Source organism: Telopea speciosissima, chromosome 11, assembly GCF_018873765.1.
Source record: "Telopea speciosissima isolate NSW1024214 ecotype Mountain lineage chromosome 11, Tspe_v1, whole genome shotgun sequence".
NCBI lineage: Eukaryota > Viridiplantae > Streptophyta > Magnoliopsida > Proteales > Proteaceae > Telopea > Telopea speciosissima.
Window position 1 is genome coordinate 51,949,285 of NC_057926.1, and position 128,078 is coordinate 52,077,362.

Sequence of the window (128,078 nt, forward strand, 5' to 3'; positions counted from 1 at the left end):
AAGAATTAGATTTTAACTTTATTTTCCATTGATTCAAATCTGAGGTCCATTAAACTGTACTTACCCATTTCCTTTGTCGACGGTTCTTCTCAGGCCATTGATCAAGTTCTTCCTTAACAAGCAAAGGGAACATGACACCTTCATAGATTGTGTTATATCTTTTGCTCCTGAAACCCCATTCACCCAGTTTAATCTGCAACAAATTTAAGTTACAAACTTAAATTCCAGGTAGCCCCAAATTTATAAACCAGTATCTGCAAATCAAGGAAACTACAAACGATTAAATGTTCCAAAAGAACTTTAAACTGACCTGAACTTCGCCTCTTACACCAGCTTCTTCCTCTGTCTCTCGCAAAGCTGCCTCTTCAATTGACTCATCTGATTCCCAACCTCCCTGATGAATAGATACACAAGAGATGATATCATGAGCAAAACTGTTCGAGAAAGTTCAATTCAAGCTCTGGTTTTTTCTTGTAATTAGAGGGGAGGGTTCGGTACCTTAGGGAACAACATGCCGTGACCATTTTGTGAACTGATTACAAGGATCTCTAATTCGCCTTCATCATCGATGGTATTAGTGTCATCACATGAAGGATGTTTCCCATTTTTGTATCTGTAAGGTACACATCTGCAAAAATTGAAAATTGCTCACCAAAATTAGGTTCTAAAGTTGGAAATTTGTTTCAGGGGTGCCCAATTAAACGAAAATTTCTAAAACTTTGACATGTTTACAGGGAAAAATTTAGTAAATCTAACATGTGCGAAGGCATTTGACCAATTTCAATCAAACCCATTTCGAAATTTCTCCCCTTTAAACAGTTCTCAAAGAAAAATTAGATCCCCCAAGAGAAGAAACAATCCGTACCCAACAACTATACGACGACCTTCTCTGTAACGCTGCATATTTCTTCCCGTACGAGAAGCCAAAGAAACCATTTTTTTTTTAGATTTGCAAACAGGGAAGAAACGAACAAGAAACCCTTTGCTTTCAACCTATTTCTGAGCAGAGAGATTAACAATCTCAGGGAAGAAAAGACAAAAAATGAAACCCAAATGGTATCTTTCTAAACTTGGAAGATCAGAAGCGAAAAAATCCCTTTCTGTTCTCTAAATTTTTAAGAGAGAGAGAGAGAGAGAGAGGTGTATGGAGGAAGAGTGTGAACCGATGTGCTTGACATGGATAAGGGAGAGAACGGCGGTTCTCCACCTTTAAATAGCAGAGGATGAGAGAGTAGGCGAAGGTCGTGAAGGATATGATCCATCCACGTGGTAGAACCAGATGCTCATCTATAGAGATTCCATTTGATTGTGTCCGTCTATTAAACCTGCTTTATAAATCAAAATTAATTTAAGAAAAATAAATTAGTATTAAATAGAAATAGATTTGGGAGACTGATGCGGTCCGAGTATCCGAGTAGTGGAACTTAGAACACCGTGGATGCGATCAAACCATACCAGACGCGTTGTGTCAGTGACGCGTCACGTTGCTTTCTCTTATGGGATCCCATACATTTCTCCGTCATTTCTCATTAAAATTTTTTTTTTCTTTCACTCTCTATCAATCCTTAGTCTACGTGTCATAATCCGTAGCCCCTCAGTCAATCATATATTTTTTGTTCAAAATTTTTGGCTTCCAAAGCTTTGATGTTGCCAAGTCATCTGTTTACGGGAAGATTTTGATTATTATATTTGTTGATCCGACCGACATCATTTTTAAGCATTTATTCACGTACCTACTAAAATGCACCCAAGATTTCTCGTATCCCCTAAGGTTCTGACAAGTCCACAAGCACCCTTTAAAAATTTCACGTACCATCTTTATTTTTCAACCTAAAGTCAGTTAAGTCCATGCCGTTAATTTCAGGCGTTATATGTTAAAAAAAAATTGTATTGATCAAACCACCCTTTCTTCTAATCACCCCTGTAATTTAAAAAAACCTTTCTGCCCAACCCTTATCTCCCCCAATGGTTTAACCTACAACTCATCTTCCCCAAGCCTGCAAATCCACTCCAATCCATTAATGGATCTTCTCTTGCACTGCTCGGGGAAGAAGTGGAGGGACCATAGCAGCTTCCACACACAACCCAACCCCACTATTGTTGCTTCCACACACAACCCAGCCCCGTTGCACGTTGCTCCCCTGCGTACTCCCGACTTGTCAATGCTCATCTCTGCCTCCAGCCTCAACTCCAGCCTCGCTCCTCCTCAATGATTTTCAATGGCTTCATGAATTTCTTGCCTGAAAATCAAAATTTCAGAATATGTTAGAGAGAGAGAGAAAGAAAGAGATGGGTTTTTTCAGCTAACTCATGCACAAATAAACCTTTGCGACTTTGAGGGGGTTTGCCATGGCGGTTGAGAGGGATGGACTTCTTCTTCTTCTGCCCTTTGAAGAGATTAGCTTTATGTGTCGTATCTTCAGATTTTAGGGTTCCACCTCTGAAGTCTTAATTTCCCTTTCTCTTGCTGAAGAACTAAAGGGTTTATTTTTTCGCCGGTTTGCTGTGTAAAATGCAGAGAATGGATAAAATCTGCAATAGTTTATTGAGCATACAATGATACCAATATAAAGAGAAAATACAAGCATACAAATCCCTTGATTGAGGGAATCAAAATGGAAAGAAAACTTTACAATAAAAGACTTTACAAAAATGTTCAGAAGATAAAAATGGAAGGCAAGGTGGTGCTAGCACCAGTGGAGGGATTCTTCCATTAATCCAGCTAATACTCCCCCTCAAGTTGGAGTGTGTAGATCACGAACGCCCAACTTGGAAAGAAGTGTATGAAAGGTGTCACGACCCAGGGGTTTGGTGAAGATGTCGGCAAGTTGCATGTGGGACGGAACATGAGATGTAGAAATTGAACCATCTTGAATGCGTTCGCGGACTACATAGCAGTCAATGTCGATGTGTTTTGTACAGTCATGAAACACGGGATTCGCTGCAATGTGGAGGGCCGCTTGATTGTCACAGTAGAGGAGCATGGCGGAGGACTAAGCAACCCCTAAGTCCTGAAGAAGGGAGCGTAGCCAAACCAACTCACATGTGGTAGTAGCCATGGAAAGATATTCCGCTTCGACCGAATATCGTGACACAGTGGTCTGTTTCTTAGACTTCCAAGATAGAGGGCTACTGCCAAGAAATGTTATATATCCGGTGACGGATCGTCGGGTAGTGGGGCATGCGACCTAGTCCGAATCTGAAAAGGCTGTGAGTTGGAGATTATTGGTGCTGGAGAAGAAGACCCCCACACCTGGAGCCGATTTGAGATAACATAAGACCCTTGTAGCGGAATCCATGTGGGGTTACCTGGGCTGTTGCATGTACTGGCTAAGGGTGTTGACACAAAATGCTATATCGGGCCTGGTGATGGTGAGATATATTAGGCGTCCAATTAATCTGCGATAGACTGATGGATCCTCGAGAAGAGGGGGCCAAAATCAGGTTTGCTGCCAAGTAACCCTGTCTCAGAGAGGATGTCGAGCGTGTATTTCCATTGATTGAGGAAAATACCCGCTGGGCTACGTGCAACCTCGAGGCCGAGAAAGTATTTGAGGGTCCCTAGGTCCTTGAGGCAAAATTGATCTTGTAAGAAGGAGATCAGTCCTATAATGGCCAATTGATCTTTACCGACGATGATGACATCATCAACGTAAACCAGTACAGCAGTGTAGCTAGTGGAGGTAGCCATGATGAAAAGAGAATAATCTGCCTTGGATTGACATTACCCAGCATCAAGAAGAGATCGTGTGAGGGTGGCGAACCTATTTCTTGATGCCTGTTTAAGACCATATAGGGATTTCTTTAGCTTGCACACTCTAGTCTCCCCCTTAGGAGAAAACCTGGGTGGTAAACGCATATAGACGTCTTCATGGAGATCACCATGAAGAAAGGCATTATTGACGTCGAGTTGACGCAAATGCCATCCACGGGCAGCAGCGACAACGAGGAGACTACGAACTGTAACGAGTTTGGCCACCGGTGCAAAAGTTTCAGTGTAGTCGAGCTCTTCTTGTTGGGTGTATCCCTTTGCGACAAGGCGAGCTTTGTAATGCTCTATGCTGCTGTCAACCTTATGCTTGACTTTGTAGACCCATTTGCACCCAATTAGGGTTTTACCTGCAGGAAGAGGCTGCAGAGACCAAGTGTCATTCTGTTCCAATGCTTTAATCTCATCCTCCATGGTAGTACGCCAGTGGGGGTGTTGCATGGCTTCTTTAAAGGTGGAAGGTTCATGGTCAGATCTCAAGGCAGATAAAAATGCAAAATGGGAAGGTGAAATATGTGTGTAAGATAAATAAGAATTAATGGGATAGGGGACAATACCTGTCAACGTCGACGGTGGTCAGGGAAGACATGATGAAGAATTGCATACAAAATCATTGAGACGGGTAGGGCGGGTGTGGTGGCGAGTAGAGCGAAGGGGGGTGGTGGTGGAGGGGGTGGCGGTGACAGAGAGAGAGGGACAGTGTCGATGGGTAGAGGGGTAGGATTATGTGAAGTGGGTGCAGGGGAAGGGGTACAGTCATAGTCCGGGGAGGGGAGAGGAATAACGGACTGAGGTGAAGATTCAGGTGGGCTGGTGGAAAATGGAAATACGTCCTCATGAAAAATGACATCCCGAGAAACAAATATTTTCTCATTTTCGAGATCATAAACACGGTACCCCTTCTGAGTATGCGGATAGCCAAGAAATATGCAACGGACCCCACGTGGGTCAAATTTGGTACGTCTAGGTGGGTGATTGTGTGCATAGCATAAGCAACCAAAAATTCTTAAATGAGAGTAGGAGGGTGGGGAGCCAAAAAGGCCCTTACAGGTCCACGCCAAGTGGTGACCCCCTCCCACCTCCTTTATGCTGATGACTTATTCATTTTTATGAAAGCAGATCTATCCAATGTGAGACGCGTCAAGCATTTTCTTGAGAGCTATGGGGAGTATTCAGGCCAAGTTATAAACCTCGCTAAAAGCAAGGTTTTCCTTGGTCGCATAGCAGCCTCTAGAAGACAGAGAATTTTATCAGCTCTACGAATTCCAGTGTGTAATTTCCCTACTAAATATATTGGTGTGATGCTGATGAAGGGTAGGGTCATGAGAGACATTATTCAGCCTTTGGTGGATCAGTTCAAACAAAGGTTAGCTTCTTGGAAGGGTCGGCTGTTATCTATGGTGGGTCGCATTGAGCTGGTTCGATCTGTGATGGGGAGTATTCCTATGCACAACTTCTCGGTGTACCTATGGCCAGTAAGAGTTGTAGAGGTGATGGAGAGATGGGTGAGAAACTTTATCTGGACTGGAGATGCAGACAACACAAGAGCAATTTTTGTTCATTGGGAGAAACTGTGCATGGCGAAGAGTGAAGGCGGTTTAGGTGTCAGAAGGTTTAGAGACTTAAATCTGGCTCTAATAGCTAAGCGGGCGTGGAGTATAAAAACAGACCAGTCGCCTTTGGCAACTTTTTTAACAGGTAGACTTGTGAAAACAAATGGGTTGCTCAAAAGCTCGGTTGGTACTTCAACTTTGCTACCAGGACTTAAGAAAGTTTGGGAGTTCGTTCAAATGGCGGAAAGGGTGGAGGTTGGAAATGGAAGCTCTATTATTTTTTGGTATGAAACGTGGCTGAATAATCAGAGTATTGGTGAGCTAGTATAGCCCTGCAAAATTCCTAACAACCTAACAACAGTGGTGGCAGACTTTTGAGAAGGAGAAGATTGGGATTTACCGGCAGAGCAAGACCCGGTAATTCAAAGTGTTTATAATAAAGTTTTAAGTAGTGGGATCGCTTGCTATAATGGACTGGATAGAAGGTATTGGGCACATTCCTCTACAGGAAATTTCACGGTTAAGAGTGCTTGGGATGCGTTGCGAGTTAAAAGCTCTACCCCAAGATGGGTCTCCATGGTTTGGAACAAGAACCTTCTTCCCCGAATAGCTGTATTTGGTTGGCATTTTGCACATGGGTGTCTCCCCACCGACCATCATGTGTGTCGTAAAGCAGTGCCTATGGTGTCCAGATGCGAGCTTTGCAATGCAGATTGTGAAACGATTTAGCACCTATTTCTTGATTGCAACTTCACCTGCAATGTACGGATGGAAGTACTATATGAGTTCAATCAAGCCTGGAGGGGATTCCCAATTACTGAACTACTGTTCTCTTGGTGGTGTAGGAAAGCTAAGGTTGTTCCTCTCGCTAAGGTGTGGGAGGTGCTACTAATAATATGCTGCCAAAATATCTGGTGGGAGCGCAATAGACGACTCCACGATAATGTGAAATGATATCCTCCTGAGCTGGTTTATTTATGTTTCAAGGAAGTGAGGGAGTATATGAAAGATAAAGGGGTGATTGTTAAATCAGTACAGGACCTCACTTTGTCCAGAAAACTAAAGATTAGCTCTCTAAGGCCAGTGGAAAGAAGAATAATTGAGGTGATTTGGAAGCACCCACCGAGGGGATGGAGAAAATTGAACATCGATGGATCGTCTTTAGGCAACCCAGGCTCAAGTGGTGCAGGAGGAATCTTTCGAAATCACATAGGGGTCACGTTGAGGTGCTTTGCTGAATACCAGGGAGTAGAGACGAATCTTATGGCAGAACTGGGAGCATTTTTTACTGGAGTAAGGCACGCCTGTGAGCTGAACATTGAAAAACTTTGGGTTGAGTGTGACTCTGAAGCGGTTGTTACTTCCATTCTTTCTCGCAAATTCCCCTGGAGAGTTATGCGAGCATGGAGAAAAGCCAAGGCTTTCCTTTTCTCTATCGAGTGGCGTATCACTCACTGCTATCGGGAGGCAAACTCGACAGCTGACGCCTTAGCAAACTATGCATCGAAAAGGAAGATAAGTACTAGTTGGAATACACCCCCTCCTTTTATTCAACATTCTATTAACTAGTAAGCGCTAGAACGGCCTTCCTATAGATTTATGTAACCGCTCTGTTCCATCTTTTTTCATATTAATATACACTTTGCTGACCTTTAGCAAACAAAAAGGGGAGCCAAAAAGGAGTTCATGAGGGCTCTTACCCTTGAGATTCAGGGTGGGGAGTCGGTTTATGAGATAGGCAGCCGTTAAGACACACTCCCCCCAAAAGCGAAGAGGGAGGTGAGCTTGGAAACGCAAGGCCCGTGCAACCTCGAGGAGATGACGGTGCTTGCGTTCAGCCACACCGTTTTGCTGCGGGGTATCGACACAAGAGCACTGGTGTAAGATGCCAATTTGAGAGTAAAAAGTTTTCATAGGTCCAGAGAGGAATTCCAAACCATTGTCTGTGCGAATTTGTTTAATAGATGCAGTAAACTGGGTACGAACCATGGCATGAAATGACATTAATAACTGTTGCGTTTCAGATTTGTGATGCATCAAAAATACCCAAACAGCACGAGAATAATCATCGACCAAAGTTAAAAAATAATGGGCACTGGATGTGGAAGCGGTGCTATACCCACCCCATATATCACAATGAATTAATTCAAAAGAAGCAGAACTACATGTATTGCTAATAGGGAGGGGTAAACGAGTTTGTTTGGATAAATGACAAACATCACATAGTCCATGAAAAGAAGAAACAATAGGTAAAAAAGAAGCCAAACTTTTAAGATGAGTAGGAGAAGGATGGCCTAGTCGCTTATGCCATAGCACATTGGAAGAGGTGGTGTTAGCCGTGGAGGCAACATTATTCGATACGGGGACCTCGTCTCGTGAGAAGTAATACAACCCATCACGCATGGTTCCCACCCCAATTAGCGTCTTCATTGACAGGTCTTGGACAACACAAAAGGTGGGAAAAAAAATTAGAGCACAATTCAAAGATTGGGTGAGCTTGTTAATTGAAATTAAATTAAATTTAAAAGAGGGAACATAAAGCACATCTTTGAGAATAATAGAAGAATTAATGGACGCATCCCCTTTATGAGAGATGGGTAAGAGTGTACCATTGGGTAACCGAACTGGAGTGGAAGGGAGAACAGAAATGGGATTTTGCAGAATGAAAAGGTCACAAGTCATGTGGTCAGAAGCCCCACTGTTGAATAACCAAGGAGATGATTGCATACCTGAGACAGATAGACAGGTCTCTATACCTGTTAAAGTGGCAGGAGGTGCAGAGGAATCGGTCCCCAAGAGGGTCAGTAGTTGCTGAAACTGACTAGAACTCAAACCAGGAACAGGCGTGTTATCCACAGAGGCAACATTGGCCTGGGGTGTGGTAGCACGGGCACGGTCAAATCAGGCTTGGCGCAGCTGGTGTCCAGGAGGGTACCTATGGAGGGGCCAGCAGGTGGCGCGAGTATGGCCATAGATGTTGCAGTGATCGCAAAAGGGGCGATTGCGACTATGTCGACCAGAAGATTGGTGAGACCGCGAAGCATCACCACGGTTGGGCTGAGCATGGCTATGGTCAGCAGCCATGGCCGCGACTTCAGGGACGGCGATAGGAAGGGTGAGAGCCCGTTGTTGTTCCTCCTGTAAGAGAAGATAATAAGCACGGTTGACATCGGGTAATGGATCCATAGTAAGGATCTGTGACTGGATGGCTGCATATCCATCAGAAAGACCCATTAAGAAATGGTAGACTCGTTCTGTTGAACGGAGGAGTGGAGCGCAGATTAGGCGCCACAAGTGCATGTGGGAACAACGACATAAGAGGAGAGCTTGTCCCAAAGGACCTTCAAGTGTGTGTAGTAGGCAGCAAGGGAGTCGCTGCCCTGTTGGATGGTGGCAATGGACCGTTTAAGATGGACACGCGTGGTGTATTGCTACGAGAGAATCGCTCTTCAAGTTCTATCCACACGGAGTGTGCCGTCTCAGCATAGATGACACTGTCGGCGATAGTCCGAGAAAGGATATTGAGTAGCCATGAAAGGACCATGAAATTGCAGTGGTCCCAAAGGTTCATTTCAGAGGCTGGAGAGGATGGCCTTGGAAGGGAGCCATCAACGAACATCATTTTGTTCTTTGCGAAGAGAGCCATGCGCACAAGCCTATGCCAGGTGGGGTAGTTATCACCATTCAATGGTGTGGAGACCAAGACGGTGCCAGGGTTGTTCAATGGATGCAAATAATAAGGAGAAGAAGCGTCAATGGCAAATGAAGAAGCAGGCACAGAGGAAGTTACTGCGACCAGAGGAGAGGCTGTGGTGGAATCGGTGGTGGAACTTGTTGTCATTGGGAAGGGAGGGACGTTCAAGCTGATGCAAATGTTCAAACTGATACCATGTAAAATGCAAAGAATGGATAAAATTTGCAATAGTTTATTGAGCATACAATGATGCCAATATAAAGAGAAAATACAAGCATACAAATCCCTTGATTGAGGGAATCAAAATGGAACGAAAACTTTACAATAAAAGACTTCACAAAAATGTTCAGAAGATAAAAATGAAAGGCAAGGTGGTGCTAGCACCAATGCAGGGATTCTTCCATTAATGCCGCTAATCTGCTGAGATATTCAGGACTCAAACAAGAAAGAAGAGCTGCTAAAAACTGGAAAAGCCAAGCTTCTCTTGACTATGTACCTAGTTGTCCCAAGTGGAAGGCATGCATGCAAGTCTTCCACCACCTCGCTGTTTTGAGTACAATTGCAAAGAATGGATAAGTGTATTGGTACAATTGCCACCCTATACGCAGAGATTGAGATGTGGATCCTCGAACTCATTTACATCAACATAGAAACACAGGAAACATACAAAAACTTAGCATTCCACAAATTTCCTTTTGGGCTTAGGGGGAAAAAGAGGAAAATAATAATAATATGATCGATCAATCGATCGATCCTCAATAGAAACAGCGAATGTACACAGAGAGCAATGAACTCTGTTTTGAGTAGGAATTAAATCATCGAATCAACAATTAGTAAAACAGCTAATGGAGAAATTTCAAGTCCATTAGAGAGGTCATATGAGAGAGTTGGTTTTGTCAAAGTAACAGCAGTTCTTCCGCCCTTGTTGTTTGTGGGTTCGGTGGTGGCAGTAGTGGCGGTGGTGGAGGTGGGTTTGGTGGTGGAGCTAGTGGATGATTTGGGAAAGGAGGTGGAATTGGTGGTGTTGCAGGCGGTGGGTTTGGAAAGGGAGGTGGACTCGGTGGTGGAATAGGTGAATGTTGGAAAAAACTCTGTTTGAAGAAGGAAACTTCAAACTGCTTTGAACGCGATCTCACTATCTTAAAGGAGATATTTGCCCCACACGACAAATTCACCTTCAGGAATCAACAAAGCAATAAATATAAAACACAGAACTCCACTTAGAGATACTGAATTGCAAGAGGGAGAGATAATTCGTTTGAACACATGACTCCCATCTTATAGAAGTGGAGCACCTCTTCTGAATAGACATATCTATTCATTCTGTATCCATTAGATCAATTGTCATATGATCTAACGGTCCAGATTAAACCAGAGATGAACCTGTTCACAACAGTCATATCCTATCAGACGTGACCTTAGGATCTTCTAATCCGACGGATCTGATCATTTAAAAAAAAAACAACGTACCAGATCAGATCGCTTGCATCGCAATGCAAGCGTGCAAAGTGCTAAGTGCGTGCGTACGCCACTAACGCCTCTACAGCCCACTGCCCACGCCGCGCGTGTGCGGACGGCTACGCCGTCCTCGCATATACACTGTAGAATGTCTCCCTTTTCCGATTTAATTCAAGAGATAAAGAAGGTAATATAATAAATACCATTTATAACTTTTGTAGTTTTTCGATGTGGGACTAAAGCATTTTTCCCAAAATAACAAATTATTTATTTAATCTCTCATTTATTACAATTTATCTAACAATCCCCCACTAGATTGTAATAAACATCTTAATATCTCTAACTACATAGTTATGTATACGAAAAGGTTGGCTTGGCATTAAACCTTTAATTAGTGTAAGTATTTCAGAGTCGTAACGTAGAATGTGGTTGACTTAACATTAAACCAATTCTTACAAGTATTAAAATCGGAAATACCACACACACAACTATGATTGATTCTATGTCAAAACCTATAACATAGTAGCACTCTTACGGCCCTGTGCTCTATCCTGAATTCATGAACACTTGCAAGAATAAATCCTAAATTCTTGTTTAGAAACGGCACCATATCAGTATTCATATAGGTAGGTTTTTCTTTAGTATCTCTGTTATTGTAGATACTCTTACTTTACAAAAACCTTATTAAAACTTCATAGAAGTTACCCTCAACTCATAATAGTTAACATTGACACCTTTTGGGCTATTAATTTCAATATTTTTACAATCACTTAACAGTAGCTAGTTATTACCCATTAAACCTTATTCATAAGGTTGGGTTCCCACTTCTGGTGACTATAAGGGTTTCAGCCCCATTCCTTTGGATGTACCTTCTACAAGCTCCCTAGGTAGGCTTTTCGTAAAAAGATCCGCTAAATTATTGTTAGACTTTACATATAGAATGGTAACTATACCATCTCGGATCAATTGTCTAACATATTCATGTCTTAAGCTTATATGTCTAGACTTTCCATTGTAGATCTTACTATAAGCATTAGACATAGTGGCTTCATTATCACAGTACAGGAAAATAGCTGGCATCGATTGTGGCCACAACTCTATATCCAGTAACATATTTCTAAGCCATTCTGCTTCTTTTCCTGCTGCTCCCAAAGCTATAAATTCAGACTCCATGGTTGAATATGAGATACAAGTTTGCTTCTTTGAAGCCCAAGATATGGCTCCACCAGCTAGTGTGAAAATCCATCCAGATGTGGACTTATTATCACCTCTACTGGTGATCCAACTAGTATCCGAGTATCCCTCTAACACTGCTGGAAAATTTCTATAAAATAAACCAAAGTTCATAGTCTTCTTAACATATCCAAAAACTCGACCAATGGCTTTCCAGTGATCCACACTAGGATTACTAGTGTATCTCGAAAGTTTACAAACAGCAAAAGCTATATCAGGTCTTGTACAATGCATTGCGTACATTAGGCTTCCAATTGCACTAGCATACTCAAGTTGTGCCACAGCCCTACCTGAATGCTCGCTTATTTTAGAACTAGAATCATAAGGAGAGCTTGCTTCTTTTATGTCAAGAAATTTAAATTTCTCTATCATTTTCTGAACATAATGTGACTGACATAAAGCAAACCCTTCACTATGTTTCTTTACTTTAATTCCTAAAATAGTATCCACTTCATTTAAATCTTTCATTTCAAATTTTGAAGTAAGATACTTCTTAGTTTCAAGTACACCAACTAAGTTAGTTCCAAAAATAAGCATATCATCGACATAGAGGCATATAATTACACCATATGTGTTTGTAAATTTAGAATATATGCATTTGTCTGCACTGTTATGCTTAAAACCATTTGACAAAATTACTTGATCAAATTTTTCATGCCATTGTTTTGGCGCTTGTTTTAAGCCATACAATGACTTAACTAATTTACAGACTTTCTTATTATTTCCAGGTAGAACAAAACCCTCAGGTTGTTCCATATAGACCTCTTCATCTAAATCACCATTTAAAAACGCTGTTTTAACATCCATCTGATGAACACATAGGTCATATAATGAAGCTAAGGCAAATAACACTCTAATGGATGTTATTCTAGCAACAAGTGCATATGTATCAAAATAGTCAATGCCTTCCTTTTGTTTAAAACCTTTGGCAACTAACCTTGCCTTAAATTTTTGGACAGATCCATCTGTATTCAATTTCTTTCGAAATACCCACTTACAATCTATGGATTTAGATCCTTGAGGTAAATCAACTAGCACCCATGTGCCATTAGACATTATGGAATCCATCTCATCATTTATAGCCTCTCTCCAGAAAGCTGAATCCCTGGAACACATAGCCTCACTATATGTTTTAGGATCATCTTCTACATTGAATACTATTGGTATTTCATTTAGAACAACTTTCCTATTCCCTTCCATAAGAAAAACAAGAGCTTGTGAGGAAATAAAATCCGGACCTAAGTCCTTTTCTTTTCTAATTCTTTGACTTCTTTTGGGTTCACTAATCACACTCGAATCTCTTTTCAAACTAAGAGATGGTTGAGTTTCCATGTTAGTGTGACCACTAGACTCCAAAATAGAAGATGATGTCTGAATAGGTACCTCTTCAGATTTTGATTCATTGATGAATTTATTTTCTATAAATTCTACATCTCTTGATTCAACAATTCTGTTAGAATCCAGATTCAAAAGTCTATATGCTTTTGAATTTTTAGCATATCCCACGAACACACTTTTAAGTGCTCTAGGACCTAATTTTGTCCTTTTAGGATCTGGTATTCTATAAAAGACTAAGCACCCCCACACTTTAAAATATCCAATGTTAGGCTTCCTTCCCTTCCATAACTCATATGGACTTGATTATATTTTCTTAGAAGGAATCCTATTACTTATATGACATGCAGTTAATAATGCCTCACCCCACAAGTTATTCGGTAAACTAGCACCTGATAACATAGCATTTACCATATTAACAAGTGTCCTATTTTTCTTTCAGCTATGCCATTTTGCTGAGGTGTATAGGGTGCAGACCTTTGGTGTATTATCCCATGTTCTTCACAAAATGCAAAAAGATCATTGGGAAAATATTCTCCACCTCTATCACTTCTAAGGATTTTAATCCTTTTATCCTTTTGATTTTCTACTTCTGCTTTATACCTTTTAAATATATCAAAGGCTTCATCTTTAGTTCTCAATAAAAATACGTGTGAAAATCTTGTACAATCATCTATAAAGGTTATAAAGTATCTTTTCCCTCCTCTAGTTAAGATGCCATTAATTTCACAAATATCAGAATGTATTAATTCCAAAATTTGTGAATTTCTCTCAACATTTGGAAAAGGCTTCTTAACCATTTTTGATTGAACACAGACTTCACATTTATTTTTATTTTCATGCTTATAAGAAATTAAACCTTGTTTTGACATATTTTTCATGTATCTAAGATTCAAGTGTCCTAAACGAGCATGCCATAAATCAGATGAACAATCAATCAAGTAAGCAGAACTAGAAACCATCTTATTAATACTGAACTTGAACATCCCATCAACAGAATAATCCTTTCCCACAAAGACACCCCCTTTGGACAATATCATGTTATCAGACTCAAGAACGATTTTAAAACCATTCTTACAAAACATACTAGCAGAGACCAAATTCTTACGAATTTCTAGAACATACAACACATTCATTAACTTCAATTTCTTCCCAGAAGTAAATTGCAGTTCAACACTTCCTTTTCCCAGGACCTTAGCAGAATTGTGATTCCCCATTAGAACATCTCGTCCTACAATATCTTCAAAGGTCTTGAACTGTATCTTGTCATTGCACACATGAACCGTTGCTCCTGAATCAAGCCACCAATCTTGAGATTTCACCACACTAGCCATATGCAATTCAGTAATCATACCAATTTCCATCATTGCAACTAGATCTTGTGGTGCAGATTCAACAACATTTGCTTTGTCTGGAACACTACTGTTCTTCCGATACTTGCAATCACGAATGTAATGACCCTTTTTTCCACAATGAAAACATGCTCTGTCTTTCTTGTCTTTGCTGCTATTCTTGAAAACTCCCTTCTTGTTGATCTTTAGTTTCTTATGAAACTTCTTAACTCCACTTTGTTCAACAGTGTTCACTTTCGAACCAATGACCAAGCCATCACGAATTCTATTCTCTTCCTCAATTCGTAGATGCTTGTCGAGTGTCCAACAGACAAATCTTCTGTCATATGAAGAAGTTTCTTTCTGTAATCATTCCAACTGGGGGGAAGTTTAGATATAATCGCCCCCACTTGGAGTAAATCAGAAACCGTGACTTCAAGATCACAGAGTTTTCCCACTATAACTTGAAGATCATGAAATTGATCCATGATACTGACACCATCACTCATACTGAATTCAAAATATTTCATGGTGAGAAATTTGCTCATACCTATTTTCTCAGTTCTGTATTTCTCTTCAATCTGTTTTCAAATTTCATATGGTGACTTGATTGGCTTGTAGTAATCATAGAGACGATCTGAGAGACTATTCAGAATATATCCTCGGCAGATTAACTCATCTTCTTCACGCTTACTTTTTTCTTTCTTCACAGCATTAGTGTCTTTATCAGACGGTTCTGGCAATGGTTGCAACACAGAACTTAGCAAATAAAAGATCTTCAGACGAGTCAACAGAAACACCATCTTATCTTGCCAACGGGTGTAGTTGGTGCCATCAAAACGTTCAAGTTTGACGAAGTCTGGGGACGTCATCATCTTCAAAGCAGCGTTGTCTAATCCTCCTTCCATGGTAACAAAATATCTCCTTTAAATTGTTGGAAAAAACTCTGTTTGAAGAAGGAAACTTCAAACTGCTTTGAACGCGATCTCGCTATCTTAAAGGAGATATTTGCCCCACACGACAAATTCACCTTTAGGAATCAACAAAGCAATAAATATAAAACACAGAACTCCACTTAGAGATACTGAATTGCAAGAGGGAGAGATAATTCGTTTGAACACATGACTCCCATTTTATAGAAGTGGAGCACCTCTTCTGAATAGACATATCTATTCATTCTGTATCCATTAGATCAATTGTCATATGATCTAACGGTCCAGATTAAACCAGAGATGAACCTGTTCACAATAGTCATATCCTATCAGACGTGACCTTAGGATCTTCTAATCCGACGGATCTGATCATTTAAAAAAAAAACAACGTACGCCACTAACGCCTCTACAGCCCACTGCCCACTCCGCGCGTGTGCGTGCGCGTGTGCGGACGGCTACGCCGTCCTCGCATATACACTGTAGAATGTCTCTCTTTTCCGATTTAATTCAAGAGATAAAGAAGGTAGTATAATAAATACCATTTATAACTTTTGTAGTTTTTCGATGTGGGACTAAAACATTTTTCCCAAAATAACAAATTATTTATTTAATCTCTCATTTATTACAATCTATCTAACAGTGAAGGAGGTGGAGTTGGTGGTGGTGCAGGTGGAGGTTTGGATGGAGGAATAGGAAAGGACCATGATCATGGAGTCGGTGGTGGAATCAGAAAGGGTGGCGGCGCTGGAGGTGGGTTTGGAAAGGCTGGTGGAGCTGGTAGTGGATTTGGTAAGGGCGGCAATGTTGGTGGAGGACGGTCTTTTCAAATTACAGGGGTTTGGAAAGGGAAGATGGATTTTGGGAAAACGATTAGGGGAAGATGAGGGCATTTTGGTAATTATGCCCTAGCAAGGGTATAACTGTATATTACATTCTTCAATTTCAAATTCGTTAGCATTTAAAGCTTGAAATTAACGGCGTGGACTTAAATGGCTTTAGGTTGAAAAGTAGAGGTGGTACGTGGAATTTTCAGGGGGTGCATGTGGACTTACTAGAACCTTAGGAGGGTATGAGGAATATTGGTTGCATTTTAGGGGTACATGTATTTGGGATTTTCTTATTTGTTTACTCTTATAGATGATACATAATTTTTTAGTAAGGGTAATAATGTCATTTTCTATGTATATTAAACAATTGCATTTGACATATCTTTTGATAGTGAACATAATGATATATGACTTTCAATTTATTTTCAAGAGAAAAGTTTCGGCGCGCCCAACATGCTATGCCCCCCGGGAAAAGATTCCCTTCCTTCTTTGTGTTGAGCCGTGTGATTGGTGTGTGTCATACTCCTTTATACATTTATCTTAAAGAATTTTTTAAAACAATATAAAGGGTATAAAAGGATGATTAAAAGAAGTCGTCAATTTCTAAATATATTAGGTGTCATTTAAAAGAATTGGTTGATTCCATTTTTTTCAAGTAAGGGTGTATCCATCGGTTTGGTTTTAGCTTTTGGAATGATTTTAATTTGGTTCAAAAATTATTTTTTATGACTTGTAACTAAAATAAAACTTAATCAGCTTTCTTCTATTTGGTTTCTATTAGAACAACCTTGGGTTTTGTCAAACCCGAATCAATCTTCATACAGAGATCTAGAACACGATTAAATAAAAGAATGAAAAAATAAAGTGTACCTGTCACCCATGTATGTTGGCGAAGAACAATAACAAGGGAAAAGCTCCAAAGCTTGTTTCGTCCTTGAACAATAACTGATGTCCCTCGGTCTGGATCTTCCACAACCTTCTCCTCCCACTTTGGCTCCCTTTCTTATAAGAAGAATAGAGAATGAGACTAAGAAGCTGCAGGAACCCTAATCCAATCCACCCCCATAATGGAAAAGATTAGTATACCCCAATATCCTTAAAACTATTCTCAAACAGGGTTTATGCCTACAGACCCACACCAATCGGTATGGCATAATTAATTAAGCTCATAGAAAATCCTAACAGTTTCTATTCGGTATTTTTGTATTTGACCACCTTTTATTCATATATGTTCTCGATAAGTCAGTTTAACTTATGTTGTTTTGTTCGATTCACTTCTTCATTTCGTAAGAGACTCGGAATGTCTCATACTGACCTTGAAAAAGCAGAGCATGAAAAAAGAAACGATATGCAGAACTATAGAAGAAAAGTAACATGAGTCAATAGTCAAAGATGGAGGTGGATAGAGACCACTGTACATTGCGTTGGTATATATTCTAGATCTATAATGCATTCCAAAAAATCATAGCAAACACAACCTTAATTTAAAAAATGCAAAACTACATAAAAGAAGTAAGTGGAATCGATAGTCAAAGACGGAGGTGGAAGAGACTAAATGAAAACTGAAATCTTAGAACCCATGTTTTAATCTTTTAATGTTTAGTCTGGTTTGGAATCAATTCAAACAGCGATTTTTAACCTAAAATTGAAATCGAACTAAACCAAATTAAAACCATGATGAAGACTTATCCCCTATCTAATTCTAACTTTTTTAACATTGCTTATGAGAAATAATCATGCAAAGACCCAATTTCTCATAACCCATGATGAAGAGAGAATCTCTTCATCCACAAGTTTGACCTTATAATTGGATTAGAGAAAGGTATTTCGAACCTTCAACAATAGGAAGCAAAGTTGATATCCACTTTTCTCAATCATGGTGTCAATTCACCATTAGTGAAGAGAGAAACTAAATCCAACGCATAAATGGGCCCTTACATGTGTCCAATCACGATTATTCATGATTCTCTTACCAAAATAACCCTTAGTAATTTTGTAGTGGTATCACTTATATATTAGGCCATCCATAGATGATTCATGGCCAACTTTTAAAGTGATTGTCCGAAAATGGGCAAGATTTGGATTTCAAAGAAGTGGCTGAGTCGATCATTAGACCAACTTCTTGTCACTAAGATAGATAAAATTGTGCGGAGGTTCAAAATGATTTATACCTCAATAGGAATTCTACACAAAGTTGTTAGGGAGAAAATAAGAAGAAAGATTAACAATGAAACAAATAAAAAGAAGGGAGAATGTTCTTTGTGCCGGAGGAGCAAGCTGTGCTCAGACATATGAGGTGGGCACAATGACCACCCTGCCCCCCTGAGTGGCAAACCCATGTGTTTGGGTGCAACCTGCGCTATGGCATGAAGAACATGAACCCTAAAACGAAATAGGGCAAGGTGTGTCACTTAAGACAATGTCTTTTTATTTTTATTTTTTGTGAAGATGACAATGTCCCTATAAAAGGATGTTCCTATATAAAAATTTATTCTTAATTTACTAAACATTCAATGTGGAATTATTCTTTCTTATCTTTCCCACAAGAATATTGAATAAATGAAGAAATGTAATGGAAGGAAGGTAGGTAATTAAAAAATGCATTCCATGAGTGGATTATCCTTGAAACTATGGCTAGAAATCTGACTCTAATGCAATTAGAAAAAATCAAACATTGATCTTAATCACAAAGAGAATTAAATAAATAAGGTTTTACATTTATTTAATAAGTGGATTTGATCAAAATAAGCAAACACATTATAGGTCGTCTGCTAATTCTGATGTAACAAGGCTTCAGAACCTTACCAAAAGCTAATGAGAAGCAGTCTTGACCTCTACTCTTGCAAAGGAAAATCCATTAAAATTATTTCCATTTTACACTTCTAAATATCTATGGATTTGTTAAAGAAAAATTCTTAACCTCTTGTATACAAAAATAATAAGATGGCGTTAGAAATTCTCTTCAAAATAAAATTAAGAGAGAGGGTTCTTTGAGCAGATGGGATGTGGCTCATGGAACCCTCTATCAATCACTCATTATTCATATTTGATCTTCATTTTTTGCCATTGCTTGTTTCATGTAGTTAGTAAAATAACAGAATAATCAATAAAACTTATCTCTTGTGGCAAAGGCCCCCAAGTGTATTGAATCAAAACTTTAGAAATAATATATTTTAAAAAATCATTGCTTCTTCTTCTTGATTTCAATTTCGAAGGTTCTGATCGATTTCGATCTAGAGGCTGATCCCATGTCCTAAATTTTGAATTCTTGAACCTTCTTTCTAAAAACAATATAATGAAAAGTCGTTATGCTTCAATGTCTCTACTATTGACTGGTAAAACAATGTGGCAGTAGTACAAGATATGTATGGAAATAATGGGGTTGGAGACTTAGGCAGTGTTTTGTATGTATTTTAGGTTGATTTCGTATTCTCGAATAATAAAAACAATTATTTTTGTCATCCAAGAATGCAAAATCAACTTGGAATGCAAACCAGACATTGTGCCTTGGATTCCTGAGATCCCAACATCCTAGTCATACTCTATCCAATGCTATGTTATGTTGTTGTCTTCTTCTTCGGATCATTGCAAATCTCCATTATGAAAGTGAGAACGATTACTCAAGCTCCCCATTCTCTTATGCAAACCCACGTCTCTCTTAAAAATAATACAAATGTAGCAATTTGGACCACATCAACTTACTTAGAATTTAAAGGAAGCACATCATAATGCTTTCTTTCGATGAGTTTCTTTTTTTCGCATAAGATTTGGTTGAAGATTCCAAGTCAATCCATTAGCCAAGTCTTTCTTTAAATAATGAACAAGAAAATAGAATATGTATACCATCCTCTTCTACTAGAATTAGATCCTTCACGACTCTTTCTTCTAGTGTTTTTCCCATTTTTTAGTTAGATAATCACTTTATTAGAAAGAAAGAAAAAAATATATATTACGTCTCGAAAGAGGGCATCGATCTTTCTCCCAGTCAAGGACAAGATCCGAGCAGGGAGAGGGGACCAATGACCAACAAGATAAAGAGCTTCACCACAACCTAGAGAAACACTAAGGGGGTGTTTGTTTGACGGAATAAAATAGGGTGGGCAAAAGAGGTGAGAAAATTTCTTATTTTTTCATAGAATATAAAAAATGGATGCAGTTTGGATGCATATGGTGGGATATTAACAGACAAGGTCCAATGAATCACGGATTCTATCGGTCTAAGTGGCATCCTTCTCCTCTTTCAAGTCCCACAAATTTGGTGGGACTTTTATACTGTTCATGGAAAATGTGCAATGCTGGGATCCACCATTTTACGTTTCCTTCTTTTTTTTAATGGTGAATTCTAATTTCAATCCAGAAAGTGTTGTGGCGATTCTTCGATGGGCCGTTTCACTTTCGAAACGTGCCAGAATGGCCTAAAAGTGCATACATCAGTGTCATAGTCGCTTATACATGTATAGTTCGCCGAGACCTTCGAATCAACATGTGTTTCGACATATGTTGGGTTTTGGTCCGAACCAGACTGGGTGGATCTTTTGGGTCTATAGGGGTAGTTCTGTACTTTTCTAGGTTAGGGTTCTCTTATAAAGTGTTCTTATTCTCTTTGAGAGGGTGTGAAATCTGAGGGTTTGTAGTTTTTGCTTCAAAGAAGTAGTGAAACAGTTCCATTGCTCACCGTGAATGTAGCCTACCTACCTGGGGGTGAACCACGTAAAATCTGGTCTTATATGTTTGTGTGTTTGTCTTTTCTTTATCTTCGTTTTCTTCTGCAAAATCGTCATTTCAAGGCGTTATTTCTCTAATACTTTTTCTAGACTTGGATCCTATCCAACGAGGGACAGTGTCCAACGCACATCCAACGGATGGACTGACACGATCCAATGACATTGTCCCTCATCCTCATTTTTCCATCTTCCATTTCCTGTTGATCCACTCCACTACACATGGGACCCACCATTTTACCTTTCCCACCTATTTTTGCCTGGTAAACAAACGGTGGCCCCTAAGGGAGGGAGAAATCAACAAACTAAAATTAAACTAAAATTACAACAAGCTAGGGCTTCTATAAAAAATTAAGTTAAAATGATGATATAATGGCAAGAGAAATTCATCTTAGACTACAACTTTGTAACACTACTATTCTCATGCATGTATTTATCTAATAAATCTATAAATGCATGCACATATCTTCCCATTTAGAACATGGTCGTAATTAGTGGGTAGTCATCCACATCATCATTTAACAAATACACCATATAGTCTTATACACGTTTGTGTGACTTATGATCCGACCACGTTGATCATAATTAATGAACCCTTACTACTAATGATCACATGGTACTTTTGAATGGTCATCACACGCGTAATTTACAGTTGGAATAACAATTCTCATCTGAATCAAATGGTCCAGATTGATGGCAAATAGATATAACAGAGATTCCCATCTGATCCCACCTAAATCCTCCGCAACTGCCACGTGGGTCAATCACCATCTAAGATTCCTCAGCACACAGTTTAATACTGATTAGCTCCAAGACTTTCTTTTCTTTCCAATTCTTTTGTTTGTATTTGTTTGTGTTTGTTTGTTTGGGTTTGTCTGTTTGGGATTGTTTGAGGAGTGAGGGAATAGATAAGAGTTCCAAAGACCAAGCCCTTCTCACCTCATCATCATCTCCTTTTGGCTCTTCCACAAGGAAATTTACAGAGAAAGAAGGGTTATCCATAAAGTATGTCGCCCTCCTTAATATTCTTTGAAATGGTCGGAGGAGACTCACGTGAAGTAGAAAAAACATGGAGCTTCATAGACCAGCCGCCATTGGAGAGTAAAACCCTTTTGGAGTCCATTTTAGGTAACCATATATTTATGATTAGAAATTGTGTTATTTATGTGAATTTTTGTTTTGTTTTTAACAGCAGTAGCAAATAATATAATAAGAGTGAGGTTGTGAGTTGACTTGGAGTAGACTTGAGGTAGCTACTGCTCTTCTTCGTCTCCATGTTGCAAGTGTGAATACGCCACTTCCAAAGTGTACCAATTTTGAACATATAAAAGGTACAAAAACACACCCAAGCACCTTAGCCATAACTACTACATGCCAATATCTTGGGCAGGTGGGTGTGCCATTATTTCTATTTTTTTTTTAAATTAAAATTTTATTGAAAATTAAAAAAGAGGTAAACAAGTCTAAAGAAAGACTAAAGGCAAAGCTAGTTAATTAGAGTTTGAAAAGGGGACTCAGTCCTATAACATGTTGGCGAGAGCAGCAAGCCACATGCTCACCCAAGAGAAATAATAAAATAAGATTACAAGAGATCTGTGAGGCACACCGAGGGAGTCCTTATCCTAATCGATTGTCAAGGGATCTCAGCATATACACTAGGCTGATCAAGAGCCACACGAGTCAAAATAGCCTCCTCTGACGAAAAGGGAGAAGGAGTTTTTTGCAACCCCACTCCTAAATCCTTTTCAACCTGATGTTTTTCTACCGCTGCGTCTACCGCCTTAACACCAAGATTTGTATTCTTTTGACTTTGAGTTCTACCAATAACTGGAGGTGTCATATGAGAACCCACACGACCACCTCGAAGAGCATTCCTACGATTCACGATTTTTTTGACTCAACACATGAGTCCACTCGCCTTGCATCTCATCTGGGTGTGCCATTATTGATCTTAAATAAATAGTTCATATATATAACTTATTTAATGTATGAGTAATCTTGTCTTTTTACATGAACAATGATAGTTTTTGAAAATGATCGACGTAATGATAAAGTCACTTAATTTCAACTTATGTTGAAGTGCAAAAAATCGCTATCTGGTCGTGTAGAGCCTACATCGGCTAGTAAGACAAAATGCATGAGCATTTAACTGAACGCTATGGATTTTTCAGTTCACTGGGGGTTGAGCGATAATTTCGCATGGTCTTGTATCTATGCACAGGAACCACACGACTGGTTGATGTTCTTTTTCTTTGTTTTGAAAATCTTTTTTTACTCATGATTAAAAAAACATTTGAAAATAAGACAAGGGGCAAAAGAGTACAGTTATAATCTTATTGGTACCAAACTATAGAGAAAATCTTGTTGTAACCACATTAGAAGGAAGAATTTTTTTTTTTTTCTATGATCAAGTATATGATATAGATTATAGATTTGATCATATGGACTATTGGATATATATTTCTACCCTTAATAAAAAAAGACTGTTGGATATACACTTGGATACAAAGGTTAGTGGTGCATCTATATTATATGGCTTATTTGTATTTGATTCTTTTTCTTGTATTTTAATAGTTTAAATATATTTAATTAAATAGATTTTCAAATCATTTTAAAAAGTTTTTTGTTATATATGTTGAAGTATTATAGAGGTTTTTTTAAATCAGTTAAAAGTTAAGAATGATATCAATAATATTTAAATGGAGGATCAATTTTGATGTCATCCATGATGTCATGACTCTACTTTTCTCTCCCTCTCTAACGGCTCTCTTCTAAAGGTTATATTTAAATGGGTTTTTTATTTTTTTCCAATGACTATTTCAATAGCTATTTTCCAATGACTCTTGATTCTTTTTTTTGTGTGTGTGTGTGTGTGAAATAGCTATTTTCCAATGACTCTTGATTCCTTTTTGTGCGTGTGTGTGTGTGTCTTTTGACATGTAAGAAATAAAAGAATTTGTTTTCAATGTAACCTCTTGTGGTGAGGGAGTCTCAAATTGAGTGAGTGAGTGTGTCCTCATATGACTTTAAGATCGTTTAGTAATGAGTGAGTCTCACGCTTATGTGAGTGATTCCTCAACGGACTCCAAAGTTAAATGGTTCTCTCTGACCTTTGTTATCTTATTATACTCAATTCATTACTTCTGCATTAATAAAACATTTGTATATTTTTTAATTTAGTTTGAAAAAAAAGAATTCTATCCAATCGCATGCATGATTATTGTACCCATATACTCCTGCACACGCTCTTATTGACCACCATGCTAATGTAAACACTACAAAACCAAACAATAATCTCTTGCCCTTTATTTTTTATCTACATCAAATTTGCTCCACTATTAATGGAGAATATTTTCTAAGAAAAAAGAAGTTTTGTGTGTGTAACTAGCTAGCCAAGTGTTAGCCCGGGTGGAGAGATCTAACTAGGTTTTTATTGGAATTTTAATTTAAGAAAAGTTTGGCTAGAACCATTTAGTTATAATTAAAGTCAATGTAGTCTACTAGTTTTATTATATATTTATTTTGTCACTAATAAGTCAAACTCAGAACCAACCCCTAAACTGGGTTACTAACTAACCTGGATCTAATAGCCCCTAATAGCTAGGCAAGAAGTTACTAGAAGATGAACTTCTCTGTGTTTTCTTGGTTCATTGACCCATAAAATATCAAGGGTTGACTCACAATTTCCTTGGCCTTGATTGATTAGGGTGAACCAATAACTGGGCCAAATGTGAAAGTTGGAATTAGATTTTAGATTCCCTTAGAGCATAAAAGAAAGACTTTAAGAATCCAATCCAATCATATAAGAATGCATGATTGAGCAGAACCATATCTAGATAGCTCAATCAATCTATCAATGACAGTGAAATCTGGACACTAAACCCAAACCCAGTGTTCACATCTATTCAAAACCTTGCCCGAAATGAACCAATATAGCCCGAACCGGCTTTGGGCTGGGGTATTGCCCGTACATCTGAAATCAAACTGAAACCAAATGGATATAATTCAATACCAACTCAGAACTCATTAAAAATCGTATTTTTCATAATTTTGTATTTGTATATCTGCCAATCTAAAGCTTAAATCGGGCCGAAACTGAAACCAACCTAATAACAAATCGATTGAAAAACTAATAATAACCTAAAAAGAAACCAAATCAATCGAAACCAATACACCGAAGGTGATTCAGCCCAGACCAAAACTGGCCTGAACTAACTGATTGACACCCCTCTCTATGCGTCCTTTCTAAGATGGGATTCCTTGGATTATACTGATAACAAAATGGAGGGTCCAGCCATGGGCCAAAATTTGGTCTTCCATGGTGACTTCTCAAGAAGATACAAACCAGCCAAAAAAAGAGATGGTACTCATAAAACCACTCTTTTTTTAAAGTCTATATGAATTGAGATATTAAAAGTGTGGATAAGGTTAGACAGAAATGATTTGTGGAAGGAAGAAAATGTCTTTTGCGTGTGGGACTCGTAAAGAGTTATAATAGAGAGTGTGCTCCTCCTACCTTTTCTGCGTTATATTCTTTCAATTCTCATTGTGATTGTTCCTTTGCCGACTACTGCGAAGCCCTAATTGGTACTTTTGTAGTAGATGATGTCATCTATGTTGGCTTGTCTCTTCTCCATATAGTTATCTTATTTCTAGTCTTTGTGGGAAATGATTTCTATGTAGAAAATTTAAAAGTTGAATCTGAATAATTTTCTCCTCCACACCTTTCTAAAGCATTGGCAGCATTATAAGATTCTAATTGAACGAGTGAAAAATCTCAAGGATTTATGGTTTATAGTGGCAGAAACACCCTTAGGGTTTCAAGGAACCCTCAAGGATTTAACTTCTATGAATTGTAATAGTGATTCTCATAAGCACTTAGACCCCCCAAGGATTTGGTCTTAAGTCACCTAAGCTTAATTGGAATCATACTCAAGTTAGGAGGTTGACCATATATAATGACTTGACTCTCATCCAATTAAGAAACTGTTGGATGCAATGCTTGAATTTCGAATGAGTTAGCCATGAAGTGATCAACATGAGATTTGTAGGATTTCAAGTCTACTTTCATCGGGATTTGGAGATCCAACTTCTGCACAAGGGATCACTTCATGAAAAATTTATAACCTGTTACGTTCATATTTGGTCCAAGCTCAAAACATGAAAAATGTATCTCTGTGAGTCAGATGTTTAAAATGATTGAAGAATCAAGTCAATCAAAATTCAAATGAGAAATTTAAAGCCAATTTATCGTGCGCTATTTGGCGGCAAAACATAGTACAACGTCCGCACCTCTTAGAGTGCGTTTGGTAACGTTCAGAACAGCGTTTTGAACAGTTCTTTTGTTCAAAAAGAACAAAAAAACATGAAAAAGTGTTTGGCTTTGCGGTTCGTTTTTTCGTTCTTTTAGACCGAATCGGAGGTCTTGAGCACCCAAAGAACAAGAACGACTCGCGACAGAGAAAACCCGTGATTTTCAAGACAAATCACGAAACTATCTCTTGCTCTGCTAGCACCAAGTTTGGAGACGACGAACACTGACGAAGGGAGGACTCCTTGCTCTGCAGCCCTAGGTGAGATCTCTCACTCTCTCTCTTGCTTTCTCTCCCTCTCTATCTCTCGCATGCTCTGCCTCCCTCGCGCGCTATTTCCCTCTCTCTGTTTCTCTCCCTTCCTCTCTATCTCTTGCACTCTCTGCATCTCTCTCTCGCTCTTTCCCTCTCTCTGTCTCTCTCTCTCTCCCTCACTGTCTCTGTGTCGTTCTCTCGCTCTTTTCCTCTCTCTGTCTCTGTCTGTCCCTCTCATACTCTCCCTCTCACTGTCTCTGTGTCGATATTTCTGTGATGATTGATCCAATTTGGCTGATTTAACACCCTGTGGTAAGTCTGTTTTAGGGCTGTTTTCTGAACTGAATTGATCCCCATCTGAGAGAGATCTGTCCATCAACTTAGGGCAGGGTTTTAGGGCTGTTTTCTGATTTTTTTTTTTTAATTTGTATTTGTTATAAATATCTATTTGGTTAGTTTTAATTTAATGTGGATGAATTGCTTGGTTTCTTCCATGAGGGCCCTCCGGATCTGAAGTGGGTAAAGCGAATTCCTCAGACAGATGAGGGATTATGTGGATTTTCATAAAAAATGCTCTAATCTGGAAGTTTGTCTCAGTTCGATGGTTTTGTTTGGATGGATAGAATGGTCTGTACGTTGGGATAGATTTATTAGTTTTCTAATGTGTTTTTGATGATTTCCTTTGGTAGATATAAAGTAGTGTCCCCCCCCCCCCCCAACAAGAAGTTGCTGTTACTACAGTTTGTTCTTGATTTTCTTCTTGTTTTTCTGAATTATCTGAACTTCTTCGTCAAGGGGTTGGTAGTGAGTTTGGATTTTTGGAGCACCTTGTGGTGAACCTTTTGCTTCTTTTTTTTTTGGGATATATGCCTTCTTTTGTCTGTTGAAAATAGGGGTGAATGGCATTGTACATGCCGGGAAATTTTTTGGCGGTTAATAGTCTGTTCAGCCCATTTCGAATCCATTCACATTCTTTGATGAGTTGAAGTAAGTTTAGAAGCTATTTTGGCTAATGGGTATCAGTAACTTTTTGACTGTTTTCTTGAGATCCTGTTGGTCTTGCATTAAATTGCCCCTACTTCCCATGTCAAGTCTGCCTTTTTGGTTTGGGTTTTGGAAAAGAAGAATTATCTAAAATTTAATAGTATCTCCCAATATATAGGATCATGTGTTTGTGTTGAAGGAGTGGTGGTTGCATTTTTTCTAGTTGCTTTTATGAGGTGATGCTTACCTTCTCTAAATGGATTGATCTATTTAGCCTTTTTCAGCCTTGGGTTGGGTTTGCATTTTGAGTGAAAATGAGTGAAAGAGTGAGAGAGTTTTTTTCTTACATTTGTTGAATATTTGGGAGTGAAAATGGGTGGTCTGGTCTGAAGAAATGGGAGAGATGCCTTTTCAGTTCAATTCCTTTTTTTGTCCCCACTGAATGTATTCCTTTTTGGTTCACTGCTGTTGGAATCTCAGAAATGTAAAATAATAACTTGCTGAATTATGGGTGGTTGCCAACAGAGTAGATGCATTTGTTTGATTGTTTTCATGCCTGTATATGATAAATGCTACATTTTGATATTTATAAGTTGATTAATTTGTGGCTTACTTTAATTAAGATTTTCTTAATTTTCATGTCTCATTGGCATTAAAACCAGAACTTGATTTGAAGATGCTTTGTTGAAGTAAATATGGTTATTGGTGCTAAAACTTTAACTTCACATGATCATCCCTTCTCTCAAATTTTTTTTACTGATCAGAGATATAGATGAACATTGGATTTTTAAACTATTCCATACATCACTAACCTTGAAATACTCTTTACCTTTGTTTGAATGGACATCCTGTGAGTATATAGAACCTTCTTAGGGGGTCTACATAAGCATTAATCACAGAAACAGGGGATTCCTCTGTTAATGGACAGAACTAAGCAGAATAAATCAGCTAAAACTGAGAGAAGTAGTTGGCTTCATCAAGTAGTGTGTCTTCTTCGTCTTCACCTTGATTGATGATAACTTTAGCTAGTTTACTTCTTAGATTGGATAGCAACCCTTTTCCCCTGTTGTATAACTCATTGAGTAGATTTTATTATGCCAAAATGGGCAAAAGCTGATTTACAGTCTAAATTAGGGACTTGTTTTGATAAATTTATATATTATATAAGCTATTAATCTGTTTGGTAAAGACGTACATGGTTGCTGCATAATGAATGTATATGCCTCTCCTGAATTTTTGCAAATGAACACCAAAAAGAGTGGTTTAGTGCTCATGATCAAAATGGATTATTCATTCTTCCATACCTGCATAGACCTTGTTAGATCTATATGATAATAGATCAATCAAGGGTCTTTCCCTTTGAACAATTGCTGCCTTTAAACCTGCATAGCTTTGGAGAAGATATGGAAGATGAGATCTCTTTTCCTTCTTGTGAATGGATGTATTCATAACTTCCCTCCTGGATTTTCATTTTTTTTTTTTTTTCAAGTTAGATGCATTCATGTTGACTCTATTTATTTCCCATTTTGATGAGATCATAACTCACCTGCTGAATTTCTATTTGGAAATCTTGCTTGTTAACTTTCTCATGCAAAGATTCATTTCATTACGACTCTCTTGCTGTATTTCTGTTTTAGACCTTTGCTCATTTCATTCCTCATGCGAAGATTCATGCTACTGTAACTTTTTTTGTTGTATTTCTGTTTTGGATCTCTAGTTAATGGGTCTTTAGCTCAAATTGGTAGAGCACTTGAAACATGCTCATGTTCCAAGGGGATGGTGGTTCGAATCCACCAAGACCCTTTTTATTCAACTATTTATAGTATAGTCAGTTATGACATCAATCCACACAATAACCCAATATTAATGGTATTTTTGTAATTTGACATATTTTTATAATTATTTTGGTTATGTTAATGAGATATTTTAATTTTATGCTAAGGTTGGTAAGAGAGAAATTGATTTTACAAGTATTTTCTTGGTATAATTTAGAAGGAAATGGCATTATTGTAATTAATATAAAATTTGAAAGAACAAGTTTTATCAAACACCATTTTTGTTCTGAACTCATTGTTGAGACCGTTACCAAACGGTCATTTTTGGTCTCAGAACACCGTTCTAGACCAAGAACGTAAAAGAACGTTTCTAGTCAAGAACAGACGTTCTTTGTTCAAACCGTTACCAAACGCAACCTTAGAGTATATTCACATAGAAAGAGTTTTGAAAATAGTTCTTTGTCAGAGAATGTCCATACTCTTAAGTCTTGAGTAGACATCCGCACCATAAGAGTCCACTTTTTGGTCACTTGTCATTAAACATCTACACCCTAGCAGGAGACGGCCGCGGGGTAAAAAGAAAAACAATTGTTAGAGAGCCAAACAGGTAGTTTTCTAAAGGATTTGTTTAGCATATGAATAAAGGATTTTGGGACACTCTTCCACAAGAATTTGGGACATTATTTACACATTTTTTAGTTTTATTTTAATAGCTTTTTGAGAATCATAAATTATTTTTTTCTTACGTAGTAATTTGTCTACTTGCCTTAGAGATGTTTTGTAACTTGAAATAAAATATTCATTCTTCAAAGAGAATTGTTGTGGGAAATTGATGAATCTCCATTATTATAAGGATTAATTGTATGTTATCCAAAACACGTAGGAATATTTTGAACTGCAAAAACAACAGAAGATTGGGTATGAGCCATGCGAAAAATACTTGGTTTGTAATGAACTGAGGAAAACCATAGTAAGGGTATATTGCGATCCTAGAAACCAATTGTAAGAATGCTTGATCAAATTCAATTTGGAAATTAATCACTTAGTAGAAAGGCTAGAGAGTGTGTGACTCTAGGTAGTCGACGTAGGCAAGGTTGCCAAATCACCCTAAATTATGGCCTTTATTTTGTCTCTTTTTCTTTTTCTTTTTCTCACTTTTGTTACTTGTAGAATCTCATAATGATTATATTCATCTTTTTGTTTTTAAGAAAAAAACCTTAATGGCCAATTATTGTTTGTCGTGGGTGCATAATGCGCCCAGACACAAGGGAGGTGGGTGAAAAGATTGACATGCCCCCCTCAATGGTCGAAATGATCGCCCCATATATTTGGGCGTAGCTTGCGCTCCCAGACAAAGAACAATCACCCATTTTTAATTTATCAATTTTGCTCAAGTTACCCCTCTTGGACTTCCAAATGATCCTACAAGTAGAACCAAATTAGATTCAAATTTAAAATACATAGATAGAGATGAGTCAGACCCACGTACATGTCCCTAAATTGGGACCCTGCCTAACCTTTCATGTGACAGATAGGGATATGGTTGAACTGCACAATTGCACCAAGGTGTAATCTTGGCAAACCTGCACCACACAATTCTTTTTCCTCTTTTTTTTTTTTTTTTTTTGGGGTCTGTCTTTGTCTTTTAACATAGGATTCTCGGAACTATATTTGTAAAAGGTGTTTGTATTTATTTAATTCTCATTTCCCTTTCACCAATGCAAAGCTCAAGATACTTTTGGTGCCATGCATTGTTGGCTTTGGAGAAGTTAGATTTTCGTCATCTTACTTTTATAAAGGTAAAAGTTGGGCACGCCAATGCTGTGCCAAGCGTGTGTCTGTCTGCCTCGATCTTCCCCTCTTTGAAAATGATTCTCTTGTCATCTCCGTCTTCTCACCCACTCCATTGGGCCTAATCACTAATTTGCGAAAATCGAGTGACATAACCAATCCTTTTTTTTTTTTTTTTTACTTATTATCTTATTATTTCTTTTCTTTTTTGGGATTTTGTTGTGCTTGAGTCTCCTCTCTTGATTTAATTTATTGGTATCCAAGTTTTACCTTGAAATACCTGAGAATCACACAAAGATTATACGTTACTTCAGATTTTAAGCTTGTGGTCTCTTCTCTTCATTGCCCCTTTCCATTTTTCTAATGATGATATATATATTTTTTCCAGAATCTCCGCTTTTTGATTATGCAATGTCACATTGTTTCACTTATTCAAAGCTGATAATTAGAGACAAGATGATTGTAAACTGAGAAATATGGAAAAGGATTAAGGTTTTCTTCACCTACCATTGGGGATTATTATCCTCTCCAATTCCTGAAATGTGGCAGTGCTAGGTAGAGATGTCGACACCTGGCAGCTGCTGCATCCAACAGTCAATATCAATGAGATTGGACCGTTGGATGCAGCAGCTACCAGGTGTCAACATCTCCACCTAACACTGTCGCACTACCACACTTTAAGGAATTAGAGAGGATACTTTTTCCTACCATTGGTGATGTGACATTATGATTGGATTTCGAGTTACTCATTAACTCTCACCCCCTTTTATATTGTATGTGATGAAAATACATTTCCCCAATATCAAGGGATTAGATCCTATGATTGATCAACATACAGACTTGAACTCAAGATCTCCCAATAGCAATGGACTTCCCACACACCACATACTACCAAGTGTGCTAGGCACTTGTTCACATGGTTGAAGAGATTTGCTCACCCCTGGATCCCATATAAATCTCTCTCTCTCTCTCTCTCTCTCTCTCAATTTAAAGTTATAAAGGCCTTGTGGCAAAGTGATCTACAATGGATGTGTAGGAACCTACCCCCATGACTTTATATTGGCCTTTGAGGAAGTGGTTTTGAACTTCTTCCTCTCTCTTATTTTTTATTATTATTATTTTGTTTGTATCTATTTTTCTTCTTCTAATCTTTACATTGTCACTTATTTCAATCAAGCAGATAAACCAATGGCTGCCCTACCCTAAGATTAGGTTACTTTATGAAAGGATGTGGGGGGGAGATCTAGTAATTACTCAAAGCTTATCCCCCAACCTCAAAACTAAGCTGAAGAATCTTCTTTTCTTTCCAACTTAGTGAATCTCTTTTACTGAAAAAAAGATAATAAACTATGGGATCAATTTTTTTTCATCTATGGTGAAAAGAGAATTTCCTCACTTTGAAGATTTGACCTTTTGGTTAGTATAGAAAAGAGTATTTTTTATCTTATACAACAATGATGAAATAAGAATCAAATCATAAGATCATATCGATCACTCGTTGTAAAAGATTTCTTTTGGTTAGCATTGAAAAGAGTATTTTCGATCTTATACAACAATGATGAAATTGGAATCCAATCATACGATCACATCACTCGTTGTGAAAGATTTCTTTATTCTCCGAATACTCCGAATGTCCAGATCAAGCAATAGCTATAGTAAGAAAAGTATCATTTTTGGAACCTTATAAGTAGTGTGACTAGTGGAAAAGACTATTCCATGTGAAAATCATGTCAAATTGCCAAGTTAAAGGGTGACCCATCAATCCTACTGTTGGATTGGAGAGTTCAAACCTCACATGGCCTAAAAAATTTTCTTTTGTATTTTTTGCACTTACTCGTGATATAAATAGATGAACTATGAAGACAATTTTGTCATAGAAAGTTTATAAATACTTTTTTTGGGGCCAAGGATCTGATAGAGGTACAGGTTATTCTAACTTTGTTTATTGACTACCAAATTTTGTACATTTGTTGCCCAGATCATTATCAAACAAATAGATGATTTCAACCCAATCCAAAATCACTAATACATGGCTAAATAAAGTTTTAAAATTTAATCTAAAAATAATTTCTTTTTCAAAGGGACAAGAACGGTTGAAAAAAGACAAGTGAAGCCTCATATAATATGATAGGCCATGCATGCTGACACTTTTGTCCCCTAAACTGCCTTGATTTATATTTTATTTGGTCGTCCTTTAGGTGTCCTTCTGCCCATTGAAGTATAATGCTTCACTATTTGTCACTTGACAGTATATGGGTTAGTCCATATTATAAACAACCCAACATATAGGCCAAATTTTAATTCAAGGTAAACAAGGAAAGTTGCTCAAACTCCTGATTTGTTTTAGTAACTAGAATCACCAAACTACCATCAAAGGAGATGAATAAAAAATACAAAATGGCCTCTTACATAATTTCAGCTACTTCCACTATTCATTTTAAGCTGAAATTGTCCAAATGAGAAGATTGCCTAGACCTCCATCACATGGTGTAACCCATGTACTACCATGTGACAGTAAGCATAGTGACAGATAGAAAACCCAACATTTTATACTTATTGTCTAAAAGAAAAAAAAAATTTGAGAAAGATTTGTGCCACGTTTTTTTTTTTCTTTTGTTGAAAAAATGCATTATTAAATCATACAATCAAAGACAGAGAATCCTCGGTTCATAGATGGTTCCAACTCACGTGTTTCGCATTCCCTTACTAGCAAAAATAAATAAAAAAAATATTATGGGAAATAAGCTATATATTAATATCAAATCTCATATGTTTTCAAGACTACCAAAAAAATATATGCCTTAAGGCATAGACAAGACATGAGTAGAGATGGCTCACAAGTAAGATATTATTTTCCATTTTGCTAATCTCTCTGAGCCCAACCTCTCCATTGCACCTTCTCACAATGAATTATTGTTAGGAAGAAGAACTTTGTCTGGGAGTAGTCTATGCCAGCACTCTCATGAGTCTATTTCTTTCCTTCCCATATGAAAAGACACATGTGCTTCTTTGTTTTGAAAAAGACAGAGATAGACATATGGGAGTGCTAGCATAAGCCACATTCTCAGATAGAAAACTACTTTCCATTATTGTATTAGTTTGGGAAAAAGAATGTTACCTGGTTGTGTGGCTCATGCACCTTGACACAAAAGCGGGCGAAATTACCGCCCCACCCATGTTAATGTTGTTGCACATGTTCTCATTGGCCCCTGCCCTGGTGCAGAAACTATACAACCAGACAACGATCTCTTGCCATATTATTCTTTCTTAAAGAAAGCAAAATAATGATATAAAAAATGATGAGATCATTGTCTGGTCAGGTAGTGCCTGCATCAGCACGGGGCCAATGACAACACCTATAGGAAGATCTACTTGATGAGATTTTTTATTTCATTCAGGCTGCACGGTAAAATCACGCAGTTCTGTGTTTGGGCATAGGAACCACATCATGACCAGTTAGCATTCTTTTTCCCTCTAAAAAATAATGTGAGAGGGTGTTGAGTACCTTGCTTGCCTAGAGAACCCTCTCCCAATTTTTAAATATTATTAATATGCATGATATTATTTGAGTGTTGGTTATTTTTAAATTTATATCTTAAATCATTCACAACTAGGGTCGCATTATAATATGAGAAATGGTGACCTAATGTTTATTGATTTGGAGCACTAGAGAATGATTGAATGGATTATTCTTTTTTTTTTGGGTAGAATTAATGGATTATTCTTAGTTTTATATGAAGAAGATTCTTCATAATAGTTTTTCTTGAAAATTATATGTCAGAATATTGGGAGAACACACTTATTTTCAAGTTGTTGAGTCTTCGGGATCTTGTAACAAAATTATGTTAACAAAACTAACGAGTTGAGTCATGCCAATTAACATTTTCTTTAAAATTATAGACGCCCGCCCCCAATGGTGCAGCCAGGTGAATTGCAAATTCACCTCTTAGGTAAAACAACCCATTGGCTCTCTTAATAGTCATACTCAACTACTAGACCCTTTCGACTACTAAAGCATTATACTCAACCTAAAAATAAACCACTTAGAACAAATATAACTTGAAACATCTCACCGCCTTCTGTGGAAATCATTGATACTACGCAACATACTCTTAAACAAATATATGCTTACAGAGTTGCGGTTCAAGTTTGGAGTTGGATCTTTTTCACCTTTCCAGCTTGCAGGGGAAGCAAAAAGGAAAGAATAGCTGTGAGTTGTCAAAGTTCTATTTTGTGTCTACTTCTCTTTTTTATTAATGATTTCTCTCTGAACTTGAAAAGTTGTGGAGATCTCTAAGAATTCAATACTCTCTTTTGGTGCCAAAAGAATAAAAAAAACAAAAAATTTTAATGTATTACGTAATAGCTGATCACATCTTAATTTCATTACAAACCCAAGACCTGTTTGCAACTTAATTGTGTTTCCTTGTTTTATATGGCTACTTCTTGTATCTATGTGATTAGGTACCAGGACACAAAGCACAAGTTAGTTAAAATAATGCTGTGGTCAGATGTCTATCTCTCTCCTCTCTTCTATTAAATGATATATTTACCCCCGGCCCTATTGTGGGAGGAACGAGATGAACACAAAGAGATTAATGTTAACGTAAGCTACACAACTAGATAGAGAACTCAATCTCATAAATTACATAAAAGAAACGGAAAATATCATTTTGGAGGATTGACATTTCAGTCTAACTTCTGATAGGTATTTGTAACCACAAATTAGTCATTTAACAAATTTTTAGTTTCAGTTCAATTGTATGGTATATGATTCATCATGTATTGAACTTTTTTCCTTATATTTTCAATTGATAAATTAAACCGTCTAAAATTGTGTGAACTCTTATCATGAAGTGAAGATTTGTTCAAGTTGAAACATATCATATAAGAAAATGATGACTCGTCAACATTGATAGTACGTAGACTTAGCACCAACTAGCTTGCAACGTGACACATAATATACATCCATGTAGGGAATCTTACCTTTTATTGAACCATGGAGGAAACATTTATCTTAAAAGAATCATCAATGAAAACCCTAGCATCATGAGAATCTTGATGGAGGAGCATTATAAGAACCAGCAATCAACTATCTAAAAGATAATTTTACTTATTCTTAAGACATGATATTCGAGTCGCAATGTTTCTCCATGAACCGGTCTAATTAACTAATCAATCTGGTCTTAGTTGGTTCCACCATTTTAAGATTAAGATTACAAACCGGGCTGATTAAGTAATCAGCCCTATACTTTGTAACTAGGAATTGGTCCAGTCGTGTTTCGATTTTAACCGATTCGATCCAATTTCAATTCTAAGTATAAATCACTCTAATGGTTAAACCAAAAACTGATCAATTTATAGTCAACTTTGATCGATTCTGACCCGAATTAATAGTCAATTCGGATCCAAAATTTACACCCTTATATTGACTTGACAGTCTCTATGAGATAGCAAAAGGTACGGCACTCCTTTGACTTCGAAATTCGGGTCTAAAATCAACAAAAGGTCCAATACTTAAACATCTATGTCTCAATGAAACACCCATACAACTGCATGTTACACCACCCAATACACAATTTCATTGAAGTCTTTCTTCCCAACTACACTAATTTTCAAATCTGATGGGCTTGGCTTCTTAGAATGATCATAACGTCAATTTGATGAGTTTCGTAGTCTCCTACCTATCCCGATTACTCTTCAGGGATCGAAGATTGTCCCAACCTTAATTTCACTTGCATAATGAATAAGATTGACTTATCTCTATGTGTGACAGATCGAACCAATTCTTATACTTAAAGTCACAAAATTTTAAACTCTAACAAGACATACTAGTATTGTTCTTTATGCCAACAACTCCTAAAATATGATCCAAACACTTAATTGAGTTTTCCAAGTTAATGACTGAATGAAGTGGACGAGTTTGCTATGTCTCCTATGGGAGAGAGCATGGTAAAAGAGTGCATGCATCTGCTAGATTAGTTGGAAGTAGTCATATATATATATATATATATAACCCGTTTAAGAACTCATATTCCTTATGAAGAGATTTCAAACCTCTACATAAGTGTATTAAAATTAACAAAAGCTTATTAATGCATTTGACTCTTCTTGAAACAATTTCTCTGTGAAAGAGTGGTAAGGCTGCATACATTATGACCTTCCCCAGACCTCGCAGCGATGGGAATCTTATGCACTAGGTGCGCCCTTTTATACAAGAATACCTACTCAATAATTAAGTCGTTTCATCCTTCCAAATCCCATGGATTAAGGACAAATTAAAGGTGCCTAACTACTTTGGCTCCTTCGGCTGCTCTCAATGCCATGTGTATGTGGGGAAGGGGAACAATCTGATGACTTACTTAATTTGAGTCAAATTGTCTTCAATTTTAAAACTTAAACTTATATATAATCCTGTTGTGGTTCATGGGATGTCCCCCATTTAACCCACAAAACTAAAAGTTCAAGTGTTGGGGGTGTGATGTATTTTATTCCGATGCTTGCATAAGTGGATTGATTCTGAAGGACCATTAAGAGGCTATTAGACTCGAAGCCCAGAGGAATCGGTCCATCTTACATGTTATTAACTTTGTTATTGGCAAGGTCTCAACGAACTGGCGGGATCCCTGAAAAGGGTTTGGGGGTGGTAGCTCTTGAGAAATTTTTATCAGGATTATATGGATATTTTGATAAACTACATGTATAGGATTTCGTTATAAAATGATAGTGACAGTTCTTTCTTTATAAACAATCTAAGAAAGATCTAAGGATGAACGGTTGCAACCCTATTCTTCATTAATAGTGAACCAAACCATCTCATCTCATTGTGCATGCATGCCTCTCTTGTCTTTTATATTTGGATCTCTTCGGCATTATATCTCAAAAAAACAAAAAAAATTCTTGGGCAGATTAGCATGACCTAAAAGACATTGATGCTCTCCTTTAGTTACTTCCGGCAAAGCGACAAGGAGAGATTGGTTGCATTAAAATGCTTTTCTTCTAAAGAGGTTGGCGATCGGTTGTGCCCTTCCACCTTCTTAAGTTATACGACAGAATTGGACTTGACCATGTCATATGGGAAAGTGGGAAGTGTGGGTGGGGGCTCTTCTAGCTCTCAGCGGGGCGGGTCCACATTTTCTTTCCATAACCATTGATGTAATTTTATGGGTTCTCATAAAAAGGAGAACACATTAGCAAAATATGTTGGGTCTCAATCATCTTCCAATAATCACCATGCAGGCCACGTTGGTTGAGTCCTTTGCATGTGGAGGAGACTCCTTATTGTTAGGGAAGGGATCCCATGGTCCTTGTAAGTGGAACTCATGCCTCGGAAAATCTTTTCTGATGCTTTTCTCAGGAGTGAGATTATTTGAGCTCGTTGCTCTGATACCATGTTTGTTTATCGTTTCACCTAAAAGTTCAACCTGTTAGCGAAGGGTTACGTAAATGTATACATCAACAGTCTCTCAATCGATAGGGCTCTTTTAACACCGGCCTCCTATGCTGAATAGAAACCAGCTGGCCCATGCATGGATGGACTTAAGTTTTTTTTTTTTTTTTTTTTTTTTTTTGGGGGGGGGGGGGGGGGGAGGGGCATGAGGGGGCGGGGAAGTGGTGAAGGGGGTTAGTATAAATACAAGAAACTATAAATGATAGTAAAAATCTTGAGGGTGACAAAGGGTTGGATTTCTGAGCAGGGCAGCCATTTTGTCTAAGGTTTTCAGTTAGAATTGAAAGGTTTTATGATTTCAGCCCTAAATCAACTGGGGAAGTGTATCAAAAATGAGCACAATGTGATAACAAGAAAATTACATAAATGCCACTTTATTCAATTATAGTGAAAGGGCATTCTTCTAATGTTAACAAATTTTAAACCCAGCTTGTGCCTCCACCCTAAACCACCCCAACCTACCCATGGGCTGGTATTTGTAAACACTGACCCAGCCCACAGGCTGGAAATAGGAATCCAAGCCCCAAAAAAAGAAAATTGTGCTGCCCATGGGTGGGTTTGGTTTCTCAGTCTCAACTTGCACCTCACAGTGCAATAAGTTAAGGCCCAGTTAGGGAGGTCTTCGGCCTTCCTAGGGTTTCAATCAGTTCCGGTCGATCCGGCCTTAGTTGGTTCCATCTTTGTCATCTTGTGATACACTTGGACTACAATGGAGTAGTTTTGTAATGTTTCCAACATGAATGAACTAGAATCAGTTATTGTGTTGGTTAGATGAAGCACAATTGGGGGCGATTTCCTTAATGGGTTTTATGGGCTTCAGTTAACCGTCTTAACGTGTAAAGTATTGTATGAGTCTATTAGTAATTGGACCTTATTATGAGAGAGGCTAGTTGCTCTTATTTCAGGGTTGGTCCCTACTTTCTATCTATATAAAGGTAGCAATGTCCATTATTAATTGCTATCATTGACAAATTGCGTAGAGAAAGATACAGACAAGACTGACAAAGGAGAGAAAGGAGTTCTTAGACAAGCGATATGGATCTTAATACTTTGGCTACATCTTTTAGTTATGTTTTGTTCCTTGAAATCCCTTTAGGGCTTAAACAAGGAGACTCATTACCTCCAGATGGTACCTCCAAGTTAAGGGTGTCATAGGTTTGGTGGCTTCTTTAACAACTCACTTTCTTTGTAAATCTTCCTTATTTTCCTTGGACGTAGATTCTCTCCGTCGGTTTCTGTGAATAAATTTCTCAATTCGGCTCTCCTTCAGCTGTGCTGGGAGCTGGAGGATCCAGCCCACAAAACAAGGGGTGTTTGAATCATTTCATAGGTGGGACCAACCCTGAAATAATTTATTTGTTCCATCTTTCCAAATCATCTCGTAGATGGAGGACAAATTAAAGTTGCCTAACTACCTAGGCTCTTGTTGCTCTCAATACCATGTGTGAGTGGGGACAATCTGATTTAATTCAAGTTTAAACTAATTGAAACGTATAATCCTATGGTGGTTCATTGGATGTCTCCATTTCACTTTGAGGTTATGCCTAATAACTATCAAAAGGGAACATTATTTTGGACACTACTGAAAGATATGATTAATTAAGAAGTTAATTTGTGTCCCACCACTGAGCAAGTTCCATAAAGCATGCCTGTTTCTGCTTCTGCAAGAACTATAAGAGATTGATTCATGCTCTCCTTTAGATACCACTGACCTGCAAAGAGACAAGGAGAGATTGGTTGGTTTCATGAAAATGCTTTTTCATGACTTTCTAAGTTTATGGACAGAACTGGAGTATTTGTCCATTGATGTAATTTTATGAGGACCACATTTGAAGAGGAATTTATTGGAAAGTAGTAGATTAGCAAACTTATGGGATGGAGCAAGATATGTATTAGCAACATATGTTTGGTCTCAATCATCTTCCAACCACCATTCATTTATATATGGGTAATAGAATGCTATCCAGTCATGCGCAAGGTGTGGCGATCACACCTAGACTTTTTTTTGGTAAAATCACACCTAAAGACAAAAAGTGTCTGGGTGCCTGAAAATTAGCACTTTTATATGGGGTAAGGCGATAACTTTTAGGCACCTAGAGCACTTTTTGTGACTAAGCATAATCACCACGTCTTGCGCACAATCGGGTAGCGTTCTTTTTCGCATAAAATATATTAGGTCTGGACTCTAGACCATCGCCAAAGAGGATATCTATTAGGGGTTGCTTCTTCAATGGATATGGATGCAGACTTATTAGAATCTCATCAATAGGGTTCTTCTAGTATCGGCCTCCCATGCTGAATGCAGGTTGGCTGACCCATGCATTCTTTCTTTTTTTTTTTTTTTGGTTAATACCAGAGACAAGAAGCTATAAATGATAGCTTACCTCACCTCAACCCAGCCCAACATCACCTCAACCCAGTCCAATCCCATATCAACTTAACCCAACCCAACGCAGCCCAGCCCCTCCTCAACCCAGCTCATCCCAGCCCAGCCCAATCTCACCTCATCCCAACTCGTCCCAATCCAGTCATACCCATCACAGTACTACGCCCCTACCCAACCCCTCATTTCCCAACCCAACAAAATATCCGCACCCATCCATTTGAACCCCAAATCAAAACATCCGAACCCGACCCTTCACAACACATCTTAACCTAAATCAAGATGATCAAAAGGTCCGGTCCTCTACCAAGATGAACAAGTCTGCTTCTAGGGCCCGTCAGTGTACATTGAATCCTGAGGCTGATAGTTCTTCTGTCACTTCTTCGGAGAAGATTTCGGAGTCTATGGATGACAAGCCCATTCTGTGTGAGGCCAATTTGGAGTTAAATGAGGGAAAATCATTTCTTCATATCTCGGACCAATATGCAATCTCTTTAGTTTGTCTCTCGAAGTGGAAGATTCAGAGTTAAATCATATTGAGGAGGTGATCCAACCTGTTGACAATTTAGAGGAAGCGCCAGATTTGAAGCAAAAAGAGGAACTTCATTGAGAAGACACTCAAGTCTCTACTTGGCGTCGGAGGAAGAGTCATCGTATTAGGTTTGCCCTTTATTTTCTTTGTTCAGTCAAATGGAAAATCTTATGTCCTTCGAAGATTGCAATGTGAGCTCATTACTGCTCCTTGATTGGGACGATTCAATTTTGACTTCTCAGCATTCCTTGGATTGTTGTTTTTGTTCCTATTGTATTTCCCTTTGTTGTCCCGGGCTTAGTGCCTCTTGGTGGTATCTTTGGCTTGTACTTTTCTTTCTTTTTCTCCCTTCCTATCAAAAAAAATTCTTGGAATGATCATGGGTTGTGATTCCTGAGCAAAGAACGAATGGGAGTGGGCAGGCCATAACCCAATCAAAATCCCAATTCGACAAGGTCTAGCAAGGGGTGAACTCCACCCCCAAGTCCCCAACCCCCCACCCCCCCACCCCAAAAAAAAAAAAAAAAAAAAAAAACTAAGACAAAAAAGAAAAACACTTGGTTGGATTTAGTAAAATTTTCTTGTACTAAACTCGGTCCTAATATAATAAAGAGTGAAATGAAATTGCTCACTATTCTTTTTTTAACCTTATTTTTCATTGAATAGTAAATTAAGAAGATGGGTACAAATGTAATTTCACATATATTTTACCAGTTGTGCTTCTTCCTGGTTCTTCTCCTCCCTTGTGTTTCCCTCACCAGAGAAATTATGAAGATAATTTCATTTCTAGGTTTCTATTTTATCAATACCCCTTCTTCTTCCCTGTTCTGCTACTACTTTCTTCATCTTCTTCCCCAACATTTTCACATATTCTATCATAGGTTAAAGTTCCGTAAGAGGTCCGCTGCTACTGCTATAGTATTAACTGCAACAAATCCTAGTGCTCTATTGCATGAAATAAATATTCCATTTTCCAGCTTCCTTTCTGCATAGTGATGTGGAAGAAAACCCTATTTTATTATAGAAAATGGGGCTAAAAAAGTTTGACCAATTGCCACTTGGTCAAATTAATTATTATTAGTGATATTATTAGGATATATGCTTGATTATGTATATTATTTGGGTAAAAAAAAAATTTCTATTACCAACTTTAGCATCCCACATTGCTTCTATCAAGACACTCAATGACACCAACTATAAGGAGTGGTTTGAATCCCTTATTGTGACGCTTGAAGTTATACGTTTAGATACTATTTTTCCTAAAAGGCCTTCTAATAGTAGGGAGATTGTTGTATGGAATCCATCCTCCATTAAGATCTTTTCTTCGGCTTCTACTTGGGATCCGATTCATTCTAATGGGAGTAAGATAGTTGAAGCATCAATTCCAAGACAAGACTTCATCTCCTGGCATGCTTTGACTGGCACGCTTTCTATTCAGAAATTCCTTCTGCATAGGAATCTTAATATTGCATTCCAGGGTAATCTATCAGTTAAGATAGATTTTTGTGCCTCGATTCATCACATTTGATGGGAAAAGAACAAGCATAGCTGGACCTCATCGACCTTGTGCTGTTACAACCAAATTGGGAGTGCCATTGAATTTTATGTTAAAACCAATGTTAACCAACTCCAGGCTTTGGAATCTGATTGTCCTATGAATCGGCATTCTATCATTATGGGGTCTTCAAATTAGGCTTCTGAGTTAACCTTATTTCTCTTCTTTGGGCCTCGGCACCCCTCTGGTATTTGTATATCCTTCTCCTTTTAATAAATTTGATTTCATAAAAAAAAAAAAGGAATCATCCAATTCAGACCATCACCACAAGACCAATCCTGACCATGAACTGAAATAGCCATTAGCTCCTTCATTTGGGCACAAAAACACAGAAATTCAAAAAGTACTTGCAGTTTTGACTATATCTACTAGACACTTGAGTTGAGAGCTTCAAAAATTTGAGATCTAAGAAGATCTGCAACTCACTCTCAAATCTCATTATTTGAGTGAAACAGATAATTTTGGAAATCCAGATCAAAATCGAATCAGAATCAATGGTCCCCCGATCCTCGGTTCCTTTCCACATTTGGAATCCTTACATGTCAAATGGCAAATAGTGAAGAGTTATATTTCACTAGGCATAGAGACACTTAGAAGTAAAAAGAATTATATATATATATATATAATAAGATAGTATTTGAATCTTTTCAAAATACAAAAATACTCCAATAAGAGCAATTGCATGCTAGGCAGAATTGAATATAGGATCACAGCATTCAACTAAGGTATAACAGAAGGTAGAAATTAAACCAAGCCGGCTTTCTATTTCAGCTCATCACAAGAGAGGTAAAAAGGGGAAAAAAAAAAACATAAACAAAATTAAATGCAACCCTAAACCTAATCAAACTATTGACAACTTCTTATATAAAGCCTAATATATTTCATCTTTTTTAAAATGGCTTGTATTTTACTAATAAAAATTCTCTATCATGTGTGCCATGTGTGTCACATGGCCTCTGCTATACCACATGATGTGCACTGCACACGCTGCTGTACGGCAGAGTATCCAGACTCGATCTGTATTTAACCCCCCCATCAAAAATCCTGTATCAAGCCAATCAATTACCATCATCAACTCTAGCCATGGAGAGATAGTTTTCTCCGATTGAAAACCATAATTTTCAAGGTTCCCTAATAAAAATCCTATGCCCTGTGTGGGTTTGTTATGGGCTCATCCGATTGAACAAAGCCCAAGTAATAAACCATAATTTTCAAGGTTTCCCTAATGAGTAAGATATAGCATTCAGGGACAGACTTGTAGAGTTAAGACGTTAAGTAGAAAGGGAAGGGCATATATGGAACAAGAAGAGTGAAACTAAGAGCCAAAGAAGGAAGATTCTGTGTCTTCTTCCTTGCGTCAATAACCAACCCCATTAGGCGGAAAACCAGACTTGTGGCAAGAGAGAGAGAAATCTGGGATTAGATTATAGCTATCTTAATGCTCCTCTCAAAAACATTTGATGAAAAACAGAGCCAGGCGGAGGTTCTTTTTAGGCAGCCATTGTATGGCTCTAGTAGTAACAGAAGAAGAGGATAGAGGAAAGGGTCGGTTTGAAAAATTAGGTTAGATAGAGTGTGAAATAGTTCGGACATGTTTAACAAAGGCGACGGAAAGTTCGCCCTGATTTTTAAAAATTCGTATCAAAAGTTCGCCCAGACTTAAAGTTGCATTGCTTGAAAAATTCTTATACGTTTGGAAAATACGTTTAAGAGACAAAATGCTGGCATGGAAAGTTCGTGTATAATTGAAAATTTCGGATGAAAAGTTCGCCTAAACTCAGTTGCATCACCTGAAAAGTTCGTATACGTTTGAAAAATACTTTTAAGCGTCAAAAGGTTTGAACGAAAAATATCAGATGAAAAATTCGCTCATGAAACATTCGGGCACGTTTGAAAATTGTCATCCGAGTTTAGTCGTTTCATCCTGCTGAATCCCACAGAGGGACAAATTAAAGGTTCCTCGATCACTACAAAGGCTTCTGCTGCTCTCAATACCATGTTTAAGTGTGGAACAATCTGATGACTTAATTTGATTCTGATTGCCTTCAAGTCCAAACACAGAGAGAGGCATGGAAAATGATCACAATGCCCCTTCTTGATTGATGCATGTACGCTCATTCTCATTGGCTAAGGCGTTGGTGTAGGAACCACGCTCCCAAACATAGTTTATTTTCCTATAAAGTATATTGGGTCTGGAGCACCATCATGAGAGGATCTATATGGATGCAGACTCAATGGAGACTGGCTGACCCATTCATAATTAAGCACACATGACACCCGAATCGTTATCCTCTCCCGTTACAGCACGGTGCTGCAACGCATCGTGCGGCGCTACGGAGGCCATGTAGTATAGCAGACCCCACATGAGGCACATGGCCTCTACAGCTGCTGCACGATGCATTACAGCACCGTGCTGTAACAGGAGAAGATAAAAATTCCATGACACCCCCTCCGATGCGTTACAACACCATGCTGCAACAGGGGAGGATAAAAATTCCATGACACCCCCCCCCCCCTCTCCTCTTTTTTTTTTGGTTTTGGGGTAGTATAATACAAGAAGCTTTATAAATGGGCTGGATTTTCTAAAAACTAACCTAGCTACCCACGAGCTGGAAATAGAATTCCAAGCCTCCCCCCACCCAAAAAACACAAAAAAGAAAAGAAAATTGTGCTAGCCTTAGTGGGTTTGGTTTTTCGGGCCCAACTTGTACCTAAAAAATGCAAGTTTGGAGGCCTTTGAAAGGCCCGGTTAGGGAGGCCTTCGGCCTTCCTACGCCCTATATCATTAGTAAGGGTGTCAATTTAGAATCGAAATCAAAACCAAAACTGAAACCGGCTGTTTAAATCCGAATCGAATTTCGCTTTTGGTTTCAAAATCTGAAATCTTTCGTAGGTTTGGGTTTGGTTTCATATTAAAGATTGAAACCATCAAACCAAATCGAATTACCTATTTTCAAATCAAATAAATCCTATTCTTTTTAAATGTTTTAATCAACTTGGATGATAAATTTTATTTATTTATAGTGTTTGAAAGAAGTTTAATGGAATATGACTCTAACAAACAAGGGTTTTTTTTTATGTAAAGATATAAAAAGTTTATCCAAACACTTAAAATATGACCCAAACCGAATACAAACCAGGGTCAAAACTGAATATGAAACCGAAACCAAACCATAGTGGTTCGGTTCTGATTTGAAAACACATGCTCTTATTCAGTTTCAGTTCGATTTTAATTTCCGCATGTTGCATCTTGAACCGAATCGAAACCAAACCAATTGACACCCTTAAATTGATGAGGCACCTTTGGAGTATTACTAGCATCTGACAAAACTCTCAAACCATTGTGGGCTACTAAATACCCATTCAACTTACGATCTGATTTCACCAGGCCCAAGCAGCTAACGACTGAGCTTCTGGATTATTCACTCATGGCACATTATGTGAAGACACATCTACAAATAAAGGGGAAGTAGTTATCTGTCTGGGAGCATGGTCTACGCTAACACTCCCATGTGTCTATCTCTCTCCTCATTTTTTCGCTAAAGGTCAACAAAATTGTATTAATGAGAAACCGAAATATGTACAAAGAAAGGCTGAAAAGGAACTAAGAGAAACTCTCTCTCTCCTCAAAGCAAGTGGGTAGAGGTGTCTTTTCATATGCGGAAGAGAGAAAGAGAGAGAGAGAGAGAGAGAGAGATAGACTCGGGGAGTGCCGGTGTACGCCACACTCCAGGACAGAGTTCTTTTTTCCTAAAGGAGCATGGTGATAATTTATCGGGAAGAAGAACGCTACCTGATCGCTTGACCCCTACGTATGCAGCCCGACAACATTCTTTCTCCCTTAATTTAACTGGACATCCAACGTAATCCACGCCTGTTTTAAAGGATCCGAACCCAACAATTTTCAAAATTCTCAAGAACCATGCGTGTTCCGGACTTCCCGTGGTTACAAAACCACCAGTTCCCCTTTTTCTGGGGAACATAGAAGTTATGAGGCCGTCATACCTTTATCATTTCCTTCATAACTAAGAAATTAATGCTCCTTCTGCTAACCGGCAACTCATTTAGGAGCTTCATTCCCATGTTAAGTTACTGTACGAGCAGAGGCCATGGTTCAAGTTCGCTGAAGAGGTACACCTCTCTCTCTCTCTCTCATATATTTGTAGGCTAATTATTTTGCTGATTTTGTTTCTATGGTTACAATATTTGGAACTATTTATCTGAATTTGGTATTTTGGAAGTTAAGTTTTGAAACTATGGTCCTTTATGCATCACTAGGTGATCTTATGATATGAAGTTCTTTGTCTTTCATTTTTCTCCAATTGGTTAATTCTAAAACATTTATTTGTTAATTTGTTACATCTCATATTACTATGTTTCATTAATTCTCTCTTCTCTGATGTTCTTAATTGAACCTAGATTAAATCATATGTAAGTGCAGCTTCTTCCATTCTTGATATATCTATGAAAATTTTGCCAACTCTCTTGCTCTTTACATATTTTCAAACAATTTCTGTTTTTTATGGTCATTAACAGGTTCAACTACATCTAAGGGTGATATTGAGACTCCAATATCGTCCTAAGTCTTTCTGGAACACTTAAGGTGGAAATGATTTGTACATAGATGCAAGAGTATCCACAACATTTTTGAAAATGGGCCTGCATCAATTCAAAATGTGGTAAAGCTAATAGGATTTGTATTGGATCTGTCTAAGCTACACCACCGAATTTCAAGCAAAAGAAAAGAAAATTTGCAAACATGGATGCTTTTGAAGAATCAAAGAATGATATGAATACTTGAATATTCTTTTCTCAGCCTTTTGCAACTATTTTCCTACAAGAGTTTTCTGCTTCTTCCCACCTAATTTTATTGTTAGTTTTATCCATTTCCTGGGCTTGCAAGAGACGCAAGATTCCAACCGTTGATAATTCAAAACAAATGTTGAAAAATGCAGTATTTTTATACTATTGGCCAGCCTATATATCTTGCATGGGTCTATCTTTCTGTGATCTTCTCCTATGTGTATTAGACTACTTCTTTGAACATGGACATGGTTCGTCTGATCTAAAGCTAGTTGCCCAGTTGGATTTTGCATTCAAAACACTTACTTGGTTTGTGATCTTTGCTTACTTGCACGTCCAGTTTTCTCATTCATGTGAGCACAGGTTTCCAATTCTACTTAGGATTTGGGGGAGCTTCTACTTTGTAATGTCTTGTTCTTATCTTGCCATACATTTTGTTTTGTATTGGAAACATTCATCTTTATCATTCTTGCTATGGGTCTCTGATGCTACTTCCATTACTTTTGGCTTGTTTTTTTGTTATGTTGGGTTATTTGGTAAGGGGAGAGAAGATGAAGATATCCATCTCTTGCAGCCTTTTTTGAAAAGTAGTTCCAATCAAAACATTAGTGATGACAAAAAAGTATCAAGTGTCAGTGGAGAGAGTGTATCTCCTTATGCAAATGCCAATCTTCTTAGTATTTTCAATTTCTCTTGGATGGATCCTTTGCTTGTACTCGGGTATAAGAAAACACTGAACCTTGAAGATGTTCCTCAACTTGCCAATTGTGATAGTGCCGATGTGGTCTTTGCACATTTTAGAAATAATATTGAATCTGATGGTGATGACAGTGGTATTGATGATCGAATAAGCACACTCAAGTTCGTGAAAGCATTGATTCTGTCAACATGGAAAGAAATTCTATGGACAGCTCTATTATCCATTGTATGTACATTGGCTTCTTATGTTGGACCATATCTTATTGACGCCTTTGTTCTATATCTCAATAGCCCTCTCCAACTAAAATATAAAGGATATGTGCTAGTGTTTATTTTCTTTCTTTCAAAGCTCATGAAATGCCTCTCTGAGAGGCACTTGTTCTTTCAATTACGAAAGATGGGAAATAGGGTTCGTGCTGCCTTGTTTGCAATAATTTATAAGAAAAGTCTCAGGCTTTCCAGCCAATCAAAAAGGGATCACACTAGTGGGCAAAGCATTAATTTGTTGAGTGTTGATGTTGAGAGGACTGGATTTTTTAGTTGGTACTTACATGATTTATGGAGGGTGCCTGCTCAGATTGTTCTAGCATTGTTGATCTTGTACAAGAGCCTTGGGCTCGCTTCACTTGCAGCTTTTGTTGCCACAATAATTTTGATGTTAGCAAATGTTCCACTAGGAAAACTACAGAAGAAATTTCAGGGGGAATTGATGGATTCGAAGGATCATAGGATGAAGGCGACATCTGAGGCTCTGAGAAATATAAGGATTCTCAAGCTCCAAGGCTGGGAGATGAAGTTCCTGGCTAAAATAATTAAGCTCAGGAACTTTGAGACAAGATGGTTGAAAAAGTTAATTTATACATCAGTTATAACTTCCTTTATCTATTTGTCTGCTCCTATGTTTGTATCCATGATTACTTTTGGGTTTTGTATACTTACGGGAATTCCACTAGAGTCGGGGAAGATTTTATCTGCACTTGCAACATTTGAGATATTGCAAGGGTCCATTTATAATCTCCCAGATACAATCTCCATGGTAGTTCAAACTAAAGTTTCCCTCGACAGGATAACTTCATTCCTCTGTCTCGATGATCTTCATCCGAATATAGTACAGAGACTTCCAAGAGAAGATACCGATGTTGCAATTGAGATAGTCGATGGGAGTTTCTCTTGGGACCTTCATTCCATTAATCTCACATTAAAGGATATTAATTTTCGAATGTACCATGGTATGAGAGTGGCTATATGTGGTTCTATTGGGTCAGGCAAATCAAGCCTCCTTTCATGCATATTGGGAGAAATGCCAAAGGTATCTGGGGCCATTAAATTAAATGGGACAAAGGCCTATGTTGCACAATCACCTTGGATACAAAGTGGCAAGATAGTAGATAATATATTGTTTGGTAAGGAGATGGACAACGAAAGGTACCAGATGATCCTTGAAGCATGTTCATTGAAGAAGGACCTAGAATTGTGTGCCTTTGGAGACCAAACTATCATAGGAGAGAGGGGGATCAACTTAAGTGGTGGGCAAAAGCAAAGAATCCAGATTGCACGTGCTTTATACCATGATGCTGATATTTATTTACTTGATGATCCTTTTAGTGCAGTGGATGCTCACACAGGAACTCATCTATTTAAGGTAGTTATTCTTTAACCTCTGCCACCAAAGCTTTCCTTTATAAAACTAGTTTGAAGCCATACATCTCAATGCTTGCATCCCAATGTTATTCATAAGAAACTAAGTTTGAACTAAGAAGGATGAAATCATGCATGGCTGCCTAAACAAAAAAGATATGCAAACATGTAATATTTACTGATGCATGTTGATGCACAAAACCTATGGTTTAATGTTAGTTAACGTTGTGAAAATTGATTTTTTTTTAATATGTATAACTATTTTAAATTTAAATAACTTGAAATTCTTTCTGAGTACCTAAATGTGAACATCTAAACTTTTGTGACAGGAATGTTTACTAGGAATTTTGGGTTCAAAAACAGTAATTTATGTTACCCACCAAGTAGAGTTTTTATCTTCCGCTGATCTTATCCTGGTGAGAATATGTCATCTTTCTTTTTCGATTTAAAATCCCTCAACCTAGTTTGAGAGTGATTATTTATCTTCTCTTATTTGGTAGGTTATGAGAGATGGAAGGATTACTCAAGCAGGAAAGTACGAAGAAATTTTGAGTTCGGGAACTAACTTTATGGAATTAGTGGGGGAACATAAGAAAGCTTTGGTAGAATTTAATTTTGTTGACCGTAGGATTGCATTGGATAATTTAACTAACGGTAAGGAAGATGGTTCTATTCTATGTAGTGAGAAATCGATTCAAGATAACAAGAAAGGAGAATCCAAAAACCATAAAACAGAAAAACTAGTTAGGCCAGAAGGGCAGCTTGTTCAGCAAGAAGAAAGAGAAAAAGGTGGAGTTAGTCTTTCAGTATATTGGAAGTACATTACTGCTACATATAAAGGGGCTTTTGTCCCATTGATATTGTTGGCACAAATTCTTTTTCAGCTTCTCGTAATAGCTAGTAGTTACTGGATGGTGTTAGCTACTCCTGTTTCAGAGGATGTAAGGCTTCATATTAAAGGATCCACTCTCATCTTTGTTTATGTTGTTTTGACCCTCGGAATCTCTCTTTGTATACTTATAAGATCTATTCTTATTGTAATTGTTGGATATAAGACAGCCACACTGCTTTTCAACAAAATGCATTTTTGCATTTTTCGTGCTCCCTTGTCATTTTTTGATTCTACTCCAAATGGAAGAATTCTAAATCGGGTTAGTAAATATGCTTTACTTTGATGATCTTTTTTTTTTATCATAAAAGTAAATATAATAATGAATAAATATTATTTTTGTATACAGTCATCCATAGATCAAAGTGCAGTTGATACCACTATTCCACATCAAATCGAAGAAGTTCTAATCTCAATCATAAGATTCTTGGGAACTGCTGCAGTAATGTCACAAGTTGCATGGCAAATGTTATTAGTTTTTATTCCAATGACTGTGACATGCATCTGGTACCAGGTAATTATATTTTCATTTCCAGTTCTCATAATTAAAATTTCAAATCAAGCTCAATCATATTTTCTCCATTGTTAACAAGCCATAACACAAGTTGATTCAAACATACTAGTGAATTCCGAATCTTCTTTGGTTACACCACATTTGATTTAGTGGTGGATGCTTATATGTTTGGGTGTGAAAATAGTGATTTAACCTTTTTTATTCTTCTTGTGTTTATAAAAACTATATACAAGAAATCTATTTTCCTAATCATAATTTTTTAATGTAAATTAATGCAAAGTTATTTGCTTATCGAAATTGTTTGAAAAGAAAAGACCAAACGAGACTGATGTTATCCAAGTGCACAGTGCACCTAAAAAAGTCACATTATCGTGATTTTGATATCATTTAAATATTTTTAAAAAGTATGGCTAAAGGTCTATTAGATTTGTTGGTAGATTCGTCAGTTGGAACTCATACTAAAGTATAATAATAATTAACAAAAGTTAAAACTCATTTTTTCACTATCTAAATAATAAATAGTAATAACTTTGAAAATAAATTAGAAGATAATTTCAAAAAGATAAATCAGCAAATAGTTTAAAATTAGTAAATGATAAATTAACAAATAATTCTCAATAATTAAATAAAAAAATTTAAAGAAAATATCCACTTCAAGGCCCTACTAAGAGCCTTATCTCAATGGTCCAACAATTTCGAGTCATGTAGAGGGATGCTTTAGTCAAATTGACCATGGGATATTTGTTACATATTTGAATTAGTCATATATTAAGTTTTGAACTTAATCTTATTGTACATCCCACTATGTTTAGATTTCTATCCTTGTATTTTAATAGTTGAATTGAAGTTATCAAAAAATGCGAAAATTGACTTCCTAGCCAATCAAAGCCCAAATTTTATAGATGGATAGATGGTGATTTGGACAACCCACATCAAAAAATTTAATCCGCGATAGATTGTCAAGTGGTAGATATTTGGCAACCAATAGAAATCTATCTAGGTGGACCACCTAGGAACCCGTGTTATGTGATTAATTAGTTGATAATTTTCAATGGAAATTTTTTCTTGTTCCTTTCTTTCCAAATTTATTTCCATTTCTCTTATCTTTTCCATTTTTACTGTTGTTGCAACCACTCTACCCCCTTCCCCACCTCCTCCCCTTCGTACCCATTCCATGACTACCAAGTCTTAAAACCATATCTTCAAACCCAAGCAACTTCATGCTACCACCAAACATCCCATATCAACTTCTCTTGAGCTCGCCAATGTTTCCCAGGCCACTCGCAATCCTCACTGGCTTGCTGCCATGTCTAAGAAATTCAACGCTCTAATACCATATAGAGTACTGTATTTGCTAGAAGTCAAACTTTACATATTTCATTTTATTGAGTGTATACATGCTACAAGATAAACATAAAATGAATAAATTGTTGGATTAACAGTTGACTTCCGATAGTATAAAGAATATATAACTAGGCTTTAGGTGTTGAATCTTATCCCTTAAGTAGTGTATAGTCTTGCTATAACGGCTTTGTGGATTGTGGTATATCCGTAGAGAGTTTGGATCCTATGAGTGCGGTGGATTGATATGTATCACTGTTATCCCTCACATCCCTTTTTCTTTGCCTAGTGAAGTGTGTGGGCTATGCTTTATGCTAAGCATGCAAAAACATTGCACTTAACCTAAGGGAAGTACCTATGCTGCACTACAATACACTTTGTGCTAAATTGTACATTTATGTGCTTTTAATGATAGTGAATTCCATCATTAGAAAATTATATTTGACCAAAAATTTTGATATGAACACATGCAATAACTAATTGAATTTGATATTTGAAAGTTTGGTTTAAAAAAAAAAAAAAATACCACAAGTTTTCTGATACAATAGACATTCAAATAATATATATAATTCAATCAACATCTAAACATAATAATATATAATAACATTCAAAAGAAAATAGTTGAAGTAAATAAAATACAATGAATATTTTCCTACAATTTCATTCATGATGATGGTGTCATTATCAACCATGTATATAAGCATCTCACACTAAGAAATCCTTCATAAAAAGAAAGCCTATATATTCTTTTCTCACTAACTATACATTCATTACATTTTTGTTTTTTTTTCTCCTAATTTTCCTTTATATGAACTTTGTCTTGTGTAGAAATACTACATATCTACAGCACGAGAACTATCACGATTGGTCGGAGTATGTCAGGCTCCAATTATACAACATTTTTCTGAATCTAGTTTAGGTTCAACAACAATTAGGTGCTTTGATCAAGAAGAGAGATTTATAAACACAAATCTCAAGCTAGTGGATGAGTATTTTCGGCCCAAATTTTTTCTCTCTGGAGCAATGGAGTGGTTATGTTTTCGCATGGATATGTTAGCATCTATCACGTATGCCGCCTCATTGATTTTCTTAATCTCAATGCTAAAGGGAGTACTCAGTCCTGGTAAAAAGTTGAATTTGTAATCTTATAAAATCATCCTTTAGAGCAATCATGGTTGGTTGCTCATATGAAAGCATGATGTTGAATTTATTCTATTTTATTTTCTTTTGAAGCCATTGTAGGTTTAGCAGTCACATATGGGCTTCGTTTCAGTTTACATGGAGTCATATGGGACCTTAGTAGTCTTGAAAATAAAATCATAGCCATTGAGCGAATACAACAATATTCTTGCATCCCTAGTGAACCCCCTTTATTGGTGGAAGAAAATAGGCCAAATTGTGAATGGCCATCAAAGGGGAAAATTGACATTGTTGATTTGCAGGTAATCCACAATCCAGATTCCTCAAGTCTTTATCCCCTTTGTTATTTCTTCATTTTATGAATTAGACCATCTAAAGCCTAATGTTGTTAAAAAAAAATTTATCATGCTCTTATGAATTCTTCCAAGGTTCATGGTATGATTGTTTTTAATATATATGTAGGTTCGATATGCCCCACATTTTCCTCTTGTCTTGCGAGGTCTAACTTGCACTTTTCCCGGAGGGATGAAGATCGGTATTGTTGGGCGAACAGGAAGTGGTAAATCAACTCTCGTACAAACTCTCTTTCGTATGCTTGAACCTACAACCGGTCAGATTTGGATAGATGGTATCAACATTGCCAAAATTGGTCTTCATGAATTGCGGTCAAGATTGAGCATCATCCCACAAGACCCAACAATGTTTGAGGGTACATTAAGAAGCAATCTTGACCCGATTGAAGAGTACACTGATGAACAGATATGGGAGGTGGGATTTTTTCCATTTGATGAATAATTTTGAATTCAATGAAAAAGATAGGATGAACATATATTATGCTTATTGGTGATTTGCAAACAGAACAAACACACCGTGATTGACTGATTGGGACATGAACTTCTATAAACTTCTTTCTCGTGGTCTTCTTTTTTTCATTTTTTCTAAATCCTTTCCATTGAGATATTGAATCATTTCATTGGATGCAATGGATCTTCTCTTACAAAAGTTGACGTAGACTTTCTGGTTGTCTCAGGCTTTAGATAGATGCCAACTTGGTGATGAAGTTCGAAAGAAGGAAGCAATGCTTGATTCTGCAGGTCAGTTTCTTCTCATATTCACTGCATACCAAAGTTGTTTAGCATTAATTTATCCATGCACACATGCACAATCCTTCCAAAATTCTTATTGTATGATATATTATTCTAGTGCACAACCCAACCTCCCAGCCTCTCAACCAATTTTTCGACAAGAAGTAGGGGAAGAAAATTTTATAAAAATAAGATTCCAAATAGCTAAGCATTTCATATGGATGGTTGTCACAGTAACTGAGAATGGAGAGAATTGGAGCATTGGTCAAAGGCAATTAGTCTGTTTAGGGCGGGTATTGCTCAAGAGGAGTAAAGTGTTAGTACTCGATGAAGCTACCGCATCAATTGATACTGCGACTGACTATCTAATCCAGCAAACGCTTAGACAACACTTCTCAAGGTCTACTATCATCACAATTGCACATAGGATAACATCAATTCTTGATACTGATATGGTCCTCTTTCTCGATAATGGTTAGTAGCTTGTAAATAGTACACCATAATCAAATAGGTTTAGATGAGTTTAGTAATTCATTTTCTTATCCTTTTTTGGTGCTTGCCTAATTGGATTAACATGGTTTTCTTATCTTAAGCAGGACTTATACTAGAATATGATTCCCCAGCCAAATTGTTGGAGATCAAGTCTTCATCATTTGCAAAGCTTGTCAAGGAGTATACTCAAAGATGCAATCTCTAGTTTTTGAAAGGCTAAATAGGTGAGTTTGAATGTTCATATGTAAGCATGCTGCATTAGACTAAATTGCATTGCTATTTTGAGTGTGAACAAAAAAAAATTTGGGAGAGGATAGTGGAGTAGATCGAGGCTTCTTGTAATCATTTGAAGTATCATTGCCATTCAATTGAAGTATTGGTGGTAGAAAAGAAGATGAGAGGGGAGAAAAAGAAACTTTTCTTCATACATGTCTATAAAACTTCAGAGAAAGTTTAGTAGTCTAGTGGTATTTGTAGTCCTCCACAAATATCTACCATGTGGCACATTGGATAGAGCTGAAATTTTATGGACAAGTAGAGTTAAGGTACATTTCTCACATGTCAAGTTTGAACCAAAATGGAATTGGCCAAGTGGCAAAATACGGATTTAAAAATCAAGGGAAAAATGAATTTTTTTTAATAAGAAAAGAGTAGACGAAAATTGAGGTGAATATGCCAATATAGGGGAGGGTATTTGCTTAAATATGTCTAAAATTTGACATTTGACCAGCCATAAACCATTTTCTAAATATCCATATAGTTCAAAAAAGCCACATAACCCTTCTATGTGCCAAAACTTGGTGTTGGTCTAAAGATGCCCTCTAAAGCCTGCCCGTCAAAAAATTTTGTGATAAAGCTTCGAAAATAGAAATTTGCATGTTGTTACATTAGGTATATCTTAATTTATCTACTGTCAAAATTTCCTTGAATAACAATTGTGTTATCTTTTATATGATTAAATTGTTCTACCAATTCTTGTTATGATTAAATTTTCTCCTCACAAATTTTCCCTTTCATGGTCTTGCATTCTGTCTTGAAAGTCTCAAAATTGGTTTCTAGAATGGCAACTTGAGTGGTTTCTATAGCCAACCATATGATAGGTAATGGTTAACCTAAAAATTGTATGGTTGAGATTGTTCACAAAAAATATATCTTCTTAATTAAATAACATTTGATATCAATTTTTTGATTGATGTGTTGTTATTTCAGAACATTTCTAGTATCCCAATTTATTTATTTTTTTAAAGTGAAGAATATCAGATTAATTAAGTGAATTGTAACCTTTTATATAGGGAAAGTTTGGGTTCCTTTTGTTAAACATATTTGTCTAAAGTCACCTTTACTTTTTTACCATTTGAAATTACCTTTTTTACCTAAAATTCTTGTGGTTTGAATTTTGTTAAAGGAGAGAGTTGGACATAGAGTTGAGATGCCTAGAAGAAGGGTGAGGCTACTATCCAACCTTACCAGATCCTCTCCAATGACATTTAACCATCAAAGTCGGTCATTCAACCATCCATGGGGTGTGGGGACCACCTCTAGGATGTGAGGACCACACCCCATGGATGGTGGGAGATCGACTCAGGTGGTTAAATGTCATTGGAGAGAATCTGAATTCACCTTACCCTGCATGTATAGTGAGGACTAGCTCTCAAAATTTTATTGAAAAGAGATTATGTAAAAACAAGTGCAAGTCCAATGGGTTTAACCCAATCGGCCTTAACAACCGTTTTTATTTAGCTAACCTTATTTTCTTAAACAAATTATCCCTACCATAATCAAGTTGTCTCTCTTATACCCCTCAAAAGGTGAAAGAATACTACCTGGTGGTGTGCGGCATGCGGCTCCTATGCCAAGACATAGGGCCACGCGAAATGACTACTGCATCCCCATGAAAAGACGAAAATCCTTGAAAATGTGATAGTCATTTCGTGTGGCATGTATCATGGTGTAGGAGCCTCGTGCCGCACGCAACAATTTGCGTTTTCTTTTCCTACAAAAAATTACCCCCTCTCCCCAAAAAAAAAACCACTTATACTACTCGCTTTAACACCAAAAAAATTAAAATTTTCACCTTTTCTTGGGGAAAATTGGGTAATAACAAAATATGATTAGCCAATAAGAGGACTGACAGACACTTGGGCCCCTTTTTTGTTTGTTGGCTACAAAAAATTTTCCCTCTATAAATATCAAACCTCCCACCCTTTCCGTGCAACAAACCCAACTCATTCCTACAAAGCTACAGCCCCAATTCATTTCATTCTCTGGTTCAGTTCCACCATGGCACATCCCATTTTGTTGCTTGGACTTTTGATAATAGCTTACTTAAGTGTAAGAAAAATGATATTTATCAATTCTCCATTCATTTCGATGTGATTATTTCTTGTTTCTATTTAATTTATTTTTCTTATTTGGTTGTTATTTTTTCCTTATGAAATTGTAGGGTTCTCAAGCTGGAAATGCCTTCTCACAATATTGGGAAGAGAATATTGGTCTTTCACATCCTCCACATTGGTTAGCTTCAAAGGCTTCTCCATTAAGCCTCAATCAAGTATCAATGTTTATGAAACTAATGGAGGAAAATGAATTAGCTTCTCACCTGCATTCATTCTGTAAGTTGGCTAATGTTGCTTGTTCCACAAATTCACTGGTGAAGGAGACCATTAATGATACAATCCTGCCACCAATAGCCCAATGGAATGATGATAAACTGAAATATGATGACCTTCCAAATGAAACACCCTTGTCTGTTGCCAGCCAAGGGGGATTGCCATATTTTCGGAAATCAATGGTGAAAGAAGGAGGCTTCATGCCTATCCCTGATCTAAGGGACCCAATGTCATATAAATCGTTTTTACCGCGATCTCTAGCATCAAAAATCCCATTTGCCTTTTCGCAGATCAAGGAATTGAAGAAGATTTTTAATGTGTTAGATGAATCAAACATGGATGAGTATATTCAAGAGACCCTCGAGGTATGTGAGAATAACCCCATTCGAGGTGAGCAATGCACTTGTGCGACTTCTGTTGAGGATCTCATTGATTTTGTTGTCGAGAAATTAGGGCATTATGTACGCGTATGGAGTACTGAGAATGTCGAAGGATCTTATGAGAATGTCACAATTGGAGCTGTGAAACTCATCCATGGAAACCTCTCTGAATCACCAGCCTTATGTCATAGTCTACCATTCATATTTCAAATCTATTATTGCCATATTTTACAGAAAGTAAAAGTATATGCAGTTGATATACATGCTAGGAAGAAGGTGAATCATGCAATCATGGCATGCCATTATGACACATCAACTTGGAATCCCGACCATCTTTCTTTCAAATTGTTAGGTTTTGGCCCAGGCCTAATTGAAGTTTGTCATTGGATAAATGAGAATGGAATGGTCTGGACAAAGACTATATAGGTTGAGTAGCATTTGAAGATTTGATTCTATTTCTATTCTCTTGTTTGTGTTACATGTTACTGCTTATGCCATTTGAAGGATAAATAATGACCTATTTCTTGTTTGCTTTTTATCACTTTCAAGTTTGTAATGTTCTAAAATATTAAACCCAGCTTTTAACCCCTGCCTGTGTCAAATGGGCGTGGGGATAAACAGAAAGCCCTAGGCCCATTTGTATTTATTCTGTTGCTATATTATTTAAGATGGGTTGACCTGTATGGCCCAATTCTATATAAATATCTACTAAAAACTATTGTAAAAATCAGTCAAGAATAGTGACAAGAAAAAACCAGAAATTATAAGGAAGAGAAACGTTGTCGCTAATTTCTTCTACTTCTTCTTCTACTACTGAAACAACCAACAAAAGACTTCTTCTTCTTCTTCTGAAATAACCAACAAAAGACTTCATCAAATAGTTTGAATAGTCCATATTAATGACTGACCTGCACCAAAACACCTTGTTACGGTCAAGTTTATAGGTGACATACATAAAAACAGCCCATCTACTAATAGTAGATATGTGGCGAGAGACTAAGTCAAAGTGGAAGACTAAGGTTGTGTTTGGTATGTGTTCTAAGTTGATTTTGCAGTCTTGGTATGCTCTGTTTGTATGCATTCTACATTGATTTCGCATTCTCAGGCGATAAAAACAAGTATTTTTATCATCCTATAATGCAAATTTGGCTCAGAATATATTCCAACAATACATACCAAACATTTCCTAAGGTTGTGTTTGGTATGCATTCTAGGTCGATTTCACATTCTCAAATGATATAAACAACTATTTTTATGATCCTAGAATACAAAATCGACTTAGATGCATTCCAAGAATATATACCAAACGATGCCTTATAAAGCTATTGTAATCCTTTGGGACCCAAAAAACTCCATTGTGGCAAAAAGATTAGGGATTTTCTATAAGGATAAATTTCCCTATTGGGATTAGGTTTTCTCTACCCATCCTATAAATAGGAGGATATATAGGGCATAAGATAAAGCAAGCAATTAATCTCCTAAGCTCATGCTTTTTCAACTTCCTAATTCATATCATTGTTGCTCGGATATCCGTATTAGCCTGTAACGACCGATATCACCAATCTATATCGATATCATATCAATATCGATCTCCAGCAATACCGATGCATATCGACTAATACAATTGATAATAGGGGTGCGAGTTTGGCCCTGATGGCCTGAGCCCACCCTGACCCGACCTGAGCCCAAACAGTGTCTAGTCTGAGAAACCTTGGCCTTGAGGGCGGACCAGGTTTGGGCCCAACCTAACCCTGTCTTCTTTCTTCTTTCTCTTCATCTTTTTTCTTCTTCTTCTTCTTCTTCTTCACCCCAGCCTAGTCCAACCCCTACACTTTCCTTCCCCCTCCCCATGGTCAAGGCCAATTAGGGTCAGCCCATCCCGATCCTGAGGGCGGGTCAGGATTGGATTTTTCTAGTCTTGAGTTAGGGCCGGGCCCGCCCTAGACTGAACTAAAGAGACTCAAGGTTGGATTGGAGTTTAAAAACCCGCAATCCAACCCAACTTTGTTGCAGCCCTAGCTGATATGATACCTTGATCCATGCTTACGGTCAAAATCATTCTAGTAGTGTACGTAACATTGCATCATTCCTACTACTTAACCAGTCTTTGGAATAAGTTGGAATGGAAATGAAGGTTGACTTCTAATGCTCACAAGAAGTTCAATGACCCCTAACAGACCTAACTACCGTTTTGATGCTTTAGGTAAAGCTTCAGTTGAGGGCAGGTAGAAGGTGACCCTTTCAATCACGCCTTCTCTAGCTAGCCATGCCAAAGAAGGTATATCCTATAAGTCACCATTGAGAATCGACTCCTTTTAGAGTGGGTCTAACAACCCGTCTATGTTTTCCAAAAGATGTGTTTAGCTTGAACGTTGAATGTTGAAACCCTCTAAAGCCTTCACACAGCCGCCGTATGTTTCTTCTCAACTTTTCCCTTCAAAAGCCTCTCTAATCTATGACTTCAAACTCTTTTAATCTCATCTACTACGACCACAAACCTTTTCTCACTTCTATGTACGCAGTACTTGATGTATACCCTCTTGGTCATTGTCTTAGATATCGATATCGGTGCCTGTATCGGTTGTCATAGATATCGCTACGATACCTATATGGTGTTATTGGAAAAGTTTGATTTCGGTCCAGAAAGTGGTTCAGAGAATCTTCAAAAGGCCATTTCGGTCTCAAAATGAGCTTGAATGACCTAACAAGCAGATACATCACCGTCGGAGTGCCAGAGGCGCTATGTTGTGTTGGACTCGTCGAGACCTTCAAAACGATATGTATTTTGACATATGTTATGTTTTGGTCAGACTCTATCCGATTTAACAATTTTTGGGTCCAGAGGCATTTCTGCACTTTCTCGAGTTAGGGCTATTCTATAAAATTTCTTTGTCTCTTTGGAAAGTTTGTGAGTGAAATCTGAGGGTTTGTAACATTTCCAAAGACATAGTGAAATTCATTCTGTTGCTCAGCTGTGGACGTAGCTTCCCATCTTAGGGGTGAACCACGTATATCCTATGTGTTTTTGTTTTTTCTGTTTTTCGTATTTCTTCTACAAATCACCATTTTTGGGCATCGTTTTCTTAACATATGGATCCATTGGTATTGACCCATATTGAACCAATATGGGGTGCAAATTCAAATACAAATCTTTTTTTTTTTATTAATACTCTCGATCTGTATCAATATTTTTGCACTGGGATCGGATACTGACGATACTAATACGTATCGACTAGTACGATACTAGTACCTTGAACCTGATCTTAATTATCCTTAGATTTTTAAAATTCTAATTTGCCTCTTGGAGTCTTGGAGAATTTGAATTAGGATGAAATTTGACACATCAACAAAAAATCCTTACTTACTCGATGAAATTAAGGCCCAATCAACATGCCCAAGTGGCACTTATTTTGGGCCGAAGATAGACCTTTCTTGGTGGGCCATCAAGAAACTTTACCCTCTTATAATTAGATGCATTCGATGTGACAAGCCTCTCTTTATATAATATATATACTTTATGGGAGAGGGTTTCCTACAACGGTAATGTGAGAAGGAATATCTGCACATTACAATCAATGTGAGGTTGAAAAAAGATACCATCCATATGGAATTACATGGACCCACATGATCAGTATAGGAGAGGAGAATATTACTTTGAATCCCATTATTTATTATGTGATGAGAATATAAAGAAATCTGTATAAGGGCAGTTCAACAATTTTTTTCCCATACTTTATAGAGTCGAATTTGTAAAAGGAAGGGTTCCCTCCGATGCCCATGTGCAGTTTCCGACATTGGGGGGCAATATTTCAGGAAACCTAACAAAAAGAGGAATATTTAGGAAATTTTATAAGAGGTGTGCTCTAGTAATATAGGTGGGGTCGTGTAGTTTGGTTTGGGTTTTAAGCTGGCATTGTGGGAAACCCCTTTTTGTTCTTTTTGGATAGATAAGTCCCAAAGAGATTTGAACTCTAAGACCTCTTAATTATGAAGTGTGGGAAACTTATACCCTTTGTACAATATATAACATCTATTTATATTATTGGAAAAAGAACAATAATTGTTGTTGTGGTTCTTGCGTTTAGACACAGGACTACAAGAAATTACCACTCCAACCCCATCCCAATGAACTAAAAAATTCCATTCAGTTAAATGCTCTTGCACGAGCTCTTATTGGTCTCCGTGTTAACGTAAACGCTACACGATCAAATAACGATCTCTTGCACTTATATTATAATACTTAAGTATTATATTGAATTTTTTTTATTTGAAATGTATATTCTAATGAAAAATTACCATTCGAGTCAACGAGTTAGATAACATGTCCACTAGTTTTCAACTCTATCTTAATTGGGATATGGCATATAGAGTTAGGTTTGTCTTTATAAGCTTATTCTCACGGCACATGAAGGAAGTTCATTCCTAATTTTCTATATATACTATAAAATACTTAAAAAAAATTATTCCAACATAATTGAATTGGGTAAAGCTTTCTTAAGCAACCTACCTTGAAAAAATATCTCTTTGTCACGTAGCGAATCGAATGGACCCAAATTTTCAAGAAAAATAGATCCCAAAGTCCCTTGTTCATATGGAAAATTTTAGTTTTGAACAAAATTTTCCAAGTGACAAATTTGAGGTTTGAAAATACAGGACTATTTGATAGTTGTTAAAGATTGATTTCTTGTATTATGTGGTTTGAGTTGTGGTCCACTTTCGAAGGGCCGTTAAAGCCCATAAATGTAATTTCAAAAATTAATTTGTATATTTTTCCTTTAAATTGGTAACAAAGATGATCATTAGGGTTAAGAGAGAATTCTATGTGAATAGAAATGAATAGAAAGGCGAGAGGAAGAGAGATTGTAACTTTATTCTCTGTTGTTAGTGAAAATATAAGACTATATGATAGTTGTTTAGGATTGATATCCTGTATTCTATGGTTTGAGTTGTGGACCACCTTTGAAAGGCCAGTAAATGCTCGTAAATTTAATTTAAAAAATTGTAGTTGTATGTTTTTCTTTAAATTGGTAACGATATGATCCTTCAGGTTATAAGAGTGAATTCTTCGTAAATAAATTGAAAGACGAGAGAAAGAGAACTTGTAACCTTATCCTCCATTACTAGTAAATCATTCACATCTCAACATGGACGTAGACATCTTGTTGAACCACATACATCATTGCGGTTTTTTTTTGGATAAGTTTCAGTTCGTACAATAGAACTTTAGTAAGATTACCAAAGCCTGACCATTTTAAATTAGGTTTTCCCATTTGGATCATATAACTCAAAACAAACAAAGTTTTTGATAAATTCAAATTATGTGGACATTGAGTGTATATAATCAAGCCAAATCTGAGTTTTGGTACATCTGAAATCCATTTTTTAATTTAAAATAAATCCGTGAAGGACATGAGATTCTCAGCTTTCATCTATTTTGACTTGTCTGGCTTTGAATCGTGAATTTATTATTTTAAAAATATGTATCTACCATGTTTAAAAATTTATTATTTTTACATTTAATTCGTAGCATTAGAATAAATAAAGATGTTAATCACCATGCTCCACAAATCTCCCATAAAATTTGGCCCCAATGTTTTAACCCTTGTGCTTAAAAACAATGAACCTATGTGGTCACTTCCATCTCCAACCACATCTACCACCAACCAAGGCACAAAACATTATAAAAAAAAATTAATTAAGGAAGTGAGTTCTCTAAGCAAGTGGGTAATCTACGTCTCTCACAATGATCTTTTTCTTTAAAAAAATTTTAAAAAAATCATACGAGGAGACTCAAGATTCATCAATTCAGGTCGATCCTGATTCCAACTTATGTGGGTTGGATTGATCTGAACTAGATCAGTAGTCAAAATCGACCAGACTAACCCAGATCCCAATTCCAGGTTGTTAGACCTTAACTACACTGCTTACTCATATAAACTTTTATTAGGGCATTGTTTTCTGGGTGGGATGCAGGGGCCACACCGTGCGTGCCAGCCAATGAGAGCGCATGCGACGGCACAAAAGGGAGCAGAATTTCCGTCATATATGGGGGACATGGCAGTCATTCTGGCCCTTGTTGTGCGTGGGCGTGGCCCCTGCATCCCACATAGAAAACGTTGTCCCTAAACTTTTCCCTAAGAATTAATAGCAGGCTGATGGATAATTGGAGTTTGAAGGATCTTGATCCTAGCTAGATGTGGCTAGTCTTACACCCACCATCTCCTTAATTCACATTATAAATTATAATTATTAATTAAAAAATAATATTTTAATTAAATTGAATATATTGTTTTTTTCTACCCAAGAAAATAAAAACTATTGTTCTATGTATTAATCTAAGATGATTGTGGGATTAATACAATCTTGGCCTATTCTTGTCACCATCCATAATCTCAATGGCCTCTACCAACCGTATCATTATGAGGAAAGCGTAGGTTGGGAAGGACCCCACTCCCCTTCTACTACATCTAAACACCCTTTCCTTATCAAATCAAGATAAAGACCTTTTTAATCATTAAAACCAAGACTAATTAAAATGTTCTAAAAATAATTAATCTTTACTTTGAAGGCGCATAGATGGCCATGAATCAATTCTAGTTTTTTTAGTCGGTTCAGGATATAATATATATAAATTGAATTTTCATAACCTCAAAACCGTTTCTGCATTCAATTTTATTTGGTTTGTATTATATGGTCTTCATAATTCAATTTAAGTGGAAATAATCTATTAAGACAAATAAAATCGAGAAGGAAATTATAATCTCATGAAGATACAATCCCACAAAGAGGCAATTTTCCTTCACCCATGGTGGATGCGAAATCCTTTGCCTACCCAGGTTTGGATGTCTTGGGATGGATATCAAGAACAGTACGAAGGGCATTATTGACTTTATATAATAGGAATAGAATAATAATAACCCTAAATGGATGTGGACCCTCACAATGTCAAATTTGGTATCTTTCAATATTTTTCATATAACTTAGCAAAAAAAAAAACTCATGATTATAGGGTTTAATATAATTTAAGTTCGATTTACCTAAATTATATTTTATTCGATTTATTCAATTCAAATAGATGGTTTTAAATTTAAGGAGAAAAATTCTTTGTAGGAGAATATGCGGCCCACAACCTAACTAACACAAAGGGAAGTAAAGTAAAATGACCGCCCCATTCCCCCATGATGCCAACACATATGTTCTCATTGACCTTAGCAAGTTCAGGGACCACGGTCCCCCACATAGAACCTCAACCTTAAATTTAAAATCAAACCAAACCAAATCGAATGAAATTTCATTTTTTTTTCAAAACCAAAACCAAATTGATTCAAATTACCTCAAAATTCAACTAGTGTGCTATGGGTCCCATTAATTTCTTGGTCGTTGAGAGGAGTGTAAAACCCTTAAAGTCGATGAATTGTCCAGAAAGGAGAATAAAACACTCAAACCCAAATTAATGTTGAACAGATGCAGCTTAGATTGCTTCAACAGAAGGATAACTAATTGCCACGTACGTGGCATGGTCTTTTGGCTACTTCACTCTTACGCTTCCCGGTTGCCGGTTGCCTCCCAACAAACTTAACCGTAAACCAAACTACCGCAGTATGTTCACACTCCAATCCACGTAATGCCCCTATGATCCATCAAAATAACGAAACTACTCTTGTGTTACATTTAGTTTTTGAAAGTAAAGTGAAAACTCATGGTTCTACCAACCATTGGATCGGCATGAAAGCCACGTGGCGGTATGTGAGTTGAGCGCAGCACAATGGCCATTCAACGAGCTTGATCCCACAGGGTTTTAGTGCATGTTATCGACACCAGTATCAGTTGTCAACGATACTGGTATCAATACTGATACAGATCAACTGTACTAGGCCGGATCGGGCCATTGCCCCTTTAAATATTGATACATTAATTTTTTGGACCGATTTTGTTTCAATAACTCTGATACAGTATCAGTCAGGTATGGATATTGTCCACAACCGATCCAATCCTGACAGCTAAAGCCATGACCTTGCACCAAACAATATGAAATTACGAAACTTTTCATACATGGGGCTGAGAGGTCATTTCATGTAAGGAGGGACATATGAGAAATGCGGTGCTAACGCATCCTTCGCAATCTCTTCAAAGAACTTCCCCGAATATATAAATACTCATTTTTTATGCACAAACTGTGTACATACACGGTCGTGCCTTCAATCATTGGATGTGGATGGAGATGGAGATGGAGATGGAGATGGAGATGGAGATGGAGATGGGGGGCAAATATGATTGAAGGCACGACGTTGTATGTACATGGCCGTGCACACAATCTTTTGCTAAAATAAATAACTTCATGTATCCAAGTGGGTATTGTGTTGGTTGAGAAGATTATTAGCAAAAAATAAAAGAATGACAAAAAATGGAAATGAACGGTATGAGTTTTAAACGGCACAAAACTTTGAACGGTATGATAAAAAACGAAAAAGGTCAAAAAAAAAAAAAAAAGAACGGTACAGAAATGGAAACGGACAATACGAGTTATAAACATATAGATTTTAGAAAAATGAGACCAAAAAGGCAGTATACTCATATAAAATATAAATTGACGAATTTTTATCAGAATACCTTTGTCTAATGTTCAAAACAATTATAACATTCAACATTAATGCATATATATTCTACAACTTTCATGAAAATTAACAATGATAAAGGTTAAACATAAAATGAAAGGGGTTGTAGTTTTGCATAGGAAACTGTCTCAGCTCAAACAATTGATTCGATACGGTTATATATTAATTAGTGCTCCCTTATTAGTATATACTCTATATACGTGAACCACAAATAGGAAACACATTGTATTTGTTAAGTTTCAAACAAACGTGAAAGTTTTTAATATGTGTTTATAGAGTTTTAAATGGGTTTAAAATGTGTTTTGGCAAGCAGTGATTGAGAGTAACGATTTAGTAATTGGTATTTGTCTCAGCCGATATCGATCTGGATTGTATCAGTCTATACTGAACAGGTTTACAGATTTGTGTTTAAAAATAATTTTTTTACCCTCAGTTCACAATAGCCTAGGTTTGTCGATACAAATATGAATCCACCTATCCGATATCGATTGGATATACTATTAAGTTATGGGAAAGAAAATGCCACTCAATCATACAGTGCACACTGCCCCTGTGCCCAGACACAAAGGTACATGAAATGACCCTCACACCCCTGGTCATTTCCATCTTTATAGGGGTGCGGCAGTCATTCCCTATGTCTTGGCACAAGAGTGGCGTACGCTACGCAATCGGGTGGCATTCTTTCGCCCTTTAATTTTTTTTTATACCCACCGTCCGCGTAGGTGGAAAGGTTACGGAGCAGTAGTCAACCCATTTCGTATTTTCAGTTTTCACACCTGGGTGATAAGATTAGATAACTATTAATAGCAAAGGCGATAAGGGTTATTTACGTAAATTTCTCACAGATCAGAAAAATGTTATAAAAAAAACCAGTCAAAGGAAAAAGTATATATTCGTTAAGTTATCCGCGGAAAGTGTTAGGCGGTTTGAACCCCCACCATCAAAAATAGGCAGAGTTTTTAACCAAAATTACCATTTCACCCAGTTCCATCACAAGGTAAATAAGTCCGCCCATCGTGTGGTTCCAATTAATCTCAACCATTGACTCGATGGACCATCAGCTGACTAATCACTTACCATCAACCGCCAGATAGAAGAAGGTGAAATAAAAGCATGTCATCAACAGAGACTATTTTCGTACACGACAATCACTATATCATTATCTCTAACTAGAACTAAAACTCGTAATTTTGGACAGAAATGAGGGTAATTCCGGAAACGTAATATAGAAATCTTTTTCCTCTAGTCAGAAACGGTTCAAAGGAGTCGTCTCGAATTATTCCAAAGAAGGAAAACTCAATCTGAAAAAGGCTATTTCCCAACACCTTCCCTTTTCCTTCTCTATAACTCTCCTCTTTAGTTTCTCCTAGTCCCCTTCGCTCACGAATAAAACGTTCTTCTCTAACCTCCATATATAAATACTTACTACTACCCATCAAGAAGTTCATACCATAACGTGTGATTGAAGAAGGGATTTCGATTTCTATTCAGAAATTTCTGCTTGAAGCGTTTGTTAGAGATGGAGCAGATGAAGAACAGCAATACCAACAACAGCAACAACTACAGAGGAGAGAGAAGTGATTATTTGGGCATTCCAATTCATAGCCAAGTGAGGAAAATCAAGCAAGAGTATGAGAAGATTCAGAAGGACCCGTTACCTCCACAGCTTGAGACAAAGCCTGTCTTTAAGGAGATCACAAGGCAGCTCTCACGCTCTCCTTTGGGACGAGTGGGTCAGCCAATATCTGTTGGTGATTCATAGAATACATACTGATTACAGAGAGGACTCAGAGGAGTAGGAATATAGGAGATTGGAAGGAGTCTTCTTCTTCTTCCTTGTTTTTTTTTTTTTCTGGTTTTTCTCTTTGTTTCTGGTTTTTTTTTCTCTACAGATGTAAATATTTTTGTTTATATGTCAGTAGCTTTTCCATGACTTGAAACCTTGCAGAGGGATGATGGGCACCAAGTTTTTTGTGTGCAGTCTCAGTTTTTAATGGGTTCAGCCAGCAAAGTTTCATCTTCATCCCTCTCAGTTTTGCACAGGGGTTTCGACATTATAATTCAGTTCTATATAGTTAACATCTGAATTCTCTGCGTTAGTTTTGTGTACATCTGGGTTCTTTCAGGCAGACATGATTAATACAGAATAGAGCTTTTGGGTCTTTGCACAGAATTTTATTTCTTCCTCCTCTCTATTCCCTCCTGCAAAGTTTTCTCTTCATTCCTCTCAGTTTTGTACAGGGTTTCCACATTAAAATTGAGTTCTATATGGTTGTCATGTGAATTCTCTGCGTCAGTGATGTGTTCATTTGGGTTCTTTCAGACAGATATGATCAATACAAAATAGAGGTTTTGGGTCTTTGCACAGAATTTTTATTTCTTCCCCTTTTCTATTCCCTTGCAAATATGATTCATACAACATTACACTGATCTCTTGTAGGAGAAAGAGGAAAAAGGGAATGGGGGGGGTTTGAAAGTACAAAACAGAGAGACTTCAGAAGTGTTCTGTTTTTGAGTCCAACATAGGATTGATCTTTCAGTTGACTCACTCAGATTATGATTTTGATATCTACTGAGAAAGTCTGATCCTCAGCACAAGAGGATAAAACATGTTTCTGTGTAGGAAAGCTCTTCTATTTTTTAATGAGTGACAGCATTCCCTACTTGCAATTATTTTTTATTTACCCTTCAGTTTTTAATTCCCCCAACAACAGGGGTTCAGTGTCTTGAGACGTTCTTGATTTCGTAAGGTACTATAATCTTAACCTGTAAAACTTTCAAATCTTTTTATAATTGCTAATGGAAGAATTCACCACCTAATTCCAGACAAAATCTCAACATTCAACAATTATATTATTGTATGAACTGGTCAATCAAAAGACTCGCCTGTCGCTAGGATCTCAAGTTCTCAACATTGGGCTGTTGCTGTTTCCTTCGACAATAGTATCTTCACCCGCCGGGTTAGATCTCTCATCACATCTATGATTATTGATTTCTTTTGGATCCTGAACTGGATTGCCAACTCCATTGTTCGTGAAACACCTCCTTTCAATAGAGATTCATCATCCATTATTTTCGTGGGGAAGTGCCCCAGTGCAATCACACACAACGCAATAACAGTACGAAGAGCGGCTACTTCGTTTGATACCCCAAGAGGAGCTTCAGCTGATACCAACTTAAGGGTATTCAGATCATATTTCTGTACTGACTCCATGTCACTTGCAAGAAGTACTCTTAAAGCCGCCAACAAGCGGCCTTCCACCAATTCAGTGCCTCCTAAAGTAACCTGAAAGAATAGTCAAATAGTAGGAACAGTGGATCAGACCCAAATGCTTTAGAACCTAAATGTTGTTGACTTGTGAAAAAAATCTCCACCTCAACTCAACTAAGCCTTATCCTTTCTAAATTCTAAATGGGTCAGCAACATAGATCCTATTTTTCCATTCTACTGTATCAAAACTTTACTAAAAAATTTTGATAATAATAATCGAAAAAAGATCAAGGAAAGGAAACCTTGAGGTTAGCAGCTTCTCCTTCCAAATTCAGCTGGGAAAGAATCTGTTTCTGCCACGGGGCAGGTGAAGAGAAGTTGGGGGATGCAACCCCAGCAGCAATGCTTGCAGCATCCAAAAGAGCTCCATCATACCTGAGCTCAATACAGTCATATGGATTTGATGGAATCACAAACCCGTAGTCTAGAAGGAAAAAATCATTGCTCAAACAACCATAGTTTAGGGTTATTGCATCATCTTGTTTGATCTCTGTCTCTGCCACAACCTGGTTGAGCAAACAAAGTTAATCAATAGGGGATACTTTCAAACATAACAAACAAGAGATAAAGCAAAAAGCAATAAGAATGAGGTTTCTTTTTATCCTGTCACTATTGGAATAACTAAAATATATAAGAAAATATAACTCACCTTGACCGCCATCTTTAGGTTCTTTGCATCTTCTTCCTGGACAATTTGAGCATTTGGATAGAAACTGTGGTTGCACATATCAATGAGAGGAAGCATCATAGGCACAGTAGCGTGTGTCCCATCTGGGAGCCTTTCCCCATGCAAACGGAATGCCCGAGAAGAAACGGCTGACATGGCCCAACCAAGGGAATTTGCATCCACCTCTTGGCCCGCGAAAGGGTGCTCATCTGGTTCAACATTCTTGAGCACACCTTTGACTTCTTTCTCAAAATCAAGAAGAAACCGGCATCTCTTATTCACCTGGTGGGAAAAAACATGACCTTTTCAGAGTTCAATTTTATAAAACCAATCCTATGAAATTAAAGCGTTGTTCAACTGGAAAGGTTGGCTGTTATAAGGAGATTAATTATAATACCTGATGAAGAGGAGGAGCATACTGTAAATTCTTTATGTCCTCTCCAGAAAAGAAAATGGGTACACTGTAAGTCTCAGGAAGATTGCTGATGTATGGCCACCAGAAGGAACCAACCAATGCTCTTTCTTGGAGAAGCTTCAAACCCAATTTCATTGCCCACAGTTCCTCTGCCACATGCTCCCCACAGGGTACAATTTACTCCTTGTATTGAAAACTCACTCTATCCTAGTTTGCAAGATATGAGTCATGAACCTACACTGATGATAAAGAAACGCACATGCTATTTGTTGAAGACCGAGGACTATATGTATTTAGCGAATTTATGTATACCCTTTTATTGAAGAACTCATTGTATCACAGTTTAACACTTCTCTATTTCATTAGTAACACCAAGAAGGGCTCACAGGTAGCACTTCTTGCAATTGTAGCAAGAAAAAAAATCTAGCACTACAAGGTAAGACTGCAGGCATAAATTAATAGCAAATCCATCTATATCAAAGTATGGCAATGGCTACCTGCTTGAGTGACACTACATCTAGCAAGGATGGACACTACCGCCTATCTAGAAATAAGTAATCAGTATAGCCTATTGTCCTTAAAAGGACTGATGAAGACGAGCAAAGCTACAAGAGAGAATCTCTTGGCTTCAACCTTGCTGCCAATTTGACCACTGTTACTTTTCTACAAGATAGATATGTTTTAAAAACCATACTAGTTGTCGGACCATTCTGGTTTGAGAATCGATAGTCTAATGATCTGACCATCCAATCCAATAGTTTGAACAGTCCGCTTTTATAACTTTGTATATGTAGCATAAATATTTTGTTTCAACCTAAGAAATTATATTTGATTAGTCCTTAATTCATTGATATGATGTTTTCAAAGTCTTGAGTTAAGTCTCTTCATAGGCATATTTCTAAAATATAAGATTAAGTGACTCCATGGCTAACCACTCAACGGCCCAGTGCTTCAACCATCTGGTTCAAAGAATCCAAATGACAAATTGTTTGGATAATCACGTAGTAAGTAGTTTTCAGAGGATCTCTAGTCACTGGGTTGATGTGGACTGCTTATTCCTACTGGTAACTAGTCATCAGTTCAACAGTCCAATCATGTTTTGAATGCCCAGTCCAACAACCTATTAGATAGACCCGGGGGGTGGGGGGGGCGGGGGAGGAATGTACAATATTCAGCATAACTTAGGATTTTGTTCCAAGAGATTGTAGCCAGAAAATTATTTCTTCCAAGAGACTGTTGCCAGTTAATTATTCCTTTTATAAGGAGATTTTGTTTTTAATAACAATCAAATTGAATTAACTGTAAAAAGCGTGTGTACGAGAGAATTCCTTTTGGGCATTGTAAGGACAGGGAATGAGTGGGACTATTGGTGGGAAGTTTGTAGATCCAGGTACTACATATCCCAAATTTTGAGGCTCCTTGGGCAAGAATGAGCATCAATTAACCATGTCCTTTGGACTCTAGATGAATTTCAGGGAAGAAAACTTGCTTGCAGGGCATCTAGTGTAAAGTACATTGGTTTTACAAAGAGATCGTTCATTTTAGGAATCAATATGCTATAGTGGTAAGATAAAGCCTAAAGCACAATGACACAAGAAAATATACCAGAAAATATCTTATACACAAATTATAATATATTCCTCAACTTCCCTTCCGAAATAGTTTCTTTCCTAGTATATTCTTTGTTTGGCCGTTAATTCATTTGTTTCTTGACTTCCCATCAAAAAACACTATATTCCTTTAATTCATTTGTGATGTAGATCACAGGTCCATGTGTAGCCACAGGAACAAGGCCCCAAAACCAGCCCAGTGTAGTTGTGGGATTCAACTGCTGTGGGAGGCAGCCTGGTCTGATGATGTGGCAGGTTTTTGTTGGTTCGATGGAGCATCACATAAGGCAGCCCCAGTCCAGCTAGAAGCATGAAGAAGAGCAGGGACCAAGATAGAATTCAAAAAAAAATAAGAATCACTTTTCAAGTGAACAGAACCACAAGTTACTGTTCACATGAACAGTGTAGTGGGCTCATATGTACAGCTGGTGTGAAGATTAGATGCTGGATGTTGGTGGAATATTCTATTAGAAGCTGCTATTAATTTAGTTTCTATATCTGTAATAGTTTCTTAGTTATTAAGTCTATAGCCATCTAGTAGTTTCTAATTTTGTTTGTCAATCCTTTCAAAAGTCTCCTTCCATTATAGAATACTGTAGGCAAGAGCTTGTGCTCATCCAAAGCGCTAGCGAAGACTCTCCCATTCCCACTGGGAGCCCTTCCCCCGGTCTTCTTTTTTAGTATCCATGTTTGTTTAGAAGGTTGGATTCTATAAAGCCTTGGTAGTTTCTAATTTCAGTTTGCTACTATTTTTATTTTGTTCACTAAAATAGAAGTTTCTATTTTGATGTATGGCAACTAGATTTTATAGGAAGTTTCTATTTTGGTTTTAAGCTACTTGGTAGCAAACACTTTTATTTTCATTGTTTCTAATTTGGACTCAACCCTTGAGTCTATATAATGTAATGGCCCTTAGAGGCTTCCACACGATTTAATGAAAAGAAAAAAGAGTTGTTGTACAACCATGTTGCTGTGAGAGACAGTTGCTCTGGGAGAGAGTGTGGTGAGACCGTGAGAGGCCATTGGTGAGAGACCCAAAATACAGTGAGAGGCTGTGGATGAGAGACCCATCCCTATCCCCCCTTCTTCAATCTATCCATCTTCCTCTACCTTCTATTTTCTTTTATTTTCCAATCAATCTGTGTGTGATTGTTCTACTGCAACTCTGAGTACATTTGTTCGATCTTATTGTAGAGTGGTTCTTACGTTGAACAACTTCTACATAAATTTGTTGCTTGACTTCCCATAAAAAAAACACTCTATTCCTTTCTTCCGCAGAGCCCATACTGCCATACAGTGGCAGATGGAACAACTCACCACATAATCCAATGTCAAAGCCCCAAGTAATTTAAGGCCAGACAAGAAGAAAAGTAGTTTCTTTCTTCATTTATGTCTGTGGGTTTACCCAAATTGACTCTAAACAGACATAAAAACTCTATGTTGTTCTTGCCACCACATAGTGTAAGATCCCAACCACTTTTTATCCTCCTTTTTCACACTTATAGCATCATTTAGCAAAGCCGAATCCCCTTGATTTAAAATAATACAATGTAATTGATCATCCGAGAAATGCTTCTACTCTTGGAGGAACAATTGATCACCAAATGGAGTAGAGTGTAAGGTGATGCAGCTGCAGGAAAGAAGAGGAGAAGGGTTTAAACTCTATCTTCTTATAGCATCTTAGGAAATTTTTGCAGTTCGGTCGTGGGGGTCAGATTAGGTTCTATGTTGTTTATTTTCTGTTATTGAGTCCTAATTGATGTTCTAGAGTCATTAGGAATTGCGATTGATTTTTATTCCTCACTTTATGTTCGGCCTTCGGATTAGAAGTCCTAGTGTGATTGGGAATGCCTCCTATAGCTGGCAGCAGGTTGGTCTGGCTTTTTAGTCCCAGGAATTCCTAATTGAGAATTTAATTGAGATTGAGTCGTATACAGGGTTCAAGGAAGCAGAATCAACAACCGGATTAGCCTCAGCCGAGTGCATGAGGCTCCTGCCAGAATTGGTCGGTAATCAGCTAAAATTTGTCGGAATTGTCCTGAACCCTAGAAATCGGCCGATTTCTTGAATCGAGAACCAGGCAGAATCAGGAATCGGACCAGCTGATTCTGAGTTGATTCCGATTCCAATTCCTCAAACAATGGTTGTATGTTGAAGTATAAAACTATCTTTTAAGAGCTAAGCCCATCCACACGCTTTGCTAACAGGAATTTCAGTTTTTTTTTTCTTTTCTTTTCTTCCCAACTGTGTGCTGTAAGGATTTGAAGTGCACTTGAGTGGATTTCTCAGGTTTCCTTGTTGAATTCCAGGGTCGTATACAGGTGGATTCCTGCTTTTATCTCCCTTTTTTCATTCTTTTGAATTCTATTTATTTCATCATTACTTCAGGTCAGTCCTATCTTTGAGACACCTTGTGGCACCCCTGTTTCTGGCTTTATTTTCTGTTAGCTAAGAATTCCTACATCTCCCAGGTTATTGATCAGAATTGCTTCAAATTTGATACAAGAGATTCTTTTAACTTGCTCTACTGAATTATGTTAGGAAACACTCTGAATTTAATTGGTTAGAATTCAAGTTCTAGCTATCCTGCCCAGTTTTCCCTAGTGGTACTAGGACTAGTTCATCGCACCATCTATTTGATTTCAGACTCCTGGGATCCTCTGTTGACTGATAGCATCCATCGGACTTGGGCAGAACACTCGACCTGAATTTCAAGTCAGGCTGATGCTTCGACTTTAAGTTACAAATTTCCCTGTTAGTTCTCTTACTTTGAAATTTTTACTTCTTTCATATTCGGTCCTGTTAGTTTCCCTACACTAATCTTTTTTGTTTGGAGATCCCCCTAGCAGATCCCATCCCTTGATTCCTTATTTAGATTTAAGAGATCCGATTTACCAGAATAAGGAAATCAAGAAATAACACATTTAGAGATGCATGGCTCAGATAACAATGATGTATATACAAGTGGTAGAACTAGAAAAGCAAGTGAAAACTAATACATTAGCGGAAACTTAAAGAGGGATATCAACTGGTGACAAGCTAATGGGAATTCGACTCAGATTATTTAGAAATGTGCAACAAATACAACTACAGAAATGAGATCACGCTTTTCTCTACTGTCTTTTTTTGATAGGCAACGGTCAATAAAATAATTGACACATGTATATAAATAGTGGGCCTAGGTGCAACAGTAAGGTTGCTCCATTGTGACCAAGTGGTCACGGGTTCGAGTCTGGAAACAGCCTATTTGCGAAAGCAGGGGTAAGGCTGCGTACATTATGACCCTCCCCGACCCCCGCAGTGGCGGGAGCCTCGTGCATTGGGTATGCCCTTTTTTATAGAAATAGTGAAATAGGGTCACAAGCATAGTGCATGTTGGGAAGGCCAAAATGGAGGAGGGTGTCTACAAAGGGAGAAAAAACTGGGGATTTATAGTTTAATGCATGGACCCTAATACATTGAAACTTTGGAAACAAGGATCTATGTAGCCACTACGACTGCTCCAAGTAGTTGCGACAAGGCTTTGTTCAGTGGACCTTAAGTCAAAAGCTTCTGATCCGTGCCCTCTTGTTTAGTTTGTGCTTTTTCTTCTTCACTGTTCACCCTCTGATCATTCTCTCTTTGATCTGTGGTAAGCTGCAGTTGGCTCCTGGCCTTTCTAGCTTCTTGCTTTTAATTTATACTTTCAGCTTGTCAAAAAATAATGAATACCGTATGGAACCTTTGGTGCAGAATTGCATAGGAAATGGGACGTATACGAAATGGTTGGATAGGTGGCACCCGGCAGGTGTTTTGCTTCATAGATTTGGGGATAGAATTCGGTATGAGGTTCTAATAGAATGACTATGGTGAAGGACTTCATAAGTGTTAGCTACTGTTTCACCTAAAAGCTCAAACTATTAGGGAAGGGCAGCATCAATGTACACATCAACACTCCCCCGCACATGCAGACCAAGATCTCATGGTCCTTGCACGTGGAGCTCACGCGGCATTTCCTTTGCGTGGCACCGAGGGAGAAGAAATATCGGGAAAACTCTTCCGATGCACTTCCCAGGAGTCAAACACTCGACCTCCCTGTTCTGATACCATGTTCGCTATTGTTCACCTAAAAGCTCAAACTATCAGGGAAGGGCAGCACCAATGTATACATCAATATTAAGAAATGGGATTGCTTTCTTGATCCTTCGACTTCTTTTGATCTATTGGAGGTATGGAGGCAGTTACCAAATTTGAGAAAACTATATCATTCAAATTCTGATTTGATAGTATGAAAAGGTAATTCTACTGGACTATTTACCACTAAATCAACTTGGGAGTTATTCGTGACAAAGCTAATAAAGCAGATTGGGCTGATGCAGTTTGGTTTGCTAGCAATATTCCAAGCAATCTTTCACAGCTTGGAGATGTTTAGTGGATGCTTTGCCTACAATAGATCAGCTCATTCGGAAGCATGTTGGTGTTGAACCATTTTGTGTGTTTTGTTGAGCAGGTCTGGAGAGTAGGGACCACATGTTTTTTGAGTGCCAGTTGAATGCAGCCATATGGGAGGATGCCCTTCACTTATGTTCCCCAAATAGGAGATAAAAGGCAAAATGTTATTGGAAAAGGCCATTTGGGTTAGGCATGAGTTTGGTGGAAACGAGCCATTCATAAGTGGGCAAGCTGGCCTTCTGCTCTACCATTCATCAATTGTGGTAGGAGCAGAATTCTCGTCTGTTTCGTAATAAAGTAATGACATGCCCTCAGATCTGATTAGCCATCAAGGAGAATATTTGTTGAGATGTAGCTTCATTATTCTCTCTGGTTCTCAAAATATAAGTAATAAATTTCTTGTGGTGGGTAGTTCCAATTCCAAAAGCTTGTTCTTGGATATTCCTGCCTACTGATGTAGTTCCATTGCACTGTGATGGTTCTATGGTTTAGGACAGGGGCTCTTCTGGTGGTTTGGTTTGTGATGTGGTTGGTGTAGCCATATTTGCCTATGTGGGGGTAAGTGATGACAAATCTGTTTTATGTATCAAGATGGCTGTTATTTATAGAGGTCTGGTGCTATACATCGAAAGAGATATTCAGAAGATCTCTATTTCGGATTCAAAGAAGGCCAAAGATATTTTGAAGAGAATCAGTTCAACATTTGAAAAGTCTGATTTTGCATCTAGAGGATAGGATTTCTTGGAGTGATTATCATCATGTTTGGAGGAAGCTTAATTAACCAGTATATTACAATGTGTCTATGCCTTCTGGGGAAGTAGAGACTATTATCTATCTTTTCGATTTCCCAGATGAGCTTTGTAATCTTATAAAAGATGATTCTGCCCGGTGTATTTATTACTGAATGTAATATCTTTCTTGTTTAATGAAATTCTTACTTACCTATGAAAAAAATTAATACCAGTAATAAAAGTATGAAGAAGGTGCAATCTTCTAGGTATACTCTCATAAGAGTTATGGGATTAAGAAAGCATGGCTGTTGAAGAGTTCCTATAGATGCTTTTAACCATCAATAAACTTGAAAGCTTTATGATTGGGCATCACCACTAAAGCATCTAAAAGTACAATTAGAGTCTCCTCTACATATGCAATGAATATTCATGAGGCTATAACCAAATCATTTTGTACCACTGCCACTATGGCACCATCACCATCAAAGTCCAGCTAGCTCCTCTTGTGAAGGCAATACGTGATATCCCATGATAATGGCCACCTCTTAAATAAGCTTAAAACTTTAGATATTTGATAAAATGACCCCTTAAAATATGAAATTTATCCTTATGATAACAAGTATTGCACAATTGTATATTCAATTCAGTTTGAGATATCTGCAAATTTTATGGATTTCCAATAGAACAGTTTCTACCAGTGCTTCACCTTCAAGGGTTTAGAAAGAATGATTGCCTGTCCCATTGCAACATCGACTACTTTGTGTGGCAAGGAACAGCAGAAAGGCTCAGTTTCAGGGAAAACTGAAAAGGTTTCTTCAAAGGGTATACCCTCTCCACATCATGTTGTTCTGAAACACAGATTTAAAATATACTCTTAGTTTTACCTTCACAGATTTATAAACGGTCCTTAGCGAGGTACTGTCAACTGTGGTTCATTAAGAAAAAACAGACTTTTTGGTTTTTAAGTTAATATGCTACAATTTGCAGATTGGCAGAAAACTATGATGACCTTGTCCCAACTCCTACTCCCAAGGCCAAAAATCAATCACATTTCCACTGTTTGAACTTTGAAATATCCAGCAAACGAAATCTACAAAAATGCAAGCTATCCAGAAAGAAAATGATAAAAACAAAAACTAAGTTTCTAAGAAAAGATTCGAAAGACAATACCAGGTACATGACGAGCTAATTGGGCTAAAACAGACTCAAGCCCTCCTCCTCGGTCGTCTGAATCAATCGACCCAAAACGAAGCGGCAAATGATTGGGAAGAGCGATGAGGTCAGACCCTTTAGGAATATCTTCAGCAGCCACCACACCAAGGCCATAAGAGTCTTCATTTGCAATCTTTAATCCACTGTGAAATAAACCCCCTTCCCTCTTGACCCAACCGATCAAGTCTGGTGGGTGAGGCACTATTCGAGCCGGATGAAATGCAGTAGCAGTAGGAGAGGAAGCACAGGTTAGAGGACGAAATTGGATCAAATAATTCGATGAGCTAACGAAATCTCTGGCCCTCGTCGCCATTAACATCTTTGAAGCAGCAGAGCTCACCATCCTCTTCCTTCAGACTTTCGGGGTAGAATCTTCAGATTCAGTGGTTGACAAGAACCAAGTATTCACCTAAAACTCATTTTATCATAATACCCTTTACTTTTGAGGGTTACAATGAAAAGGGTATCGAAGATAACAAGGCTATTACTGTAATTGTGTCACACCCTGCTATTATATAAAGTAGTTCGGAAATTGAATTCCATCGCGGGAGAGGTTCGAGAGAAAGAAAAAATTCTTATGACCTTCTTGGTCAGAGTGGAATGAAGGTATTTAAATTTAAGGCAAGATATCGCTGCCGGTCGCATGGCCGTTGCACCCGCATTGGGGGATTTTTATTGTAGTGGGGAAGTGGCTTTGTGTGTCTAGGCACAGGCTCCACGCGACTAGACAGTATTCTTTTCCCCTTAAATTTAAGCTTGAGTACTGGTCTGGCTGCGTAGCATACAGTTGCGCATCCCTGTGCCTCTCTCTCTCCTCCCACAATAAATGCAGATATATCATTTCCTAAGAGGTAGGCTGCAACATCTTTTGGGATTTAGATTTGAAGATCTTATTGATGCCAACTAAATTCCATTCAAATTGCAGAAAGTGGATCTGAATTAGAAATCTAAATCTCATTATAACACATGCCGGTTGTAGAAGAATAGAAAGTGATACATATTGAGGGTAACAATTGGAAGCAAAGCTGGATCATTGAAAAAATTAGAGCAATTCACCCTTTTTGTCTAGTACAGTAGATCAAGTAAGAGCTCATGAAAATGCATATACAGTGGTACAAAGCGGTTCCATTTCAGAAGTTATCACAAGCCTCCCCTCGACCCCAAAAACAAAATAATGTACTACTTTTGGAAGCCAGTTTTATAGCTACAATACCTTGGCAAGCTCTTCTATTCTGATTCATGGTTTTTCTTGACAATTATACCAATCCAACCCATTTCATGAATAAAATATGATCAATTAACCAACCAACAAAACTAGATACAAATAAGACTGCTCCTACCAGAAATAGGATTGACTACAGATTCGAACCATAACACATGGTTTTCCCAACACAGATGGATAGAGAAAAGATGAACAACAAAGGCAGTGACATGCATCATTCAAAGAGACCAACTCATTCAATAAACTCATCAGATTCATCAGACGCCTCTTCAGATGTCACATCTGACACTTCAGCATCATTTTCATCTTCATTCCCCTCAATCCTATCTGTTCTTACAGTCTTCATCTTACTGAGAGCAGCAATCTTGCTTGCTCTCTGAGATCGAGAGCTTAACATACTAGGAGTTGGTGGAACAACAGAAGTGGGTGAAGTTTCTCCTTCATCAGAAGAAGCATCTTCACGCCTAACTCGTCTCCTAGATCGGGTAGGTCTGGTTGAGCGTGTTGTTGCCGGTGTTGATGGCACAGAAGCTACAGGATCCAAGCCAATACTGCGGTCCAGTTCTAACCTTCCTGATATCATATAAAAACCCAACATCATCATCATCATTTTCATAGTCGAGAGAACACACTATGTAAAGTACTTTAGCACTGATGATGGACAGTTATCATCCATGACTTACACTCGACTGCAACCAAGTTATAGCTAACACTGTTTTAAAACCAGATAGCAAACCAGGAAGGCTTCCAGTTTTCACAAAACCAGGAACAAACAAGGAAAAGGAACTCAGAAAGATGGATGGCTCCAATTACTACTGGTTCACAAGCCAGTGCTAACTTAGTCTTGCGATCATGGAAGTCATTTTGAAATTTCACCTTTTATGAGTTATATACATCCAAGCAGTTAAAAGTCTTACCTAGAATTAGATCAGCTTGGTCTTGCGACAAGTCTTCATCTGGATGCTCATCCAAAGCTTTAAGTTGTGCTCCCATCCGCTTTAAATCCTTCAACAGCTCTTTATCTGTTGAGATACATTCTGCCATGCGGTTCAGAAGTCCTCGCATGCATTTAATTGCCCGCTGCTCTGATGACCGGAAATTGAGCAAGAAAACTATTCTACACAATGCTGACACATACGATTTCCCAGCAGCTGTCTTCTTCATAGGGAAGCTTACCATCTCAACAAAGCATCCAAATAAGAAATTAGTAAAATCCCAACATTTTTAAAACACCTGCAACTTTTGCTCAAGAAAAAAAAAGATGCTATGATACGTAGACATAGTTAAATGGAAAAGTTAGATACTAGCAAAAGAAGCATGACTTGTAGACCTCAATGCCTGTTTTACAAGAGCAAATACTGCCAGAGGCACAAGTCAGGTATGTTAAAGCCAACATCTAATCTAGAAGAATTACCTCCATAGCAATGCAAATTGCAAGCCCTTCCTCCCCACTATCAAAGTCAACTGATGGTGGTTCAGAACCATCTGGAGTTTCTGGCGACTTCCTCCTGCCATTTTCATCCTCCACTTCATTTTCTTTTGGGTATAGAGGAGTTTGCATCATCTGCATCATGAAACGTGATGCTTTGGTTGCACGTTTTCGCATATTTGACACCAGAACAGGATAACCCCCTGCATTTCCATAAATTCCTGGCCACATTGAACGCATGACTGGTATAAAAGCCTTGGAGATGCATTTCTACACATGGAGAAAATGATTATTTCCATTAGCATATAAGGAAATCCAAAGCCAGGTATTAGGTTTGTCTTCATCAAACAAATGAAAGAAACTCGCATACTGGGAAAAGATATTACTTGCCTTGTGATCAGATGAGAGAGCTGGGTAGTGCTCAAAGAAAACAGATAAGCATTGCTTCAAACTGGAAAACAGAAACAAAGAAGAAAGTAAGATTAAACAACTTGTTCATAAGAAGATCAATTTGTGCAAATACAATGCAAGTAAAATAGTGAATCACCTCTGCAACTCTTTTGCCTCATCACTGAAATAAAGGTTGATTAACTTGGCAAAGATTAAAGGATGCAATGAAATAGATATGCTTGCATAGTTCTCACTGAGAAGAAGAATCTTTGCAAATCCTTCTCCAAGAATAGCTTGAACTGATTCATGGTCATCAGTTTCTGTGGATTCATCCCAATCACTCCTGTCAAGTCCAGCATATAGGAGATCAAGCAACTCAATACTTGAATCGCCGTTTAGTTCGCAGAAATTAACAGGAGCAAAACTTTTCTTATCATCCTGGGATACTGACAACAAATCCTGGCACATGGCTTTATCAACTTCCTGAGGACCATGCCACATCCCAAGATCAACCAGTGCTTTACTAGCCATGATACTAACTGGATTGGGGCCCTTGACAAAAGAATGTCTCAACTGCTTTACTAGCTCTTCACTTGGTTTCCTCTCCAATAAACCAAAAAGACCAAGACATCTCATAGCAACCCTCTGTACATCAAAGTTGACATGCTTCGCCTGCACTTCATAACAATGTAAGAGACAGTAAGAAGCCTCCAGAAATATTGACGCTTAAAAGATGAAGTTGACACATAACAGAGGCCAAAGGTATAGGAGAACAAGTGAAAAACCAAACAAAACTAAAAAAATATATATAGAAAGCCACAAAAACCTTCTGCTTAAATATTTACCCCAGGAAGCAGTAGTGACTGTAGTGTTTCAACAGGCTCAATAGCCTTCTTTTGCAACAAATGGATGGACTTCACATTTTCCAAGAGAAGACCAGTCACAGCAAGGCAGTGCATCCATTGCATGTAGTCAGCAGTTCTCTCCCTACAAGGCCGAGCAAGTTCCTCCACAACCCCAACGACGACTTCTTCAAATTCCCCAACAGAAGCGTGCACTTTCCTCGCTAACTCTGAAACTGCGGTGGCCCACTCCCTGTCACCACCGAGATTGATGCCATCTCCGATGACAACCTTGTTTCCATCATCATCAATTTCATGCTCAAGAGGCCTGTGCAGTAATTCCTGTACAAGGGCAGCACCAACCTTCCTGTTCGTAGCATCAGAAAAGTTCAGGACCACTCCAAGCAACAGCAACTGCCTAGATACAAACCGATAATTTGGTCCTGTAATGCAATCACATGTATTCGCAAATTCAGCCAAATCCACAAGTACTGTTCATTGTAACTACTAAGAATTTTGTTCCACCTGCAGCTAGATGTGCTTTGACCAGCTGAATATAATCAGAAACTGTTGCAGGAAGGATTTGTTCAAGAAGGTCATTGTTATCTGAAGCTTCCGCTGCATACACCACCGCCTCAGTGCCCATTGTAGCTGCAGCATCAGTACCTTTCTCCTATATGATGATCCATCAAACTCAGACGATTAAACTGGGAAAGCTCAGGGACCAAGAAAATTTTAGCATAGATTACTTGGCATGCATTGTCAATCAGGAAAGAAAGAAGATGGCAGTTCAATCGTAGACATAACAAGTTATGAAGTTTAGAGATCCATGATGAACCTGATATGAAAGTGAATTTACACTTGGAGAAGAATCTTGCAAGCTTAGTAATAATAGAAACTACTTGGAACGTGTAGAACGGAAAAAGGAGACATTCAGAAAACCAAATTATGCAATCAACACAAAAACCAAGAGAGAAGCAACTTAGAGTTTTACGACCACAAAAGCAGTCAAGGTGCAGCGGAACATCATATAAATTTCCATTTGCACTTGACCGACAAGATTACAGGGCCACTCACAATACGATCTATGCAAGTAAGCTTCCCTCAAAATAATTTCATCTGTTAATTGAGGAGAATCTACTGATGAACAGAGAGATCTTTAGAAGAACAAGTGAAGTTACTTACTTGTGCTTCATTCTGCAGATGCCTGCATAAAGTTCTCCAATAAAGAGCAACCTCTGCTTCCATTAGCTGATTGCTTGGAATGCATTGTCCTGACATGGATATACAAAAGAAAATAGAGGAAATGTAATAAAGAAGAGCATCAACAAGAAATATCAATCTTATAAAATTTAAATTCAATGAATATATGTTTTCACAGAGTCCATTCGGTAGAATCAATGAGGATTTTCACTTCTTCTAGTCTAATTTTATTTTGGAACACTGAGTTTGAAGTTCCATCTTCTGATTTCAGGTGAGAAATATGAATCATCTATGTTATTTGTGCCTTCTTTATGGATGTATAAATGATTCAACTCAGAAGATATATCATTGCTCAACAGTAGATACTTTTTGGACAAATCCTTGAATCCAAGTTTAACTCATTCTTCCAAACAAATGTCGGATCAGACTTCCAAGTCCAAATCCAAGCAACACTTTGACAATTATATACATTAATTGGCTTCACATATATAAGGTACACCATCACATCAGAAAGAATGTCAGGCACAGAAGGTTCCACCTATCACAGTATCTTGCATATTGAACATGTAAGAAGCAAGAAGATTTTTTTATTAGTTCTACCAACCTTCATTTGTGTCAGAGGTTGTTACAAAGAATTGCCGCATTCTTTGTCCATCCTGCACATTGACCATTCCAGCCTTTAAAAGGATCCCCATTACAGCCTCTCCAACTGATTCATAAGTTTCCACGTCAAGAAACTTAAGAAGGTCTATAGGATCTCCATTGCAACACTTAACAAGCCACTCATCTTTCAACATCTTCAGACAGTCCTTTTTGACAGACTCAGCTCTGTCAGCAAGCCCCCTTTGAAGGATGATGGTCCTAAGCTTGATGCTGAAAGATCAGATGAGAGAAAAGGCCAGTTAAGTAAATTAACCATATGCATGCATGCAAGCTTAAATCACCATCTTTGACTTCTGGTATATGAAACAATTAAAATTGTGCCAGCATACTAAGAGATATCCTCCCCCCCCCCCCCTTCACTTTCTCTATTCTTATATTTTATTCTAGCCAAGCCCAAGAAAAATACCAATCTCTCATTGGAATCAGAGGGAAGAGAAGGGTTACATTAAAAATGCCATGGAACATTGAAAACTATACATAATAAGAGATTCAGAAGCAATGTCATTTGATATAATGCTGAAAAGAGGAAAAAGAGGCACAAAGCAAATCATAGAAAATTGGCAATAGAGTTAGAAAAGTAAAAATTACCTAAGGCTTTGAAGGGGAAATTTATTCCCCAAAACAAAGTATGCTGCTCTCCGCACCGACTCACTCACATCAAGTGTGCATCCAATGACTGCTGCTGATGTTGCATTGGAAGGAGGCAAAGATATAACAATTGTCTTACGAACCTCCTGCAGATACTTTTACAGTTAGTCTCCAAGCAAGAGTGTTCTCCTGTTTATTTGACAAGTAGTGCAAAATCTAATTAGGGAAGAATCGTTTAAAATCAACTTTAGTAAAAGTACATTTTATGTGCCGCTTTTGTACCAAAAATTGAAAAATTATGGAGCACAAGAAATACAATTCTGATTTCCTGATTTCCTTCTTGCAAGAAATACAACTGGAAAGCTATATGGGACACCATAAAGGCATGGTTTAAAGAATCCTGATTCTGATTAATGCAGATTCCCACAGCCTAATTTGGAATCGGCCATTAATGCTCTTTAATCTCCATTTTTTACCCTTTTTCCTTTATTTTAGTCAGTAAAATAGCAGAAAATCAATGAAAAACTCACCTCTTTAGCTAGATCTATAAGACTTCTGAATCAGAAACTCCTCAGCATCATAGAGTTGTGAGTTGTGACAATTTTTGCTTCTTCTTCCTGGATCCATTTTCTAGGGTTGGGTTTCAGTTTTTTATTCTATTCGAATCAAAATCGACTATCCAATTGGAATTGGGGGAAGCCGATGCAGCTGATCCCTTGTCCAGTCCTGGATTTTAAAACATTGCATAGTGGAGACTGGAGTCTTCAAAAAAGACTTGCCTCATGGAAGGGAGGTACTTTCCGAAGGACAAACACCTACTCCAAACAATCCATCTCCATATTCTCCATTCTAGCTCCTCCAAACAGATTTCCATGGCATGAAGCAGATGACTCTCTTTAGAACCATGATACAATTTGGTGGCTTCTGAAGCAACTTGAAAGCCTGAGTAGTCGCATTATCAAGGTTAAGACCTTCATCTCAGAGAACAAGATTTCCTCTTTCACAGTGGATATAGAGATTGGTGATAGAAACAAATAGTCCGAAGAAAAATTATTGCTGCAGGGATGATTGGGATAGCCATGATGCAAACAACCATATTAAAAGATAGGTTTTGGAAAATTATTATGAAGATCGTAACTCAATATCTTGAAGATATAAAATTGAATCTTAGAAAGGGTTACAGCAGACTGTTTTCAAAGGACACTTGGCGTGATTATGTTGGCTAGAAAAAACCCATATTAGATCTGTATAGAAGCACAACACTGCAGTATTCTGGAAGTTGTTCTATGGATGGAAGCCCATATTAGATCTGTATAGAAGCACAACACTGTAGTATTCTGGAAGTTATTCTATGGATGGTACAGACTATAAGTTTCAGGCACGATTATTTATGAGAAGAAAATATTATCTTCGACCACCTTCTTCGGAAGAAAGTAAGCTACTTGAAGCTACCCCATTGAGGTAAATGGAAAGATTGCCACAGCTGAAAAGGTAGCAATAAAGCATAAATTCTCATGTCCTTGTTTTAAAGCCTGAGTGATTAGGAGCATTCTAGATCCTCCAAAACCGGCTTTTTCCATACAGAGCCATGGAGGACAAGATGTTCATGGTGATCAGCTGACAAGTATGGGAAATCATAATGGAGTAACATTGGATCAGTTCATCATCTACTTATTAAGTTCCCCTCTCCATGGAACTTCTGGAATATTTCTTTCCCCCTCAATCTGTGTCGAGCACATTTGTTCTACCCCCTCTTTTGGATCTCATTTGGGGCTGGACGATGGAAACCTATAGCAGTATAGGACATACAGTAGAGTTCTACGGAAAATGACTCCTACAAATCGCTGCCAAGTAGAAACAAAGAAAAAGATAATCATTTGTTCTTTCTTTTTCCTTTTCTTTTTTCCCTTTTGATCATTGGAAATCAGAGTATCTTAATCTTTCGGGATCTGGCACTTAAAAGCTACTATGACTCTGCTACTAGGCAGCAACCACCTAAGGTAAAAATAGCATTTAGCATCATTATTGTACTTAAATGCTTGTTTTGGTGAACTACGTGATTGACGAATAAGCTCCATCAGAGGAACACTCATAATTCCTGCATACCACTTAATGTGAAATGTCCCAAAGATATCCAATATGTACTAAGAACCTTGTTATACAGAGACATCTAATTATCATGTGTTTCCCTGATAAGTCATAACGTCCAATGATTCAATGAATCAACTAATAGGCCCATCAAAACGAATAGATTTTACAACAGAAATGACCAAAAGTGAGATATGTGTTTTAATTCAGACGTTGTTGTTGCTGCCTTGTCCATATAAAGCTTATATCTTAATACAAAAATCTATGTGAGAGATAGTCCTAAAACTCCAATAATTGTCGGGGGGACATGAGCAATCCTAATATTTAATTTCAGATCAACTGTGCGGAACACTTACAGCGTTCTGTTCGAAAGGTAAAGTTTGAAGGAACAAATCGACGATATCACTGTTCTCCAAATCATTAGCAAATCGGGCAAGCCCTCTAACTGCGAATGTCCGGATTGCTGGGATCCTATCCCCAACCCTTAACTTCATGCAATCTATCACCTCATCCCAGAGTTCATTGCTCACTTCTGCATCATCTGGCAACCGCATTATGATCTACAAAGTTCAAACAACAAATTCAAGAGTTTCACACACTCCAACCCAGAAAACCAAGTAAGAAATAACAATTAAGATGCTGTGGCAAACTATAAAATTTTCTTTTCTCGCAAACAGTACACTTTAATCGAAAATTAAGTAATGATTTGAGCAAAGAGCTAAAATTTGCATTTCGAAAAAATAAAATTTCCAAAATTTACCGCAGCCACCTTCAGAACACACGACCCACGACCCAAAGTGGCAGTTTCTAACAAGTAAAATGAAAATTCAAATTCCTCCTTGCATAGTCGTAAATAGATTACAAATTGGAGGCTTACAGACTGAAAAAAACACAGGAAATAGGAAAAATTACTTCTGAGATTATCTGACACGACCGGAACCTAGCGGTCTTGTTGGAGGCAACAGCGGCGATCAGAAGGAACCGTAAGAACTCTTCCAGGAAAACATCACACTCGGAAGCGTGCTTGTCGTCACGGTAAGCGGAGAATACAGCGACAAAACGAACAATCCGTTCCGCAGAAGCTGTTCTTCTTTGGAAATCAAAGAGAGGAGTTAGGGTTTTGGAAAATGCCGAAAAGAAACATTGAGGAGAAGATGAACGAAGGGCCAAGAGCTCTTTCAACTTTCTCGTGTGGATCGCATAGGAAGATCGGCATTCGTCCAGAACCCTCGCGATCTGCTGCATCAGAAGCTTCCCTTCTCTGTCTTCCATTGGTGGAGCTCTTTCTCCTGCCACTGTCATCTCTCTCTCTCAAATCTCAACTGATCTGCGAAACCCCTCACTCTCTCTCTCTCTCCAAAACGTACTTTCTGTTTGAATTTGGGAGGGAAATTTTTCGTTAAAGTTAACGTCGCGAGTGTCAAGAAATACCAAATATGAAAAAAGCCCCCAACTGTCTCTCTCTCCAATTGTGATTCTACCAATAAAAAAGGGTTTTTCCACATGCCCTCCTCAAATTGCCCATACGACTAATGCACCCTTGAACGTTTACCAATTCCAAATGCACCTCTACTTTCCAAATTTTGTAACACTTTAATCCAGTCTGTTAGTGTGGGACGTTAGAGGTTAATTTCAAGAATCTAATAACTAAAATGCCTTTGTGATAGAAAATCACCAAAATTAAAGAATAAAATGACCAAATTGACGCCAACATCAAGAAATATCAAATATGCAAAAAGCCCCCAAGTCTCTCTCTCTCTCTTCATTTGTGATTCTACCAAAAAAAAAAAATTATGATTGGGAGTCTAACTTCAATAGCACCATAAGATATACAAGTTAGAGTAATGATCATAATTGCAAGCATCTCACTGTGGAGTCCGGATCCTCTCCAGCCCGCATTGGATGGCTGGAGCTGTTCGGCATGTGCCCCAAGGACACATCCAACCATCCGATGCATGCTGTACTCATTGGCAAGAGGATTTTTTTGCCTTATTGTGTGCACCTATTTCCATATTTCGAGCCATATGGAGGTGACGTAGCCAACCTGAACTATTGCAGATAAAGGATCTCTTTTGATTGAGACAATTAAAACATTTAATTATCCAACTTAACATATCATTCAAATTGGTACAATTTTAACTTCAAATTTGCCGCATGACAATCAATGGATTAATCTGTATGATCAACGATCAGATAAGCATCTCATTGGTAGATTTTCAACTTAAAATGAGTAAAGGAAGTAGCTAAAAATACAAATGATACCAATTCTTATTTTATAAACCTTATGTTATATTCATCTCCATTTGGTGGCATTTGGTAATTTTATTAAAACTTTGAATTAGAGTTTGAACAACTTTCTTTGTTTATTTTAGCCTAAAAACTAAAAAAATGTCATTGAGATGTGTGTGAAGTCCTCTATCACATGAACTAATCTAATGCACTGCCCAAGTTGCAAATAGTGAAGTGTTTTCTTCACCAGGCATAGTGACACATAGGACCTTAAAACTTGTCATTACCTTGCATTAATATTTCAGTTGTTTCTACAAAAGTTTTTTGACAGGTTTTCTCACACCCACAGTCAAGGGAGAACCCCTTGACCATTGACCAATGGGTTTGGATGTGTTCACGGGGTATATCAACCATACATACATTAATGGTCATTGATGATTGTAGAGGATAACTTTCCCCAAAAAAATTTGGGAAATTTTCTATTAATCCTTTATTCTAATTCTATATTTATTCAAGGGACAAAGAATGTCACCCAATCGCAAGCGCTCAGTGCACGCCATCCCTGTACCCAGACACAGGGGCACGTGAAATGATCGTTGCACTGGTACCTTAGTCATTTCCGCCTATCTAGGGGGGTGCGGCGGTCATGCATCCCTTTGTATGGGCACAAGGGCAGCATGCGCTACACGACCGGTGATGTTCTTTATCCCTTTATTCAAACTCCTCTACTCAAAGTTTCTTAACTAATTCCCCCCGGAAAAGTAAATTTCCCTTCTCTCTCCCCTGCTAGTTCTAAATCCTAAAATTACTCATGCTCCTCTCCACTCCCTTCTTATAGCCTCTCTAATGGCACCCCACTCCCACAGTCTTTCTTCGGCATCTTCTCCCACTCTATGCCCTGCCACAAGCTCTCACCTTGCCTTCCCCTTTATCTTGAGCCACCCCTCTCCTCAACCCCACCTTAGTAAATTCTTAAATGAGAAGTCGAGAAACCAACAAAGAGCATTTTATGATTGAGTGAGAGACTTTTGTGACTTTTGAGGTAGAATATCAAGGAGAGAATGTCTATAATTGATTAGACGAAAATCCGGATCTATTAGCCGGTATTTTGGTAAATTGCTTGCAATTTTTTTTCAAAATTAATATTATTTACTAATATTTGTTTTCACAAACAGTTTTGGAAAATATTGTTACTGGTCCAATCAAAATTACAGAATCTTTGATAAAAATAAATTTTTTATAGATTGGGGTTATGATAGTACACACATACTCTATAGTCTATGATGCGATATTGTACTATTGGGGACTGATGTCATCTACTTAAATTGAAAATTTTTTGTTACACCTGTTTAGCTATGTATGTATTGGTAAATAACACATTAGTGAATGTAGCATTAACCTGACAGGCAAACTGGATGGAATCCGAATGAGATCTTTCCCCCTTCCTCATTTGCCCAACCCATTTATGTAGCATATTTATTACTGGCCATGGTCTATTGAATTGAACCCATTAAATGTTGACAGATGAGATCTCACATCAAGATTTGCAAAATGATGTGATAGAGAAATTTTTATCTACAACTAAATCATACACTAGTTTTATTGGATTCAAATATAGAGCTGATTTAGGAAGGTTTTGCATTTGGTTCAATTTGGAAAAACCAAATCACGTTATATTCTAAAAGAGTTATTGGAAAGTAATTGAGTGTGAACATTACATGTAAACAATAGTTATCTTTGACAATATACAAGTTGTTTTGTCTCTCTCCTTGGAGATTTGATTCCACATCAATTCATTCCCCTTCTCTTTCTTTAGAGAACCACTATTAGAGCTCCTCCTTCTTCCTTGTGTGAGTGTGTGAGGTAAAGGACTAAGATTTTGTGAAAACTCTATGATAGTGGCCAATGTTGACGAGAACGAAAAGTGGTAGTGGTAAGAAGAACTAATCGCGAAAGGGTTAAGATCACATGAAGGGTTTGCGTTTGTGAACATCTAGGTAACCTTGTTCTTTCTTGTGTATGCCATTAAATTTTTTAATGGTCATTCCCACCGATGGATCGATCCGTCACCCAATAACTGTAACCATTGTAACTAGTGAGAGTTTTTAAAACTACCGTTAACTTTCTTAATGGTAAGAAGGTTTTAAAATGGAGAGGGACCACTTGTCTCATTGGGCAGTTAGATAGGATAAAAAGAATGTCCCAAAGCACGAGGCTCCGCTTCGCAAGGGAGATTGTTTCCAAGTTTGAATCCGCAATCAACAGGTTGTTATAGTGCAACTGTTGCGCCAAGGGCAAGGGCAAATAGATAGGATAAGATCCACACAAAAAATTTATTCCAGCCCACAATTGACACCTCTAAATTGGATAAATACAGGTTATATGGTTGTATCAGCTGGCTAAGTTGATTTATTTATCAAACTATATACTATATGCAAATTTATTTTATGACAGTGTCTGATGGACACCCCTAGCCTATTGGTATATGTAGAGCTCGACACCTTCTTTTAATTGTTCATTGTCTTATTCATTGTCTTTAAGATAAGAGTATCAAAGGGTTTTCAATAATAAGTTTAAAAGTGACAAATCATTATGTCATTATCTAAAAGTGTCATTGTCATGCATATTTTTCGAGTACACATGTAAATGACACTATTATCCTCATTAGAAGAAAAAAAATATGTATTATACCAAAAAAACAAAAAAGTAAAATTACAAATTATTTGACACCTTAAGGGTTATCAACTATCAATATGAAAATCCCTTATTTAATTATTCCTACAAAACTATGAGTGTAAGACCCCATTATCATTACCCTCATTGTAACCTTTATACTCTCCTCATTTTCTTATAGGACGATAAATGTTACACTTAATATCCAAACTAGGGTAGGGATAAAGCATGCATATTGATCAATGGATACCCATTTCAACCCTACTTACAAATATAACTTGATGTTTAATTTTTATTGATCAACCAGTTATATAGGAAAGGTAATGTGGTGGCTAATTTCCTCTCTAATGAAGGTGCAATCTCTTTGTTTTTCCCTTTAAATTGATAGCGATAAGGATTATTACAGTTAACGACAATTCTTTATAAATAAAAAATGTGTAAGAAAGAGTGATTGCAATCCTATTCTCCATTGCCAATGAAGACACTCTCATCTCATCATGGACGTAGGCACTTTACTGAATCACGTCTATCCTTGTTTGATTGCTCTTTCTTTAGTTTCTTTTTGTTTTCTACATCATGTATAGGCTTTAGTATCTACATCTCTAATGCTTATTCAACTCACAACCTTGTTCATATTTTCCGGATTTTTCAACACAAGCTCACCCTATACACAATAAAAACTCCTATTATCTTCTAGATCATTAGATATGCTCAACATAAACTTCAACCAACTCTAGAGTTCTAACAATTTTTCTTTTCAAGACTGAATGAAGCATTCAGTCCTCAGCTGAAACAAAGTAGCACATTCAACTGTAGCGATGTAATGGCATATGTTAAACTGCAAACAGATGTCATAGCTTACATTTATTTCCAATGAAAACCAATAACCAAACAAAGTTGATTCACTTGTTGGCAATGAAATACCAAATAAACAATCAATTCCCTCTTCTTCTTCACAGATCTGGAAAATGCCCATGAAAGCAATATGCCTATTGGCCAATTTTATTGAGGTATTGCCAAAGAATTCAATGGTCAATGTCAGCTGAAATAGACTCTATCTTATGAAGAATTAAGGCTGTATTTGGTATGCATTTTCGGAATAGATTATGGGTCTAGAATGCATTTTGAAGTGAAAAAAATAAAGAAGAACTGGATTTCAGAATGTATTCTAGACCTAAAATATATTTTGAGAATGTATACCAAACAGAACCCAATTGTTTGCTAAAACAGCTGGCTTGCTAAACATATAAGGAATAGAGTTTGATTCATGGTGTCCATATGATTGAGATAGAGCATAACATTTAACATAAGAGCGATCTAGGCAATGCCCTTTTTTCCGTTTATTTGATTATTGCAGTTTGTTAATTATAAAAAAGACATACCCAGTGTACAAGGCTCCCGCCATTACGGGGTCTAGGGAGAGTCATAGTATACGCAGTTGTACTCTTATCTCGTGAAGAATTTGTTTCTCGACTTGATCTACAACTATAAGTGGGTAAAGCATCATCAATGATACTTGGATTGGGAAAATGAACCATTAGCCATGGGCTTAGCAAAGGTTAGGTTATCTATTTGATGAAAAGAGGGATAGATTATTAATGGGTTATAGGTATATGCTTACTTGGGTAATTGCTTTGGGAAGATGTATGTGTATAATATGCAAGGCATACAAGGAAAATTCCTAATTAGTCCCTAACTAGACTAATATATGAGTAGGTTAAGACCCATCTTGTGTTTCCACTTTTTTTGAGACCATGAGTGTGAAGGCATTTCACAGGGAGGACATAAGATAGAGCAGACCAAAAATTCACCTTGACTTGCATCCATGGATCATTGGGAGAATCTAGATTTCTCTCTCTCTCTTTCCTGGAGAACATTACTTGAAGAGAATTACCTTTTGGAACATTCTCTAGGGAAGATCTAACTATAAAAAACAAACAGCAACTACAAGAACAACAGCAATTGGATCAGATCAGAAAGTTAATTTCTTAGAGATTGATCCATGAAACATAACCAACTACTGAAATTCGTCTCAGATCAAACACAAAAAACAAAAGAATTCCAGCTTCTGGACTTGGAAAAGATCATTGTTCATATATGAATCAGAAAGTTAAAAATTTCAGTAATGCCTAACTAATGATATACTCAATTCGTCTCTACCCGGATCCTCAAATCAACCCAACAGGAAAATGAAAAACAGAAAAAAGAAGATTCTTGAATGCTATTAAAAAGCAAGAAAGAAAAGAAGAGCAGAGCTGCATATATACATTTAACCACCCAGAGAATGTAAGTTCCTTCCAACCCAGAGATTTCTAACCCTAAGAAGCAAAGGAAATCAAGAGAAGGAGAGACCAGAGGAAGAACAGCATTCAAGTTTCAGCCATCGTTCTTCACCATTACTGTTTGCAGAGAGATAGCCGCAGTTTATTCGAAAGAAGAATCCTAACTAGAACCAGTCATCATAATCTTGAATTCTTCGAAATTGATCAATCCATCACCATCACAATCGACCCCACTAATCATCTTCCTACAATCTGCAAGCGAAGTCTCTTCCCCCAAGCTCCTCAACACAGTCTGCAATTCCTCAGGTGAAATCGACCCGTTTCGATCAATATCATATATCAAGAAAGCATTCCTCAAATCCTCAAGAACCTTCACAGTATCAACCCCTTGCGTGTTTAACTCAATAAACTCATTCAGATCAATGTGCCCATCTCCATCCGAATCAACCTCCTTAATCATCTTCTCCAATTCCTCCTCCGTCGTAGGATGCCCAAGACTCCCCATGATCGCACCCAGTTCAGACGAAGAAATCTTCCCATCCCCATTCACATCGAATTTCTTGAAAACATTCTCAAGCTCCTCGATCTGATTCCTCGCCTGTGTGAACGAAACCGGCCCAGATTGAAAAGGGTTTTCTTGATTTCCATGGCTTGACCCTGCAGGCGACTGCGACTTTGACGATGATTTCTTTCTCCGAGCAAGAAAAGACTTAATTCCCATGATTTTTTTCTGGTTTTCAAGTCCGAATAACCAAAGAAACTAAACAGAAACTGAAGATCAAGCAATTTAGCCACCATATGAGAGAGAAACGAACAAAAAGAAGTAGAGAAGAACAGAAATCTCTTTCTGTTGAAACACTAAATAAAGGGTAACCGCGTGAATCTGGAATTCCCGTTAGAATTGGAGTTCCAAAGCCGAATTTAGTTAGGAGAAGTTACCAAGCTTAGAATGAGACTTCGCCCTTCTCTATCTTTAGCGATGATATCCGTAAAACTCAAGAACTCTCAAAGAGACTCCATGAGTTCACCAAACACTGTTAAACCCATAAATGCAAAATTTCTAAAAAGATTAAAAGAGATTTTAAAACGACGAGAATAACGGCTATATTTAATAGTATAGAGAAAGTGTTAGGAAATTTCGAACAAACGACTTGTTCTTTTCCAGCTTACAAGACCAAGAACGTTTCCCGCGCTCATCAATCTACGTGGCATTATGACCGTTTAATATTCCAGTAACGAACGATCAAGATTGATCAGTTAAGAAAGCGCGTGACACTTGTATAGAATATTAGCCGTTGATACTCTGATTTGGTCATCCAAAGGACAGATATTCCGTATTTCGGCCATTTAATACTTAATTAATTAATTATTAAAATTTCTTTAAATTTCTTTAAATTTTGATTATTATATTAAGTAAAGAGAAGAAAACTTCAAAAAGGGTTCCAGCTTTTAAGCGTGAATAGAGGTGGAAAAGAAGAGGATTTCTAAGGAGTAGGTTCTTTGATAAAGTTTACGGAGTATTGTATTAAGTTGTGGTTAATGAATCGAAGAGTTAGAATTTGTTGATAATGAGATGGATGGCTATGATGATGGTAGTGTAGAATGATATCATGCTGTAGCATTTATGAGACTCGTGCCCAAACGGTAACCTTTTTCTATACGACTCTACCCATACAGACGTGCCGCGTGCGTTGCTCTAAAAAGATAAAATGGGACTGTCACCGTGTGTCCGTGTCACGGAAGTGTTTAATGAATCCAACTAAACACGGAATGTGTGGTGGGCCAACCTCTTTGTCATTTAAACGTTTGAAATTGGTTTGGATTGTCTGATTGGAATCATGATCAAGATTTGTCTATTTCTTCCCGTGCTTCTCACATGGAACCTGTTGGGTTTATTCATTACTCTCACGTGTGTAGAAAGTGAGTGCAACCTTTTACAGCGTGGTTTGTTAAGAAGGAATCATTAAAGGTGATGGGTTTTACCTAGTTGGGCTAATTAAGGCCCATAAGGCTTCAATCTTGGCCCATGTCCAAGAGAGTGTCAGATGGGTTGGAGGTTCTGTTTGGTTGCCCTCTCCCCATGTAGGTGCATGGATTGAGGTATCACCGTATCAGTATCAGATCTGCCGGATCATATCGGTATCAGTCGAGTCCGATATTGATATCGATACTTGGTCAATCCTAGATCAGATATCGGTATTGGATCAAGGGTGAAATCGTTAAAAAATTAATTTTTAATGAAAATAGGGATAAAATTGACCAATCCAGGCCAAGACCGGCTGATCCAAATAGGTATCGACAATACCGATGCCAATCCTGATATCGATACGATGATACCTCACGATCTGAGTCCGAGCTGTTGAAATATAATGATTCAAAAGTCCATTTTGAAATCGTCTGCTTTGCACCAACCTCCCATTACATTCTTCAACAAGAATCACGCGAAGAGAATTCACCATTGGGGTATCTTTATTCCCTTTATCCCCCCCTATTGTGCGAAGTTTGAAATGCCCTTAGTACAATTTTAGGACTCTCATCCAACCACCAAACTCGTGAATTAAGAAATTCTCTCTTCATCATGGGTGAAGGAAAACTCACCTTGTTAATATAACTAAAAACAAGTCATTGGACTTTCTTTTTTTGGGTAGAAAGTCATATGATTGGACAGAGGTGTAAAGCATGGTCAATGGGTTTAATTATGGTTATTTCAGTTACTAAATTAACTTGATAAACAATCTAGCCCAACGGATCCAGGGCCCAGCATCCCTTTTTTTTTATATATTTCGGCCCAGCCCAATAAGGAAGTTACTTATCAAGCATTATTGTTAGGAAAAAACATAAAAAAGTGAGGGCCTAAGAAGTAGGCAGGGGAACACCGACCATACCCTATGAGGAAATGCTTTCCCACTAACTCGAACTCCTAATTTTGTATTAAGGCTAATCTTAGTTTTTGTGAAATATCTTAATTAATTAACAAAATTAGTTGATTAGTTGACGCGTGTATGGAAGTCAAACCACCATATATGTGCATGTGAGCACGTTCTCATAAAGTCAAGAAGTGTCAAAGAATTTGTGATTTTATATTTTTGCCCTTGCATTATAATACATTTTTTTTTCTTTCCATAGGGATAAATCTTGTCATTTCACATGTATATTCAAAAAATGTATAAAATAATGACAATTTTATTAATGTTAAATAGTGAGATCGAGTGGGGGTTAAAGAGGGGTAGAGATACCAAGAGGAAAGGAGCAACATGCTCTATCGCAATAACTTTTGATAACGAAATAATGATAAGTAACTTTCAAATTATTAATGTAAATTTATATTTTACCTTTGACTTAAAGAATTTTTGAAAGAAGTGGGCTAAAAGCATCTGGTTCGAATGATTATGAGATACACAATGAGACAAAGCCTATACTCTATAGGGGAATCGTTATCGTCTACGGTTCCCTGACCGGTGCGGTTCCCTAGTGCCTCTCACAAGAGGGGGGTGGGACTCACCCGGAGCACCTGACCGAACACTCTGCTCGGGTGGGGTCCACCCTCCTCTTGTGAGAGGCACTAGGGAACCACATCGGTCAGGGAACCGCATACTATAAAAATTCCTCTATAGGGGAGAGCACTTAGACAATTCACTTTTTTTACAGGGAAGTCTGTTGGACTTGGGAGGAATTCCTCAAGACGTATTACGATTTTTCACTGAGGAGGTAGATCGAAGTCATCGGGTTCAGATGGGGATAGGAATGCAGATTTAGATGCCTTGTATGATAAGGAAGAGAGTATATCCAAAAAATGAAGACCTAGCTTGAAAGCCCTAGAGCTAGAGCTTCTACTGCTATATAAACGAGCTAATGTCCATGCAACCAAACAACGACTAGCTAATCGTAGAGCACCATTGCGCTAACACAGTAAGAAAAGCGCTAACGCCCCAACTGTAAACAGGCGTGCTAATGCATCGCTAGCTCAATGTCAGTAGAAGGGAAGAAAACAAACATGGTCACCCTTTTTAGGAATATGGCTCAAAAAATTAGACAAATGACAATCAAAAAATGGTACCATGTTCTAATTGTATGTCTATAGAGGTGTCATTTATACAATTCTTATATAAAACTACAAAACTACATGGAATAAACAAGGAGTAACACATGGTATCATACATGGGACAAGGTTTTCCACGAAGCTAGAGTGAGAAACCACATCAATGAGAGGACAATTATATATACGATTACAAAACTATATGAAATAAAAAAATAAAATACACAAAGAATAACACATGCTATTATACATAGGGGCAAAGGTTTCCCACGAAACCAAAGTGGGACAGAAACCACACTAATGAAAAGACAATTTTATATACAATTACAAAACTACATGGAATAAAGAAAGAATGCAAAAGGAGAAACACATGCTATATATAATACATGGGGGCATAGCTTCCAACGAAACCAAAGTGGGAAAGAAACCACACCAATGAGAGGACGAGTGATAGATTTGTTCAATAAGAAGTTTTATATTTTATTTGAATAGAGAAAGTGTCAATGTGAATCCCATGACTCAAAATGAAAGAACACGTATGAAAGAATCTGCACTCCTGACATCGTGGGTTTTTTCCCCCTCAATCAAGAGCTATTATATTCTAGGTTTCAATCAACTAGTGGTTGTAACAATAATATGCCAATTACTAGCCGGTAGCTCTCTTTGTTGCCTTCTGTGTACCTTCTCAAATAATCATCGTGGGTTGGGGAAGGGGTTGTTGGTTTTACATAAACGTCAAGGAAAGACAAAGTAACGTATTAGAAGTGGACACTACAACCCCTCCAAGGCTCCAATGCCCCAAAATTTGAACACAAACCTGCAAATGCAACAGGAGGTGGTGTCTCATGATGGTATCCGGATCAACTACCCACATGGGGAAGAGTGGGGACAGATTTGACTCCTCCATGGTGCATGGGTCCCACATCCTTCAGGTGGGTCTCATACCCCATACCCCATGAAGGATTCAAATCTATCCCCACCCATCCTCATGATGAGTTTTTCAATTGTTTTACTAATATAGGAAATATTTATGATTTGGACTGATTCGCAATCTTGGAATACATTCTAAGAAATCATATGGAATGCAACCTTAATTTCAAAAAATCCTTGACATGATTCCAAAGACTTCAAAAGTAGTTGATTCACTCCAACCATAATTTAGAGTTGAGATCTATAAGGGATGAGGTCCCTACGAGGCTACAACCCACAAAATGTTGAGATTGAGAAAATGAGATGATAAATATACGTTAAATAAATAATGGGTCCATTTGTTTAAGATTATGAATGAAAGACTAAGGATGCATTTGGTATGCATTCTTGGAATGCATTCTTGGAATGCATTTTAAATTGATAATGCATTCGAATAAATCATACCAAACGATTTCAAAGTATATCTATCTATATGTTGAGATTGAGAAAATGAGATGACAAATATACATTAAATAAATAAGGGGTCTATATGTTTAAGATTATGGATGAAAAACTTATGTATTCTTGAAATGCATTTTAAGTCGATAATGGATTCGAATATATCATACCAACCACTTTCAAAGTATATCTATATTTTTCATTTTCTTAATCACCATTTATAGTTGAGATCTTCACGAGATGGGGTGCTCGAGACCCACAAAATATTGACGATGAGAGTATAAGATGACAAATATACATTAAAAAATAGTACGTACTCATGTTAAAATCATGGGTGGAAAATTAAGGTTGTGTTTGATATGATTCGTTAAAATACATTATCAACTAGGAATACATACCAAACACAACCTTTATTTTATTTTATTTTTTACTGAGATTCGATCTGATCAGATGTTAATGTCCATATTTGTCATCTAATATAAAGGTTGAAGGAGGGAAAAGTCCAAAGAAATGAAGAAAATTAGAAGACAAGACAAGATTGTATTAGGTGGCAAATCACATCGTTAATATATTATATTCAAATTTTGGTGAGAAGTGAGATCTGTAAGACATGTATTAGGTGAAGCGACCAAGAGATTAGGGTGTGTGTCACAAATTCACAATTGCCCTTAAAGTGATATCTGATAAGGAACTTGCTTTTCAGTCTCTCTAATTGGGTATAATGGTAAAAAACGTAATCAATCTATAACCGTGGTTCTAAGTATCGGTATTGTATTGCCCGATAAGTAATCACTCTATAATCATGGTTCTAAGTATTGGGATTGTATCACCCGTATCGGGTGGTACGTACCAGTTTTGCATTTAGTCGATCCCGATACCGTATCGATGATACAATACGAACAAAGGGTAAAATGGTCAAAAAACTCATCTTTTAAGGAGATTCACAGGTAATTTCGTCCGATACAACCGATCCATTTTGATACTGTATCGATATCGTATCGGTTTTGCAAATGACCGATACTCGATCCGATACCATGCACTAGAACTAAGGGTGTTAAACGGTCTGGTTTCGGTTAAACAGTTCAGTTTAGTTCGGATTTGACTGCTTGAGGGTGGAAACCGTAACCAGACCGTTTAGCTAAACGGTTGCATATCCAAAACCATAACCGTTTAGTAAACGGTTTCGGTCATACGGTTTCGGTTAAATGGTTATACACGATTTTCGGTTAAATAGTTATACACAGTTTTGATTAAACGGTTCTACACGGTTTGGGTTAGCCGGTTATGAATAACATCCTTGATTTACTAAATAGTTTAATAGTTCTCAAACCAAACCTCCTGCATTTTTTAATAGAAAATAGGTTGTAGCCTGTAGTGCCATATCTTTTAATTAGTAAATACCTTCAATGGACGATGGATCCCATGAAAATATTGTACCTTCAATCACTATTTACCCTTTTTTTCTTTTTTTCTTTTTGGGTAGAAAACGGTTTACCTTCCATATAATAATACTAATTAGTTATTAATTATGAAGTTATTAGTTTTTTTTTTGTTTTTAAAAAAGGAAATCATCTATTGAAGAAACGTGACTTAGTGAGTTAGTGATTTAGTGGTTAGTACGTAGTAGTTGCTATTGCTAGGTTTTGAAGCTTTTGATGTTTGGTTTAAACGGTTATAATCGGTTGTAATTGGATTAAAGGGCCTGAAACCGTTGGATTAATCGGTTAAAATCGGACCAAACCATTTAGTTAAACGATGGCATTTCTAAAACCATAACCAGACCATTTATTTAAACGGTCTATTGGTTCCAGTTTAAACGGTTCAGTTCGATTTCGATAAACGGTTTTGGTTTTGTTTTGACACCCTTAACTAGAACCATGTCTATAACCATTTATCCCAATGACAACGAAGATAGCATAAAGGCCATTTATAGAAGTTTGTACAGAACTTTGCAACTATGAGACTATGGCATCAAATAGGTTGTGAGCTACATTATTGGAGATGATCATAGAGTGTTGGCCATTTTTTTTAGTGCCTTTTTAACCACTTAATAAACTCTATTAGGTCTGTAACTTGAATTGTAAATGGTGAACCATTGGATTTACCTGTTCACAAAATTTAGACAAATTTTCCTCATTAATTTCTAATGCATGGAATTCTTTTTTTTTTTTTGGGGGGGTGGGAGGGGGGAAAGGGATGGTTGGTGTATCTATCATTTGAATCCAAATTAATCTTCATTGATAAATAATAAGTCATGCCCCGTTGTTATTACCACTAGAGAAAAAAGAATGGTGAATTTATCTATTCTAATAAGCTTCTCATGATGGCCCAAATATTTTCCACGTGACAGATCAAATGAAAACTAAAATTTATGGATGGATAAATCCTAAGGTCTTCTACTCTACATGTTCATTCCAGAGGGACTTCACCAAGTGACAAAATGATACTTTGAGTCCAATGACAGTAAGAGAGTGCATTGACATGGGTGATTGAAAAATATAAGGATATATGAATGGGTAGATATTTGATTGAGAACTTATTGTTGGAGGGTCCAACTCAAAACCTTTGAGCATTAGGTGAGAGAGCTCCTCAAGTATATGAAAGCACCTAGGGCCTGAACTAACCGGTGTAAGACTATACTTCTATAACTTTCAACATCTTCAGAATCCCTCTCACCTGTAGCTTCGGCATACCTAACTATACATGTAGACAAATAACTTAGGAATGATAACAAATGGACATAAGCTCTGATATCGTGTTGGAGGTACAATCCAAAACCTCAAGGAATTAGGTGAAAAAGCTCCTCAAGTATATCAAGGAACCAAAGAGCTAAACTAATTGATGTAGGACCACACCTCTATAACTCCCAAGATCTCAACAGTTATCTTGATGGATCATCTGAATACACTTTTACCATATACAAAAAAGGGTAGAATTAACATACCTAAATATATTTACAAACCTAACCCTAATCAAGTAGGAGATGTTTAGATAGATACTGTTTATCAGCTGGGCTAGTCCATTGGGCTATTATAAGGAGGCTGACCATGGGGATCCAGCATAGGCCTCGCCAAGAGCCCACTATACTAGACAGGCCCATTAACACGTCCAGATCGAGCACCCCTGATACTCTCTCTCTCCTTTAATATATTTTTTTGTACGGTTTGGATCACTAGGACCAATATGTGGGCCCAAGATATATGCAATCCACTAATGAAGCACAAAATAAAGAAAAATAAAATAAACTGAGCAGATTCATTTTTGTTAGTAACCCTAGAAAAGAACATTATTTAACCTAGTCACATTTCCACTAGTGCCATGACCCATCCCTCTTTAGGTTCTTCGAGGTGGGAATATGACACCTGCACGTTCCTGCTTGCTAATCCAAAAAGAAAGATTTTTTTTTTTTTTTTTTTTTTTTTTTTTTGTGCTCACCTTTTATAAAGAAGAAAGTGTATCGACCTATAATACATTGCAAGAAATCATGCCAAATATAACTCTTTAATTTTTTTAAATTCTATTATATTATTTAAAATGTTTTAAAGTACAATTGTATAACTTATTTGTTTTTACAGAAAATAAATAGTGAGTCTAGATGTTTCAGACCATGGTTGGAACAAGGCTGCGTATGGTATGATATCTTGGAATGCATTATAAACTTAAATTGCATTTCAAAAGGCATACCAAACACAGCTTGTACTTTCTAAGAAAGGGCATATGTCACCTTAAAACATGATTCAAGGTACAAATACTATGTTGGCCGATTTATATCAATATCACCGATATTTAATACTAATACAATGTAGCTATTGAATTTTTTGTTTGGTATTAATCCAATACGGGGAGATACCATCAATCCGTATCAATATCATATTCACATTGACAATAACCGATATAGACATCGATACCAAATACCTAAAACAATGCCACAGAGGTCACACATCATGATCAAAGGAACATGTAATGGTGAACCAAGTTAGTGGTGAGGGTTAAGGGTGAGATGGACCACAAATCCCAGAGTCACTGTCTGATAGATACTTGATATGGGGATGTGATCTAATGTGGCAAATCTGAGGAAACTTTCCTGGCAGCATGCAAAACAAGTAGAAAGAGGGATTTTTATCCTCTCAAGTTCCTCATCTCTCAGTTCCTCTTAAATACCCCTTAAAAAATCGATACTTGGCAGGTTTTAATCCGACGGTCAGATTTGAATCCAAGCATTCACACATCCAACCCTAACTCTAACTTAACCCGAATTACCTGATTCTCTCTCCTCTCTTATTGTGGCGCAACCCTCTCCTCTCCTCTCTTCTCTCACTCATCCCTATCTCTCTTTCTTTGCTACCAGAGTGTTCTAGCGACATCAATTGTAGTGCAGCGGCAACCTTTCTACTTCCAGATAAAAATCCTTTCCGTTGAACCTCCTTCCTCACTTTCTTCTTCGTCACTCTCTCAACGTTACTTGCAAAAACCAGAGCTTCTTCCTGTTACTTGCAAAATATAAAAACCATTCGACTGTTGAAATATATGCTCTCTTACATCTCTATGTTGTGTGATCCTTGTGAGACAATTTATGATTCATGGAAATGGACTTGCTTATTGTTATGTGCCTAATGGGGTCCATTCTAGTTTATGACGCTAGATTGGGCCAGCCTAGTATGGGATAGGTTAAAGGACTTGATTTAACGCGTTCCATCAGTTTCGGAGCTTTTACCGGTCAAGTACCTAATATTTGGTATCAGAGCTGGGCACTATGTCATGGGTTCGAGTCACGGAGAGGGCTACTTGGAGTAGAGTGAAAGCCGTCAAGAAAGGGCTACCTGCCACTAGGCAAAAACCCTGGAGCAGAGTGCAAAAGCGTGGTGGTCTGTTATGTGCCTAATGGGACCCACTCTAATGTATGTCACTAGATTGGGCTAACCTAGTATGAGATAGGTTAAAGGGTTTGATTTAATACGTTCCATCAGCTTCAGAGCTTTTAACGTATCGATCAAGTACTTAATACTCATATTGTGTATATGATTTCAATATAAATAGGAAAGAAATACTCAACCATAGTTAGGACAGTCAAACCAATTCTCATATGAGCTCCCACCGGTTCATTCATTTGACCATAGACTAGAGCTACTTTGGATTTTGCAATATTTTGTTCATTAATCACCCCAGGGTTCCAAGCTCAACGGTGGCAACTAAACACGAGGGATGTGTTCGTTGAGGGACTTAACCCAATACCTTACAGTACGAACTGATGACAACCATGCACCACCTGCGTCCGTGTTATCGAAAACACCCCTCTCTTTCAAGAGAATTCAAAGCATGTCAAGCCCTGGTAAGATTCTTCGCTTTGCATCAAATTAAACCACATTTGTCCACTCATTCTTACTCCTATTTCATATATATTCCAAAACTTTCAGACAAATTACTCAGAAATATTAAAAGGGGTTTATGACTTTTCCAATTTTTTGAAAAAACGGATAAGATGGTACATTCATACACGACCGTGTATGAAAACTTTTTCCAATATTAAAAGATCATTTTTAGGGATTTGAATTTTTGGCCAAAAAATCTGGCTCCTTAGTTCTTTGGAAAAATACAATTTAATGAATTTTCTGAGATAAATTCAAAATTTAGACGGTTCAAGATAAGAGTTTCAAGTTCCAAGATCCAAATGTCATTCAATTGATTCTGGGCACCATTGAGAAGACTCTTCTGCACCATTGCCTTCTTGGGAAAAGAGCCAAGCTCAGTTTTCATGGTAGCATGTGTCCATGTTTCAAAAGTTTCAACTTCCCATCAATGATGTACAGCGAAGTACACGGAATTGAATAATAAATGCTTTCCAAGTAATTCATCTAGACTGATATTTCTTGATTTGAACAATAAATGCTCTCCACGTATTCCATTTGGACTTATACTATTGTGTAGCTTCTTTCATGCACTAAAAACAAATGAAAAACCATGACTTGTTCTGCAACTAGTTTTGGAACAGACACTAAAGAATATAGAAGTGAAATCAGCATGAATCACAATGACCAGTGTCTGTGAACTATAGCTAGGACCACCAAGAACTCAAAAAAGAAAGCTTGAGATAGGAGGCAAGATCATTTGTAAGCTTCTTCAACAACTTTTTAGAAATTGAATCTCTATAAACATGATAAATCTATAAGTGAAGAGTCTCTTCAACATGGATTGAATGATATTATTAGGTCCAAAGAAGAGACTTCAAAATAATTTGAAAATGATTTCACAAGGGCTATGTTTTCCTACACCCACAGGTCAAGGGAGACTGGTGGGTTCTAATGGTATGGAGGATCAATGGGGGTATTATCAAATTCGGGTTCTACAAGGGTCAAATACTTTTATGACCCTTAGCTGGGGGTACTTAAAAGTTTTCCCTTCCTATTATGTAATTCTCAAGTGCAGTGAATGCCTTGCATGTTTTTAGAGAATGAAAAACTCTTACCAAAAATAGGAGAATGAAAAGCCAACATTTTAGTCTTCTCATTAGAAGAAAAAGTACACCTATTGAGAGAACTTCTATTGGAAATGCTCTACCCCTTTCCAACATCACAAATAAGAATGTTCAAACTTTACCCAAAAAAATTGCAAATCTGAGACACAAATCTATTCCTTTCTTTAACAGTAATTAAGTAAAAGCCGTCTTATATTTATTATTAATGTAACTGTTATTGAACAAGTGACAAAATCAAAAGGCAGGAAACATAAATTTAACTGCCCAGATCTTCAATTTATAAGGGCGAAGATCCACTAATCAACCTACTATAACATTACATGCATTTCTAATGGAAAAAAAAGATTTAGATCCAGCAACACATCAATCCCTGGCACAAGTGAAACAGCAAGCAGATCCCATGACAAACACCACCTCAATGGTGGCCTTGACTGAAGCCTCATGGTGTCTAGAGGAGGGTAGTCTCTGCAATCATGGAAGTGACCACATAGGGATCCATGTTTGATGCAGGCCTCCTGTCCTCAAAATAACCTTTACCTTCTTTCTCTGTGTCACGCCCAACTCTGACGGAAGCTCCACGGTTTGCGACCCCCTGTGAAAACATGTTGAGTGAATATATCAGCACTCACCTTAACAATTGAAATTTTTGGAGTACTGATTTCAGTAACAATAGATTAATTTGTCTATACCCATGTGAATGTGTTGATATCTGCAGTTTCATGTCGTCCAGTGAGTCGGCGTTCATTGCCCTCTCCATAAGCGGCAATGTGCTCCTTGTGTTTCAACCCTAGCTTTTCAATTGCCTTCTTGATTACCTCGAACCCTCCCTCATTTCTCATGGATTTGGTGCTGGAACCCACATAACATAATTCATCAGATACATCAAAATATGAAAAGACAGAAAAAACTTTGGCCCAGTATCGCCACAAAATTATACTTAAGGAAGCAACTTCCTAAAGATATAGAATAATGAAGATACGAGGTACGGCATAAAGTACCTGTAGTTTGTGTGAGCACCAGCTCCATTCCAGTCACCCTAGTGACAGATTTGGGTAAACAACATTAAAGAACAGGGAAACAAAATTTCAATAAGAAATGACATGTTCAGTAAATTGTCCTATGTTGCAGAATTAAAAAGGTAAATTTTATTAAAACATTAAACGGATCAATGTGATAGATCTCAAAAGAAATTAACCTTGATAGGTTTTGGATCAAGAGAGAGCACAACACCAGCAATCTCTGTAATTCTCTGTTCAAGAAAGAATGCAGTCAATTAGTAAACAGAACCCATCATTGTTTAGAACCTTCTCTCCCTTAAGAGGAAGTGTTAATGTTTTGCATCCTAACAGCCATCAATTTAATATGATTTACCTCCAAAATGTAGCGAGCCACCCATAACTCATCCCCAGCAGAGATGCCAACAGCAGGGCCAACTTGAAATTCCCACTGAACAAGTCAAAAGGATATAAAATAGGTTACACAGTGATACAATTTGGCAGGAAAATCCTATCAAAAAAGCAAAAAACCGAAGAAACAGAAAAACTTGTCTCCTACCTGGCCTGGCATCACTTCTCCATTGATACCACTGATGTTGATGCCTGCATAGAGGCATGCTTTGTAATGGGCATCAACAATATCACGGCCAAAAGATTTGTCAGCACCAGCACTGCAGTAGTATGGTCCCTGTTTTGCAGCAAATATCGAATTTCAATATCAGCCATGGCTACAGCAAGGTTACAATCTTAGCTCAAATACGAAATGTCTAATGTACCTTTACTACCCAATAAAAATACTTAAATCGAATGACACAGGACATCATCCAATTCAAACTCTACCACTTTTATAATTTCAAATGACTTATCCGGCTCATCTGATTTTCACAAACAATGAACCTTGGATCCAAATGACTCAGTTTTTTAAAACTTAAATCTTTATCCACGTGATTAACAGAAATCCAAGCTACAAAGCATTAACTAACTGGATGCAAATAATTTGTGACTATATTGAAAACTAATGGTCATATTGAATGATCTGTTGATAACACATGATTTCATTTTATTTCTTTTTTTTTTTTTTTTTGGGGGGGGGGGGGGGGGGAGGGGGGGTTATGAGGGGTCAGAAAATTTTAAAAAAACCAAAAAAAAACACCAAGTATTTCAAGGAATGGGATAAAAGACCAAGTTGGAGATATTTTGAATGAATAAAGGAACACAAAACAAATAAAAAATAGTCAATAAATGAAGCATAACATGAAAAAAACTATCGTTACCTGAGGGCCAGGATAACCTCCCAAAGGCCACCCAAGGGGCCAATTGATATCCTTCTGCAAAAGGGTGTACTCTTGCTCTATTCCATACCTAGTTTTTAAATAAGAACACAAAAAGACAACTTAGCAAACAGAATGACCAATTGGAACTGTATAAGAGAGAACAAGAACAAATTATACCAGGTTTCCTCAGCAGCAACATCAGGGTGGCTGAAAATCTTTGCAGCAGCATGTCTCTTGTTGGTGGGAATGGGTTCTCCAGCTGGTGTGTAGACATCACACATGACCTAAATAATGAAAATAAAAATAAAAATGAATTTTAATAGGAATGAAAGGATCAAAAGGAATTAAATTCTAGAGTGAGCTACAAATAAGTAATGAAACTGTAAAATAAATAGTGATAAATAAGAATTACACACAAGAATATTGTTGCCCCTCCTGAAGGGATCCTTGAAGATTGCCTGCGGACTGTTTCAAGACACCAATAAAGGAAAAGACCCTCATTAAGGATCACAAAGAAAGGATAAATTACGAAACTGAGAGGGAAAGAAGAATAACCCACTATAAGATCACTTCACTATCCTCTCCTGGAGCTTGTCCAGTGCTCGAACCATCATAGTTCCATTTTGGTAGCTTTGCTGGATCATCAACTGGGCAAGGGAGAGTCTGTAACACAGGATAAAACAACCAAACAACCACAATATATCAACAAAATCCATATAGGCCAAAGGATGATCAAAAGAGAAGCATAAATGGAACAACTGAGTTAGTACCCTTGCTTTACTCCTGAGGTCCAGTCCAGATCCACCGATCCTATTTTCAACAGTTAATAAAAAAAACATTAAGAATCCAATAACAGGGGAAAATAAGATTTTCATTAACCAGATCACAAAGCACAAAAAAATCAGAGACATAAAAGCTAAGCATATTCATCAGGATTCAAGGAGAAACTATGGAATTGGAACACTAGTTATTACGAAAATCTAGAACTGTTTGGTCAAACCAAATGAAACCCATTAGAGATAAAAAGAACTCAATACATACAATAAATAAACTTGAGATCATTAAACGGAAAGAGAATACCTCTCACTGCCAAGTGCGATAGCAAAGAAGACAAAGACTATACATAAAAGCTAAAGCATATCCATCAGGGTTCAGGGAGAAACTAAGAAATTGGAGCACTAGTTATTAGGAAAATAGAGAGCTCTTTGGCCAAACCAAACCATACCCATTAGAGATACAAAGAACTCAATACATACAATAAATAAACTTGAGAACATTAAACGAAAAGAAAATACTTCTCACCGCCAAGTGTGATAACAAATACACATAAGAGAAAACAGAAAAAAAAAATAAAAAATTGGACATACCCATCAAAGTTCCACTAACAAAGAAGACAAAGACGATACAGAAAGCCCAAAAAAAGTAAGATCCAGACACACAACATTCCAAAGAAAAAATAGAGAGAACATCCAAGAAAAAACTTACCATATGTACTCGGCAATAATCTTCTCTGTAGAGTCAGAGAGGTTAAGGTTGAGAAGATCTGTTAGCAGCGACATGATGGAGAAGAATCAAGAAACTATCACAGGCTTTTCACTCTTCCTAATCCCTCTCTGTTTTGCTCTGTGAAGAAGTAAGGTAGGAGACGGTAGGGAGGCTGCTTTTATAGTGGCGTTCGGCATTTGGAAGATCTAAATTAATTACGGATAATTATTAAGAACAGTTAATCTTGAATATATTAGTTTTGGTGATAAAGGGCAAAAGCTAAAAAGTCGCTGGTTAGAAAGGTAGGAAAGACTGAAGAAACTCCCCTCGTGGAAACTCTGTAACCTTACACGGTCTTTTTCCGGCTTCCTTCTTCTACCAGTATTCTACTATTCTTCGGTTACTACTTTTTACATAATTGTAAATTACCATAATGACCTTAATTTGTTAATGGTCTGGTTCAGCTCATGGTATGAGGAATTGGTAATCTACTTTATTGAAGAAAAAAAAAAAGACAAAGGGTAAATCTGTCCGATATGGGTCAATTCGGATCAGTATTGGTGATCCTGATACCGATTACTAAAACCCTGATTCAACTATGTTTGGTTGCAAGTATGCATTAGTGCGGGGGCAATATGAGCACGTGCAAGAGCATTTGACTTAATGAGATTTTTCAGTTCACTGGTGGTTGAGTGGTAATATCACACGGTCATGTGTCTAGGTGTAGGAATCAAACGATCGGTTAGTGTTCTTTTTCCCAAAATTAGGATTGAGTTCTATGTCCAGTGCATAGTGTACGCTAGCACCTCCCTATGTCTATTTCTCTCCTCCCACAATAAGGGGTAAATTTATCATTTTACAGAAGGGAAGAGAGAGATATAGGGAGGGGAACATTATATATCCCTGAAGTCCAAGTGCAGATTCTATTATATGCCCTCTTACATAATGAATCTTGAGGTCTACATTGACACTCACTCCTATTCTGATTCATGTGGGTTTTATGTAGGGATGTAAATGGATTGGATTTGGCTCGGATAGTGCTATAGTCGCATCCGCATCCAATTAGCTTTCAGACGGATTCGGATAGTGCTAAATGGATACAGATCGGATATTTTATCCGTTTACATGTAAATATAACTTTTCGGATAGCTATAGCTTATCCGTATCCGTATCCATTTAGCTTTCGGACGGATTCGGATAGTGCTAAACAGATACGAACACGGATACGGAAACGGATTTCAGCTATTCATTTACATCCTTAGTTTTATGTGGATGATACCATTCTCTACTCCAACATTAGTGTGGTGTGTAGATTCCTCCATACACAAGCAATGTAGAAAACCCTCTTACATTTTTTTTTATTTTCAAATAAAAAGAATTTTATAATAAAATTGAGTTAAATTTAATAATCTAATTTAATATGTTTTAGAGATTAGTTGCACCTAATCATTATAAAAAATCCTATTTTGTAATGACTTGATTTTACTTTCCTTCTTTGTATGTTCTTTACAACCAAACAACCAAAGGAAAGCCTTGGAGTTTTTTTTTCCTCTTTAAATTGTTCAGTATTAGTGTGAATGGTTGCTTATTTTAGAACCCAAGACTTCAGACTTGGCTCTGTTCTAGACTTGGAATGCTGCTTTCAAAAGTCCTTTCTTTTTGTTTTTGGTCAAGTCTCAATAGTCCTTTCAAGCTTTCTTCCTAGACTCAAAGCTTGATAACAAACCCTAATCTACAAAGGGAAAGGGCAAGGAAAAGTATTTCTTGGACTTCTCCACTTGGAAAAACTCGCAAATTGGGGAGATCACTTGTGTGTCACTGCTCCTACACAATGAACAAAATGTGTCAAGGGTGAGAAAAAGAAGAATAGTATTTACTGTAACCATTAAGAGGGGGATGCCACTCAATACTTGTGATCTGGGCATGGTTTTGAATCTCGGATCGGCCGATATCATCCGGATTGGATTGATATCGGTCAAGGCTGATCCCGAGATTAGACCGATACAATAAGGTTTGACTGGATCGTTTCTTGGATCGGCCAATTAGGTTGGATTGGCTGATCTGATCTGATACTTGATCGATCCGACTAAATATTTTTTTATTTTTTCAAAAATTTTAAGTTATTTATTTATTTTTTTATATAATCTTGATTGATACTGACCGATACCAACCGATATTGATCAATCCGATTCGGATAATATCGGTCGATCTGATCCCGTGATAAAAACACCCACCAATTTTGACCGATACGTGAACTGATCGATAAAAAAAAAAAAAAAAAAAAGATTTTGGAGGGTTTTTTTACGGATCCTGACTGATCTATCAATCCGATCCCGATCCAAAAAGGTCTTGACAATGACTGATACCGAATCCGATACCTGAATTTTAAACCTTAGATCGGGGAGGGAAGTTCCAAAAACGTAAGGCCTTGCTTGGAGAAAACCTATCCACAAACTCATAATCTTATACTAATGATTTCTCTGAGGTAACTTTCTTTAAAGTCATAAGCTTGGCCCTCAGACAAAACAAAAGAGTGTAGGCAAGCATCATCATCACCCACATGTTCTTCAGGTCAGTTTCATAAAGATGCCTTTTACATTCACAATTCACAATTCACAATTCACACCTCAATTCCCCAAAGTTATTTGTTAGTTAGGAATTTAGGATTGATCAACATTGGCATTCCAATATGTGAATGATAGAGTTTTTCTTAACCACATCTTTATGCTTGGATGGGTGTTACGGAATAGTGAAGAGCATTTTGGACCTTCAACATATATTAAGGTGAGTAATGATGATCATAGATTTTTGAATGAAAACCCTCCTACATATGTGGAAGTGGTTTGGTTTAGAATTCCATCGTTAGCAAGCAATAAAGGGGGGAGGACATGACACAATTGACGGATTGGAACCGGTGGTTTTGTATGTTCCAAGTCCTTTAGATTAGGACCCTAAACTATTTCATCATAAATAAAGACGTGAAATGTTATTGGACCTAGTTTTCATTCACCTGTAGTGCCATCATTGTTTTACTAGTAGATAAAACTTTTGGAATAGAACAAAGGGCATTTTGGAACTTCGCACAATAGAATATAGTGATGGGTGAACGTTTACAATGATTAAAAGAAAACATTTTCCATTATTATTTGTACTTGAAAATTTTCCTTCACATACGGTGAAGGAAAACCACACCATCCTTAAACACCCTATAGGGTATTATTATTATAAAAAAAAAAAAACCCGTACCCAATGCACAAGCTTTCATGTACAGCTGGGTCTAGGGAGGGTCAAATGTACGCAACCTTACCCTTATTTTTTAGACTTAAACTCGTGACCAAACATTCAACAAGTTAGCACTCGACGTCTTGACCAACACGCCAAACACGACCTTCTATAGGGTTTTATTATATTCCCTAAAATATGCTATTGATACCTTCTCTTGTGAGTTGAGAACTTTTTTATTAAGGGTAATTACACATACCACCACTGAGGTTTGACGAAAGAATATTTCCACCCCCCAGTTTTGAAAAATTCTACGTACCCCCCTGAAGTTTGCAAACGGTAACAAATAAGTCCATTCTGTCAGTTCATGACTAACACTGTTAAAAATTAGACTTGAACTGACGAAATTGCCCTTCTAAGAAAAATCAAAAACAAAAAAACACCAAAACCTGCAACTCATCTTCCCCAAATCGATTGGGGAAGATGAGTTGCAAGTCTCAAACCTCTTCTAGCTCATGCCTTTTAATTTGACCACTAGGGGAAATTTTACTTAAATATCTATGGTTCCTAGATATGGCGTACCTGTAAATCTTAATAGAGAAGTATTACAATAGACATGAGAAGGGATGTAGATATGAGGTTTGAGTTGGGTGGCGGTGGGCATGTTCTAGATCTGGAAACCGGAGTCAAAGATGGGGTTTTGGGTGGTGGAGGTGCAGTTTGTGGATGTGGTGGTGGTGAGAAATTGGATCTGAAGAAGATGATTCAAGAGCTGGATTTGTCCGATGTCCCTCGGGTCTTCATCTACCTCATTCTCTTGAACCCAAAGTTGAAACTCATTTTCTGATAACACCCTACAACAGAGGCATTTGAAGAAACGAAGAAGATCAGGGTTCCTCTCCATCTCTCATTTCTCTTATTTTTTTAATTGTACACCTCCGCCCTCTCTCTCTTTCTCTAATTTTTTAAGATATGGATGTGGGCGGCTTGTGGCGATGCTTGGTATGCCAGTGCATGGATGGTGGCATGATTGCGTATGCGGTTGCAACAACGGTGGCCATCTGTTGGGTGCGAGATGTGGCGGAGAAGATTGGAGAGGATGATGGCGGTGCTATAGGGGAGCGAGAGAAGGAGGATTTGAGGTGGTGGTGATGGTGGCAGCGGCGGCGAGGGAAAAATAGCAAAAGGAGAAGAAAAAGTAGGAGGAAAGAAAAAGGAATGGGTTGCTCTACACTTGGTGCTTCAATCTTGAAAATCTGTAAAACCACTTGGTGCTTTGTTTGGGGAAGATGAGGGGAAATCGAATTGCAGCCTCTGGAACCGTCTCAAACAGCTTGAAATCTACAGATTTGATGTCGCCTAGGTCTGCTGGAATGATCCAAAATACCACAGCTCTAGAAATCAAGTGGTCTTTGGACTACAGATTTCTGAAATTGAAATCCACGGTAATCACTTTAGGTCTGCCCCAAGTGCAAATGGGTTCAATTGAAGGGGTTGTCCTTATGATTTTGAAACCCTTATGGTTTTGAAACCTGCAACTCATCTTCCCCAATTCGATTGGGGAAGATGAGTTGCAGGTTTTTTTCCTTTTTTTCCTTTGTAAGGATAGTTTTGTTCATTCACCTCTTTTTTTTTTTTTTGGGTTCTTCTTAGAGAAGGGCAATTCCATCAATTCAAGTCTAATTTTTTAATAATGTGGTCATGAACTGATGGAATTGGTTTATTTGTTACCATTTGCAAACCTCAGAGGAATACACAAAATTTTTCAAAACTGGGGGTGAAAATATCATTTCATCAAACCTCAAGGGTGGTATGGATAAATTTCCCTTTTATTAATTACCTCACAACTGATCTCTTGATTTCAAAATTACATCTGAAAATATGTGATGCGTAACTACTACAAAAAAGTTTCCTGAAAAATTTCACTTCCCTGCAATTTCTCTAGCAAGCACACAGAGTGAGGATTAGTAAATACGCCAAGAGTAATAATTGAAGTACGGTAATTTGTCCCTTTCTTAAGAATGAAGTATAATAATTGAGCTGAGTCAGTTGAAAGAGACAGCTGATCAGGGTGTTGAGTGAGAGAGAGCATACGGACAAGGATCTGTTTATAAATAAATTCTTATTTAATTCCTGACCGACATGTCATCGTCGACGTGGCCCAATCTCCCCCGCATAGAATCTGGCAATCTGCAGTTAGGAATCTGCGACCTCTGATTCTTGCTGTCATAGACGGTGACCGGTGACCTAATATTTTTTTTTAATTTTAAGTTTTGTTTGCAGTTAAAGATGTAAAAAAAAAGGTGAGACACCCGTACGGTTTAAAATGCACCCAATATTCGTATACCTCCAAAGGGTTTGACAAGTCCATGTATCACTCCCTATTTTCCCCGTAAAGGAGTTAAAAGTCCATGTATCACTCCCTATTTTCCCCCTAAAGTCATTTAACTCTTCATCAGGTATTAAATGTTAAAAATGATCAAACTACCCATTCTTCTATCTTTTTTTAAATTTAAAAAGATTTAATTATCCTAATTTATTTGATAAAATTTGAAAAGATCAAAATACCTTCATCTTCTTTTACAATATAAATACCCAATACTACCACCACCACCACCACCACCACCCACCATTAACACCATCACCACTGTGAAACCCCACCTTCAAAACTCTTGGTTAGGTTTCATTTCTCTTTTATTCGATTCAAGTAACTTACACAAGTTAAACCCTAGTTTTTCAACTATGATTTGTAATGATTATCTACCAAATCATGTGTATATTATTTATTGACATTTAAATTAAGTGATCATATTATCCATGCTATTATCTAATCATGAACTATTAAAAGAATACGAAAAATTGCTAATTTTTGTCATTTTCATACATCATAAGAACATATTTTATGAGTTCTTGTACTGAATTAGTTACGCGTGAATGAATGTTTCTTCCGTACAATAATTTTAAGAATATGCAACATCAAGTCTTCTACCATACAAGTTTTTAATGGTTTGAATTTTCAAGTATAAATCAAGTCAAGTGTCTAAGTTGCTTGATGTGGATTATTGACAATCCTACTACCCAACTAGATAACTCTTCCACTTTGTTTCTCCACTCTGCCTTAAAAATTCAACTAACCAACAAGTTGGAAAATGTGTTCTGAGATCACTTAAATGTTTAATGTTTTCTTTCGATTACTTGTTCAAGATGATTATAATTAACTTTATTGATTTATTTATTTAGTCATTTAGTTTGCTTTCCTCTTATTCCGTGGCTACGTCTATTTTAAGAAATGTCAATGATTATGTAAACAATTTTACTTTTCATTTTTGTTTCGATTATACTTTAAGATGATGTAAACTCAAGGCCGGAATTATATGATCAACTAGGCAAATGAATAAATTAGAAGATTATAAGTTTTGCTCATTTTTGTCGGGGATTGATAGGAATGTGATAAGATATGATAGAACATAATTTTCTATTCGGAAAAAGTTTTCTGTCCCGGAGTGTGGCCTACACCAGCACTCCCATGAGTCTATTTTTTTCTTCCCTATGTGAAAAGACACTTCTGCCCCCTTGTTTCAAGGAGGAGATAGATAGACACAAGTGAGTGCTGACATAGGCCACACTCCCGTGCAGAAAACTACTTCTCTTTTTTATTTTCCATGGTCATTCTCTTGATAATTAGTCTACAATTGATCAAATACTAGCTCGACTCGACGCCGCTCAATTTCAACTTAATATCAACTAAACTTATCCTAATTAGCATATTTTGAGATCTCATTGCAAGACAAAGGAAATTTAATTTGAATGTTGAAACCCCTTAAGGTATCATTGACTTTTATTGTTTAATTTTTTAAGACCAATTATTGTGGAAGATATTTCTTATGCATAATTTGTCCTTCCAAGAACATGAAAGCTACTATCACTAGAAATCACAAAGGCCACAAAGGGAAGATTTAATTATCTTAAAAGGGTGGTCTCAATTTGTTTAAAATATTTTGTGGTTGTCAAATCAATTTAGATAAGCAAAATATAAGTCATCACAATACGTGCATGCACACTTAAAATGTAAAGATTCATTGTATTTATCTGATTAAGATACTATAGGTGTAATATATATGCATTAGCACTAATAAAAATTTGATTAGATTATTAAACATGAATCAAATATCCAATTCATATATTCAATTGGTACCTTGTAATCAAGATGAGTCTCTATAGATGCCGATCGGATGGAAAAGAAACCTACCATCACGGGAATTGCCCCTCATTGAATCGCGTCTCTTAATTAATTCAAACAAATTAAAGGTCAATTTGCTCTCTAATGGTTGATATTAATTGTTTTAATTGCTTGGTTAAAATTCTTTTGTCTCTAAGTTGGCAATCGTCATTCACAAATTTCAACTCCATAACCTATTACATCAGATGCAGTCATCAACATTGATATTAAACTAAAAAAAATTAACAATAAACTAAATCCAAAATATCTTCATTGAGTCATCTGATTAAGGCCCTAAAAGGCTACTAATTAAGATAGATTACATCATAAAAAATGAGGGAGGTTCTTTTAAAGTAAATATTTTTTCTCTAATAAAAGGGTTCTCCTGACCCCTCCAAACTCCAAAAGAGTGGACTAGATTAAAAGATTTATTTGATACCAACATAATTCTTTTCTTTAAGTTCATGAAACCAATCCAAACAAGTGATCAAGGTAAGATTCTTTTGTCACTGAAAAGCAAACAAAGGCATTATTTGAGAATTTCCCTACATGGTATAGGGAGGATTGCCCCAAACTCCAAAAGAGAGGACTAGATTAAAAGGCTTATTTGATACGGACCAGGATCCTCTGCAGTACCGGCGGGGTGGGGCGGTGCTGCACATCTGACGGCACAACAGAGGCCAGGTGGCACACATGGCACACGTGGCCTCTGTTGTGCCACCGGATGTACAGCGTCGCCCCGCCGATACTACAGAGGATTTTAATACATTTGATACCAACATAATTCTTTTCTTTTGAAACTCATGTAACCAATTCAAACAAGCAGAGGCATTGTTTGGGAATTTTCCTTACATGGTCTAGGAAGGATTGTTGATATACTGAACCTAAAGGCAAGCTAGTTGATCAACCTGCAACTGGCTTAACCCATTGTCAACCCTTCTGATGATCCCACTGAGGAAGATACTCTACTATCTAGGGCCCACTATATCTTACAGCCAAAATAAAATTTGATTTTTTTGCTTTAATGGAATAGGGCTACTTGGCTTATTATATGTCTATGTCATAGCATAACTTTTGACTTGGAGTGCAATTTTAAACCTAAATTTTGAACTAATTAATTAAAAAACTTTGAAGGGTTGGTAGCCTACTAAACCTTCATCTTTGATAATCTAATTTGCTTCTAGGAGGTAGGTGCGTTCAGCACAAGTTAACCAGCTTATTCGTTTGAATGTTTGATGGGAGGGTGGATCTTGTCTTTTCATGTTGTTCTCACGGTTGATGGATTTGGTGCAATGGATGAGATTTTGAAATATCGGATCTGCCCGATCTATATTGGGCCGATCTTGTACATAAAACTAGGGTTTAGGGGGTTGTTTAGCCAATTTCCATCGATCTTAGGTCAATTCTGATTGATTCCAATCCGATCTTGATCACCTAGGATCATTTCGAGATCCCGATAATTTCTTAGATTTACGAGATAAGAAAAAGAATTACAAAATAAATCCTTCTTGTTTTGTAATTCTTTTTCTTATCTCACAGATTTAGACAATGTCCCATTTTCAAACTGGTATAGGGTGTAGGGTATTCTTATCATCTTCGAAATATAAGGAAAAATGGATTCAAAGCATATTTAGGTTCCTAATTAAGAAGGTAACATGATATCAAGATTCTTTGGTTTCTCATTGCTATGCCACAAATCTTATTAGTGGCTGGCATGTTTGCATGACTAGTAATACATAATGACGATTTTTTTTTTTTTAAAATAGGAAAAGAGTCCTATATTACTAATAAGGGAAAAGGAGGCATGAGGTCTTGGCGCGGTGTACGTCCCCCTTCATAGGTTTTCTCTTTTCTCTTCATTTGATGATGTGGGTTTCTTTATATACCAATAGACACCCATCAGAACTCCTTTCTCCTTTTAGGTGTGAAAGGGTGAGTGTGTCGATTCCTCTCTTTAATAATAAAAGAAAGGAGGAATCAACATAAGAAAAAATCTGCACGCTACACCAATAAAGATCTAGAGAATGGTATCATCTCTGTGAAATCCACATGAGATCTACATAATCAAATAAGAGAGAGAAGATCAGTGTGAATCCCACTATTTATTATATGAGAGGAGTATATTAGAATATGCACAAGAGGCATGCTTCCTTTTCCCTAAAAGCAAAATAGAGATGTTTTGATTAAGGTAATGGTAAGAGGACAAACAAGTCCGCAACCAACTCTCTTTAATTATCTCATTATTTGCATAGGGCAACTGCTTTGCCCTATGTTTAAGGAATAAAGACAATGAATCGTTTCCCTCAATCTAATCAATACAATGGGTGTTGCAATGTTATAGTGGGCAAGCCTTGGTGCAATGGTTAAATTGCATTATTTGTAACATATGACATAGAGGGAAAGCTGTGTACGTACATTTGCCTCTCCTAGACCCTAATGGGAGCCTCGTGCATTGGACCCTCTTTTAATGAGTGTTGCCGTAATTTTGATAATAATATAATCGCACAAACCACACACCAATCTCAAAAGGTTAATCGTGAGTATTGTCATGTTGTACATGTTTAGAATTGATTATTTGGTGTTCCACAAAGCCCACTACATGGATGTGCACTTTCCATACATTTACAGTTTCTTTCTTTTTATATTACTGATTTTTTCAAAGAAAAAATCTGCTCACCTTTTTTAGACTTAATTCTTTACAAATTGCAAATCAAGTTTGGATTTGCCTTCTATTGCTTAAATAAACTCTTTCTAATTCCAAGAGAAATTAATGAAAGATACGTCAAATCAAATCAATATTAATATTGAAAATTTTATAAACATTATGAAACATGAATGTGTAACTAAGTCCTTAAGATTTCAACTCCAGTAATGGAGTTGTTTATTTTATCTTGCAATCAAATTTATTTGATTTGAAAAGAAAAATAAATATAACATCTAAATAGAATAAGGGCAAGAGATCATTGTTTGGTCGTGTAACTTCTACAGCAATATGGAGGCTAATGAGTGCGCATGTTAGGGTATTGGCGCGGATTGATTTAATTTCATAGGGACAGCGTGATAATTTTGCGTGATCCTATGTCAGAAGCAAGCTTTCTTTTTCCCAACAAACAATCATCAAATATGATGAGAGTTTTAAGTAGGATACAAAATCGAGATTACAATTTTTTTTAAAATCAATAACCCTTTCTTTTCCTTCTCTTTTAAGTATAACTACAGCCAACATGACTGTGTAACTACTGTAAAAACATTTTAAAATTGATTACCTGATCAATTTTAAAAAATTTCCTTTTCTTTTTTCAATCAATTTCACTTCCCTTTCCTCATTTTTACTTGCAACCAGATGGAGCTTTCATGCTGCTTCTCACACCAACTTTCATGAATTGCTTATATGTAAAGCCATGGCATTATGGAGTCACTCTCAACTTTAGAACGTATGTCACTTTCCCTGCATTACACTTCAGCCTTTCTCTCACAGTGCGCTTCAAACTCTCCCTTCATGAATCCATAGCATAGACGATGGTTTGTGAATTTCATTACCTCACATTTTTCGTACAAAATGTTTTATCTATCAAGCATGAGTAAAGTTAGTAAATGCCCTATTAAATTCGAGAGTTTTCTTTCACCACGTAACCTATATAAGAAAAAAAAGAAAAAGAAAAAAAAACCATCAGTAGATGTGCACTTATCTTTTCTTAAACCACTTTTCATGAACGATTAATAGATCTTAATTACATCGAAATGACAAATCAAGTGGGCATTCCATTTCTTATGTTGCTTATTTCATGAAATCAGTCCAAAATTGAAATCAAAATCATACCAAATCACCCATCATCATTTTCATAGAATCTATAGAATCTAATCATATCTAACAAAAGAAATATTATGGTCTTTGGATGTCTTGTTTAAGTCATCCTCAATTAGAAATTAACTCCATTGTGAAAACCTATACAATCAACTTATATGAAACAAATCAACCCTAACTTGGTGTGGTTCCTTTATGGATACTTTTGTTAAGCAATTTGTTCCTTTTGAAATCTACCAAAAAAAAAAATTTTGTTCCTTTTGAAATGCTATCTTATCCCTTTCCTGCTTATCATCTTGCCTTGGGAAGTGGGAAGCTTTAAATCAACTCTAAAGTTTCATGAATATTTCATTCCCCAAAATGCATGTTCCCAGGACATGTCAGAATCCGATAAGTATATATATCCTGGTAAGGATGAGATAAGTTTTAGGAATTTCTTGATTCCTTAGGAAATCTTCCTTCGGTTCACTGACCAACCAAATTAGGGTTTTTCATTGTCTAAAGTTACAGGTTTGAGATTGGGTTTTGGCAAACCCATTAGAATTCAGTTACTTGTGAGAATGGTCTTTAGCTTATGTGGACTTCTTGGGAAATTGGTTGAAGTTAAGGATTTTAAACTCAGAATTGAGGATTAGAATTGATCCGAAGAACCCTAGAATCGGCCACTTTGATGTTGCTGAAATTAGGATCGCTCATGGTTGATTCTGATCCAAATTAACCGATTCTACCAATCCGATTCTAATTTTTAGACGTTGATTAAAGTGGTTGTATTAACCTTTATAATCGAAATCGGAAACCCGGATCAGAATAGCTGGTCGGAGCTAGTGATGTAATACCAATGCCTATAAATGGTTGGGCTCAATTCAAAATTCAGATTTGCATCAAAGCAATATTGAATAGGGATCGAACTCCTCTCCAACACACCCCTGAGTTGGACGATGTCCGACGCACCCCCAAAGGCTAACACATGGCCTAGATGTCGTTCAAAGTAACGGCACTTTGACTGCACCCGACATCTTCCAATGCACCCCCACGCCATGGAGGAGCCGAATCCATTGAATAGTCATCCATCTGGTTTGAAATGTCAATTTAGCAGGTAAACCATTTAACCAGCTTTAGGCTAAATCTTGAACTGTGGGGTAATTTTAAATTTGTTACCTTGTTGACTCAGTTCAGAAATTAGACCAGTACTCCGAACCGGCCAGATCCAATTCTGTGTCTTTGACTCTTATTGCAGACTTGGAAAGTGAGGGAGTTGTTGAGTGCGGGTTGGTGGAAATGGTTTGGGATTCTACCAAAAAAACAAGAAATGATTTGGGATCACATGATGACATTATATGCTTCTTCTAACTTTCTCAATCCTCCTGTATTCCTATTTCTTTTTTCAGTTTAAAGAAGAAAAAAAAATAAAAATTCAAAACAGCCTGTTTGAAGTTTGAACTTTGATGCCCAAACTGAAAAAAGAATTAAAAAAAAAAGAAGGGAAAACACTAATTGAAGAAGAATGTGTTTATGAAAAAAGGTCATCCTGCCCTAATCATTCTTTCCCATTGAAACATGTTGAGGGTTGATGATGTCTTGTACTATGTAGATTGGGTGAATTTAGTTCGTCTCTAGGGAGCCTAGCACGCCTAAGGTACTGCCAGCCTTTGGGCTGTGCCGCACACATCCCTAGGTGTGCGTCAAAATGTGTGTGGCACAGTTCAGCCGTTGGATGCCCCCTGGCAACACCCTAGGCACTGGGCTCCCTGGAGACTATCCTAATCTAGATTGGGTTGTGGGCTTCTTTCAAAGGTTATATAGGAGTATTCAGGAAATTGTCTCTCTTTATTTTCCTAATAAATTATAGGGTTACTCGGAATTTTTTATAAATACAGAGAGACATAAAGAATAAAGTTTATAACTCTTTCTCCACTGCTGGTGAAACTGTTCTCATCTCTCCGTAGATGTAGATACCTTATCGAACCACATATATCTTTGCATTGTTTGATAGTTTGATTGGTCTTTCTATTACTTTTCTACATGTGTATTGAATTTCATTTCCACAATAAAAGTAAAAGCAAAGTCATAAAGTGGTGTTTTCAAACTTTGGTGGACCAACCAAATTACATTAATCAAAGGTGTAGGTAAAGGTAATACAATCAAGTTGACCACTCACTACTATTTCCCACAAGGCTACTTAGTCTTTCAATCTTTCTTTGATATACCAAAATGAGGGAGAGGCTATTACTTCTTTTGCGACAATTAAGGGAAATTGGAATTGGCAATACATGGTCAAGAGAATAATCTTTAGATTTGTTTTTAGCTATGGATTGTCAATCCCTATAATGGAGAGATTGAATAAGAAGTAGAAAGTCCTCACTCCTCATGAAGAGAGCAAAACTTTCCTAAAAGCTGAACTTAATTGGTCTTTAGACAATTTCCTCTCTTATTTCCAAACTTAATAATGAGTCTTCCTCGCTTCTTTTCTCCAAATAAACCTCCAATCATTAAAAGGAGAAGAAGCTTACCAAGTTACCATGTGGCTCATCCTTTGCTTAACTAATCTCTTAGTAAACCCAATTAGCTTAAAAATAAAAAATAAAAAAACTAATTTCTATCCTATTTACTTGGGCTCACCATTATCAATATAAGCCCATGTAATAAAGTTCTAAGCCTGACCCACTTGATCCACTTAAGTTCACATTCAGCCCATTCTAGTCCACCACCCGAACCCTCTGGTGCTTGTGCTAAAGTTCGCATTGACTCTTGTAGCCCGATTAACTTGACCTCGATTATGACCTATGAGACCCGTTTAACTAAATGGTGTGGTAACAGTGTAAACCCTTAAATTGGTGGTTACCGATCAGGTCCAACAGAAACCAACCGGGATCAACTGATTTACACCCTTAGTTTTGACCCTCGAGGTCTTCTGTAGGATTAAGTTGCCAAGTAAGGTTTGGTTTGAATCAAGATTATATGAGATGAGTTACAATGGCCCTCTGCTGTCTGTGGGAAACCTAATATTTTGCCATTTTCTATGAACATTTACAAGGCTGGGCTTGTGTTGGGCCATGTTATTTGGGCCTGGCCATCATTTAGCCCATCAAATTGGATGAATGCAATCAATGCAGTCAACTAAGATATCTAAGTTCTGTTTGTTTCAACCAAAAAAATGTGTTTCTTGTTATAAAACTTAGGGGAAAAGGTCTGAAATACCCTTTCGTTATTTCAAAAGTCCCATCTAAGAATCAGAACCCATGAGTGAAGAGATTCTCTCTTCATCGTGGTACTGGCTCTGCCTGTTTGATACGAGTTGTGAATCTTAGTTCATAGGATTTAAGGATTGCCATACCCGGTAACCCCCCCTCCCCCAAAACAAAAAAAGAGCCCAATTTGTTGGGCTACTGACTAGTGAGCAGTTTTTGTACGTAATTCCATAGGCCCAAGCCCAGTAAAAACTCAAACCCGGGCCAGATATGAGGCCCAGCAATTCGGTGGACTGGTTCTTGGGCAAGAGATCATAGTGGGCCATGTTTGGTTAGGGCTAGCCTAGATGGAAAGGGCAGGAACTTCAGTACCAAAGCAAATTAACTAATTAAGGTCTAGTGTCGTCAGAGCCTTCAATTTTTTGGGAGACCGTTCTCGGTGGGGGAGCGTGGTTCTTGTGCAAATACGGGGCCAATGACTTAATGAGAGGAGGCGCTGAAGCCTCTGGGGGGGGGGGCGGCGGGATTTCTATCCTTCATAGGGGGTGAGATGGTCATTTCGCTCCCATTGTGTCTGGGCATGGACGATACACTCCACCACATAGAACTTTTCTTCAAATGTTTTATTCATTTTTTTATTTGTTATTTTCCTTGTTTTTGTTTCTTTATTCAAACCTCTCACTTCTTCTTCTGTTGGGCCTGGCCATCAGCAAGCCCATCAAATTGGATTAATGCAACCAATGCAGTCAACTAAAGATATGTAAGCTCTATTTATTTCAACCAAAAAATATCTCCTTAGGGGAAAGTTTTCTTTCATCCATGTTTTCTCTTCACTGACCAATATGATCTCATCATTACCCCTACCCTTATTGATAAAGGTCTGAAATACCCTTTTTATCATTCCAAGAGTCCCATCCAAGGGTCAAAACCATGATTAAAGAGATTCTCTTTTCATTGTGGGTGATGGAAAATTTGGTCCTAAACTCATTATTTGAACCGTTCAAGTGTCAGTGGGATTAGCCCAGCCTCCGTGATATTAGTTGTGGATCTTTATAGTTAGGTACTTAGGACTTAAGGATTGTAACACCTAATCCCTACTAACCATCATTCCTTCTAAGGGTGTCAAATTGGAATTAGAATACTACATCAATATTTTATAATACTACTATATAATAGAATATACTACCATTGCCCAATGAGAGGGATGAAATGGTCCTTCCACGTGGAGAGAGGAGAGAGAGAGACACACAGAGTGGGTACCAGCAGCGTGTCTACCCTTTTCCCAAATATTATTTTTTTTCTCTTCTTTTCCTCTCTATTTATTTCTTGCCATACAAACTCATCATAAGTATCATATGTTTAGATCCATTCTTGAATACCTAAACTTTAGGATCCACCTTCCTAGGTTTTGTTATCATGGGCATATATTAGACATGACACAAATATAGATGACTTTGTCCCTAGCCAAGTGGCCATAACTCATTTTTATTATTATAAATCATATACTTAGTATCTTTTGTTGGACTCTGTGGCAACAGATCACTCTTTGGTCTTGTAGCCCCTGCAACAGCACGGGGGGTCAATTAATGTACACGCAAGAGTATCAATATGGATGAAAATTTTATATTTCAAGAAGGATTGAGTGATAATTTTAGGTATTCTTGTGTTTGGGCATAGGAGCCACTCGATCAAGCAATGTTCCTTTTTCCATTTGTTAATGAGATGTAAAATATAAACGTGTTCATATAGATAATGGGAATCTGCTATCGTGTGCAGGTGGGCTCCAATAATCATATAGGTTAAAAATCAATTGTTTTGGACTTATCAACATCATATGTGCCCTTTGCTTTTACTTTATCCCATGTTCGTAGATTAAAAGTATTGGTTTAATTTAATCCTAGGATGATGGGTGGCTTCTCACCAAAACTAAAACCTTTCTTAGTCAAGAAGAAATGTGACAACGAGTTGCACTAACATCACTAGTAGGAGGATAAAGATTTCATCTTTCCACTGTGTGAAATAGAAGTGGAGAATTTTTGAGAATTTCCCACACATTTTGTGTAACTCTAGTTTTCCAAAGGATTTATTAATTTCATGTTTAGGTATCGATAGGGGTGTTAAAGTTAGGATCCAACTGGATAAACCGGTCCGAACCAAATCAAAATAGACACATAAGATGCTAGCATACAAACCTTTTCCCTCAAAGAGACGAAGAGAGAGAGATAGACAGATAGGGAGCTAGCATACCCAATCTTTTCCCGTAAATTATTAATGTTTGTAAATGGGAACTATAAGAAGAATCAAGTCACTAGTACTAATGCTTGTTCTGATTTCACAGTTTCTGCACAAGAAGCAGAAGGGAGAGGAATCGTTATCACCTCCAATTCCTATCCGCTCCAATTCCCTCCAATTCCTCACATAGGAGTGAAAATGACCACCCTACCCCCTACCCGAACACACTACCCAAAGTGGGGTAGGGTGGTCATTTCTGCTCCTATGTGAGGAATTGACGAGGGCAACGAATTGGAGGTGATAAAAATTCGAAGGGAGAGTTGTTTGCTCTTCTACAAGACATTGAATTACCTTTGAAATGTTTTCAATCCGTAATTAGGTCAAAAGATCTATGTAGATTCTTTCTCAAAATCATTTCACAAAAAGTGAGAACCCCACACTCTCTCCTCCAAAACCCCCCTATTTAGGATTCATAATAGGGGTTCCAATTTCCATACACCCGAATTAGTATTCACCCTCTCCCAGTAATTATTATTATTCTGAATAAATATGGTTCCTTGTAGTTCTGAACAAATATGGTTCCGTCTGTTTACAAGGAAATTAAAGGGAAGCAAAGGGACGGAAAGTGAAGCAAAATATTTGCATTTGTATAAAATTCTCAGATAAATATTTACACTTTTCTTGTAATGAAACATCAAAATAAAAATATTTGTATTTTCTTTGCAACCAAATGGAACTATA

The 128,078-nt window shown here is 37.4% G+C and overlaps 7 protein-coding genes across 8 annotated transcripts in view; 2 read left to right on the forward strand and 5 right to left on the reverse strand.

Moving 5' to 3' along the window:
- The window catches only part of LOC122646833 (nudix hydrolase 18, mitochondrial-like), a 1,594-nt gene extending 611 nt beyond the window's left edge, over window positions 1–983 (reverse strand). Inside the window, exons 1-4 of the mRNA XM_043840441.1 lie at window positions 866–983; window positions 499–628; window positions 311–394; window positions 65–193 (exon numbers count right to left, since the gene is read on the reverse strand). Coding sequence (XP_043696376.1) covers window positions 65–193; window positions 311–394; window positions 499–628; window positions 866–936 — 414 coding nt within the window. The 5' untranslated portion in view covers window positions 937–983. The remainder of the gene's footprint in view (window positions 1–64; window positions 194–310; window positions 395–498; window positions 629–865) is intronic.
- A 47,256-nt stretch (window positions 984–48,239) lies between these two features.
- LOC122646036 (ABC transporter C family member 3-like) lies at window positions 48,240–55,727 on the forward strand. The gene is made up of 10 exons (XM_043839490.1): window positions 48,240–50,034; window positions 50,360–50,446; window positions 50,531–51,181; window positions 51,269–51,433; window positions 53,603–53,897; window positions 54,008–54,216; window positions 54,377–54,682; window positions 54,945–55,008; window positions 55,234–55,473; window positions 55,596–55,727. The coding sequence occupies exons 1-10, from the start codon at window positions 48,391–48,393 to the stop codon at window positions 55,694–55,696; spliced, it is 3,762 nt and encodes a 1,253-aa protein (XP_043695425.1). The 5' UTR covers window positions 48,240–48,390; the 3' UTR covers window positions 55,697–55,727.
- Window positions 55,728–57,738: 2,011 nt separating this feature from the next.
- Window positions 57,739–59,010, forward strand: LOC122646035 (polygalacturonase non-catalytic subunit AroGP2-like). The gene is made up of 2 exons (XM_043839489.1): window positions 57,739–57,822; window positions 57,935–59,010. The coding sequence occupies exons 1-2, from the start codon at window positions 57,772–57,774 to the stop codon at window positions 58,904–58,906; spliced, it is 1,023 nt and encodes a 340-aa protein (XP_043695424.1). The 5' UTR covers window positions 57,739–57,771; the 3' UTR covers window positions 58,907–59,010.
- A 10,882-nt stretch (window positions 59,011–69,892) lies between these two features.
- On the reverse strand, window positions 69,893–79,905 carry LOC122646034 (actin-histidine N-methyltransferase). The gene is made up of 5 exons (XM_043839488.1): window positions 79,391–79,905; window positions 71,431–71,597; window positions 71,016–71,315; window positions 70,609–70,872; window positions 69,893–70,381 (listed from the first exon to the last, which is right to left on the reverse strand). Exons 1-5 carry the CDS (start codon window positions 79,773–79,775, stop codon window positions 70,004–70,006), a joined length of 1,494 nt encoding a protein of 497 aa, XP_043695423.1. The 5' UTR covers window positions 79,776–79,905; the 3' UTR covers window positions 69,893–70,003.
- A 776-nt stretch (window positions 79,906–80,681) lies between these two features.
- On the reverse strand, window positions 80,682–89,183 carry LOC122646873 (condensin complex subunit 3). The gene is made up of 12 exons (XM_043840503.1): window positions 88,770–89,183; window positions 88,214–88,417; window positions 85,770–85,915; window positions 85,123–85,391; window positions 84,501–84,589; window positions 83,841–83,988; window positions 83,319–83,758; window positions 82,631–83,145; window positions 82,474–82,534; window positions 82,069–82,353; window positions 81,572–81,833; window positions 80,682–81,227 (listed from the first exon to the last, which is right to left on the reverse strand). Exons 1-12 carry the CDS (start codon window positions 89,157–89,159, stop codon window positions 80,887–80,889), a joined length of 3,150 nt encoding a protein of 1,049 aa, XP_043696438.1. The 5' UTR covers window positions 89,160–89,183; the 3' UTR covers window positions 80,682–80,886.
- A 5,647-nt stretch (window positions 89,184–94,830) lies between these two features.
- On the reverse strand, window positions 94,831–95,841 carry LOC122645866 (probable calcium-binding protein CML25). Its single transcript, XM_043839261.1, has one exon. The coding sequence runs from the start codon at window positions 95,760–95,762 to the stop codon at window positions 95,202–95,204; it is 561 nt and encodes a 186-aa protein (XP_043695196.1). The 5' UTR covers window positions 95,763–95,841; the 3' UTR covers window positions 94,831–95,201.
- Window positions 95,842–107,091: 11,250 nt separating this feature from the next.
- LOC122645865 (glutamine synthetase nodule isozyme) lies at window positions 107,092–114,854 on the reverse strand. 2 transcript variants are annotated; one of them, XM_043839260.1, is made up of 13 exons: window positions 114,837–114,854; window positions 110,672–110,777; window positions 109,957–109,996; window positions 109,746–109,849; window positions 109,603–109,651; window positions 109,364–109,470; window positions 109,187–109,274; window positions 108,472–108,600; window positions 108,289–108,363; window positions 108,113–108,166; window positions 107,916–107,953; window positions 107,607–107,766; window positions 107,092–107,509 (listed from the first exon to the last, which is right to left on the reverse strand). In XM_043839260.1, the coding sequence occupies exons 2-13, from the start codon at window positions 110,743–110,745 to the stop codon at window positions 107,366–107,368; spliced, it is 1,062 nt and encodes a 353-aa protein (XP_043695195.1). In that variant the 5' UTR covers window positions 110,746–110,777; window positions 114,837–114,854; the 3' UTR covers window positions 107,092–107,365. The 2 variants fall into 2 exon arrangements, with proteins under 2 accessions (XP_043695195.1, XP_043695194.1); XM_043839259.1 differs by lacking the exon at window positions 114,837–114,854 and having other exon boundaries at window positions 110,672–110,825.
- Between the last annotated feature and the right edge of the window lie 13,224 nt (window positions 114,855–128,078).

Excerpts from the sequence above, each read along its gene's own strand:
- LOC122645865 (XM_043839260.1), bottom strand. The coding sequence starts at position 110,745 with ATGTCGCTGCTAACAGATCTTCTCAACCTTAACCTCTCTGACTCTACA. Across the intron at positions 109,275-109,363 it reads GTTGCTGCTGAGGAAACCTG|GTATGGAATAGAGCAAGAGT; the intron begins GTATAATTTGTT and ends TTTAAAAACTAG. Across the intron at positions 107,510-107,606 it reads ATATCAACACATTCACATGG|GGGGTCGCAAACCGTGGAGC; the intron begins GTATAGACAAAT and ends ATGTTTTCACAG.
- LOC122646036 (XM_043839490.1), top strand. The coding sequence starts at position 48,391 with ATGGATCCTTTGCTTGTACTCGGGTATAAGAAAACACTGAACCTTGAA. Across the intron at positions 54,217-54,376 it reads TTGACATTGTTGATTTGCAG|GTTCGATATGCCCCACATTT; the intron begins GTAATCCACAAT and ends ATATATATGTAG. Across the intron at positions 54,683-54,944 it reads CTGATGAACAGATATGGGAG|GCTTTAGATAGATGCCAACT; the intron begins GTGGGATTTTTT and ends TGGTTGTCTCAG.
- LOC122645866 (XM_043839261.1), bottom strand. The coding sequence starts at position 95,762 with ATGGGAATTAAGTCTTTTCTTGCTCGGAGAAAGAAATCATCGTCAAAG.
- LOC122646034 (XM_043839488.1), bottom strand. The coding sequence starts at position 79,775 with ATGGTGAGCTCTGCTGCTTCAAAGATGTTAATGGCGACGAGGGCCAGA. Across the intron at positions 71,598-79,390 it reads ATTAGCTCGTCATGTACCTG|AGGAACTGTGGGCAATGAAA; the intron begins GTATTGTCTTTC and ends AGCATGTGGCAG. Across the intron at positions 70,873-71,015 it reads ACCTAAAGATGGCGGTCAAG|GTTGTGGCAGAGACAGAGAT; the intron begins GTGAGTTATATT and ends TTGCTCAACCAG.
- LOC122646873 (XM_043840503.1), bottom strand. The coding sequence starts at position 89,159 with ATGACAGTGGCAGGAGAAAGAGCTCCACCAATGGAAGACAGAGAAGGG. Across the intron at positions 83,989-84,500 it reads ATCTGCAGAATGAAGCACAA|GAGAAAGGTACTGATGCTGC; the intron begins GTAAGTAACTTC and ends ATCATCATATAG. Across the intron at positions 83,146-83,318 it reads AGTCACTACTGCTTCCTGGG|GCGAAGCATGTCAACTTTGA; the intron begins GTAAATATTTAA and ends TATGAAGTGCAG.
- LOC122646035 (XM_043839489.1), top strand. The coding sequence starts at position 57,772 with ATGGCACATCCCATTTTGTTGCTTGGACTTTTGATAATAGCTTACTTA. Across the intron at positions 57,823-57,934 it reads TGATAATAGCTTACTTAAGT|GGTTCTCAAGCTGGAAATGC; the intron begins GTAAGAAAAATG and ends ATGAAATTGTAG.